Source organism: Lynx canadensis, chromosome A2, assembly GCF_007474595.2.
Source record: "Lynx canadensis isolate LIC74 chromosome A2, mLynCan4.pri.v2, whole genome shotgun sequence".
In the NCBI taxonomy this organism is placed as follows: domain Eukaryota; kingdom Metazoa; phylum Chordata; class Mammalia; order Carnivora; family Felidae; genus Lynx; species Lynx canadensis.
Genome location: NC_044304.2, coordinates 10,161,723 through 10,305,901, shown reverse-complemented (window position 1 = coordinate 10,305,901; position 144,179 = coordinate 10,161,723). Strand labels below are relative to the sequence as shown.

Here is a 144,179-nt window from a genome sequence, read left to right as displayed (position 1 = left end):
AGAGACTCATTTTAGGCCTGAGGACACCTTCAGATTGAAAGTGAAGGGATGGAGAACTATCTATCATGCTACTGGAAGTCAAAAGAAAGCTGGAGTAGCCATACTTATATCAGACAAACTAGACTTTAAATTAAAGGCTGTAACAGAGATGAAGAAGGGCATTATATAATAATCACAGGGTCTATCCATCAGGAAGAGCTAACAGTTATAAATGTCTATGTGCTGAATTCAGGAGCCTCCTAATATATAAAACAATTAATCACAAACATAAACAACCTTATTGATAAGAATGTGGTGATTGCAAGGGACTTTAATACCCCACTTACAACAATGGATAGATCATCTAGACACAGGATCAATAAAGAAACAAAGGCCCTGAATGATACATTGGATCAGATGGACTTGACAGATATTTAGAAGTCTGCATCCCAAAGCAACACAATTTACTTTCTTCTCGAGTGCACATGGAACATTCTCCAAGATAGATCACATACTGGGTCACAAAACAGCCCTTCATAAGTATACAAGAATTGAGATCATACCATGCACACTTTAGGACCACAATGCTATGAAACTTGAAGGAGGTTAAAGAACACCCTACTAAAGAATGAATGGGTCACCCAGGCAATTAGAGAAGAAAATTTAAAAATATATGGAAACAAATGAAAATGAAAATACAATAATCCAGGGGCGCCTGGGTGGCTCAGTCAGTTAAGTGTCTGACTTCGGCTCAGGTCATGATCTCACAGTTCGTGAGTTCAAGCCCTGCGTCAGGCTCTGTGCTGATGGCTCAGAGCCTGGAGCCTGTTTCAGATTCTGTGTCTCCCTCTCTCTCTCTGACCCTCCCCCGTGTCATGCTCTGTCTCTCTCTGTCTCAAAAATAAATAAGCGTTAAAAAAAATTGTTTAATAAAAAAAAAAAGAAAATACAGTAATCCAAATGCTTTGGAATGCAGCAAAGGCAGTTCTGAGAGGAAAATACATTTCAATCCAGGCCTATCTCAAGACACAAGCAAAATCCCAAATACAAAATCTAACAGCACACCTAAAGGAAATAGAAGGCAGAAACAGCAAAGACACCCCAAACCAGCAGAAGAAGAGAAATAATAAAGATCAGAGGCAGAAATAAACAATATATAATAAAAAAAAAAACCATAGAGCAGATCAATGAAACCAAGAGTTGTTTTTGACAAAAAAAAAAACAAAATTGATAAACCTCTAGCCAGGCTTCTCAAAAAAAAAAGGGGGAGATGACCCAAATAGATAAAATCATGAATGAAATGGAATTATTACAACCAATTCCTCAGAAATGCAAGCAATTATCAGGAATACTATGAAAAATTATATGCCAACAAACTGGACAAACTAGAAGAAATGGATAAATTCCTAAGCACCCACACACTTCCAAAACTCAAACAGGAAGAAATAGAAAACTCGAACAGACCCATAACCAGTGAAGAATTGAATCAGTTATCAAAAATACTCGCAACAAATAAGAGTCCAGGACCAGATGGCTTCCCTGGGGAATTTCTACCGACATTTAAAAGCAGAGATAATATCTGTCCGTCTCAAAGCTGTTCCAAAAAATAGAAAGGAAGGAAAACTTCCAGACTCATTCTATGAGGCCAGCATTACTTTGATTCCCAACCAGAGAGAGGACCCAGCAAAAAAAGAGAACTACAGGCCATTATCCCTGATGCATATGGATGCAAAAATTCTCAATAAGTACTAAAAATCAAATTCAACAGCATATAAAAAGAGATGATTCCCATGATCAAGTGGGATTCATTCCTGGGATGAAGGGCTGGTTCAACATTCGCAAATCAATCAACGTGATACATCACAAAAAGAAAAGAAAATAAAAGGAACCGTATGATACTGTCAATCAATGCAGAAAAAGCATTTGACAAAATTCAGCATCCTTGCTTAATAAAAAACCCTAGAGAAATTCAGGATATGAGGAACATACTTAAACATCATAAAAGCCACTTATGAAAAATCCACAGCTAATATCATCCTCAATGGGAAAAAGCTGAGAGCTTTCCCCCTGAGATCAGGAACGAACACGACAGGGATGTCCAACTCACCGCTGTTGTTTAACATAGTGCTGGAAGTGCTAGCATCAGCAATCAGACAACAAAGGAAATCAAAGGCATCAAAATTGGCAAAGATGAAGTCAAGCTTTCACTTGTTGCAGATGATATGATATTATACATGGAAAATCCAATAGACTCCACCAAAAGTCTGCTAGAACTGATACATGAATTTGGCAAAGTCACAGGATACAAAATCAATGTATAGAAATCAGTTGCATTCTTATACACTAATATGAAGCAACAGAAAGACAAATAAAGAAACTGATACCATTCACAATTGCACCAAGAAGCATAAAATACCTAGGAATAAACCTAACCAAAGATGTAAAACATCTGTAAGCTGAAAACTATAGAAATCTTATGAAGGAAATTGAAGAAGATATAAAGAAATGGAAAAACATTCCATGCTCATGGATTGGAAGAATAAATATTGTTAAAATGTCAATACTACCCAAAGCTATCTACACATTCAATGCAATCCCAATCAAAATTGCACTAACATTCTTCTCGAAGCTAGAACAAGCAATCCTAAAATTTGTATGGAACCACAAAAGACCCCGAATAGCCAAAGTAATATTGAAGAAGAAGACCAAAGCAGGAGGCATCACACTCCTCAGACTTTAGCTCTACTACAAAGCTTTAATCATCAGACAGTATGGTATTGAACAAAAACAGACACATAGACCAATGGAGTATGATAGAGACTCCAGAATTGGACCCACAGAAGTATGGCCAACTATCTTTGATAACGCAGGAAAGAATATCCAATGGAAAAAAAGGCAGGTCTCTTTAACAAATGGTGCTGGGAGAACTGGACAGCAACATGCAGAAGAAACTAGACCACTTTGTTACACCCATTCACAAAAATAAACTCAAAATGGATGAAGGACCTGAATGTGAGACAGGAAACCATCAAAACCCTAGAGGAGAAAGCAGGAAAACACCTCTCTGACCTCAGCCACAGCAATTTATTACTGACACATCTTCCAAAGTCAAGGGAATTAAAAACAAAATTTAACTATAGTAACCTCAAGAAGATAAAAAGCTTCTGCACTGCAAAGGAAACAATCAACAAAACTAAAAGGCAACCAATGGAATGGAAAAGATATTTGCAAATGACATATCGGACAAAGGGCTAGTATCCAAATCTATAAAGAGCTCACCAAACTCCACACCCGAAAAACAAATAACCCAGTGAAGAAATGGCAGAAAACATGAATAGACACTTCTCTAAAGAAGACATCCAGATGGCCAACAGGCACATGAAAAGATGTTCAGCGTCGCTCCTTATCAGGGAAATACAAATCAAAACCACACTCAGGTATCACCTCACGCCAGTCAGAGTGGCCAAAATGAACAAATCAGGAGACTATAGATGCTGGAGAGGATGTGGAGAAACGGGAACCCTCTTGCACTGTTGGTGGGAATGCAAACTGGTGCAGCCACTCTGGAAAACAGTGTGGAGGTTCCTCAAAAAATTAAAAATAGATCTACCTTATGACCCAGCAATAGCACTGCTAGGAATTTACCCAAGGGTTACAGGAGTGCTGATGCATAGGGGCACTTGTACCCCAATGTCTATAGAAGCACTCTGAACAATAGCCAAATTGTGTAAAGAGCCTAAATGTCCATCAAATGATGAATGGATAAAGAAATTGTGGTTTATATACACAACGGAATACTACTTGGCAATGAGAAAGAATGAAATCTGGCCTTTTGTAGCAACGTGGATGGAACGGAGAGTATGATGGTAAGTGAAACAAGTCACACAGAGAAAGACAGATACCTTATGCTTTCACTCTTATGTGGATCCTGAGAAAGTTAACAGAAGACCATGGGGGAGGAGAAGAAAAAAGTTAGGGAGGGAGGCAAACCTTAAGAGACACTTAAAAACTGAGAACAAAGTGAGGGTTGATGGGGGGTTGGAGGGAGGGGAAAGTGGGTGATGGACATTGAGGAGGGTACCTGTTGGGATGAGCCCTGGGTGTTGTATGGAAACCAATTTGACAATAAATTTCATATTAAAAAAAAAAACATTAAGGGGCGCCTGAGTGGCTCAGTCAGTTGGGCGTCCAACTTCAGCTCAGGTCATGATCTCATGGTTCATGGGTTCGAGCCTCACATCAGTCTCTGTGCTAAAACTCAGAGCCTAGAGTCTGCTTTGGATTCTGTGTCTCCATCTCTCTCTACCCCTCCCCACTCATGCTCTGTCCCTCTCTCTCAAACATAAATAAATATTTTTAAAATTTTTCAATAAATAAAAATGAAAGTAAGAAAGCATTAAAAACAGGAAAAACTCTTAGAGTAATAAATTCAGAGTATAAATTAATGCAAACATTATGTGAATATAAATCAATATAATAATATAGTAAATCAATATATATTATATATAATATAATAAATGTATTACAATATTATTATATTATATATATTATATATGTAAATATAATAAAATATAATAAATCAATATAAATCTGCATAATGCAGAATTGAAATCAATGCAAACATCAAACCCAGGTGACAGATGGAATCTTACACTGGAATGTACATATGAAAAAAACAATCTAACTATATTACAACTGTAGGACACAATCTCAGTGAAACAGATGGGCAAAAAAAGTGCAGAAAAACAAGACCTGGAAAGGAGAAGAGTCTGTAAAACTGGACATGAAAGAAACTGCACAGAAGCACTACACCATTCTTGATAAATGTGTCCCAGAGCATACTGTTAACAATGCTGATACTCCTGCACGTGTGAACTGAATTGAACACATAGGAAATGAATAGTAAATGGTGGGAAAGAGGTGATCACATTGGCATGGGACTTCACATGTAAGCAAGGTGGAGTAGCTCTTATGATCCCTTGGTAATAAATTAGTTTTAGAGCCATCACTATGAACTTGCTTCAGCTTATATAAAAATACGGAGGGTTACATACAGATACATGTATGGATGTCTGCATATACACAGAGTAGTAAACACTTATATGTGTCTTTGCCAGGTCAGTTGATGGGATATAGAGAATCTGGTAGCAAAAAGCACAGCAGGTACCAAGATCTTGAATCTTATCCCATGATCCAATAAAATAAAACAGGGCTCCTTGCAGAAATGACTCATTGTAGAACTCCAGAGGAACATACAATAAGCTGAAGGTGAAGCTGAAGCATCTTCTCCTGTAAGACGGTAATGAAATGATACCTCCAAAGAGCCAAGAATGTTGGGACATGCCATAGTGACATATCAGTAACTGAAGGAGCTCTCCTTTGACAAAGCTGAAACAATGTGAGCAATAAAATAAAGTAGTATTGGGTTATAACACAGAGTATATAATGTAAATAATTGAAAAAAATATGGAAGACACAATCTCCAGTGTAGAAGAAAACTAATGATTTACAGAAATATTCTACACTTAAGGAGGTGTGAGATAACTACCACTACTTAAAGATGGGGTTGTGCATAGAAACTTCCTACAGGAGGACAGGATGGAAAGAAAGGGGAAAGACAAATCTGACAAATATCATGTCAGCCAGGACATCGATATCAACACCAATGAGAATAGTCATGTGATAATGTGTACCCTTGAGGTCAGGAAATGAACATGCCTCTTTCCCTCCTCCAGTCTCCTTGTCCAACCATCTGTGGTCCCAGTCTTCTCATTAAGAAGAAGAAGAAGAAGAAGAAGAAGACGAAGAAGACGAAGACGAGGGCGGCAGCTCAAAAGAAGATTTTTTCACAGCACTCCTTAGCACTATCAATTGCTTCAAGAACAAAGGAAGACTGAGGAAAAGTCACTGCATGTGGAAGGTCAACAGATAGGACGATTAAAGTAACATGTGTAAGAGAGAGGATATGTTCATAACAGGAGAAAATGGAAAGGAGCTTATGAGGACCGTCTGAAAAAATCACAGCAAGTTGTTTTTAAATGTACCACTGTTCAAGTACGAAAGCCGATTAAAGTTAAAATTATTACTGAATTTTAAAAATCTTGGAAACACCGTGTTCTGAGTTGTCCCAAGAGTCTGGTAGGTGCCCTGTATGACCAGTGTCGCTGCTGTCAGTACATCTTCCCATCAGTAACATTAAATAATCATACCACTACAGTTTTTGAAATGTTTCAATGAAATAATGACTATACGGTATCTGCATTGTTTCTAGTAAACATTTAAGAATGAATGAGAAAATTCATCTGAATTTCTGGATTCACGATTTCCACCCCTCCGAGACCATTCTGGTGCCTGTGCTGTTCTATCCCTCAATAACACTCTCCCACTCTGAATGCAGCAATAGTTTCTTCCTCACAATAACCTGGGTCGTTTTTTTCCATAGACAAGACCTTGTCATAGCTGTCCCCTGACATAAAAACGGCACTTACACTTCACAATTTCAGATTTCAATTTCCGACTTTCTAGCCAAAATGTAAGATTGTTTCTTAACCTGACGATTGCCTACCCAGCCAGGTTTCATTTGGGTTCATTTTGCAGACCCTGCTCCTGACTCTTGGTCAGACAGTAAGGAGATTTCTAATTTAAGCAGCACAACTCCCACTCTACTTAATCTCTAAATTTCCCCCTCTGCTGTTTCTGGACTGCTCACACCCTTCGTCTCCATGGAAGATCCCAACACCCCTCTCAAGGCTCAGCACCTAGAGGCTTCTCTGTGAAGCGTCACTGACTCCTGCAAAAGAGTCCTCTTTTTTGAAAACAATTACAAATAAACAAAGAGACAACGTTAGGGGATCTACTTCCCCAGATTTTAATGCAACCTCTCATTATCACGTTTATTCATTTTACATCTCTCACTCTGTTTACACAGTGAGGATCTTGACAGAAGAAACACTGTCTTAGTCATTTAGTTATTCACAGAAATAGTAGTGTCTACCACACATTAATTGCTGGGAGGAAAAAAGTTTGTTGAATGACTACAATTAACAAATGGTTCGATAACAGTAAATAGTCACTCCCAAAAATGGGAGAAGCAGCAATGAAAACAGAGGAAAGACTGTTGGGAGATGAAGGCCCATTGATGAAGCACTAACTCTGGAGGAGACAGATCAGGGAGAGATGGTTTAGTGCATCCAGAGTTTCCCTACACAATCAAAGCCTTATGGGCAGGGCTTGACATCACTAAACTCTCCTCAACTTATTGTCCCTGTTGAGGCCCCAAAATAACTACCGATACAAGGGGACCCTCCCACCATAACTCATTTCCCCAGCACTTCTGAAGAGGCCATGGCTCACCCAGATGTTAGCACAGAACAGCGTGAGATCAATGACCCAGTCTCTCCCATGGATGAGTGATGTGGTTGGAAATTATATCCTTAGGAAGGGAAGAGACATGGCCCCACTTGGGAAGTCTCTAGAAACAGTTATGTGCTCATATCACCTGAGATTATAGGAGTGTGACTTCCTGGGTGCAGCAAAGGCATTTTCAATTTCTGTAATTGTAGGGAATTAATCCCCATGAGTCTCATTAATGAAATATTCTTTTGTCTCTCTTCCATGTAAGAGACTTGGGTCTCTGGAGCTAGGAGACAAAAATAGAATGCAAACTTACCCAAGTGTTGGGACATAGCCTTGGCATCCCTGATTGTCTCTTATCCTTTTAAACTCTCTTATCCCAGAAGGAGGGCTCCCTGTCATTACAGCTTCTCACATGATAAGTCAGAGCACTCCATCGTAAATATCGAATTGTGGATTTGCAGGATTCTGTGTCCCTAACTCTCTTATTGCTCCCATCTGTACTCACCTGTTAGCTCACAATCATGGAACTCCCAGCCTCCACAGTGTTTCTTCTTTTCTCCTGCTTCTCCTTTCTCCTTCAATGTAGGCAATGTCTGTTTGATATCACTCAACCATTTGCTTCTTTAAGCATCTTACTAACAACTTCATTAGCAGTTGTTTAACAGTAGACACTAAACCACATCACAGGAAGGAAGAAAGGTATAAAAAATGGTCCCTTCTCAACAGAGCAAGAGAAAAAAAAAGTAAATGAATGTGCTAACCTGAAGAGGCAGTGGCACCTGATGAAGAGAATACAAACATAGACAACTTTTCCAAAAGAGATGAGTGAAGTCTACACAAACAAGCGAATACTTGTCCCAAGTCTTGATGCGGGTGAAGGGGTAAGAGCACTCCAACAGGAAGTATCTGGGCAGCCAATGTAGGAAATACTTCATACTTGCTACCAATGATTGGGAGGCAAGTATGACAACTCAAACATGACCCTGAGCAGTTAGACAGCACGCAGAGAGCAGATATGCTGATATTTTGACTATTGGCTTGACACAAATTGATGAAAATATCTGAATGTCAGTGCAGATCTCATGACAGGATGTCCAGGATCAAGCTCTCCCTGTGGAAAATTCATCCTTGGACAATGGTAGACACAGACTGTTGCTACTACAATAGTCTAAGAAAACTGTAGACGGAAAAATAGGGAATCAATGGACCCCTTTGAAGAGCAAAAAAAATAATAATAAAAGTTATGTAAGTTGGCAATTTGGAAGGACCTAGAGGGTACAGTGCTCAGGTAAATGAGTCCATCAGAGAAAGACAAACACTGATTTCACTCCCATGTGGAATTTAAGAAACAAAACAAACGAACAAATATGGGAAAAAAACAAACAAACAAAACCAGATTTTTAATGCAGAGAACAAACTGGTGGTTGCCAGAGACAAAGGTGGCTGTGGCTGGATGAGATAGATGAAGTGAATTAAGAGTACCCTTACCTCCATGAGCACTTAATAGTGCATAGAATTGTTGACGCATTACATTTTACACCTGAAATTAATACAACTCTGTCTGTAAAGTATACTTCATAAAAATAATGACTGGAGAAAGAGGAAAATACAATACTCAGAGTTACCACAATTTAATTTTTAAATGACCAGCTCTCACAACAACAATAAAAACAAAGATACAAGTCAATGCAACAGGAGGGAGCTTAGAAATTCATACCTACAAGTGAATGATTTTTGACAAGACTGCCAGGACATTTCAATGGTAAGTAGACAGTCTTTCCAAGAAATGGTGATGGAAACCTGGATATACACATGCACAAACATGAAAATGACCCTTCTGTCCACCATCAACAAACATGACTCCGAATGGATCACAGATCTAAAGGTAGGAAATAGAACTGTAAATAAACACGTGAAGAACACATAACGGTACATCTTTATGACTCTGAATTTGACAAAGATTCCTTGGATGTAACACCAAAGACACAGGCAACTAGAGAAAAAATTACATCACCAAAATCAGAAGTATTGGTGCACTGAAGGGCACTATTTCCAAATGAAAAGGCAACCCACAAAATGGAGAAGCTATTGACGAATCACACACCTGGTAACAGATTGATATTCAAACTATGTACAGAATTTCAAGAATTCTTGGAAAACAACAAACAATTCAATTTTAAAAAGGTAGTGCTGGGTCAACTTGGTGTCTCAGTCAGTTAAGTGTCTGACACTTGATTTCGGCTTGGGTCATGATCCCAGAGTTGTTGGATCGAGCCCTATGTTGGGCTCTCTACTGAGGATGGAACCTACTTGATACTCTCTCTCTCTCTCTCTCCCTCACCCCCCTCTCTCACTTGCGCTCTCTCTCTCTCTCTCTCTCTAATATTAAAGAGAAAAAGGCAAAACTTTTATTTAAATTCCAGCTAGTTAACATATAGTGTCATATCAGTTTCAGGTGTGCCATACAATGAATCCACACTTCCGTAATAAAACTTTTTAAAATATATTTTAAAAAATGTTGAGGAGGATGTGGAGAGAGGGGAACACTCTTTCATTGTTGGAAGGAATAAAAACTGGTATAGCCACTGTAGAAAACAGTATGAAAATTCCTCAAAACATTAAAAATAGAATGACTCTTGTTGCTTTGTCATTTGAAAAGATGTAGATGGAACTGGAGTGCACTATGCTAACCAAGTAAAATAAGTCAGAGAAAGACAAATATCATATGATGTCATTTATATGTGGAATTTAAGAAACAGAACAGACAAACATAGGGGAAGGGAACGAAAAATAACATCAGATAAGAACAGGGATGGAGCCAAACCATAAGAGACTCTTAACCATAGTTAACAAAGTGGGAGTTGCTGGAGGGGAGTTGAATGAGGAATGTACTGGATGGGTGATGGGCATTAAGGGAGGCACTTGTGATGAGCACTGCATATTCTATGCAGGCAACAAATCACTAAATTCTACTCCTGAAACCAATAGTACACTATATGGTAACTAACTTGAACTGAAATAAAATCTTGGAAGAAAGAAAACAGTGTTACAATCCAATAATCACACTCCTGAGTCATTACCCCCAAATACAAAAACACTCATTCAAAGGGATAAATGCAGCTTTATGGTTTTAGCACTATCACTTACAGTGGCCAAATAATGGAAACAGCCTAAGTGTCCATTGATAGATGAATGGATAAGGATCTGGTATAGACATACAATGGAATATTACTCACCCATAAAACTGAATGAAATCCTCCCATTTGAAAAGACTTGGATGGAGCTAGTGAGCATAAGGTTGAGCAAAATAAGTCAGAGAAAGACAAATACCGCATGATCTCACTCATATGTGGAATTTAAGAAACAAAACAAATGAGCACAAGAAAAAAAGAGAGAAGCTAATGGTTACCAGAGGGGAAGGAAGAAGATGGGAGAAATGGGTGATGGGGATTAAGGAGGGCACTTGTTGTGATGAGCACTGGGTGTTTTACGGAGGTGCTGAAGCACCATATTATACACCTGAAACTGACAGTACACTGTATGTGAACAATACAGGAATTAAAACTTCTAAATAAATGTAAAAAAGTAAAACTAATTGGGATCCCAGTTGCTTCAGTGGTTAAGTGTCTGGCTCTTGGTTTCAGCTCAGGCTATGATTTCACAGTTTGTGAGTTTGAGCCCCACGTCTGGCTCTGCACTGACAGCATGGAGCCTGCTTGGGATTCTCTCTCTCCCTCTCTCTCTGCCACTCCCCTCCTCATGCTCGTGATCTCTCCCTCTCTCTCTCTCTCTCTCTCTCTCTCTCTCTCTCTCAGAATCAATAAATGTAAAACAATAAAAAATAAATTCATGAAAAAATACATGAAACTGGTTTTGAAAAAAATAAAAGACAATGGACTCAAGAATATAGAGCAATGGGTATTTAGCATACGAAAGATGCACAACATGACTAATCACTACAGAAATGCAAATAAAAACCATAGCGTGATACCACTCCACACACACTAGGACGGCTATTTGAAAACTAAAACAGAAGATGAGTGTTGGCGAGGATGTGGACAAATTGGAACCCTGCGGTGCTTTGCTGATGAGAATAAAAAGGGACACAGCTGCTGAAGCAAACAGTGTGCCAGTGACTCAATAATGTAAACCCAGAATTATCGTTTGATGGAATAGTTTCACGGCTATTTATTTACCCACTTATATGCCCAAAAAGAAATTAAAGCAGTGAACAAAACACATATTTCTACACCAATTTTCATAACAGATTTATTCACACTAATGAAAGTGTAGAGACAACGTGAATGTCCGTCAATAATCTGAACAAAGTGTGGTGAACACATACAGTGGAACATCATTCAGCTTTTTCAATGGATGGAATTCTGACACAGGCTATAATTCAGATGAACCTCACGAACATTATGCTAACTGAAAGAAGCCAGCACTAAAGGACCAATATTATACAATTACACATATATGAGATAACCAGGGTTATCAGTTTGAGAGAGAGAAGGTAGGATGGTGGGAGACAGGGGTGGGGCAGAGGGAATCTTCCATATGAATTTACTATTACAAGGAAATGGAAGTTAAATTTGAGATGATGAGAAAGTTCTGGGGACAGATAGAGGTGGTGGTTGCTAAACAGTGAGAAAGTACTTAATGATGCATAAGCATATTTCAAAATGTTTAAAATAATAAATTACATATATTTTTTACCCTGAAAAATGATGAAGAAAGAGTGACATTCTCCACAAGAATTTCATCTGTCCTGGGTGGCTCAGTCAGTTAGGCATCCTACTCTAGATTTTGGCTCAGGTCATGAACTAAAAATATGTGAGTTCAAGACCCATATTGAGCTCTGGGCTGGCAGTGTGGAGCCTGCTTGGGATTTTCTCTTTATCCCTCTCATTGCTCCTCCCCAGCTTGTTCTCTTCTCTCTCAAAGGAAATAAATGAACTTTAAGGAAAAAAAGAATTTCAGTGCCATAAACAGCTTAATATGATGTAGAGGAAGGAATCCAAAGTACAAGGAGACTAGGGCCTTGTGATGGGTTTATCTTGTGTGATTCAATACATCAACCCCAAATATACCCAAACTAAAGTTTCAGACGACATAAAATTCATAAGATCATTGAGAAATAGCTTGGGGAGGGCTATAATGTTTTCCTTGACAGACTCTACAGAGCTTCTCCCCCATAGGACAGACTTACCATGGACCTGCTAAAATTGAAATGCCTTTGTCGAAAGTTCAGCCCCTCCTGAACTGCCAGAGGCCATGACAGCAGTCCCAAACCATTTGAGGCATGTTATTCATAGTGCATAAGAATTAATCATTCTCATCAACACTGGTTGATCCACATGGATTTTTGCAAATGGCAAATTCATCCTGGTGTCTCCAAGAAACAAAAATAGATGGGAAGCTTAGTAATAGCCTATCTAATTTGTGTAAATAAAAAAAATAAGCAAAACAAAACAAAAACAAAAACACAACCAACTCTAATAATCATGAAGAAAAGATAGACCTGACTCACTACAATGAAGGGTCATAATCTCTACCTATCAGTCCTGAGATTGTTCACTGCCCCAAATACTCAACTGATGTGACTATTTACACCTGACAGAAGGCTGTAAAATGGCAACAATTACTTTACATTTTCCTCCAAACCCAACCCAAAGGCTCTGAGGTGATGGCGCTGGCTAGCTTATAATGGTTCATGAGGACTGTGGTCTGAACTAAAATTGGTACCTTGATATTGGAAAAGATGAGAGTAATTATACCATGGAAACTGGCAAATGTTACAAATAAGCTCTCTTCTTTATTCTTTTGTTCTTAATTAATTCCTTTCTTCTTGCTTTCCCTGTTTCTTTTTCAGAGATAGTTCCATGAACATTTATCTGCATACTAGTGTTTGAAAGGACCTGTGGATATTTACCTGGAAAACTGTGAATAAGGGAATAGAAAATTACCATTATGGCTTACAATCCAGATGAGTGCCTCTGGGGTAGGTGAGAAAGAGACATTCATCTTATTCTGTCCCACAAGCCACAGGTCAAGTCCATACTTGCATCCTGTTCTCACTGCCTAATTTCTGGGATGCAGCATTAGAAAAGATGGAGGTGGCAATAGACAGAGTAGCCATTTTGTGTGTGAGATCTGTGAAGAGCCTATTAAGGTAGGAGGTGCTGAGGGAAATCACAGGACAGTGCTGCTGCCTACCAAATATTAAAAGAAAAGTAATAATGCATCCCTGGGAAAATCACCAAGAATGCCACTATCAAGGCCTGAAAAATCAGGAGTTGCAATTTCTACTACCTTCACACTTCATTTATGTTTTGGACTGTGTGAGGGGAAACTGGAGACTGCATAGTGAAGGTGGATTATTGTAAACTAATCACAGAAGGTTCCAGGTGCCTAGGCTCTTGCAGATGTGATCTCCTTCCAAGGTGGATTGACTTAAAACTCTCGAAACTTGTATATAACCTGTGATAGGTACAATGATTTTCCTCTAAAAGCAGATACTCTGACACCTGCTTTCAACCCAGAGAAAAAGCATTTCACATTTACTCCATTGGCTCCTCCTATCACATTATAAGTACTCAATTTGCTATATTATGTATATGTTCTTAAATATCCATGCAATGAGGACACCTGGGTAGCTGAATTTTTTGAGCATCTGACTTTGGTTCATGTCATGATCTCACAATTCATGGTTTTAAGCCCTGCATCACCCTCTGTGCTGATAGCTCAGAGTCTGGAGTCTACTTCTGATTTATTCTCTCTCTCTCTCTATCTCTTTATCAAAAAATGAATACACATTAAAATTTTCTTCTAAAAATCTGTGCAATGGAATTTAATACGATGACTAAACAGTTTTAAAGAAATTCAGTAGAGGGGTTCCTGGGTAGCTCAGCCAGATAAGAGTCCAACTCTTGATTATGGTTCAGATCAAAACTTCACAGTTTGTGATATTGAGTCCCACTTCATGTTCTGCGCTGACAGCATGGACATATCTTGGGATATTCCATGAATCTCCCTCTGGCTCTCCCTACTCATTCTTGCTATCCCACTCAAAATAAATAAATGAACTTTAAAAAGCTACAGACAAAATGTTGCTTGTGATGTATGAAAACTTACAGCTAACTAATAAGTTGAGAAAAAATGTGCATTGCCAGCCTATGAACTGATACAAATATCATGATCTAGGTCTTCTAGGGTTTTAAGCCCTGTTACTCAAGTCTTTATCCTGAAACAAAGAATCCTACATGCAGACGTCTCTCGACTAAAGAGCTTTCTCAGGGCTTGCTTGATGTCTCTGTTCCTGAGACCATAGATGAAGGGGTTCAGCATGGGCATCACCACCGTGTACATGACTGAGGCTACGGCACCTGTGCTGGAGGTTTGTGAAGCAGCAGAATTAAAATATACACCAAGGCTTATACCATAGAACAAGAACACAACTGAGAGATGAGACCCACACGTGGAAAATGCTTTATACTTGCCCTTCACTGATGAAATTCTCAAAATGGAGGCTACAATTCTAGAGTAAGAGGAGAGGATGCCAGTGAGTGGAACAACACCCAGAAGTCCACTTGACAAATACCTCGCCAGGTCATTGAGGAAGGTATCAGAGCAAGCAAGTTGGATCACCTGCTTAAGTTCACAGAAAAAGTGAAGGATTTCCAGATCTGTGCAAAAAGAGAGTCGCAAAATCAGTAAGTCATGTAACAGAGAGACAAGAACACTCAATAACAGGGATCCCAGAAGCAGGATGCCACAGAACTTGGGGTTCATGATGACCATGTAGTGCAATGGGTGACAGACGGCCACGAACCGGTCATAGGCCATCACTGTCAAGAGGAGGTTGTCGATTCCTGCAAAAAGCATGAAAAAGTACATCTGGCTGAGGCAACCTTTGTAGGAGATCCCTCTGCTCTGCATCTGGATGTTCAGCAGCATCTTTGGGATGGTGGTGGAGGTGAAACAGATGTCTGAAAAGGACAGGTTGGAGAGGAAGAAGTACATGGGCGTGTGGAGGCGGGAGTCTGTGATAATGGCCAGGATCATGAGCAGGTTCCCAGTGAAGGTGACCAAGAACAAGGACAGGAACAGCCAAAAGAGCAGTGACTGCAGCGCCCCCTGGTCTGAGAGTCCCAAGAGGATAAATTCCGTAACATGAGTTTGATTTCTTCCTTCCATGTAATTGATGAAAACAGCTGGAACAGAGACAAGAACATTGGAAAGGCAGCAGCGTGATCACAGAATTACAAGAAATGCTGTCTTTTCAAAATGCTTCATTCATTAATTCTTACACACTCCCTACCAATCTAGAATACACACCAGAAAATTTCAGGGACTCTCAAATGTCCATGTTTTCCATGAGTCTTAAATTGTTCACAATTCTTGTTCTGAGTCAAAACAATTATCCAAAGCAATGTTCTCCTCCATAAAATCTTTTTTTTTTCCACCCGAGAAAATCTAACACATTATCTTGTGACAAGTATTTTTAACAGCATTGCACAAATGCAGTAGGAATGTGTGTTTCACCTTAACAAGACAGTCTAAGATGTGTGTGTGTCAGAGGGAGGAACAGAATATTAATAAAGGAATAAATGGTGTTTCGGGTGGTGGTTACAACTAATAAGGAAAAAAGTTCGGGACACAGTAGTCCTAAGTGGAAGGAAAACCTGCCTTTGTGTCATGACTGATCAGGGGCTTCTGAGCTGGAAAACTCAAGGATGCATGAACCATGTGGATAACTTTGAGAAAACCAGTTAAGGCAGAGAAATCGCATGTGCCAAGACCTTGAGTCAAGAGCTCACCCAAAACCATCAGGCAATATAAAAGACAAAGTTGTGAGCAGAGCAGGTAACACAACGGGTGTAGGAGTGGGATGTAAATAAGAGAGAGAGGAGCTCAAAGCCTCCTGTATCAGTGGATACATTCTAAGGCAATGTTGGGGACAGGCCAAGATGGCAGAGGAACATGGAAGGTTTTTTGCCTCTCTCCTCACTGAAATGCAACTAAATCAACACCAAACCGTCTTGCATATCTAGATACCTGATCTGAGGAATAACACAACAATCTGCACAACTTGAACCACGGAATTTGGCAGGTACACAGCGTGGAGAGGTGAACTGGGGAAGAGAGAAGCTATGGAGGGCAGGGAGCTATTTTTGCTTGTGGAGAGAGGATGGAGATGGGGGAGAGTATAGGAGAAGCACTGCCCAACAAAAAAGCAGCTGGAGAGAAAGAGAAGGAATGGACTGAACAAAAACAGGGAGAAGAGAGAAAGGAGAGGGTTTCAATTTCATGAAGAGGCTATAAACAGGGGAGCATAGAGTCTGAAACTCCACAGCTCAATACCTGGGAGAGCTCTGGTGGGGAGGGCGTATCCCCAGAAACAGACAGCAAGGTCCGAGGGGTCCTCAGGCCACACGGGGAGAGGCAATTTCTCTGCTGGGAGGATATTTGGTAGAGGCCGTGCAGCCTCGCCACAGGCAAAGGTCCCAGCAGACCCTGGAGAACAGCCACATTGCTGCTGTTGGAACTAGGATGGTAAGGGTGAAGCCTGGTGCCAGATGGGTGCTGTGATTTACCATAATCCCTGAAATGCTGCTACTACACAATCACACCAACATTTTCTGGGGCACCTGGCCACAATCTCTGGGCATCTGCAGCAGCACGGTCACACAAACGTACCAGGGGTGGGCGGGCACCAAGACATTGCTTGGTGGACCCTCCCCTGAGGGTCTGAGAGGGTCAAAGCTGCTTGGCCCTCAGAAATGAGCAGTTTGTAAACATTGCCCTATCTGAGATAAAATTTGGGAGGGAGGTGTCCTCTGGCAAGCTGACAGCTTGGTCACAGACAGTGGAGAAATGGGGAGTGGACAGAAGCCAGAGACAAAGGAAGGGTGCTTGATTGCCAATCAATGAGAGGATAGACTTCTGATACTAGAGACTGGGGAACTGTAGGACTCCATTTTCACCCCTCCCGCATATGCATATAAGCACTTTCATGCACCACAGCAATCGATCAACCGCATTAAACTAAGCAGCGTCATCTAGTGCAGAACAGAGTCACTACACCAAGCACCGCCCAACCGGGCCAACCACAATCTAGAGGAACATCACCAGTCTCTCTGCCTACGTAGTTTACAGACTATAAAGTGCTTCATAGTTTGACTTTAGTGGAAACTGGATGCATTTTCAATCATATTTCATTCTGTTTGCTGGTCCATCTATTCAATATTTTTCTTTTCCTTTTCTTTTATTACTTCTGAATACAGAAAAGGAAAAAATTTGATTTTTTGCGTTTTTATAAAAAAATATTTTCTTTAAATTTTCCTATTATATTTTTTACATTTTTGTAATTTTTAAAATTCTATTTGACTTTCGTCATTTCATTTTATTCTTTTATTGTATTCATTTTTTTAATTCCAAACGTTTTTCTTTTTTTCCATTTTTTTTCTTTTCTTTTCTTTCCCTTCTATCTCTATTCTATCAAGCTTCTTACAACAACCTGACCAAAACAAACCTAGGAGTTAGCATCCTTTATTTTATTTTTTATGTTATTTTAATTTTTTTAATTTTTACTTTTATTTACTTTATTAATCCCTTTTCTTACTCCACAATGATGAAACGAAGGAATTCACCACAAAATAAACAGGAAAAAAATGACAGTGAGGGACGTAATCAGCACAGATACAACAGGAAGTCTGAACAGAATTTAGAATCATGATAATAAGAACACTAGCTGGGGTTGAAAAAGCATAGAATCTCTTTCTGTGAAGACAAAAGAAGTACAAGCTATCCAGGATGAAATAAAAAGTGCTGTACCAGAGATGGAATCTCAAATGGAAGCCATGGTGGTGAGGTTGGATGAAGCAGAGCAGCGAATCAGTTACAGAGAAGACAAATTTATGGAGAATAAGGAAGCAGAAAAAAAGAAGGAAACTGAGGCAAAAGAGTAGGATATAATATTAGAGAACTCAATGACTCATTAAAAAGGAATAACATCCAAATCATAGGGGTCTCAGAAGATAAAGAGAGAGGAAAAGGGGTATAAGGTTGATGTGAGCAAATCATAGTGGAAAATTTTCTTATCTTGGAAAAGACACAGACATCAAAATGCAGGAATCACAGAGAACTCCCATTAGATTCAACAAAAACTGGCCATCAAGATTATCATAGTCAAGTTCACAAAATTCTCAGACAAGGAAAGAATCATGAAAGCACCAAGGGGGAAGAAAGGCCTTAACCTACAAGGGAAGACAGTTTGGTTAAAAGCAGACCTATCCACAGAAACTTGGCAGCCAAGAAAAGAGCAGAAGGGTATATTCAATGTGCTGAATCCAAAAATATGCAACCAAGAATTATCCAGCAAGGCTGTCATTCAAAATAAGAGGTGAGAATAAAAAAAAAATGTTCCCCAGAGAAACAAAAGCTAAAGGAGTTAGTGACCACTAAACCAGCTCAGCAAGGAATGTTTGGGAGATTCTCTGAGGAGAGAAAAGCAAAAAAAGAAAAAAAAAGGTAACAAAGACTAGAAATGACCAGACAACACCACCAGAAACTCCAACTCTGCAGGCAACATGTTGAAACAAATTCATACCTTTCAGTACTCACTCTAAATGTCAATGGACTAAACACTCCAATCAAAGAACATAGGATAACAGAATGGATAAGAAAATAAGATCCATCTATACGCTGTTTACAAGAGACCCATTGTAGACCTAAAGAAACCTTCAGATTGAAAGTAAGTGGATGAAGAACCATCTATCATGCTAATGATCTCCAAACGAACACTAGAGTAGCCATACTTATATCAGACAACCTAGATTTTAAAAGAAAGACTGTAGCAAGAGATGAAGAAGGGCACTATATCATAATTAAGGGGTTACCCATGAAGCAGATCTAACAACTATAAACATGTATGCCTCAACCGTGGAAACACCCAAATATATAAATCAATTAATCACAAATATAAAGAAACTCATTGATAATAATACCATAATAGTAGAGGGCTTCAACCCCCCACTTACAACAGTGGACAGATCATCTAAACACAAAATCAGCAAGGAAACAGTGGCTTTGATTGACACACTGGACTGCATGGACTGAACAGATATATGCAGAACATTTCATCCTAAAGCACCAGAATACACATTCTTCTCAAGAGAACATTCTCCAGAATAGATCATATACTGGGACACAAATCAGCTCTCAACAATTACAAGATCGAGATCATAACATGCATATTTTCACATCACAACGTTATGAAACTCGAAATCAACCACAAGAAAAAATTTGGAAAGGCAACAAATACTTGGAGACTAAAGAGTAACCTACTAAAGAATGAATGGGCTAACAAAGAGGTGAAAGAGGAAATTAAAAAGGACATGGAAGCCAATGAAAATGATAACATCACAGCCCAAAACTTCTGGGACACAGGAAAGACAGTCATAAAAGGGAACTATATAGCAATCCAGGCCATCTATAGAAGGAAGAAAGGTCTCAGATACACAACCTAACCTTACACCATAAAGGGATGGAAAAAAAACAGCAAATGAGAGATGGGTAATTAATAAGATTAAAGGAGAAATCAATGCTACTGAAACAAAAACAAACAAACGAAAATAGTAGAACAGACCAAAGGAACCAGGAACTGGTTCTTTGAAAGATTAACAACATTGATAAGCCCCTAGCCAGTTTGATCAAAAACAAAAAGGAAAGGACCCAAATAAATAAAATCAAGAATGAAAGAGCACTTTGGGCAATTTAGAAGAAATGGACAAATTCCTAGAAACATATAAACTACCAAAACTGAAACCAGAAGAAATGGAAAATTTAAACAGACCCATAACCATGGAAGAAATTGAATTAGTAATCAAAATTCTCCCAAACAAGAGCCAGGGCCAGATGGCTTTCCAGGGGAATTCTAAAAAACATTTAAAGAAGAGGTAAGAGCTATTCTTTCAAAGCTGTTCCAAAAAACAGAAATGGAAGGAAAACTTCCAAACTCATTCTATGAAGCTAGCATTACTTTGATTCCAACACCAGACAAAAACCCCACTAAACAGAACTACAGACCAATTTCCCTGATGAACAGGGACACAAAAATCCTCAACAAGCATTTGACAAAATACAGCACCCTTTCTTGATAAAAACCCTCAAGAAAGTAGGGATAGAAGGATCATACCTCAAGATCAAAAGCCATATGAAAGACCCATTGCTAATATGATCAATGGGTAAAAGCTGAGAGATTTCCCCCTAATGTCAGGAACGTAACAGGGAAGTCCACGCTTGCCACTGCTATTTAACGTAGTATTGGAAGTCCTAGCCCCAGTAATCAGACAACATAAAGGAATAAAAGCATCCAAATTGGCAAGGTGGAGTTCAAAGTTTTACTCTTCACAGATGACGTGATAATCTATATGGAAAACCCAAAAGATTCCACCAAAATGCCACTAGAACTGATCCGTGAATTCAGCAAAGTCGCAGGATATAAAATCAATGCACAGAAATCGGTTATACACCAATAATGAAGCAACAAGACAGAGAAAACAATGAATCGATCCCATTTACAGTTGCACCAAAAAACATGAAATACCTAGGAATAAGCCTAACCAACGAGGTGAAAAATCTATACACTGAAACCTACAGAAAGCTTATGAATAAAATTGAAGAAGACACAAAGAAATGGAAAAATATTCCATGCTCCTGCATAGGAAGAACAAATATTGTTAAAATGTCAATACTACCCAAGGCAATCTCCATATTCACTGCAGTCCCTATAAAAATAACACCAGCATTCTTCAGACCTAGAAACAACAATCCTAAAATTTGTATGGACCCAAAAAAGACTCTGAATAGCCAAAGCAATCCTGAAAAAGAAAACCAAAGCTGTAGGCATCATAATCTCGGACTTCAAGATGTATTACAAAGCTGTAATCATCAAGACAGTATGGTACTGGCACAAAACTGACACTCATATCAATGGAACAGAATAGAGAACCTACAAATGGACCCACAAACGTATGGTCAACTAATCTTTGACAAAACAGGAAAGAATATCCAAAGGAATAAACACAGTCTCTTCAGCAAATGGTGCTAGGAAAACTGGACAGCCACAGGCAGAAAAAATGAACCTCGACCACTTTCTTACACCAGACACACAAAAAAACTCAAAATTGATGAAAGACCTAAATGTAAAACAGGAAGCCATCAAAATCCTCGAGGAGAAAGCAGGCAAAAACCTCTTTGACCTCAGGCGCAGCAACTTCTTATTCAACACGTCTCCAGAGGCAGAGCAAACAAAAGCAAACATGAACTATTGGGACCTCATCAAAATCAAAAGCTTCTGCACAGCAAAGGAAACAATCAGCAAAACTAAAAGTCAAACAATGGAATGGGAGAAAATATTTGCAAAGGACATATCAGATAAAGGTTAGTATCCAAAATCTATAAAGAACTTACCAAACTCAACACCTGAAAAACAAATCCAGTGAAGAAATGGGCAAAAGACACAAATAGACACTTCTCCAAAGAAGACGTCCAGATGGCCAACAGACACATAAAAAATGCTCCACATCACTCATCATCAGAGAAATACACATCAAAACTGCACTGAGATACCACCTCACACCCGGCAGAATGGCTACATTTACAACTCAGGCAACAACACATGGTGGTGAGAATGCAATGAAAGAAAGTTTCTTTTGCATTGCTAGTGGGAATGTGAACTGGTGCAGCCACTCTGGAAAACAATATGGGAATTCCTCAAAATATTAAAAATAGAACTACCTTAAGCCAGCAATTGCACTACTAGGTATTGATCCAAGGGATACAGCTGAGCTGTTTCAAAGGGGCACATGCACCCCAATTTTTATAGCAGCACTATCGACAATAACCAAGTATGGAAAGAGACCAAATGTCCGTCAATGGACGAATGGATAAAGAAGGTGTGGTATATATATACAATGGAGTACTACTTGACAACAGAAAAACTGAAATCTTGCCATTTGCAACTACGTGGATAGAATGAGAGGGTATTATGGTAAGTGAAATTAGCCAGTCAGAGAAAGACAAATATCATACAACTACACTCATATGAGGAATTTAAGACACAAACAAGATTAACATAAGGGAAGGGAAGCAAAAATAACATAAAAGCATGGAGGGGACAAAACATAAGAGACTCTTTTCAAAATTTTTTTTAATGTTTTTACTTATATTTGAAGGAGAGAGAGACAGAGCATGAGTAGGGGACGGGCAAGGAGAGAGGGAGACATAGAATCTGAAGCAGGCTCCAGGCTCTGAGCTGTCAGCACAGAGCCCAATGTGGGGCTTGAACTCACAAACTGTGAGATCATGACCTGAGCCGAAGTTGGACGCTTAACTGACTGAGCCACCCAGGTGCCCCATAAGAGACTCTTAAATACAAAGAATAAACTGAGAGGGGCTGGAGGGGTTGTGGGTGGGGGGATAGGCTAAATGGGTAGGGGGCATTAGGGAAGACACTTGTTGGGATGAGCACTGGGTGTTATACATAGGGGATGAATCACTAGAATCTACTAAAATCATTATAGCATTATACGCTAACTAACTTGTATGTAAATTAAAAAATAAAATAAAATAAAATAAAATAAAATTCAGCCAATGGACCCCACAGTTCAGTGTCTTTTTTACATGTATATATTATATATGGTGTCTGTCCACAACAGGATACATCTTATGTAATATATAAAAATGGAACATAAATCATTCCCACATAATTCTCTGTCTTTCTCTCTATCTTTATGTCTACAGTTGGTCTAAATGCTGCATTTTCTATTGCATAAGACAGGTTCAGCTTGCTATTTAAGGTTTATGGGTGTGTACTTCACTGATAAATTCTCTCTGTCCTGTACACGTGCACGCGCGCACACACACACACACACACACACACACGGAGACAGAGAGAGAGTTCTCCATTACTGTGGTACTGTGTACTCTTGTAGCTGAAGAAACATCTTTTAGAAAGCAGGGGACAGGCTACACCATAAGTCAAACAGAGTCTTTCTCCTAGCAGAATTGCAGTTTATGATATTAGGCTTTCCAGCGGAGTAGTCATGGCTAAGGATCACAAGAACCACACAGAATTAGAAGAATTAACATCAGTCTTTCTCAGTCTCTTCCCAAAAATTTCAAAGGGGAAACACTTCTTACTTTATTCCATCAGGCCAGCTTTGCACTGATTCCAAAACCACGAAAAGGCATTGCAAGAAAAGAAAAGTACAGAACAATATTCCCAAGGAATGTTGACGCGAAAATTTTTGACTAAGTGTTACCAATGCCAGCATTGCGGCCTTTTGATCATGGTGTAGAAAAGGGTTGTGCATCATGATCAAATGGCATTTATTCCAGGAAGGCAAGAATGGTTTAACTAATAAAACCCCCTCAGTATAATTCACCACGTTAACAGAATGAAGGATAAAAGCACATGAGTATCTCAACAGATGGCACATAAAACATGACAAAATGGAGCGTTCCCTGATAGTAACAACATCCAAAAAACTAAGAACAGAAGGAAACTTCCACAACACGAAAGAGGTCATATATGAGAACCCACCTCTAAAATCATTCTCCAGAGAGAAACACTGAGAACACCCCCTAAGATGATGCAAGACAAGCATGTCTGCTTTCATACCTCTCATGCAACATAGCTTTGCAGCTTCCAGACAGAGCAACTGGCCGAAAAAATAAAAAAGAAAAGGAAAAAAGAAGAAGGAAATAAAAGGCATTAAACTTAGAATGGAAGAAGTAATATGAGTCCTCCAGACCAGAGACCTAGCCCCTCTCACTCCCACGGTACTAGTTCTATCCCTTACTTCGCTCACACTCTGAACTCAGCAATCGTCTTTTCCTCACAATAACCTGGGTCACTTTTCCACGGGCCGGTCCTGTTCCTACCGCCCCTGACATAGAACCTGAACTTACTCTTCACTAACCACAGAAGGAAGCTTCAACCCTCAGGCCAAAGTGTCACTTTCTTTAGTAATCTGACTGTTGCCTACCCAGCCAGGCCACTGGCTTCGTTTTGCAGAACCCGCAGCCCCTGCTTCTGATGGCTGGTGAGACAGTAAGAAGTATTTCCAATCCGGCAGCACAACTTCTGCTCCACTGGATCTCTAAATTTTCCTCCTCTGCTGGCTCTTCCTGGACTGCACACCCCTTGTCCTCATGGGAAGACCCCTACACCGCCTCCATGTCTCAGCACCGAGAAGCTGCTCTGGGAAGCCTTCACTAACTCCCATCAAAGAGTCCTCTTTTCAAGAACAAATAACATAAAGGGCCAATTTTGGAGGATCTACTTTATCAGATTTCAATGCCACCTCACATTAATACGTTTATTTGTGTATTTTTACCTCTTTCATTCTCTTGATACAGTGAGTACCTTGACAGAACAAACACTGTCTTGGTCATTTATTTATTCATAAAATGCTGAAAACAATGTTTGTTGAATGACTGCAATTAACAAATGGTTCAAAAATGATAGATGGCCATTCCCAACAATAGAAGGACTGGCAAGGAAAATGGAGGAAAGGCTGTTGAGATACGAAGGCCCATTGATGAAGCACTCACCTTGGAGGAGACAGATCAGGGAGAAGTGGTTTAGTGTATCCAGAGTTTCCCTCCACAATCAAAGCCTTAAGGGCTTGACATCACTAAACTCTCCTTAACTAATTATCCCTGTTGGTGCCCCCAAAATAACTACCGACACGAGGGTTCCTTCCTACCATAATATATTTCCCCAGCACTTCTGAAGATGCCACGGCTCACCCAGATGTTAGCACAGAACAGCGTGAAATCAATAACCCAGTCCCTCCCATGGTTGACTGATGCAGCTGGAAGTTATGTCGCCAGGAAGGGAAGAGACATGACCCCACTAGGGAAGGCTCTAGAACACAGCTATGTGCTCAAATCACCTGAGGTTTCAAGAGTCGACTTCATTGGTGCAGAAAGGCATTTTAATTTCTGTAGCTGTAGGGAATGAATTCCCATGAGTCTCATTAATGAAATATTCTGTTGTCTCTCCTCCCTTTAGGAGACTTGGGTCTCTAGAGCTAGGAGAGAAAAATAGAAAGCAAACTTGTCCCGCTGTTGGTATTGGGACACAGACTTGGCATTCCCGGATTGTCTCTTATCACATTTAACTCTCTTATCCCAGAAGAAGTTGCCCTGTCTTTACAGGTTCTCACTAGTAAGTCAGAGTCTCCCATAGTAACTATTCAATTCTGGTTTTGGAGAATTCTGTGTCCCCTTAATCCCTTCTTTCTCCCATCCATACCTGTTCTTTTGGCTCACCATCATGCAGCCCCCAGCCCCCACAGTGATTCTCCTTTTTTCCTGCTTCTCATTCTCCTTTACATGGACAATATCTATTTAACATCACTCAACCATTTGCTTCTTTGGGCATCCTGTAAACCCCTCATTAGCATTTGTGATATAATAGGCACTAAGCAATGTGGTGGGAAGGAAGAAAAGTGTGAGAATGGTCCTTTATCTTGAGAGGCTCATAGTCTCAACAGGGCAAGAGACATAAAAATAAATGCAATCGTGCCATTTGCAATGACATGGATGGAGCTACAATATATCATGCTAACTGAGATTAAGTCAGTCAGAGAAGGACAAATACCATATGATTTCACTCATATTGGAAGTGAATTAACAAAACAAATGAACATATATGAAGGGTGAAAGAGGAGAGAGGGAAAGAAACCATAAGAGACTCTTAATGATAGACAGATGGAGAAAGGTGGGAGGGAGATGGGCTAGATGAGTGTTGGGTGTTAAGGAGGGCACTTGTAGGGGCGCCTGGGTGGCGCAGTCTGTTAAGCGTCCGACTTCAGCCAGGTCACGATCTCGCGGTCCGTGAGTTCGAGCCCCGCGTCGGGCTCTGGGCTGATGGCTCAGAGCCTGGAGCCTGTTTCCGATTCTGTGTCTCCCTCTCTCTCTGCCCCTCCCCCGTTCATGCTCTGTCTCTCTCTGTCCCAAAAATAAATAAAAAAAAAAAAAAACGTTGAAAGGAGGGCACTTGTGATGAGCACTTGGTATTGTATGTAAGTGATGAATTACTGAACTCTCCTCCCAAAACTAATATTTCACTGTATGCTATCTACCTAAAACACAAATTTAAAAATAAAATGAAAAATACATGAATGCACTACCCTGAAGGGGCACTGACACATCAGAAAAAGAATACAACCCTAGTCAACATTTCCAGAAGAGTTGAGTGAAGGCCACACAAAGAAGCTTCTCTTTGTCCCAACTCTTGAGGAGGGAGAAAGGGATAAGGCACTCCAAGAGGAAGTATCTGGGCAGCCAATGTGGGAAATACTTCGTACTTGCTGGCCAATAATCAGGGGGCAAGTATGACAATTCAAACATGACCCTGAGCAGTTAGACAGCCTGCAGAGAACAGAGATGCTGATATTTTAGCTACAGGTTCGACACGTACTTATGAAAACAGTGGAGTTTCAGTGTGGATTTCATGATGCGATGTCAGGATCAAGTTCTCCTTGTGGAAAACTCATCATGCAATCATGTTAGACACAGACCCTTGTTACTACAATAGTCAAAGAACACTGTAGATGAAAAAATAGAGAATAAATGGACATTTTTAAATGGCAAAAAGGTAACATTTAAATATTGTGTAAGTTTGCAACTTGGATGGACCTAGAGGGTATAGTACTGAATGAAATGAGCCAGTCAGAGAAAGACAAATACCATGTGATGACACTCACATGTGGAATTTAATAAATTTAAAAAGGAACAAACAAGGAAGAGACAGACAAAAAAATCAGACTCTTAAACACAGAGAACAAAAAGGTGGCTGCCAGAGGGAATGCGGGTGGGGATGGGTGAGATAGATAAAGGATATTAAGAGTACACTAATCTCCATGAGATCTCAACACTGTATAGAATTGTTAAACATTACATTGTACATGTCAAATTAATATAACACTAAATGTAAATTATACTTCAATAAAAACAATGGCTGGGGAAGGGTGAAAATACGATTTTCAGAATTACCTCATTCTAATTTCAAACTGATCTTTTTTCAACAACAACAAAAACAGAACTATAACTCAACGGAATAGGAGGGAGCCCAGAAATAAACGCAAATATTATGACTGAATGATTTTTGGCAAGAGTGGCAGAATGGACAGCCTTTCCAAGAAATGGTGATGGAAAACCTGGATGTCCACATGCTTAAAGACGAAGCTGGCCCTTTCATCTACATCTACCAACATGACTCCAAATGGATCACAGACTGAAGTATAAGAAATAAAACTGTAAGCACTTAGAGGAAAATACAGAGGAACGTCTATATGACAAAGATTTCCTGGATATAACACCAAAGACACAGGCAACTAGAGAAAAACTTACTTTGGCAAAATGAACAATATTTCTGCATCGAAGGGCACTATTTTCCAAGTGAAAAGCCACACGATAAAATGGGGAAAGATTGGCAAATCACATGCCTGATAATAGATTAATATCCAAAATTAATATCCAAATGGAAAAGAATTTCAAAACTTCCACAGCAAAAAAAAAAAAAAAAAAAAAAAAAAAAAAAAAAAAAAAAAAATCCCAAATAACTCAATTTAAAAACAGCTATGCTTTTATTTAAATCCCAGTTACATAACATACAATGTAATATTAGATTCAGGTGATTCAACACTTCCATAATAAAAACTTTTTTAAAAAGATATTTAAGGGCGCCTGGGTGGCTCAGTCGGTTAAGCAACCAACTTCGGCTCATGTTATGATCTCACAGTTTGTGAATCCGAGCCCCACGTCGGGCTCTGTGCTGACAGCTTAGAGCCTGGAGCCTGCTTCGGATTCTGTGTCTCCCCCTCTCTCTGCCCCTCCCCTGCTCATGCTCTGTGTCTCTCTGTCTCTCAATAATAAATAAATGTTAAAAAAAAATTTTTTAATAAAAATAATAAAAAGATGTTTAAAAAATAAAAGAAACAATTTCTGTTGGTGACGATTTGGAGAAAAAAGTAACCCTCCAATACTGTTGTTTCTTTATTTGTCTTTATGTTGCTTCATTATTAGTGCATAAGAATGCAACTGATTTCTGTACATTGATTTTGTATCCTGCAACTTTGCTGAATTCATGCATCAGTTCTAGCAGACTTTTGGTGGAGTCTATCGGATTTTCCATGTATAATATCATGTCATCTGCAAAAAGTGAAAGCTTAACTTCATCTTTGTCAATTTTGATGCCTTTGATTTCCTTTTGTTGTCTGATTGTTAATGCTAGCACTTCCAACACTATGTTAAACAACAGCGGTAAGAGTGGACATCCCTGTTGTGTTCCTGATCTCAGGGGGAAAGCTCTCAGTTTTTCCCCATTGAGGATGATATTAGCTGTGGGCTTTTCATAAATGGCTTTTATGATCTTTAAGTATGTTTCTTCTATCCTGACTTTCTCGAGGGTTTTTATTAAGAAAGATGCTGAATTTTGTCAAATGCTTTTTCTGCATCGGTTGACAGGATCATATGGTTCTTATCTTTTCTTTTATTAATGTGATGTATCATGTTGATTGATTTGCGAATGTTGAACCAGCCCTGCATCCCAGGAATGAATCCCACTTGATCATGGTGAATAATTCTTTTTATATGCTGTTGAATTCGATTTGCTAGTATCTTATTGAGAATTTTTGCATCCATATTCATCAGGGATATTGGCCTGTAGTTCTCTTTTTTTACTGGGTCTCTTTCTGGTTTAGGAATCAAAGTAATACTGGCTTCATAGAATGAGTCTGGAAGTTTTCCTTCCCTTTCTATTTTTTGGAATATCCTGAGAAGGAAAGGTATTATCTCTGCTTTAAATGTCTGGTAGAATTCCCCCAGGGAAGCCATAGGATGGCTATTCTAAATACTAACCCAGAAACCATGTGTTGGCGAGGATACGGAGAAATTCGAACCCTGTGGTGCTTTGCTGATAAATAACTAAAATGTGGCACAGCTGCTGGAGGAAACAGTGTGCCAGTTCATCAAAATATAAACGTAGAAATATTACTTGAGCCAGTAGTTTCACATCTGGTTATATATCCACTTATATGCCTCAAGAAAAAGGTAAAGCAGTGACTAGAAAAGATTTTTGTACACCGCTGTTCATACGGCTCTACTTACAGTAGCCAAAATGCAGAGACAACCTGAATGTCCATCAACAAACTCATGAATGAACAAAGCGGGGTGAGCACATAGAGTGGAACATCATTCGGCCTTTAAAATGAATGGAATTCTGACACAGGCTACAACATGGATGAACTGTGCAAACACAATGCTAAGTGAATGTAGCCAGACACAAAAGGACTAATATTATACAATTACATCTATATGAGGTACTCAAGTACTCAGCTTTAGAGAGAGAATTTAGGATGGTGGGAGACAAGGACTGGATAGAGGGACAATGGGGAGTTAATATTTCATAGGGACAAAGGTTAGGTCTGAGACCATGAGAAAGTTCTGGAGATGGATAGAGGTGGTGATTGCACAATGGTGAGAAAGTACTTAATGCCACATAAATATATTTCAAATGTTGGAAATAATAAATTTTATATGTATTTTACCATGAGAAAAAAAAATAGTGACATGCTCTAAAAGAATTTCAGTGCCATAAATAGGTTAATATGATGTCGAGGAAGGAATCCAAAGTACAGGGAGACAAGGGTGATGTGATGGGTTTATCTTGTGTGATTCAATACATCAACCACAAAGTGTACCCAAAATAAGGGTTCAGAGAACATAAAATTCGTAAGGTCATTGAGAAATACCTTGCTGAGGGCTGTAATGTCTTCCTTGACAAGCTCTACAGAGCTTCTGCCCCACATGACAGACTTACCATGGACATGCTGAATATAAAATCCCTTCTCCTGTGTTCAGTCCTTTCTGAAGTGCCAGAGGCCATGTCAGCAGTCCCAAACCATCTAAGGTATGGTATTCATAGTGCATGTAAGAGCTAATCATTCTCATCCAAATTGGTTAAGCTATGGGGATTTCTGTAAATGGCAAATTCATCATGGTGTCTTCATGAAACAAAAATGATGGGCAGCTCAATAAGAATTCACCCAATTTGAGTAGTCAAAAAAAAATTTTAATTTAAAAGCCCTCCAGTTCTCATGAAGAAAACTTGACCTGAATCACCGCAATGAAGAGTCATAATGTCTACTTGGTCCTCAGATCTGAGACACTTTACTGACTCAGATCCTCAATTGATGGAACCAGTTGCCCCAGAGTGAAGACTTTAAAACGACAACAAATGCTTTATGTTTTCCTCCAAACCCAACCCAAAAGCTTGGAAGTGATATTGCTAGCCAGCTTATGATGGTTCATGAGGACTGTGGTCTGAACTAAAATTGGTAGCTTGAAACTGGGCAAGATGAGGGTAATTATACCATGGAAATTGGCAAATGCTACAAGCAAGCTCTCTTCTTTATCCGATTTTTCTTATTTTCTTCTCTCTTCTTACTTCTCCTCTTTTGTTTTCTCTTTCTTTTGAGCGAGAGCTCCCTAAACATTTATTTGAATACTAGTGTGCAAAAGGACCTGTGAACTTTTACAAACCAAAGTGGTGGCTTCCGGGAGCAGGTGATGATGAGACATTTGTCTTACTCTGTCTCATAAAGCACAGGTTAGGTCCATACTCATATCCTGCTATTAGTACCTGATTTCTGAGATGCTTGCTACAAAAATTTGGCTGGAAATAGGCAGAATATCCATACTTCTTTTGTAATCTGTGAAAGGGCTATTACGGTAGGAGGTGCTGAGGGAAATCGCCAGACAGTGTTGCTGCTACCTGCCAAAATACTAAAAGAAAAGCCATAACGCATCCCTGGGATAACCACCAAGAGTGACACCATTGATGCCTGAAAAACCAGGAGTTGTAATTTCTATTACCTACACACTTCATGGATGTTTTGGAGTGTGCAAGGGAAAATTAGATACTGCATAGTGAATGCGGAGTATTGTGAATGTCATCACACGGGGTTCCAGGCCTCTGCTGATGTAGATGTGATCTCTTTCCAGGATAGATTGACATAAACCTCAAAAACTGGTGTATACTCTCTGATAACTTAAATGATTTTTCTCCCAAAGCAGAATACTCTAATGAATAGCTGCTTTCATCTCAGAGAGGACAGATTCCACATTTATTCCTCTGGGTCTTTCTATCACATTATAAGTATTCAATTTCCTATATTATTTATTTGCTGCTGAAAATCCATGCAATGGAATTTAATTAGAGATCTAAAATTTTATAAAGAAATGCAGAAGAAATAGTTGCTGATTATGAATGAAAAGTTAAAGAACTCAAGTACTGTGGAAAGATAAACTGCAGACTGTCAATCTATGAACTGATACAAACATCATGATCTACATATTCCAGGGTTTTGAGCCCTGTTACTCAAGTATTTATCTTAAAGCAAAGAATCCTACATGCAGAGAATGTCCCTCTGCTAAAGAGCTTTCTCAGGGCTTGTTTGATGTCTCTGTTCCTCAGACCATAGATGAAGGGGTTCAACATGGGTGTCACCACCGTGCACATGACTGAGGCTAGGGCACTTGCCCTAGAGTTTTGTGCAGCAGCCGAACTCAGATACACCCCAAGGCTTGTACCATCGAACAAAGAGACCACTGAGAGGTGAGACCCACACGTGGAAAATGCTTTCTACTTGCCACTCGCTGATGAAATTCTCAAAATGGAGGCTACAGTCTTAGAGTAAGAATACAGGATACCAGCAACTGGAACAACACCCAGAAGTCCAATTGTGAGATAGGTCATCAGGTCATTGAGGAACGTATCACAGCAAGCCAGTTGGATCACCTGATTAGGTTCACAGAAAAAATCAAGGATTTCCATCTCTGTGCAAAAGGAGAGTCGCAAAATCAGTACATCGTGTAATGGAGAGTCAAGAACACTCAACACCTAGGATCCCAGGAGTAGGATGCCACAGAACTTGGGGTTCATGATGACCATGGGTGGGTGGTCAGATGGCCACAAACCGGTCATAGGCCATCACTGTCAAGAGGAAGGTGTCTAATCCTGCAAAAACCATGAAAAAGTACATCTGGCTGAGACAGCCTTCATAGGTGATCACTTTGCTCTGTGTCTGGATGTTCAGCAGCATCTTTGGGACGGTGGTGGAGGTGAAACAGATGTCTGAAAAGGACAGGTTGGAGAGGAAGAAGTCCATGGGCGTGTGGAGGCGGGAGTCCGTGATAACGGCCAAGATCATGAGCAGGTTCCCAGTGAAGGTGACCAGGTACATGGACGGGAACAGCCGAAAGAGCAGTGACTGCAGTCCCCGCTCGTCTGACAGTCCCAGAAGGGGACTAAATTCAGAAATTCGGGTTTGGTTTTCTTGTTTCATGAAACAAAACTACAGAAATAGAAAGAAGAGCCTTTCAAATTTAGCCACAAACAGTAGTCAAGAAAGTAACAGAGAGGGAACCAAGGTGGCCTTCAGTAGGTGAATGGATAAATAAGCTGTCATGTACCCAGACAATGAATGTTATTCTGTACTTGGAAGAAACACACCATCAAGCCATGAAAAGACATAGAGGAAACTTCAGTGCATATTATTAAGTGAAAGAAGTTTATCTGAAAAAGCTTCATACTGTATGATTCCAAAAACATGAAATTGTAGAAAAGGCAAAACTACGGAAAAGGAATAACAGATATCAATGTGGCCAAAGGGTGCAGTGGGAGCGAGAGGGGTTAAGAGGCAGAGCACAAAGGGTTTTTAGGGCAGTGAAATACTCCATATGATACTATAAATATGGATACACGTTTGTTTTGTGCCAGTCTCAGCATATCATTTACCAACGTTGTGACTGGACCAGCCCTTATCATTCTTATGATGGTTGCAAGACACCCTCTGCAATAACCATCAGGAAACTCTGAAAAAAAAAATTACTGCTCATAGTTCCTGGGGCCACACAGTGAAGTCACAGAGAGACAGAGAGCGCACATGGACCTTGGGGTCCGCTTTTACTGGGGTGAGGGACTAGAGTTTCACTGGTTCACTCTTTATTTGTAAATTTAAAACTTAAGCACAGGAATTAAAGCACAAAAGAGAAAAAGGAGAGAGAAGTCCGTTTCTAAATCAACCAGATCCCTACAACAAAACAAAAAAAATATGGGGCACCTGGGTGGCTCAGTCAGTTAAGCGTCTGGCTTCAGCTCAGGTCATGATCTCACGGTTCATGAGTTTGAGCCCCACGTCGGGCTCGGGGCTGACAGCTCGGAGCCTGGAGCCTGCTTCGGATTCTGTGTCTCCCTCTCTCTCCGTCCCTCCCCTGCTTGCGCTCTGTCTCTCTGTCTCTCAAAAACGAATACACATGAAAAAATATTAAAAAATATATATCAGAATGGGGCACCCTGGTTCTTTATTTAATTACGGGGCTGGCCATGTGGGTTTTGTTTCTGAAATAGCCATGCTTGAAGTGGCTGCCTCAGCAACAGTCTGTTGCGATAACACTGCACGGTGACCGATAGGGACTACACTTACTGTGGTGAGTATTGAGCAATGTCAAACATCGTGAAATCAACATGTTGTACAACAGAAACTAACGGAACATTGTGTGTTCATTATGCTTCAATTAGAAAAAAGAAAGGAACTGAAGTCAGGCTCTGGCGTTACACAAAAGGAAAAACCAACCTTCAGGGCTCACACTACACGGTCATCGTACAGTTTCTCAAACCCACAGAATGTACAACACCAAGAGTAAACTGTAATATGAACTGTGGACCTTGGCTGGCTAAAGATGTGACGGTGTAGGTTACCGACTGTAAGAAACGCACCACTCTCGTGGGCGGTGTTGATAATGAGGGTAGCTATGCCTCGTGAAAGAAGGGAATATAGGGAAAGTGTACCTTCCCCTCAATTTTGCTGTGAACCTAAAACTGCTCTGAAAAAAAGTCTTCATTTTTCAAAGCTTAAAAATAAACAGAAATGCTATGATTTTATTTTACATACCTTTAGTTGGCTAATTTCTGTATATTAGCCACAAATCTAGTTCCTTTTTATTTGGGGATTTGGGATTTCGAGGAATCCCAAATGCTCTCTCTTCTCTTTGATGCCGAAACTTATTAGCCACTCCTGCCCTTAATCCAAACATTTTTCCCAGGCATTATTTTCCTCTGCAAATCGCCTGAGACTTTCCTTTGTCCATCGACAACTAGTTTTGACCAATTATTTTGTGCTTATTGTTGTTGAAAGCACTGGGAATCAACAGTAAAATTAATTTTTAAGAATTTTTGCCCCTTAAATTCCACGTATGAGTGAAATCATATGATATTTGTCTTTCTCTGGTTGACTTGTTTAGCTTAGCATAATACAAAAAAAATAAAATCTTTGCCCCTAACTAGTTTTATTCTAGGATATGTATGTGGCTGGAGGAAATAGAATATCAGTAAATAAGTAAATGACATTTCATGTGGAGATTATTATTAAGTAAACTAATACAGAATGATGAGATTGCAGAGTGGAGAAAAAAATCTTCTATACTCACTCCTTTCTTCTTTTTAGTTTTTATTTATTTATTTTCAGAGAGAGAGCATGTACAAGCAGGGGAGGGGCAGGGAGAGAGGGAGAAAGAGAGAGAACCCTAAGCTCTGTGCTGACAGCACAGAGCCTGATGTGGGGCTCGAACTCACTAACCATGAGATCACGACCTGAGCTGAAATCAAGAGTCACATGCTTCACCAACCGAGCCACCCAGGTGCCCCTTGTATTCTCACTTCTAATTAGAGACCTTTGAGGGGAAAAAACCTGGTCATTGGGATGAAGTGCAGGATTTATCTATGAGAAGAGCATGTAGAACAGAGAAATATTCAGGGCAAAGCCCCCAGTATAGGAGCATTCCTGTTATCACTTAGAAACAGAAAGGAGAGCGGTGTGACCAGAATGGGTACAGCAGGTGTAAGGGTAGAAGGTAAAATAAGAGAAGAGGCAGGAGGCTAGAACATTCAGATGCTAGGGAAAGCTCCTAACGTGTGAGATCTCACAGGTGTCCTTTACATGTATCCGTTGTCAAATACAATGCATTTAAGTATATATATTGTAAATCATGTATATAAATGACACGTAACTTATCACTCCATACACTACAATTTATCTCCCGCGGCGTCCACTGTCTCTAAATTCTGCATTTTTGATTGTAGAACACAAATTCAGCATGGGATAGATGTTCAGTTTGTGTCCTCTTCAGTGATAACCTCCTTTACCCCACCGACATGCATGCTCAGAGTCATGAACCGTGGCGTCATAGCCTCCTATACCGGAAGCATAGCTGAATGGGCAGCAGAGGGCACTCTATAAGATAAGCCTATTAGCTCGCTTTCTTTGGAGAATTGAGTTTTGTAGTCAAGCATCCTAATGGGGTAGCCATGTCTGTAGAGATCCCAAGAATGAGCGAGCTCTGAATCAGGGAATGTTTGTGGTGGTCTTCTGCTATGCACATGGAGAGGGAGAGAAAACTAGTCTACAGAGAGGGAGAGAAGAATGAAGTCGACAAAAGGGGGGAAGGAAAGAAAAGGCTGCATTCAATCGAGAGAGGGCATAAAGGGGGAATCGACTTCTCTAGGTACCAGTAAAATACTACGCATCCAAGTTAGAGCCCCCAGAGTGTCCAGAAAAAAATAACAATACTCTTAATACTCAACTAGATAAATATTTTTGATCTTTATGGCCCCAAAGGATTCATATCTTCACAGTATCATAATAACTTACAAATAAAGATCAATAAAAAATTGAAAATACAAATAGTAAAACTGACAGAATTCAACCAAAATATTTTCAGGGATTTTTTTCAAAGTCCAATGAGTTGGGAAAGTAAATGTTTTGGTATGTGAAACCAAACTATTTTGATTGTTTTAAAAACTATTACTGAAATGCTAGTAAATTCTAGCAAACCTTTAAGGAAGAAGTTATACCAATCCTCCATAATACTTCCAGAAAATAGAAGCAGTCAGAGTACTTCCTAACTCATTTGGTAAAGCCAGCATTAACTAACATTGGAACTAAAGACATTACAAGACAGGAACATTACAGGCCAATATCTCTCATGAAAATAGATGCAAAATCCTTAACAAAATATTAGTAAAGCAAAATCAACAGTGTAAAGAAATGATATGGGGGCACCTGGGTGGCGCAGTCGGTTAAGCGTCCGACTTCAGCCAGGTCACGATCTCGCGGTCCGTGAGTTCGAGCCCCGCGTCGGGCTCTGGGCTGATGGCTCGGAGCCTGGAGCCTGTTTCCGATTCTGTGTCTCCCTCTCTCTCTCTGCCCCTCCCCCATTCATGCTCTGTCTCTCTCTGTCCCAAAAATAAATAAACGTTGAAAAAAAAAATTAAAAAAAAAAAAGCCTATTGTCTTATAAAAAAAAAAAAAAAAAAGAAATGATATGACATGAAGACCAAATGAAATTTATTCCAGATATGCAAGATTGGTTCAATATTTGAAAGCCATCTGTGCCTAGAGTTAACAATACACTATTTTGTACTTAAAAATGTATTCAGAGCTGGGGCGCCTGGGTGGCTCAGTTGGTTAAGTGTCGACTTCGGCTCAGGTCATGATCTCACGGTGTGTGGGTTTGAGCCCCACGTCGGGCTCTGTGCAGACAGCTCGGAGCCTGCTTCAGATTCTGTGTCTCCCCTCTCTCTGCCCCTCCCATGCTCATGCTCTGTCTCTCTCTGTCTCTCAATAATAAATAAACATTAAAAAAAATTAATGTATTCATAGAATAATACTCTAGCTCCATCCATGCTGTTGCTTATGCTAAACAAAGCCAGTCAAAGAAAGACAAATACCATATGATTTCACTCATATGTGGAATTTGAGAAACTAAACAAACGAGCAAAAGTGGGGGGCGGAAGGGGAGAGGCAAACCAAGAAACATACTCTTAACTGTAGAGAACAAACTGATGGTTGCCAGAGGGAAGGTGGGTGACGAATGAGTGAACTAGCTGGTGGGGATTAAGGAGTTCACTTGTGGTGAGCCCCAGGTGTTGTATGAAAGGGCTGAATCACTAAATTCTACTCTTGAAACTAATATTACATTGTATGTTAAACTAACTGGAATTTAAATAAAAACTTGAAAATAAATAAACCTTTAAAAAATAGAAAATCAAGTAAAGGTATACAGACTGAGAAGGAAGAAATAACTGTCTTTGCTCACAGCTGACATGATCATCTATGAGGAAAATCCCTAAGAACCAACAAGAAAACCCCAGGAACTAATAAGTGACTATAGCAAGATTGCAAGAAACAGGATAAACATGTAAAAGTTAATTACCTTCCTACATACCAAAAATGAGCAACTGGGATTTGAAATTTAAAAATACACCGTTTGCAATAGCACCCTCAAAAATGAAATGCTGAGATATAAATTAAACAAGAGAGGTGTAGAACCTAAATGTGAAAAACTATTTAAAAAATGAAAGAAATCCCAGAAGATCCACATAGATGGACACATGTCCTATAATCATGGAGCAGCAACATTGTAAGATATCAATCTTCCCAACTTGACCTGTACATTCAATGCAATCACGGTCAAGATGCCAGCAAGCTATTTTGGAGATATCAACAAACCAATTCTAAAGTTTATATGGTAAAGAAAAAGACCTACAGTAGTAACACAATAATGAAGGGGAAAAGTTGGAGAACTCACATACCCTAATTTCAGTACTTACTGTAAACCTATGGTGATCCAGACAATACTGTGTTTGCAAAAGAATAAACACATGGATTAATGGAACAGCGTTAAAAATCCAGAAATAGACCCACACAAATAGAGGAGCTGATCTATGACAAAGAAGCAAAGAAAATTCAATATTCAATAGTATTTTCAACAAGTGAAGCTAGAACAATCAGACATATATGTGCAAACAACATGAACCTAGACACAAACTTACAGCTTTCACAAAACTAACTCAAATTAGTTCGAGCCCCGCGTCGGGCTCCGGGCTGATGGCTCAGAGCCTGGAGCCTGTTTCCGATTCTGTGTCTCCCTCTCTCTCTGCCCCTCCCCCGTTCATGCTCTGTCTCTCTCTGTCCCCAAAATAAATAAACGTTGAAAAAAAAAATTAAAAAAAAAAAAAACTAACTCAAATTGTATCATATACTTAAAATGCAAAACTATAAAAGTTTTAGAAGAAAATATTGGAGAAAATCTAGGGCTCTTGTGTTTGGTAATGAGTTTTTAGATACAACACCAAAAAAAAAAATAATCCACGGAAGAAAAAACTAAGTTGGACTTTATTAAAATTAAAAACTTCCACTTGCAAAAGGAACTGTCAAGAGAAGCAAAATAACCCACAGCCTGGGAGAAAATATTTGCGGAACATTTATCTGATAAAAGACTTTCATCCAAAATATACAAATATGGAGCCATACAAGCTCTCATTCATTGCTAGTGAGAGTACAAAATGGCACAGCCACTCTGGAAGACAGTCTGGCAGGTTCTTACAAAATTAAACATAATCTTACCATACAATCCAATAGTTGCACTACTAGATATAAACCCAACGAATCTGAAAACACATCCACACAATAGCCTGTGTGCAAATGTTTATAGCAGCTTTATTCATAATCTCCAAAATCTGGGGGCAACCAAGATGTCCTTCAATAAGTAAATATATAAACACACTATGGTACCTCTATACAACGGAATATTATTCAGTGATAAAAAGAAATTATTCACTGAGCCACAAAAAGGCTGGATAAATCTTAAGTGCTTGTTTCTGAATGAAAGAAGCCAGACTGAAAGCCTACATACAGTATAATTTCAGTTATATGACATTCTGGAAAAGTAAAAGCTATACAGAAAATAAAATGATCAATGGTTGCCAAGAGTTTGTAGGAGGGAAGGAAGAGTTGTATAGGTGAAACCCAGTGAATTTTTCCAAGTACCAAAACTATTCCATAGAACGTTTGTGTACAATTGTGAGCACTTGATATCATGTATTTGTTAAAACCCATTGAAACTTTACATCACTTTTACAATTAAACCTTCATGTATCCAAACAAAGACATCAGTTAGGAAAGAAAGTCAAGAGAATCCCTGGATGGAATGCAGAATGTGAAAAAAAAAAAAAACTATCTACTTATATTACACATGTATGAAACAACCTCGCTGAATGGGATGAGGGAAATGGTCATAAACTAAGTAAAACTGGAAATAAGTGGTGTCTATAAAATTAAGGGGAAAGAACAGTACATAATTACATAGTGTACTCAGGTTGATAAAGTTATCTTCCACCATTGTACGGATTAGCAATGATGGCACGTCTATATATGTATACCAGAGGAGAGCGATCAAGTAAATGGATGACAGATGGGGAAACCAGGATTCTGACTGTTGCAGTAAGGTTTACAGATAAGCAAGGGCAGGATATGGTCGTGGATTGGAGTCTGACACATATACACAGGTTATATAGACAGGTACATACACAGATTAGTAAACACACATGTTTCCTTGCTTGTCAACCGAAAGGGCCTAAAGATCCTAGTAGAAATGAGCAAACCAAGAGTTTGGATCTTGATTTCTAACACCATTCACCTGTAGAAGAAACCTGAGCTCCTTGGAAAAATAATGAATTCTAGGGCTGGACCGGACAATACACCTGATGAGCCTGGAGCATCTTGCGGTGCCAGAAAGAAGGTAATCAAAAAGCCCACCATGGTGGGGACATAGCAAAGGACATGGAAGCTACCCAAAAGAACTCCCAGTGCCCAAAGCGGGAACAATTTGAGCAACATCATGAAGTGGTATTGGGTTATAACTCAACATGTAAAATCAATAGCCATAAATCCATATTATAAGTAAATAAATTACAAACAAACAACATAAAGACAAATCTCTTATGCAAAAGAGATTCAATAAGTTATTTAAATATTCCACTCTCAAAAAGGTGGAACATAATTCCCCATTCCTGAAGTGTGAGCTGTACACGGTAACTTCCTTACAAAGAGCCCAGTTGGGGGCATGGGGGGGGGGAGGAGAGAAAATTTTAAGTAAGGAAACCTGAAAAGCAGCCAGGTAATCAATACCACAGTGAACAGCAATACCTTATGTTAGTATTATGCACTCTTGATATGTAGTCTTCCTCTCCAAAATCCATAGACGCTGTTAAATCATGAGAAAAGCATCAGACGAATCCAAATCAAGGGCATTTTACAAAATACTCGACCAGTACTCCTCAGAATTTAAGTTTATTAAAACAAGGGAAGTCTGAGAAACTGTCATAGCTAAGAGGAGCCAAGAAGGGATAACCAGGGGCACCTGGGTGGATCAGTCGGTGAAGCATTCAGCTTTGGCTCAGATCATGATCTCACGGTTTGTGTTCGAGCCCCGTGTCGGGCTCTGTGCTGACAGCTCTGAGCCTGGAGCCTGCTTCGGATTCTATGTCTCCCTCTCTCTCTGCCCCTCTCCCACTCACACTTTGTTTCTTTCTCTCAAAACACAAATAAACATTAAAAACCTTTTTTAAGCTTCTGCACTGCAAAGGAAACAATCAACAAAACTAAAAGGCAACCAACGGAATGGGAAACGATATTTGCAAATGACATATTGGACAAAGGGCTAGTATCCAAAATCTATAAAGAACTCACCAAACTCCACACCCAAAAAACAAATAAGCCAGTGAAGAAAGGGGAAGAAAACATAATAGACACTTCTCTAAAGAAGACATCCAGATGGCCAACAGGCACATGAAAAGATGCTCAACGTCGCTCCTCACCAGGGAAATACAAATCAAAACCACACTCAGATACCACCTCACGCCAGTCAGAGTGGCTAAAATGAAGAAACCAGGAGACTCTAGATGCTAGAGAGGATGTGGAGAAACGGGAACCCTCTTGCACTGTTGGTAGGAATGCAAACTGGTGCAGCCACTCTGGAAAACAGTGTGGAGGTTCCTCAAAAAATTAAAAATAGATCTACCCTATGACCCAGCAATAGCACTGCTAGGAATTTACCCAAGAGATACGGGAGTGCTGATGCATAGGGGCACTTGTACCCCAATGTTTAAAGCAGCACTTTCAACAATAGCCATACTATGGAAAGAGCCTAAATGTCCATCAACTGATGAATGGATAAAGAAGATGTGGTTTATATACACAATGGAATCCTACCTGGCAATGAGAAAGAATGAAATACGGCCTTTTGTAGCAACATGGATGAAACTGGAGAGTGTTATGCTAAGTGAAATAAGTTTTATGGAGAAAGACAAATACCGTATGTTTTCACTCTTATGTGGATCCTGAGAAACTTAACAGAAGACCAAGGGGGAGGGGAAGAAAAAAAAAAGGCTAGAGAGGGAGAGAGCCAAAACATAAGAGACTCTTAAAAACTGAGAAAAAACTGAGGGTTGATGGGGGGGTGGGAGGGGGGTGGTAGGTGATGGGCATTGAGGAGGGCACCTGTTGGGATGAGCCCTGGGTGTTGTATGGAAACCAATTTGACAATAAATTTCATATTAAAAAGAAAAAACCTTTTTTAAAAAGAGAAGGGATAACTAAATGCAATGTGTTCTCCTGGATAGGAGATATAAATAAGGAAAACTGGGTGTGGAGTTTTTGTACACTATCTTCACAATATCTCTGTGAGTTTAAAACTGTTTATAAAATAAGGTCTGTTAAAAATTAAAATTAGTGAAATGCAAACACCTTAGAGACAGCAAGATCTGAGCTTGACTCCAGTCTCCATTATATGCCTCTTGTAAGTCTCATATTCTTTCCCCATAAAATCAGAATAAGAACCTCAACTTCATAGTTATGAAAGAATTAAATAAAATAATGAATAAAAATATTCATGTATGCCTAGCATTAATCAGTGAACTTTTGGATACACTGTTTCGGTTACTCACATATTCATTCCCCACCTCCCATCTCTACTTCCATTGTGCTATTTTTATTCATTATCTCTGTATGACATTGACAATCAGCAATACTCTGTCTCTCACATTGACCTGGGTGATCTTTCCACACAATGAGCCCGATTGTGAACATAACCTACTATATGCTCTGCATTGACTCCACTGATTTCAGAATGAAGTGTTAATCCAATGAAAATGTAAGGTCTCTGTCATCCGGCTGCTATTTAGCTGGCCCACCTCATGTTTCACTCTTTGCCCTCTGCCCTCATTATTGGTCGGGTATTGGGGAGGTAGGTGGGGTATGGGCTAAATGGGCAATGGGCATTAAGGAGGGCACTTGGGATGAGCACTGGGTGTTATATGGAAGTGATGAATCACTGGGTTCTACTCCCAAAACCAATACTACACTGCATATTAATTAACTTGAATGCATTTTTTTTATTTTTATTAATGTTTATTCATTTTTGAGAGAGAGACAGAGCGTGAGTGGGGGTGGGGAAGAGAGAGAGGGAGACACAGTATCTGAAGCAGGCTCCAGGCTCTGAGCTGTCAGAGAAGAGCCTGTCTCAGGGCTCAAACCCACGAACCAGGAGGTCATGATCTGGGCCAAAATTGGGCGCTTAATCGATTGAGGCATCCAGGCGCCCCTAATTTGAATTTAAATAAATAAATTTAAAACAAAAAAACCATGAGTAACTTCCTAAGCATACTTTACAGTTGCATTAATCCCCACATTTGTTTCCCAACCACCTCGTTCCCTTTCTCCACTGGAAGAATCCCACTTCTGCCTGGTAAAAATTAAAAATACAAGCTTGTCTGTGAAGACTTCACTCACCTCCCCCAGAAAGAGTCGAGTACTTTTGGATCTACTTCAGTGCCCTATCAGGATTTTTTTTATTTGTTTCCCCTTTTTAAACTACAAGCCCCTTGAAAGAAGGAACAATGTCTAATGCTTTCCTTCAATCCTTCAATGTTAGTGCCTAACATGCACTAATTACTAAATAAATATTTACAGAACTAAAAGGGCAAATGGTGGAATAAGGTTAGACAGGCATTTCCATCAATGGAAAAGAAAGGAGAAGCAACAAAATCAGAAGAAATGCTACCGAGGAAGGAAGGTCCAATGATTAGAAGCCAACACTAGATGAAACAGATTAAGGGAAAAAATATTTTACTGTATATGGAATCTTTGTCCAGAACCAAGGATGGTAACATGGCAGAGTTTTATACTATTAAATTTTCCTTTATTTGTTATCCCTGTTGGTTCCCCCAAGGTTGCTACCAATAAAAGGAGTCCCTTGTGCTATGCCACACATCTCCCAACATCTGTAAAGATGCTGTGACTCACCTATATAGTATCGGCTCACAGTTTGAGTTCAGTGACTCAGTTTCTTCCTTAGGTAATGGATGGAGTTGGGAGCTGTGCCCCCAGCAAGGGCAGTGAGATGGAACCACTCGTGAGCTTCCAGAGGAAGACAATGTTGGGTTTTCTCATCATCTGACATTGGTAAATAGTCTTGGGGTGGGGTAGCAAAGCATTTTACAGTTTCTGTGGCTTTGGGGGATGAATTCCCATGGGGCCTCATTAATGAAGTATCCTGTTTTGTCTCTCTGTTCCTTGGATATTTAGTTCTCTGGAGGTAGAAGAGAAAAACAGAATAAAACTTACACAGGTTTGACTACTGGGAGATATCTTTGGAGCTCCATGTGTACTTTTTATCCTATTGGACTCCTTCCCTCCAACAGGTTGTCTCCTCTATGTAGGTATGATGTCTAGCATGCAGTACACTTTTTTTGTAATTTTTTAATGTTTATTTATTTTTTAAGAGAGACAGACAGTGTGAGCAGGGGAGGAGCACAGAGGGAGACACAGAATCTGAAGCAGGCTCCAGAGCTCTGAGCTGTCAGCACAGAGCCTGACACGGGGCTGGAACTCATGAACCAAGAGATCATGACCTGAGCCGAAGTCGGACACTTAACCGACTGAGCCACCCAGGTGCCCCCTAGCATGCAGTACCCTTAACGATTGCCCCATCCATCTCTACAATGCATTCCTTCTCCGAAGATCTAAAGAACACAGTTGAACATTCTGGTGTTGTGAAAATACTTCTGACCGCACACAACCTCGCACAGGCTCACCGCTGCATTTTTGTCATTGTTCTCATGTTGATCAGTTGGCAATTGGAACAAAACAAATGAAAAATTATCCCTGTCAAAAAAGCCTAGGGAGAAGGGCCTATAAAATGGTTTTACAGGCAAGGACTCTGGGAGTGTCTATACATGTTGGGGGTCACAAGAGGCAAAGACTGGTCATCATCTCTTTAGGTTTCTGTGTAGAAGGGAACAGGCTCTGGGATTAAAAGTACCCTTTTGGGGCGCCTGGGTGGCTCAGTCGGTTAGGCGGCCGACTTCAGCTCAGGTCATGATCTCGCGGTCCGTGAGTTCGAGCCCCGCGTCGGGCTCTGTGCTGACAGCTCAGAGCCTGGAGCTTGTTTCAGATTCTGTGTCTCCCTCTCTCTGACCCTCCCCTGTTCATGCTCTGTCTCTCCCTGTCTCAAAAATAAAATAAAACGTTAAAAATTAAAAAAAAAAGAGTACCCTTTTATGATGAGCGCCGAGTAATGTATAGAATTGTTGAATCACTATACTGTAACCTGAAACTAATAAAAACCAGTATATTAATTATAGTGGCATTAAAAAAAAGAACTCGAAAAATGAAAAAAAAGAAAGGAACAGGTTCTGTTATGAGATGGGCTCATATGTGATGCTCAAAGTTCATTTCATAATATTACATGTCATATAACAATATACAAGTATATTCAAGGAATTATATTTTTAGTTATAAAGATGACTTTTTCATTCAAATCAGAAAGGCCATATGCATGTTAGCTGTTCACAGCAGATTGTTCTTTGTTAGACTTCCACACTGAGAATGAGAAGAATTAAGAGTTGCGTGTGCATATGATAGAAGAATCCAATCTGTTGGGGGATATTAGGAGAGAAGAAGGAAAATGTTTGTGAGGAGAAGCCACTGAAGTCCTAACCAAAAGGATGAGGGAATGTTACCTGTATGAACAGAGTGTATATACATGTGCAAATCGGGCATAATCCTCCTTCAGAAATCCATTTCTCATCCCTCATACCAAAAATAGACAAGGTTGAAACATGCCAAATTAGGATGCCAGGTGACAGAATTCCTTGCAACACACAAGAAGAAACTCAAGGGTTTTTGTTTTTTTTTTTTGACAGGGATAGTTGGCTGTGATTGGTCTCAAGGATTCGGAACCATTCCCTAATGCTGACTACCTACATAAGGCACCTAGTCCTTTCACCTGGATGATGATGAGGGTGATGATATATTGTGAATACACTGAGACCAGAGTGAACTGATGCTCAAGAACTTTTAACAAAGGCAAAAGACTGTCACTGACAGATAAATTGGAAAATTAAGAAAATATTGAATTTGAGACACAATGTTGACATTATGCTTTCTATAGGACTTCACACTGCCAAAATATAAATGTGCACAAAATTTTTATTCCTCTATACCTAAACCGGTGTCCGGGGCATTTTGATTGTTCCTATTTGTTAAATGAAACGGTGAAAATCACTTGGTAAAGTATTCAATTGTTAAGTGATCCTGAGCAATTCTTCTTTCCATGGAGCATAGACCAAGAAGTGAAGTCCCTGTTCTTTGTTAGAGAAGGCAGATATGGTGTGAGGAAGAGGCTTCTCATAGACAGTTCTGCCTTGACTATACTTTGGCTTCAGTGAGATTTTGGGAATTTCTAGGGTGAAATTCCAGAATTCACTTTCACCCATGGCAAAGGACCATGCATGTAAGTCATAACTACCTGACCAAGCCATGGATAGAGGAACACAAGGGATGAAGCCTGCTGGGGAGTCTGAGATAAATATGGATTAAGGCTCCAATGCTCATGGATACCCTGCACCTACAAAGTCGCATGCTTTGCATCCTCTACTCCTTTAATTTAGGGGACTTTGTTCGCTTTTTTGTTTGGTTTGGGCTTTTAATACTTTAATAAATATATGGCCCTCATACATTGCACGTGGGAAGGTGACATGATATAGCCATTACGGAAAAGAGTTTGGCTGTTTTTCAAATTTTAAACATAGAATCAACATGTGATTCAGCAATTCCACTCCTAAGCACACACCCAAACAAAGTGAAATCAGGTATTCAAGCAAACACGTGTGCACAAATGTTCATAGCAGCACCATTCACAATAAGTAAATTGTGGAAATGTCCAAGTAATGAATGTCCAGCCAAACGTCCAGCCAAATATCTATCAATCAATGAATGAAGAAAGAAAATTTGGCCTAGCCATACAATGGAATATTATTCAACAACACAAAAGAAACAAGTGCTGATACATGCTCAATGTGGATAAACCTTAAACATACTATAAGTTAAAGAAGTCAGCTACCAAGTACCACATATTATGTTATTCTGTTTATGTGAAATATCCAGAATAGGCAAATCCATAAAGACAAAAAGAAGAGTAGTGGTTTTCAGGAGGTAAGAGAAGGGAAGAAAGGGAAGGTGACTACTTAATGGGTACTGAATTTCCTTTCTGGTGATGACAGTGTTCTAGAACTAGACAGAGGTCAATATACTGTCACTGAATTATTATATTTAAAATGATTAATTTTATGTTATGTGAATTTCACTTCTAAATAAGTAAATGACATTACTTTGTATATATCATTCAGCAAATTGCTTTTTTTCACTCATAATTATGATTCAAAATTCATCTATATTATTTTGTTAATGTTTTTTTTATTTATTTATTTTGAGAGAGAGAGAGGGAGAGAGAGGAAGGGAGGGAGGGACAGGGGCCGAGAGAGAGAGAGAGAGAGAGAGATGGAGAATCCCAAGCAGGCTCCATATTCTCATCCCCACATGGGGCCCCACACGGGGCTCTGTCTCACAAACTGTGCTATCATGACCTGAGCCGATATCAAGAGTTGGTTGCTTAACCAACTGAGCCACCCAGGTGCCCGAAAGTTCATCCATATTCTTACACTTAACTGTAGATCATAGGTTTGAAGACTACAGAATGTGGGCCAAATCCATCCCACTGCTTTTTTTATTTTTTGTGGGTGTTTTTGGTTTTTTTGTTTTTTTGGTTTTTTGGTTTTTGTTTTTTTGTTTTTTTGGTAGTCTTTCCTAAAGGAACATTGATAGATTGTTTGCATCAGACTTCTTAGGTGGGCTTTGGTTATTTTAAAGTTGCAAACAAAACAAAACATAGAGTTAGAAACAAAACATATAAGTAGTTTATATTTTGATGGAGAACACTACCTGTTATTTTTAGCAGAATCAGAATTATTTAGGTTTTATTTCTGTAGGTTAAAGTTGTCATTTTCTTCTTTATCTGAAGACTCTGGATACCTAGAAACAAAAGGGTGATAAGTCTTGACTGTCTTAACTTTATCTTTCAAGAGGCAAGAGAGTATGGTTGATGGGATTGAGTCTAGAAGTACAGTCCAGCCAAAGCTGGAGATAAATAATGAACCGTCTTCTCTAAACAGTCCAGATTAGGAGAGGATGTGGATAAAGTAGGAAGGATAAATATTGCCTCAGAGACAGTTGAACCATATTTTTATTCTTCCTATTGTTCTTTCTTTTTTCCCGATGTCCCCAAATTACTCCTGTTTAAATTTAAAATGTTATGAACGCTATTTGTATTTTATAAAAATAAGGCACACTGTTCTATTTCTCTATTTTTTCATGAAACATAAGAATATTAAGTTATGTGAGCTATAAAACCTTTTATTGATACAAACCCTACATACAAAATTGAAATATGGAAAACCCCAGGTAAATTTACATTTTGCTGTATTTGCATAATTCTTCAAAGTGCTATTTCTTCTAACACAAGGAAAGTCTGACGTTGAATTGCCCTAGAACTGAAAGGTAAAAACAGAACATCTAGGCTTGAAGACTTTTATTCAGAAAAGTTTTAGACACTGGATGTCTCAGTCAGTTAAGCATCCCACTCTGACTCAGGTCATGACCTCACAGTTCCTGAGTTTGAGCCCCACGTCGGGCTCTGTGCCGACAACTCCGAGCCTGGAGCCTACTTCAGATTCTATGTCTCCCTCTCTCTCTCTCTGCCCCTCCCCTGTGCTCTCTCTCTCTCTCCCTCAAAAATAAATAAACATTTTTTAAAAAAGAAAGTTTTTAACTAAATAGATATTAGGCCTTTATATATTATTATTTGTATTATCTATTTCTTCATGGGAAAGATTTGGTAATTTGTTTCTTGCAACATATCAGTTCATTTCATGCATCATGTTGAATTTATATGCATATGTTTGTCCATAATATTCTCTTATTATCTTTTTTAGTGTCTAAAGGTTGAAGATACTATACCATCTTTATTTCATGGCATTGGTAATTTGTCTTTATAAATAAAAATGCAATTTCCTTAATACTGTATATCATATGAAATACGTATTTATGATATCATGTAATAATCTCTGAGCATCAATGCAAACCAGTCCATGGTAGGTTGCATGCATTTACTGATGCTGAAAATGTGATGAGCTGTCTCTGCATTAGCAATGACCCTAAGTTGTGTAGACACTTCTAGAGACTATGTCTATGAGGTACATGAGGCCATCCTATAAACCTTTTTTCCTATTGCCTCTTACTGGATGGCTTTCCCTTTCACTGGGCCCACTGTCAATTAGTTGGAATGGAAGTCATGATGCATACATATACTAACATGCCTGTGTTGGTGGCTTTTTTGTATGTGCTTGGGAGCATTTGTGCAATATCCTGAGGCTTCAGCTAAAAGTGTTCAATTGTATTCTCTAGCTCTTTGGAGAAGGAATGCACTCAACAGATGGATAGGGCAGTCGATCAGAGATACTCTGCCCTCTAGAGATCAAAGAAAGAAAGAAAAGAAAGAAAGAAAAAGAGAAAAGAAAAGAAAAGAAAAGAAAAGAAAAGAAAAGAAAAGAAAAGGAGACAAACTCTTCTCCAGGAGAAAAAAAAGGGGGGGGGGGTCCCATGAGTTAGAAAAAATAGAGACTTGTAGCTGCTTCCCAGTGGGCAAAATTGGCAAGACTGTTTACATGGTTTTTTTGGCTTTGTTAACCTCTGCAGAACCAAATCTCTTGGGATTTATAGAGGCACTAAAACATTTTATTTAACAAGGCTCTGTGGGAGTTCAGTTCTTGAAGCTAAACACTGAAAATGCAATCTCTTTCCCTACATCTACCTGAGACTATGTAACCAAACTCAGGTCATTAAGAAATACAAATGCCTCTTCCAGAAGCCTTATGAGTGGGTCCATCTCCCTGCCCTTCCTGGGGACAGAGATTCTAACTTCATCTATCACCCAAGGAAGAAACTGGATCACTGACATAAAGACTCCTTTCTGACCATTTCCAGGTGAACCCCATCTTCACAGGTGCTGGGAGATGTGGTATGGCCTTTTAAATATTAATCATTTTAGGGTCACCAACAGGGATAACAAGTCAAGAAAAGTTTAATATACTATCCTGACAAGTTACCTTCCTTGATTCTAGAAGGAAATAATGGAATAAACTTAAATAAACTTTTTTCTTGAATCTGTCTTCTCTGGTGTTGGTTCTCAATCATGGGCCCTCCTTCCCTCAACAATATTCCATCTTGTTTCACAGCTTCTCCATTATCCCACATTGATAGAAATATCTGTCTAGCCTCATTCTGCCATTTGTCCTTTTAGCTTTTCAGCGAATATCTATTCAGTAACTACCGCACGGTAGGCATTAAACTGTGGTCTGGGGTTGAAAGAAAGCATAAGGTATTGTCTCAAGAGCTTAAAGTTTAAACAGAGTAAGGTATGTAGAAATAAATGAAACCTCCTGACAGGGCACTGTAATCCTGGGACAGTGTATCCAAAAGTCCACTACTGAAGGTAACGAAGCCTTCACAGAGTTCATAATTATACTGAGCCTTGAAGGAAGAGTAGAGTTCCTCCATGTGGAGAAGAGGGTAAATGTATAGCAGCAAAAAAAATCTTCAGAGGGGTAAATTCAAGCATTGGTTACACTGTAAGGTGTTCTTAAGAAATTACAAATAGTTGTGTATTTTTTAAAGTTTATTTATTTTGAGAGAGGCAGAGACAGCATGAGTCAGGGAGGGGCAGAGAGACAGAGGGAGAGAGAAAGAATCCCAAGCAGGCTCTGCACTGTCAGCGCAGAGCCTGATGCAGGGCTTGAACCCACGAAGCTGTAAGATCATGACCTGAGCAGAAATCAAGAGTCAGATGCTTAACCAACTGAGCCATCCAGGCGCCCCACAAATAGTAATTTTTTTAACGAAATCATAATCTATGTTTAACAAGATTCCCAGGAGATTTGTGCACCTTAAATCAAGGACTGAGAAGTGCTGTGTCCTTCGCACTCCCCTCACACATACAACAGCTACCTACACCTTCTTAATCCCTTTTAAATGCCAAGCATGGATCCCTTGTTGATGTGGGTACTACAGGGCACTGCTGACCCCAGACGGTGTGGTTAGGGTCCAATGAATCCTGCAGCAACCCCTATTGGCATTCTCCTCCTATCTGAGTAAAGAGGTCTAAGCCTCTGAATCTGGTTGCCCAGTAACAGAATGCTGCTGCTGGCCATCATGTCATTCTGCTAGCCTATGTGGCAGCTATGGTTTCCATTCTACTTCCTTTGTTCCCAGTAAATACCCACATGGCCATTTTACAGAAGTGGAAACAGGTTCAGAAAGACCAAGGGACTTGCCTGAGGTCCCACAGCCAGGGATCAAGACACCAGGCTCTCAAATACCTCCCTGGGACCCGGGACACAAAGGTCTTTGTAGTGGATCAAGTATGCCCCCAAAAGCCATACCCAGGTCCTAAGCCCTGTCCCTATGAATGTGACCTGATTTGAAATAAAGGTCTTTGCAGATGTAATTAAGGACATAGAAATGAGATCACTCTGAATTTAGAGTGGGCTCTAAATCCAGTAACTGTCTTTATGAGAGCAAGGAAGAAAGAGATTTGAGACACACAGATGAGAAAAGGGGTATTTATGTGAAGATATCAGAGTGATGGATCTACAGATCAGGGAATGCCAAGGTTGCCAATAGGTACCAAAAGCTAAGATACAGGCAAGAAACAAATCCATCCCCAGAACCTCCAGAAAGAACCAGTGTTAATGACACCTTGATTTCAGACTTCTGGCATCCATAACTGTGACAGAAGAAATTTCTGTTGCTTTAAGCTACCCGGTTTGCAGTAATTTGTTATGGCAGCCCTAGGAAGCCAATGTGTTGCTACTGAGTTCCAGAGAGAGCTGGGGAAGGCGATGTATGTCTTCATCTTCCAAGGGCAGAAGTCCTGGCAAGTACGTGGAGGGGTGACTGATTATATTGGTATCTCATTAGACATCAACAAACCAGATGAGGGGCGCCTGGGTGGCGCAGTCGGTTAAGCGTCTGACTTCAGCCAGGTCACGATCTCACGGTCCGGGAGTTCGAGCCCCGCGTCAGGCTCTGGGCTGATGGCTCAGAGCCTGGAGCCTGTTTCTGATTCTGTGTCTCCCTCTCTCTCTGCCCCTCCCCCGTTCATGCTCTGTCTCTCTCTGTCCCAAAAATAAATAAACGTTGAAAAAAAAAAAATTAAAAAAAAAAAAAAAAAACCAGAATGATTCCAAGGATGGGGCGCTCCAAAATTTTTCAGCATTTTGGGGTTTAAGGGCCCAAACATGTCTCCCTCTGGCCTCACAACGTCAGCTGAGTTGGACTGTGAAAGAGGTACATTCCGTGGGACCCAAGGGGCAGAGCTGAAACCTGTTGCGAAGCATCAAGAGACAGCCATGCCCTCAACAGAGATGAAGTAGAAAGAGGGCAGGTTTCCCAAGTGTCCCTCCTGAGGTTGGGTGCAGCCTCTGCTACTTACAAGCTGTGTGACCTTAAACAAATTGTGCCACACCTGTTTCACTGTCTTCCGATGGAGACAACCCCGTGTAGTCCAAGGCTGCTAGAGGATTTAATTAAGTGATACCTGAAAAGTGCCTGACAGCAGGTCTACAAGAGCTCAGGGACCTCACAGTTGGGTGACCTGACCAAGGGTGCACGCATTCTCTGAGATTCTTAAGACTAAACTATACACAGGTCTGAGGTTTTACACTTTTACCAACTTACTCATACTGGCTTTAGTTTAACATTCTGCCAGCAGTCTTCCTGACTTGGGAAACCCTGCTGGGTACAGACTTTGACATTCCGTGGTTTGGGAGAAAGATGTTTATGTGTTGATGCATCTCTAGTTAATTTGTATCAGTAACTTTTCCTGTGTTTGTTGGGGGGGGGGGCAGTGCTTGCATTGACACAATATTTTATTAAAGACATGATATGTAAGGTTTCAAGAAGAAATTGACCACATAGAGTACAAGGAGTTAACTTAAGCACTATCTTATTAAATATTCCATGTACTTTTAAAATTATTAAGATATCATCCATATGCCATAAAATCCACCCTTTCAAACTGTTCCATTTAGTGTAGAATTCACTTGTAAAGCCATCTGGTCCTAGGCTTTTTCCCTGTCGGGAGATTTTTTTACTATCAGATTCACTCTCCTTGCTTATTACTGGTCTGTTACAGGTTTCCTATTGACTCATCACTCACTATTGGTAAGATGTGTTTCTAGAAATTTATCCATATATTCTGAATTATCTAATTTGTTGGCATATAACTGTTCACAGTATTCTCTTATGATCCTTTGTGTGTACATGCTATCAATTGTAATGTCTCCTCTTTCAATTATACTTTTATTAATTTTGAGCCATCTCTTATTCTCTTCGCCTAGCTAAAGTGTTGTCAATTTTTATGTTCTTTTCTCTAATCTCCTTGGCTAGTATCATTTCACCTGAAAGTGTTTACCACCACTGACTTACTGATACTTTCTTTCCCACCCCCAGCAAACACCCTTACATATAACTTCTTTGAAGGCAAAAATTTGTTTTCCTGACACTTCAGGCATGGATTTTTCACTGCCATTAATAATGCTTGGTACATAATAAATACTTAAAAATATTTGTTGGCCAAAGCACAGAAGAAAATATGGGGCACATGGGGGGTCCTTTTGATAATCAGACTAAATAACAATAGACCAAGGGGTGCTTGGGTGTCTCAACTGAGTACTCAGTTGAGTAAGCTGATCAGCTCAGGTCATGATCTCACAGTTCATGGGTTCGAGCCCCACGTCAGGCTGTGCTGACAGCTCAGAGCCTGGAGCCTGCTTCAGAATCCATGTCTACCTCTCTCTCTGTTCCTCCCCTGCTCACACTCTCTCTGTCTCTCTCAACAATAAATAAAGGTTAAAAAAAACAGCAGATCCATAGATAAAATATGGGAATTAATGAATTAATCGGGTGTCATATACAAACTATGGTGTTTTAAGTTGTTAATAACTGCCTGTTTCGCTAAATAATTGTTTCCCCCTCTTCCTGGCAGTCATACCAGCTACATGGAACCAGGAAACCAAACACAAGTCTCAGAATTTATCCTCCTTGGATTTTCAGAAAAGGCAGAGCTGCAGCCTCTGCTCTTCAGACTGTTCCTATCAATGTACCTGGTCACTGTCTTTGGGAACCTGCTCATCATCTTGGCCATCACCTCAGATTCTCACCTCTACATTCCGATGTGCTTCTTCCTTGCCAACTTGCCCTCAACAGACATTTGCTTCCCCTTCACCACTGTCCCAAAGATGCTGCTCAACTTCCAGACACGGAACGATGTCATTACTTATGTAGACTGCATCATCCCAGTATATTCTTTCTTGCCTTTTGGAGAGCTGGACAACTTTTTTCTGACTGTAATGGCGTATGACCAGTTTGTGGCCATCTATCATCCTCTCTGTTACAGTCATCATGAACCCCCGGCTCTGCTGCCTCCCAGTTGCCTATATTCTGATACATCCCCATTTATATCATTGCCCCAATCTCTCTTCCCATTTATGTAGACAGAGACTTAACCTCTTCAGATAGCTGTGTTGTACATACTCAAAATCACCATTTTCATTTTTTCAAATGCTCGTTGTCTTTCCCCCATATCAATAAGGATTTTTTTAACATGTCATCATAATTTATTCTTTTATGTTTGGTTGGTTGGTTGGTTTTTTTAATATAATTTATCATTGAACTGGTTTCCATACAACACCCCATGCTCATCCCAACAAGTGCCCTCCTCCCTGCCCATCACTCACTTTCCCCACTCCCTCACCACCCCCCCATCTACCCTTAGTTTGTTCTCAGTCCTTAAGAGTCTCTTATGGTTTGCCTCCCTCCCTCTCTGTAACTCTTTGTCCCCTTCCCCTCCCCATGGTCTTCTGTTAAGTTTCTCAAGATCCACATATGAGTGAAAACATATGGTATCTGTCTTTCTCTGCCTCGCTTATTTCACTTAGCATAATACCCTCCAGTTCCATCCACGTTGCTGCAAATGGCCAGATTTAATTCTTTCTCATTGCCAAGTAGTATTCCATTGTATATATAAGCCACAAATGGGTGTGTTTAAAAGCTTTTTTTTAATGTTTATTTATTTTTTGGGGCGACTGAGTGGCTCAATCGGTTAAGCGTCTGACTTCGGCTCAGGCCAGGATCTCACAGTCTGTGAGTTCAAGCCCCACGTCAGGCTCTGTGCTGACAGCTCAGAGCCTGGAGCCTGCTTCGGATTCTGTATCTCCCTCTCTGTCTGACCCCTCCCCACTCTCAAAAAATGTTTTAAATATATATATAATAATAAATGTTTGTTTATTTTTGAAAGAGAGAGCACCAGGGAGGAAGGGAGAGAGAGAGACTGAGATTCTGGCGTGGGTTCTGTGCTGAGAGCAGAGAGCCCCATGTGGGGCTCAAACCCATGAATTGTAATATCATGACCTAAGCTGAAGTCTGACACTTAACTGACTGAGCCACCCAAGCACCCCTAAAATCATTTTATTCATTGTTTGCTTATTTACTTTGAGAGGGGGAAGGGCAGAAAGAGAGGGAAAGAGAGAAAATCCCAAGCAGGCTCAGTATCGTCAGCACAGAGCCTAATGCAGGCAGGGCTCAAAGACACTATGAGATTATGAGCTGAGCCAAAATCAAGAGTCAGAGCTTAACTGACTGAGCCACCCAGGTGCCCCACAAATGGGTGTGTTTATTTTGGATAATTTGAGGAGAATTTAATAGGGGAATTAATTATGAAATCTTGAGCATGGTGTATGTAAAGTACTAAGATCACACAGAATTTTGAGATTGGTAACAGTGGTGAGCATTATCAACCACAGGCCTAATGAGATAAGAGAAGGGAGTAGTTGTCGATGGACAGGAAGAAGGACACGTGTGATGAGGGCCTCCTTGATGAGAGCCTACCATGAGACAAAGCCAGTCCATGGAGTTCTCTGGCTCATGCCCACTCAGCCCTCAAGGCTCTGCTTAATAGACTTCAAAGGTATTTCTCCTTCCTGACATACTCTGACAGCACTCCATATTATTAGTTCACAGTAAAGAAGGTTCACAAGGCTTTCGTATTTGAATAATAGTTTTCTATAAAGTCAGTACTTCCTCTTTGCTCTGAATGTTCACCAAGTCGTTTTCTGATATGTGTTTAGTTTTTCAAGTGACTCTCTGGTAAAAGAAATTCCTGAGAGTGTCTCCCTCTCTCTTTACCACTCTCTTCTTCTCTCTCTCTCTCTCTCCCTCTCTCCCTCTCTCTTTCACACACACACACACACACACACACACACACACACTAGATATTACATAAATTGTTCATCCTATGTTTTTACAGTTTTTAAAAGGAGTTGGGTTTTTAAAAAAAAATTCATTGCAAGAGTTGATGTTTTGATGGGTGCACAATGTGTTGAATCTTTTCTGATTACTACTATAATATTGTTTTTCTTTAATATTTTTCTACTATGTTTTTTACTTTTTTGTAAATTTTTCAAATTCTATTTTACTTCCATCATTTCATTTTATTCTATTTCATCATATTCATTTTGTCAAATTTTCAAACATTTTCCTTTTTTTTCTTATATTTCCCTTTTTTCTCTAATCTATCAATCTCCTTTAAACAACCATACCAACACACAACTAGGATATAGCATCCTTTGTTTGACTTGTTTGTGTGTTGTTTTTAATTTTTTAATGTGAATTTTTTTTGCCTTATTCCTTTTCTTCCTCCAAAATGATGAAAGGAAGGAATTCACCCCAAAAGAAAGAACAAAAGCAAAAATGAACTACTGGGACCTCATCAAAATAAAAAGCTTCTACACAGTGAAGGAAACAATCAACAAAACTAAAAGGCAACTGACAGAATGGGGATAGATATTTGGGATAATGGGAGTAGATAATGGGAGAAGGGTTAGTATCCAAAATCTATAAAAAACTTATCAAACTCAACACCCAAATAACAAATAATCCAGTGAAGAAATGGACAAAAGATATGAATAGACACTTCTCCAAAGAAGACATCCAGATGGCCAACCGACACATGAAAAGATGTTCAGCATCACTCATCATCAGGGAAATACAAATCAAAACCACAATGAGATACCACCTTCCACCTGTCAGAATGGCTAATATTAACAACTCAGGCAACAACAGATGTTGGCGAGGATGTGGAGAGAGAGGATCTCTTATGCACTGCTAGTGGAAATGCAAACCGGTGCAGCCATTCTGGAAAACAGTATGGAGATTCCTCAAAAAAGTAGAACTTCCTCAAAAAGTAGAACTACCCTATGACCCAGCAATTGCACTACTAGGCATTTATCCAAGCGACACAGGTGTGCTGTTTCGAAGGGGCACATGCACCCCAATGTTTATAGCAGCATTATCAACGATAGCCAAAGCATGGAAGGAGCCCAAATGTCCATCAAGGGATGAAAGGATAAAGAAGATGTGGTATACATATACAATGGAGTATTACTCGGCAATCAAAAAGAATGAAATCTTGCCATTTGCAACTATGTGGATGGAACTAGAGGGTATTAGAGCAAAGAGCAAAATTAGTCAGAGAAAGACAAATATCATATGACTTCACTCATATGAGGACTTTAAGATACAAAACAGATGAATATAAGGAAAGGGAAGCAAAAATAATATAAAAACAGAGAGAGGGACAACACATAAGAGACTCAAGTATAGAGAAGAAACAGAGGGTTGCTGGAGGGGTTGTGGGAGGGGGATGAGCTAAATGAGTAAGAGGCATTAATGAATCTACTCATGAAATCATTGTTGCACTACATGCTAACTAACTTGGATGTAAATTTAAAAATAAATAAATTATTAATAAAATGTAAAAAAAAATGAGACATCACTACAAACCTATTGGAGTGGCAGAAATTAAAACACTGACAACATCAAGTACTGGTGAAGATGTAGAAAAATAACACCTCTGATTCATTGTTGACAGGAATGCAAAATGGTACAAAACTTAACATACTCTTACTATATGACCCAGCAATCTGCTCCTTGGTAAATACCCAAATGAATTTAAAACATGTCCACACAAAAAAAAATCTGTACATACATATTTATAACATCTTTATTGATCATTGCCAATGAAGCACTTAGAAGCAACCAAGATGCCCTTCAGTAGGTGAATGGATAAATAAACTATGGCACACCCAGGCAATGGAATATTGCTTAACATTAAAAGAAATTGAGGAGGTCAGGTTAAGATCACAAAGAAGTAGGGGGACCAGGATTTTCTTGTCCCTCAAACACAGTTGTATTGAGGGGCACCTGGGTGGCTCAGTCGGTTGAGCGTCCGACTTCGGCTCAGGTCATGATCTCGTGGTCTGTGAGTTCGAGCCCCGCGTCAGGCTCTGGGCTGACAGCTCAGAGCCTGGAGCCTGCTTCATATTCTGGGTCTCCCTCTCTCTCTCTCTGCCCTCTCCCGCTCATGCTGTCTCTCTCTGTCTCTCAAAAATAAATAAACACTAAAAAAAAATTTTTTTTTTAAAACACAGTTGTATTGAGATCAAATCACTTGGAACTCCCAGGAAATTTATCTGACGAGTGGCAGAAGGATCTCCACGGTTGGAGGGAGATAGCTCGACAGGATCAAGCCTCTGGAGCTGAAACTTGGAGGTACAAAGGTGTGCAACTCTCTCTGGAACAGAGCTGGAAGCCTTGCACACTCCTAGGGAGGAGGGAGCCAGCCCTGAACACATAGTACAGTGTGGCGATCTCAGGGGCACACTGGGAGAGAACAGCCCCCTTCTTGGAGCATTTTGGGAAGGTTTATTGCCTCCCCAAGGACAAAAGACCCTGATGCCATCCAAAGGCCTTTAATCAGCTTCAGAACAGGGTCATCACAGTGCAGGGTCCTTTAAGACATTGGGTTTTGAATCCCAGCCCGAGCACCTAGGAGGAATGGGAGACTGTGGCGCAGGGCAAGCTGACTTCCCTCGCCATTATCTGAAGACCGCCTGAACGGTGTGGTTTGAGACACCTGGTCCGGGGAGGGTGTTGTCATTTTCCACGCCCCCCCATCACCAACACAGTGGGGCTTCAGGGAGCAGCACAACAGCCTCCAGTGGAGGCAGGACTCACTTACACCAAACCCCATACCTGCATGCCTCACAACTGCTTACTTACTGGAGCAAGACTGACTGACCCAAGGCAGCCGGCCTCTCCTCCAGACCAGCACAGCCGCCAATCCCAGGCACAAATAGACAACTGTGTTTTGTTTTGTTGTTTTGTTTTATTTTATTTTATTTTATTATTTTTCTTTCTTCCCTTTTGTTTTTTTCTTTTAGAATCAGGCTCATAGTTTCTGATTTGTTTCTAGTCAATTCTCATTATATATATATATATATATATATATAGTGTGTGTGTGTGTGTGTGTGTGTGTGTGTGTGTGTGGACCAGGCATTTTTATTCTATTCATTTCCACCTTTTCTCTTTCTTCTTCTTTATTTTCCCTTCTCTTTCTCTGGATTTAGCCTTACAGTTTTTGATTCTCTGTTTGGTATTTTCTCTCTTTTTATTTTTCTCTTTTTATGGGATCAGGCTTCCCCCACCCCCCTTTCCTTTCTTTTTCAAGGGTTGCTTCAATTTTTTTTTCAACGTTTATTTATTTTTGGGACAGAGAGAGACAGAGCATGAACAGGGGAGGGGCAGAGACAGAGGGAGACACAGAATCGGAAACAGGCTCCAGGCTCCGAGCCATCAGCCCAGAGCCTGATGCGGGGCTCGAACTCACGGACCGCGAGATCGTGACCTGGCTGAAGTCAGACGCTTAACCGACTGCGCCACCCAGGCGCCCCAAGGGTTACTTCAATAAATCAATCAAAGCACACCTGGTTGAAGGTCCAAACACTCCACCACTATAAGCAAGGGGGAGCTCTGCAGGGGACTAACCAGTGAGATAGAGCAGCCAAAATGCAACAACAGAGTTCATGCAACATTCACCAAAAACACTTCCTAAAGTGCCAGGCCCTGGGCACTTTTTAATATAGGAGTACTTTCAGGTGCAGGACACATAACAAGCTTTTCAAACATGCAAAAGATGGGGCGCCTGGATGGCTCAGTCGGTTAAGCATCTGGCTTCAGCTCAGGTCATGATCTCACAGTTTGTGAGTTCAAGCCCCACGTCGGGCTCTGTGATGACAGCTCAGAGCTGGAGCCTGCTTAAGATTCTGTATCTCCCTCTCTCTGCCCCTTCCACACTCATGCTCTTTGTCTCTCTATCTTGGAAAAATAAATAAACATTAAAAATTTTTTTAAATACACAAAAGACAGAAATTTAGCCAAAATGACAAAATGGAGGAATTCTCCCCAAAAGAAAATTCAAGAAGAAATCAACCAGAGAATTGCTCAAAGCAGATACAAACAATATATTTGAACAAGAATTTAGAATACTAACAGCCATAAGACAAATAGTTGGACTTGAAAAAGCATAGAAGACACCTGAGTAACTCTTGCTACAGAGATCAAAGACCTAAGAACTACTCACAATGAATTTAGAAATGCTGTAGTTGAGATGCAAAATAAACTAGATACAGCGACAGCAAGGATGGAAGAAGCAGGAAAGAGAATAGGCGGCATAGAGGGTAAAACTATGGAAATGATTAAGCTGAAAAAAAGGGGAAAAGAAATTACTAGATCACGAGAAGAGAATTAGAGAACTAAGTGATTCCATGAAACGAAACAATGTTGGTATCATAGGCGTTCCAGAAGAAGAAGAATGAGAGAAAGGGCAGAAGGTTTGTTTGGACAAATTATAGTTGAGAACTTCCCCAATCTGGGGGAGGAAACAGGCAGGCATCCAAGTCCAAGAGACACAGAGAATTCCCTTCAAAATCAACAAAAAGGACAACACCACAGCATATCATAGTGAAACTGGCAAAATACAAAGATAAAGAGAGAATTCTGAAAGGAATTAGGGACAAATGGTCCTTAACCTACAAGAGTAGACACATAAGGGTAGTAGCAGATCTGTCCACTGAAACTTAGCAGACCAGAAGGGAGTGGCAGGAAATAGCCGATGTGCTGAATAGGAAAAACATGCAGCCAAGAATTCTTTATCTAGCAAGGTTGTCATTCAGACTAGAAGGAGAGATAAAGTCTTTCCCAGACAAACAAAAACTGAAGGAGCTCATAACCACTAAACCAGCCCTGCAAGAGATCCTAAAGGGGACTCTGTGAGTGGAAAGCAGCAAAGACTACAAAGGACCAGAGACATCACCACGAACATGAAATGTACAGATAACACAATGACTCTAAATCCATATCTTTCAATCATCACTCTGAATGTAAATGGACTAAATGCCCCAATCAAAAGATATAGGGTATCAGAATGGATTTTAAAAAATCCATCTACGGGCTCTGGGCTGATGGCTCAGAGCCTGGAGCCTGCTTCCGATTCTGTGTCTCCCTCTCTCTCTGCCCCTCCCCCGTTCATGCTCTGTCTCTCTCTGTCTTAAAAATAAATAAACGTTGGAAAAAAATTTTTTTTTAAAAATCCATCTGTATGTTGCATAAAGGAGACTCATTTTAGACATGAAGACACCTGCAGATTGAAAGTGAGAGGATGAAGAAGAATCTATCATGCCAACAGACGTCAAAGGAAAGGTGGAGTAGCCATACTTACATCAGACAAACTAGATTTTAAAATAAAGACTGTAACAAGCAATGAATAAGGGCATCATATCATAATTAAGGAGTCTGTCCCTCAAGAAGAACTAACAATTGTAAATATCTGTTCCCCCAACATGGAGGCACCCTAATATATAAATCAATTAATTACAAACATAAGCAAATGTATTGATAATAATACTGTAATTGTAGGTGACTTTAATACTCCACTTCCAACAATGGACAGATCATCTAGGCAGAAAATCAATAAGGAAACAATGCCTCTGAATGACATATGGACCAGATGGACTTAACAGATATATTTAAAACTTTTCATCCTAAAGCAGCAGAATACACTTTCTTCTTGAGTGCACGTGGAACATTCTCCAAAACAGATCACATACTGGTCACAAAACAGCCCTCAACAAAAATATTGAGATCATATCATGCATATTTTCAGATCACAACACTATAAAACTTGAAAATCAACCACAAGAAAAAATTTGGAAAGTCCCCAAATATGTGGAGGTTAAATAACACCCTCCTAAAGAATGAATGACTTAACCAGGAAATTAAAGAAGAAATTTAAAAATACATGGAAGCAAATGAGAATGAAAACATGACAGTCCAAACCATTTGTGATGCAGCAAAGGCAGTCCTAAGAGGAAAATACAATGCATTTCAGGCCGATCTCAAGAAGCAAGAAAGGTCCCAAATATACAACCAAACCTTCCACCTAAAGGAGCTATAAAGCATCAGCAAATAAATCCCAAAGCCAGCAGAAGAGGGGAAACACTAAAGATTAGAGCAGAAATAAATGATATAGAATCCAAAAAAAAGTAGAAGAGATAAATAAATCTAAGACCTGGTTTTTTGAAAGAATACACAAAATTGATAAACCCCTCACCAGAATTCTCAAAAAGAAAAGAGAAATGACCCAAAGAGATAAAATCACGAGTGAAAAAGAAGAGATCATAACCAACACCAGAGAAATACAATTTTAATAGAACGCTATGAAAAGGTATATGCCAACAAACTGGACAATCTGGAAGAAATGGGGAAATTCCTAGACATCCACACATACCAAAACTCAAATGGGAAGAAATATAAAATTTTAACAGGCCCATAACCAGCAAAGAAATTGAATTGGTTATCAAAAAGCTCCCAACAAATAAGAGTCCTGGGCCAGATGGCTTCCCTGGGGAATTCTACCAGATATTTAAAGCAGAGTTAATACCTATTCTTCTCAAGCTGTTGCAAAAAATAGAAACAGAAGGAAAGCTTCCAAACTCATTCTTTGAAGCCGACATTACTTGATTCCCAAACCAGACAGAGACCCCACTAAAAAGGAGAATTACAGACCAGCGATGAACCTGGAAGCAAAAATTCTCAACGAGATACTACAAACTGAAGCCAACAGTACATTAAGAGAATTTTTCACCATGATCAAGTAGGATTCATTCCTGGGCTGCAGGGCTGGTTAAGTATTCACAAATCAAACTGTGTGATACACCGCATTAATAGAAGAAAGGATAAGAGCCATATGATCCAGTCAATAGATGCAGAAAAAGCACTTGACAAAAGATAGCATACTTTCTTAATAAAAATCCTCAAGAAAGTAGGTTTGGAAGGAACATACCTTAAAATCATAAAAGCCATACATGAAAGGCCCACAGCTAATATCACCCTCAATGGTGAAAAACTGAGAACTTTCCTCCTGAGATCAAGAACATGACAGGGATGTCCACTCTCACCACTGTTGTTCAACATAGTGTTGGAAGTCCTAGCCTAAGCCATCAGGCAACAAAATGAAACAAAAGGCATCCAAATTGGCAAAGAAGAAGTCAAACTTTCATTCTTCGCAGATGACATAATACTCTATATGAAAAACCTGAACGACTCCACCCAAAAAAACTGCTAGAGCTGTTACAGGAATTCAGCAAAGTCTCAGGATATAAAACCAATGTACAGAAATTAGTTGCATTTCTATACACCAATAATGAAGCAACAGAAAGAAATATCAAGGAATTAATCCCATTTACAATCGCACCAAAACCCATAAATACCTAGTAATAAACCTAACAAAAGAGGTAATAAATAAACTGAATATAAATAAATAAATATAATATAATATATATAAATAATTATATAAATATAAATATAATAAATAATAAATATAAATAAATAAATAAATAAAACTGAAAACTATACAAAGTTTATGAAAGAAATTTAATAAGACACAAAGAAATGGAAAAACTCATTGGAAAAAGAAATTGGGTGAAAAAAGAAATCCCATGCTCCTGGATAGGAAGAACAAATATTGTTAAAATGCCAATACTACCCAAAGCAATCTACATATTCAATGCAATCCCTATCAAAATAACACCAGGGGCGCCTGGGTGGCGCAGTCGGTTAAGCGTCCGACTTCAGCCAGGTCATGATCTCGCGGTCCGTGAGTTCGAGCCCCGCGTCAGGCTCTGGGCTGATGGCTCAGAGCCTGGAGCCTGTTTCTGATTCTGTGTCTCCCTCTCTCTCTGCCCCTCCCCCGTTCATGCTGTGTCTCTCTCTGTCCCAAAAATAAAATAAACGTTGAAAAAAAAAAATTAAAAAAAAAAAAATAACACCAGCATTCTTCACAGAGCTAGAACACACAACCCTAAAATTTGCATGGAACCACAAAAGACCCCAAATAGTCAAAGTAATGTTGAAAAAGAAAACTAAAGCTGGAGACATCACAACCCCAGACTTTCACCTGTCTTAAAAAGCAGTAATCATCAAGACAGTATGATATTGGTACAAAAACAGACACACAGATCAATGGAATAGAAGAGAGAACCTAGAACTTGACCCACAAATATGTGGCCAATGGATCTTCAACAAAGCAAGAAGGAGTATCCAATGGAAAAAAGACAGTCTCTTTAGCAAATGGTGCTGAGAGAACTGGATGGCAACATGCAGAAGAATGAAACTGGACGACTTTCTTACACCGTACACAAAAATAAATTCAAAATTATGAAAGGCCTAAATGTGAGACCACCAAAATCCTACCAGAGAGGGGCGCCTGGGAGGCTCAGTCAGTTAAGCATCCGACTTTGGCTCAGGTCATGATCTCATGGCTCATGGGCTCGAGCCCCACATTAGGCTCTGTGCTGACAGCTCAGAGTCTGGAGCCTGCTTCGGATTCTGTGTCTCCCCCTCTCTCTGCCCCTCCCCCCATCTCTCAAAAATGAATAAACATTAAAAAAATGTTTTTAACTGCAAAGTGATATCACCTTATACATCCTTCGTGAGGATGTAGAGAAACCTTGTTTCTGGAAACATAAAAGCAGCCATACAGAAAACAGTAATTCCTGGCAATTTCTCAAAATATTAAAAATGGAATTATCATATGATCTGAAAATCCTAATTCTGGATATATATCCAAAAGAATTGAATGCAGAATTTTTGAAGAGATTTCTGCGTGCCCGTGTTCACAGTAATATGATTCACAGTAGCTTAGAGTTGGAAGCAATCCAAGTGTCCATTGATGCTTAAACAAAATGAGGTACACAAATACAACGTAATATTACTCAGCCTTAAAAAGGAAGAAAAATTCTGTGAGATGCTATAGCACGGATGAATCTTGAGGATACTATCTTAAGTGAAATAAGCCAGTTATAAAAAGACAAAGAGTGCATGATCACCCTTACGTGTGGTATCTAAAATTGTCAAAGTCATAGAAAGAGAAAGTAGAAAGGTGATTTCCAGGGGCTGGAAGAGGGAGTAACGGGGAATTGTTGTTTAATGGGTAGAGAGGTTCAATTTTGCAAGATGAAAAAGTTCTGGAGATTCATTACACAACACTGTAAATATATATAACACTAATGAACTGTACACTTCAAAAAGGTTAAGAAGGTAAGAAAAATTTATCAAATTGTACTTAAACGTGTGAAGGTTAGGGGCACTTGGGTGGCTCAGTCGGTTGAACATCCGACTCCAGCTCAGGTCATGATTTTGCAGTTTGTGGGTTTGAGCCCCACAATCAGCTCAGAGGGTGGAGCCTGCTTCCGATTCTGTGCCTCCCTCTTTCTCTACCTCTCCCCGATTCGTGCTCTGTCTCTCTCTCTCTCTCAAAAAAAAATTAATAAACATTAAAAATCTTTAATAAAAATAAATGTTGTGTACTATATGTCAACTACACCGCAATAAAGCTGCTCTAAAAAGATACAACCGCAAAAGGAAATGTTACTCAATAAGATGGAGAATTTCTTCTGTTCATCAAAAAACAGCATCGAGAGAATGAGAATGAGATAGTTCACAATACCAATCTCCTACAAAGGACTCCAGGATATACAAAGACCTCCACAAACAGAAAAGAAACACAACAAAAAGGAGAACAGGGAAAAGGCTTGAGGTTCACCAAGGAGGATATGCAAATGATCGGTACGTGCATGAAAAGCTATGCAACATCTTTAGTCATCAGAAGAGTGCAAATAAAACACACACACAAAAAAAAACAAATGCAAAGAAGTCTCCTGTATTTAATCTTGAAAGAGAAAAAGGCCACTAATGGGGAAAAAATGGTGAAATCCAGATAGAGTTGTAGTGCATTTAATAGTAACATACTTCGGGGCGCCTGGGTGGCGCAGTCGGTTAAGCGTCCGACTTCAGCCAGGTCACGATCTCGCGCTCCGTGAGTTCGAGCCCCGCGTCGGGCTCTGGGCTGATGGCTCGGAGCCTGGAGCCTGTTTCCGATTCTGTGTCTCCCTCTCTCTCTGCCCCTCCCCCGTTCATGCTCTGTCTCTCTCTGTCCCAAAAATAAATAAAAAACGTTGAAAAAAAAAATTTAATAGTAACATACTTCTTATGGTTTTAATCAATGTTAACTTTCTATTCTTGATGAATGTGTAATAGTTATGTGAGATGCTTAACACAGAAAGCGCTGAGTGAAGGGTATGTGGGAATTCCTTATACTGCCTGTGCAACTTTTCTAGAAATCTAACGCTAGTCCAAAACAATTTTTGTTTTTTAGAACTTGTAAAAATGAGAAAACACTACCCTACACACCCACTACATGCCTGCTGGAATAGCGAAAATTTAAAAGAAGAAAAATAAGGGGTGCCTGGGTGGCTCGGTCAGTTGAGCCTCAGACTCGGTTTCAGCTGAGGTCGTGATCCCAAGGTCAAGGGATTAAGCTCTGTGTCAGGCTCCATGCTGAACAAAGAGTCTGCTTAGGATTCATTCTCTCTCTCTCCCTCTCCCTCTCCCTCCCTCCCTCCGCCCCTCTCCCCTGCTTGTGCTCTCCATCAAAATAAAAAATAAATAAGGAAGGAAGGAAGGAAGGAAGGAAGGAAGGAAGGAAGGAAGGATTACAGAAAATGTGGACACTGGAACTCTCACAGTGATTATGGAAATATAAACTGGTAGGACCACTTTAGAAAAGTGCTTAGCAATGTCTAACAAAATTATTATCTACTCTGTGACCCAACATTTCACTCTTATGAACACCCCAAAATCATATTCATAAGTGCATCAAAAGTATACAAAAATGTTCATGGAAGCTTCATTTTTAATAACAAAAAAATAAAAACTGGAAATGACCCAAGTGATCATGAACAGTAAAACGAATAAATAAGTTATAGTGTTTTTATACAATGGAATACTACCCAGCAATAAAAAAGAATAACCTACAGTTACAGGCTAATACACGGCTGAATCTCACAAACATAACAGAGTGAAAGAAGAAACATGTTGCTTGCATTCAATTATAAAAGGTTTTTAAAAGGCAACATTAATCTATGCCTTTAGAAATCAAAGTAGTGGTGACTTTTGTGAAAAAAAACAATTAGAGATAATGGACAAATTTTTTGGAAACCTTAATTCAGGAGGAACCAAGATGGTGGACGAGCATGGAAGTTTCTTGTGTGTCTCGCGTCCATGAAATAAACCCAGACCAACACTAAACCATCCTGCACGCCTAGAAAACTGATTTGAGGGTTAACACCACAATCTGCACAACCTGAACCACAGAATTCAGCAGGTACACGGCGCGGAGAGGTGAACTGGGGGAGAGAGAAGCCGCAGAGGGCAGGGGGCTGTTTTTGCTTGTGCAGAGAGGACAGAGATGGAGGGGGGAGAGTATGGGAAAAGCGCCCCCCACCCAAAGCAGCTGGAGAGACAGTGGAAAAGTGGAAACAGCCACAGGGACTGAACCAAAAAGGGAGAAAGGAGAAAGGAGAGGGGTAAAATTCTATTGAGACTCTGTAAACAGGGGGAGCACAGAGTCTGAAACTCCGCAGCTCATACCTGGTGGGAAGGGCGAATCCCCAGGGCAGAGTGGAGTCGGGGGTCTTCAGGCCACATGGCAGAGGCGGTTCCCCTGCTGGGAGGACATCTGGTAGAGGTTGTGTAGCCCCCGCACAGGCAAAGTGCCAGCAGACCCCGGAGACAGCCACATTCGCTGGTGCTGGAACAAGGTCACTGGGGGTGAAGCCTGGTGCCGGATGTGTGTTGTGATTTGCCATAATCCCTGAAACGCTGCTGCTACGTGATCGCGTGAACTTTCTCTGGGACAGGCTGGCACCCGGCCGCGGTCTCTGGGCGTCGGCAGCAGCACGGTCCCGCGAATGTTCCTGGGGGCGGCCGGCACCCAGCCAGTGCTCGGTGAGCCCCTCACACAGAAAGTCTGAGCAGGTCGAAGCCGCAGTCCCTCAGAAATAAGGGATCGGGAAAAACAGCCACATCTGAGATAAAAATCAGGAGGCAGGTGCCGCCTGGCAACCTGATGGCTTATTCACAGACAGTGTAAAGGCAGGGAGTGGACGGAAGCCGGAGACAAAGGACGGGTGGGTGATTGCTGATCGGGGAGAACACAGTTCTCATACTGGAGATTGGATAGCTGGATGACGCCATTTTCACCCTTCCCGCGCATGCACATATGCACCTACATGCCTCAGAACAACCCACCCCGTAAGCTAAGCTGCGCCATCTAGTGGAGAACAGAGCCGTTACACTAAGCCCCGCCCAACTGGGCCAACCTCGCTGTTCAGGAACAACACAAATCTCTCTTCCTGCTTAGTTTACAGACTGTAAAGCGCTTCATAGTTCCACTTCCAGGAGAACGTAACGACGTAATGTAACCGGTGTAACTTCAATTGTATTTCAGTCTGTTTGCTGACCCATCTATTCAATTTTATTTTTTTTTCTTTTTCATTTCTTTTCTTTTTCTTGAATGAAGAAAGAGAAAAAAATATTTTTACTTTCAATTTTTATTAAAAACTTTTTCTTTAATTTTTTCCACTGTGTTTTTTACTTTTTTGTAAATTTTTCAAATTCAATTTTGCTTCCATCATTTCATTTTATTCTATTTCATTGTATTCATTTTTTCAAATTTTCCAACATTTTCCTTTTTTTCCCCTTTTTTCTCTAATCTATCAAGCACCTTTGAACATCCAGACCAAAAAAGACCTAGGATCTAGCATCATTTATTTGATTTGTGTGTGTGTGTGGTGTGTGTTGTTTTCAATCTTTTAATTTTAATTTTTTTAGCTCATTAATTCCTTTTCTTTCTTCAAAATGATGAAATGAAGGAATTCATCCCAAAAGAAAAAGCAGGAAGAAACGACAGCCAGGGACATAAGCAACACAGATACAAGCAAGGCGTCTTAACCAGAATTTAAAATCACAATAATAAGTATACTAGCTGGGATCAAAAATAGATATCTCCGGGGCGCCTGGGTGGCGCAGTCGGTTAGGCATCCGACTTCAGCCAGGTCACGATCTCGCGGTCCGTGAGTTCGAGCCCCGCGTCAGGCTCTGGGCTGATGGCTCGGAGCCTGGAGCCTGTTTCCGATTCTGTGTCTCCCTCTCTCTCTGCCCCTCCCCCGTTCATGCTCTGTCTCTCTCTGTCCCAAAAATAAATAAACGTTGAAAAAAAAATTAAAAAAAAAAAACAAAAATAGATATCTCCATTTATCCCTTTCTATGGAGATAAAAGAAGTAAAAGCTAATCAGGATGAAATACAAAATTCTATAACAGAGCTGCAATGTCGAATGGTGGCCGTGGTGGCAAGAATGGATGAGGCAGAGCAGGGAATCAACAACATAGAGGACAAACTTATGGAGAATAATAAAGCAAAAAAAAAAAAAAAAAAAAAGAGGGAGACTAAGGCAAAAGAGCATGATTTAAGAATTAGAGAAATCAGTGACTCATTAAAAAGGAACAACATCAGAATCATCGGGTCCCAGAGGAGGAAGAGAGAGAAATAGGAGTAGAAGGGTTATGTGAGCAAATCATAGTGGAAAACACTCCTAACCAGGGGAAACACAGACACCAAAATCCAGGAAACACAGAGGATTCCCAATAGATTCAACAAAAACCAACCATCAACAAGGCATATCATAGTCAAATTCACAAAATACTCAGGCAAGGAGAGAATCATGAAAGCAGCAAGGGAAAAAAAAGTCCCTAACCTACAAGGGAAGACAGATCAGGTTTGCAGCAGAACTATCCACAGAAACTTGGCAGGCCAGAAAGGAGTGGCAGGATACATTCAATGTGCTGAATTGGAAAAATATGCAGCCAAGAATTCTTTATCCAGGAACGCTGTTATTCAACATAGAAGGAGAGATTAAAAGTTTCCCAAACAAAACTAAAGGAGTCCTTGACCACTAAACCAAGTCTGCAAGAAATTTTCAGGGGGACTCTCTGAGGGGAGAAAATAAATACATACATACATACATACATACATACATACATACCAAAAGCAACAAAGACTAAAAAGGACCAGAGAACACCAGAAACTCCAACTCTACAAGAAACATAATGGCAATAAACTCATATCTTTCAGTACTCACTCTAAACATCAATGGACTAAATGCTCCAATCAAAATATATAGGGTAACAGAATGGATAAGAAAACAGGATCCATCTATATGCTGTTTACAAGAGACCCACTTTAGACCCAAAAAACACCTTCAGATTGAAAGTAAAGGGATGGAGAACCATCTATCATGCTAACAGTCGACAAAAGAAAGCTGGAGTAGCCATACTTATATCAGACAATTTAGACTTTAAAATAAAGACTGTAACAAGAGACAAAGAAGGGCATTATATCATAGTTAAGGGGTCTATCCACTAAGAAGACCTAACAATTGTAAACATTTATGCTCCAAATGTGATAGCACCCAAATATATAAATCAATTATACACAAACATACAGAAACTAATTGATAATAATACCATAATAGTAGGAGACTTCAACACCCCACTCACAACAATGGACAGATCATCTAATCAAAAAATCAACAAGGAAACAATGGCTTTGAATGACACACTGGACCAGATGGGCTTAACAGATATATTCAGAACATTTCACCCTAAAGCAGTGGAATATATATTCTTCTCCAATGCACATGGAACGTTCTCCAGAATAGACCATATATTGGGACACAAATCAGCCTTCAACAAGTACAAAAAGATCAAGATCATACTGTGCATATTTTCAGACCACAAGGCTATGAAACTCAAAATCAACCACAAGAAAAAATTTGGAAAGGCAACAAATACTTGGAGACTAAAGAGCATCCTACTAAAGAGTGAATGGGCTAACAAAGAAGTTAAAGAGGAAATTAAAAAGTACATGGAAGCCAATGAAAATGGTAACATCACAGCCCAAAACCTCTGGGACGCAGCAAAGGCAGTCATAAGAGGAAAGTATATAGCAATACAGACCTTCCTAAAGAAGGAAGAAAGGTCTCAGATACACAACCTAACCTTACACCTTAAAGATCTGGAAAAATAACAGCAGATAAAACCCAAAACCAGCAGAAGACAGGAAATAATAAAGATTAGAGCAGAAATCAATGCTATCGAAACCAAAAAAAAAAAAAAAAATAGAACAGATCAATGAAACCAGAAGCTGGTTCTTTGAAAGAATTAACAAAATTGATAAACCACTAGCCAGTCTGATCAAAAAGAAAAAGGAAAGGACCCAAAGAAATAAAATCAAGAATGAAAGAGGAGAGATCACAACCAACACACCAAAACTAAAAACAATAATAAGAGAATATTATAAGCAATTATATGCCAATAAAATGGGCAGTATGGAAGAAATGGACAAATTCCTAGAAACATACACTACCAAAACTGAAACAGGAAGAAATAGAAAATGTGAACAGACCCATTACCAGTAAGGAAATCGACTTAGTAATCAAAAATCTGCCAAAAAACAAGAGTCCAGGGCCAGATGGTTTTCCAGGGGAATTCTACCAAACATTTAAGGAAGAATTAACACCTATTCTCCTGAAGCTGTTCCAAACAACAGAAATGGAAGGAAAACTTCCAAACTCTATGAAGCCAGCATCACCTTGATTCCCAAACCAGACAGAGACCCCACTAAAAAGGAGAACTATAGACCAATTTCCCTGATGAACATGGATGCAAAAATCCTCAACAAGATATTAGCCAACCAGATCCAACAATACATTAAAAAAATTATACACCACAACCCAGTGGGATTTACACCTGGGATGCAGGGCTGGTTCAATATCTGCAAAACAATCAATGTGATTCATCACATCAATAAAAGAAAGGACAAGAACCACATGATCCTCTCAATAGATGCAGAGAAAGCATTTGACAAAATACAGCATCCTTTCTTAGTAAAACCCTCAAGAAAGTAGGGATAGAAGGAGCACACCTCGAGATCATAAAAGCCTTATATGAATGACACAATGTTAATATCATCCTCAATGGGGAAAAACTCAGAGCTTTCCCCCTAAGGTCAGGAACAAGACAGGGATGTCCACTCTCGCCACTGTTATTCAACATAGTATTGGAAGTCTTAGCCTTAGCCTCAGCACTCAAACAACACAAAGAAATAAAAGGCATCCAAATCAGCCAGGAGGAGGTCAAACTTTCACTCTTCGAAGGTGACATGATACTCTATATGGAAAACTCAAAAGATTCCACACACAAAAAAAAAAACTACTAGAAATGTTACAGGAATTCAGCAAAGTTGCAGGATATAAAATCAATGCACAGAAATCAGTTGCATTCTTATACACCAACAATGAAGCCACAGAAAGAAATCAGGAATCAATCCCATTTACAATTGCACCAAAACCCATAAAATACCTAGGAATAAATCTAAACAAAGAGGTGAAAAACCTATACACTGAAAAGTGCAGAAAGCTTATGAAAGAAACTGAAGAAGACACAAAAAAATGGAAAAAGATTCCATGCTCCTGGATAGAAAGAACAAATATTGTTAAAATGTCGATACTACCCAAAGCAATCTACATATTCAATGCAATCCCTATCAAAATAACACCAGCATTCTTCACAGAACTAGAACAAATATCCCTAAAATTTGTATGGATCCAGAAAAGATCCAGAATAGCCAAAGCAATCTTGAAAAAGAAAACCAAAGCAGGAGAAATCACAATCCCGGACTTCAAGCTGTATTACACAGCTGCAATCATCAAGACAGTATGGTACTGGCACAAAAACAGACACTCAGATCAATGGAATAGAACAGAGAACCCAGAAATGGACCCACAAATATGTGGCAAACTAATCTTTGACAAAGCAGGAAACAATATCCGATGGGATAAAGACAGTCTCTTCAGCGAATGTTGCTGGGAAACTGAACAGCAACATGCAGAAAAATGAACCTGGACCACTTTCCTACACTATACACAAAAATAAACTCAAAATGGATGAAAGACCTAAATGTAAGACAGGAAGCCATCAAAATCCTAGAGGAGAAAGCAGGCAAAAACCTCTTTGACCTCAGCCACAGCAACTTCTTACTCAATAGGTCTCCAGAGGCAAGGGAAACAAAAGCAAAAATGAACTACTGGGACCTCATCAAAATGAAAAGCTTCTGCACAGTGAAGGAAACAATCAGCAAAACTAAAAGGCAACCGACAGAATGGGACAAGATATTTGCAAATGACATATCAGATAAAGGGTTAGAATCCAAAATCTATAAAGAACTTATCAAATTCAACACCCAAGAAACAAATAATCCAGTGAAGAAATGGGCAAAAGACATGAATAGACACTTCTCCAAGGAAGACATCCAGATGGCCAACCGACACATGAAAAAATGCTCAACATCACTCACCATCAGGGAAATACAAATCAAAACCACAATGAGATACCACCTTACACCTGTCAGAATGGCTAACATTAACAGCTCCGACAACAACAGATGTTGGTGAGGATGCGGAGAAAGAGGATCTCTTTTGCATTGTTGGTGGCAACGCAAGCTGGTGCAGCCACTCTGGAAAACAGTAGGGAGGTTCTTCAAAAAACTAAAAATAGAACTACCCTACGACCCAGCAATCGCACTACTAGGCATTTATCCATGGGATACAGGTGTGCCGTTTCAAAGGGACACATGCATCCCCATGTTTATAGCAGCACTATCAACAATAGCCAAAGTATGGAAGGAGCCCAAATGTCCATTGATGGATGAATGGATAAAGAAGATGTGGTATATATATACAATGGAGGATCACTTGGCAGTGAAAAAGAACGAAATCTTGCCATTTGCAACAACGTGGATGGAACTGGAGGGCATTATGCTAAGTGAAATGAGTCAGAGAAAGACAAAAATCCTATGACTCCACTCCTATGAGGACTTTAAGAGACAAAACAGATGAACATAAGGGAAGGGAAACAAAAAGAAAATAAAAACAGAAAGGGGGACAAAACAGAAGAGACTCATAAATATGGAGAACAAACGGAGGGTGATGGGAGGGGTTGTGGGAGGGGGGAGGGGCTAAATGGGGAAGGGGCATTACGGAATCTACTCCTGAAATCATTGTTTCGCTATATGCTAATTTGGATGTAAATTTTAAAAAAATAAAAAATAAAATTAAAAAAATTAATAAAGATAACATCCTGTTGGTGAAATAATGGGTATAACTAATATTTGCATTATTAGCTGCCTTTCACAAAGGAGGATAGGAAGAACGTTGTTTGTTAGGTATTTCCAGTAGACCATATAATGTGTCATGTGCTTTACCTGTTTGTTCTCATTGAATCCTCCCAACACCCTGGTAAGAATAACTATTTCCATCTTACAAAAATTTTAAGGGGTGTATGTGCCTTATATAAAACTAGCAGCTATCAATTCTGCAGCCTTCCCACCTCAACACATTCTTGTTTAAACAGCATCACTGGACTGAAGACAATGGGGAAAAGCAAGAATGAAAAAAAGTAACGTATACGGCTCAAATCCCAGGATGTAGAAGGTAGTCGGTGAATGTTAGCTAGGCAGTAGTCTTATTCAACAATGCTGAACTGCATCATTGGCCGGGGACCCACAGATTTACTCTTTTGGAAAGACCCTTTAATTAGATTCACCATCACTCGCTCTTTCATCATTAGAAATGAAGAAGAATCAGCAAGGAGGCTGGCCATCCAAAGAGTACTAATGCTAGGCAAAAAATAAAAAGGAGAACAGGGAGATCTGATAAGTTTAAATTGGTGGGGGAAAGGGAAGAAAGCATTCAGGCTAGCTGTTTCTAGCTAGTCAGTTCTTCTAGGGCATACTTTTGCTTCAACAGGAAATATTATTGGCCCACAGCTCAAGATTGAATTCCCCCACTGCTCAAGCTTCATGTTTCTGTACCATGAAGGGAAGATACTTTGCATTTCATCCAGGTAGGTAGAATTGTGAGAATCTTAAGACCATTTTAGTGTTCTCTATGCCTTTGGAAAAACTTCTTTGTCTTTTGCTTGATTCATAGCTTGCTGTTGCATTATTCTCTGGGAAGATAATAACCCCAAAAAAGGACACTTTTTAATTCTATTAATCTTTCAAAGAAGGAAGTGGTTTGAATTTGCAGCTGGGGGAAAATGTGAGACTTATTTGGGTATTTCTCAATTTATGATCTACATATTTTTGTTATTATTACCTGCAAATGGTTTTGTTTTTAGAATAAATCCTGTGAAATAATATGGTGCCTGAAATTTGCCTCCAAGTTATCCAGTGGGGGCAGGGGCTGAGTAGAGGTGTGGATGAAATAAAAGTAACCATAAGTTGATGATGATTGGAGCAGGATGATTGATCCTCACGGGTTGAGTTGACTATTCTTCTACTTAGAGTTTTCTATTAAACTGAAAAAAGAACTTTTTAATCTAGATCAAGTTGCACAAAGTCACAGAGCCAAAGAGTGACAGAACTCATTCAAATTTAGTTGCAATCAACTCCAAGAACAGTGGTGCGATCTCAGGCCAGCCTGGAAGTGAAAATGGATTCAAACCACTTCAAAAGAAGAAATATCCTGACTATAAAAAACAGATATTAATATCTGAATGAAGACAGGCAGATCTGAAAATTTCCTCATAAGATGTATCTCGTAAAGTTGATGGGAATTGATGTTCTAATATGTGTGCCTGTTACTTTCCATTTGTGTAGATTTTGATACCTATACTAAAAATTTACTGCTATCAATTCCTCAGGAGTCTTCTGGAAGATAAAAGGGAAAACATGCACCCCCTAGGTCCTGTGGGAAAGTCTAGGAACCTGTCCAGAAGGAAACACTGGGATGCTTTAGAAGCCATGGGGCAATAGGGGAGAGTCACTTTAACCAGGTTGTAGCACCTATTTGTGTGGGAGGTTTGGATTTCATTCCTCAGCCATATTTACCTTCTTTCTGTGTTCTAGGGCTCTGTGTCCTGCTAATACCATTGGGAGCTATTGCCCACAAGAATGGAGGTGAGTGTGCTCAAACAGACTCTACCCATTACCTGAAGCTGAGGGAAGGGACGTTGCACTAGCAAGGGCTTTTTCTCGGGAGTTCTCTTCTTAGGCTTTGAGAAATTGACCCTGCTTCTCCCCCAGACTTCCAGTCCATTACCAAGGACAATTCCTTGTATGAAAACAAGCATTGCTTTCTTCTCCTCCCTCCATCTCCTTATGCCCCACTGGGAGTTGGCATCTTCTGAGAGCCTTCAAACCCATATGTCCATTCCCCCACAGCTCCCTGTGCTCGGTGCCCACGGAATGCCCACTGTACCAATGCCAGCTCCTGCCGCTGTGATCCTGGATTCACTTCACTCTCTGGAAAGGTCATCTTTAGCACCTCCTCGGAGGTCTGTACAGGTAAAGAGACTGAGAGATCATAGAGGGGGTCATCACAGAGGGGGTCCTTAGAGGAGTCATCACAGACTCCTCAGCCCTTGAAGCAGCACTTGATTTCATTGTCCAGGGCAGGAGAGAGAAGCCAAGAGACAGGCAATCAGGCCTCATGGTCAAGGAGTACAGTGTTAAGAGCTGAGGATTTGGAGCTGGACTATCTGAATTCCAGATTTTTTTACTGATCAGCTGTGCAAGACCAAGCAGGGCCTCAATTTCCTTCTCTGTAAATCAGGGACAATGATAATATCAACCCATTTAGTTACGTGTTTTAAATCAACATATAAATGGAATCCATAGAGACAGAAAGCAAATTGGTGGTTGTCAGGTGCTGGGGGCGGGAAGAATGGGAAGTGACCACTTAAATGGGAAAGGGAGTTCTTTACTTTTAATTTTTTTATTTTAATCCCATCATAGTTAACAGACAGTGTGATATTAGTTTCAGGTGTACAAGTTAGTGATTCAACAAGTCTATATATCATTATTCAGTGCTCATCATGAGAACTGTACTATTAATCCCCTTTACCTAAAGGGGTTTTCTTTTGGTGTCATAAAAATGTTCTGGAACTAGAGAGAGGGAGTGGTTGCACAACACTGTGAATGCAATACATGCCAGTGAATTGTTCACTTCAAAACAGTTGGTTTTGGTATGTGAATGTCACCTCAAGAAAAAAATATGTAAATGATAAATTAACACATGTCAAACACTTAGAACAGTGCATCGCACTTGAGAAGAAGCCAATACATTTGCTGTTGTGGTTGTTGTTGGCTGTTAATTGGTCAAAGACAGAGGCAGCCTGTTGAAGGGGGAGGTCAGGAAGAACCATGCAGCCAACAGAGATTCTGAATGTTCCACCAACCCTAGAGCTAACTTGCCGGGAACTCCCTATAAGCCATAATCTCAGTTCCTCCATCCAAAAATATCCACATGCAACCTCAAGCCGGATGGCCGTTTGCCATTTGTAAAGCACTATTTCCGAAATTAAAATTAATTTGAACTACATAATAACCAGATGAATGGATACTGTTATTACTTCTGATTTGTAGATAAGGAAGCTGAGACTTTGAGAGGTGCTTTGTTCACACTCACACAGATGGTCATAGAGATGGAATTCAGATAGGGTTAATGTGAATTCCACAAATCTCTCAAAGAAACGCCGTCCCTGAAGAAGTTCAAATCAGCCCCTTGAGAAAGTCAATGTTGGCACCATTTTATAAATGAGGAAACTGAGCCTTGAGAGGTGAAACCATTTGTCCAAAGGAAGAGGAAGAAGCTGGGCCCATGGTTCAAACTGTTGCATTCTGATATCTGTCCAGTTGGTCAAGAGTTGGATAAAATATGAAATATCCCTACTATAGAACATCTATAGGCATTAAAATTATTTCTTGGTTTGATGTGGAAAAGTAGGCATAAAATATTCTAAAACCCCGGAAGAATTTGTATATTCCAAAAGCTGTGTTCTGAGTCCACAGGAAATTGATGAAAATTTAATAGTGTTCTTTTCATAATCGGTAATGGTGGGTGACAAATACATGTGGATTTATTATACTATTCTCCATTTTTAAAAAACTGTTGCAGTCTCGGGGGTGGGATATTTAAATGTCATTGGAGTTTTCTGATTTCCCAGTTTTCTCCCATAAACACGTTATTTTGTTCAGAAAGAAAATGCAAGGGGTCAAATCATCTGAATCTGGTTGCTACCTATCCTACCAGAATTTTAGACGTTGTTAGAAGTTCTCACTTGTGTTCCAGATATCAACGAGTGTGGCCCACCTTTATACATGTCTTGTGGAAGCCTTGCACATTGTCACAACGTGGAGGGGAGTTACTACTGTGAGTGTGCCCCTGGGCACGAGCTCCTTTCAGGAGGCACCAAATTCCAAAGCGAGAAAGAGAACACTTGTCAAGGTAAGTGGCTTCTGTGTCACACATTTCCCCCATGCCCACGACCAATCTCATCCTGTCAATTATTCCATAGGTCTGAGAGTCCAGAAGAGAGCACTCTTGGGTCTCTCATGGGCTCCTTCCTCCCATTTCTTGTACTTGTCCAGACTTACAATGCCCTGTGAAGGTATATCTAGAAAATTCTTTATTGCAACATTGTATACAATAGTTAAGGCTTGGAAACGGATGACTTCCATTAATGGAGAAGAGTTTCACATATTACAGGATAGCCATACAATAATAAGCTTCGGAGCCCTTTTTTATCAACTTGTTTTTCTTTTTGGTGGACAGTTCTATGAATTTTAACATAAGTACAGATCTGGGTTACCACCACTACATTCAGGATCCAAAACAATTAATTACATTATTCCAAAACATTCCTTCATCCTGTTTCTTTATAGGCACTACGCCACCTGCCCTGGCAACCCCTCACATACAGATATTTTTTCCACCTGCAGCACTGTCTTTTGAAAATGTCGTATAAATTGCAGTAATACAATATGTAGCCTTGTAAGTCAGATTTCATCTACTCAGTGTAATGTTTTTGGAGGTTTATCCATATTGTTTTGTGTATCAATCGCACATTCCTTCTCCCCCCGCTTTTGATACGTCTATTTTCCAGAAAGAAAATTGGCTACAGTTATTTTGCATTTACAATGACTGTTTTCTTTTATCTGGATCTATTTATCCAGATCTTGAGTTTGGCTAATAATACAACTGCATAAAGTTACTTCTAGATTCACATGTCACAGGTTAGGCCACAGATCGTTGTTTTATTATTTTTTCATTTTTTTAACATTTATTCATTTTTGAGAGACGGAGCGCAAGTGGGGGTAGGGCAGAGAGAGAGGGAGACACAGAATCTGAAGCAGGCTCCAGACTCTGAGCTGTCAGCCCAGAGCCCGATGTGGGGCTCAAACTCATGAACTGCAAGATTATTACCTGAGCTGAAGTTGGACGCTTAACCGTCTGAGACACCCAGGCACCTCCACAGATCATTGTTTTAGAGGGATGCGTATAGTAACTTTCATTTCTGGCTTTCTGTTAGAATCACCCTGTATTTTAAAAAATAGAGATTCCAGGGTGCCTGGGTGGCTCAGTCGGTTGAGCGTCCAACTTGGGCTCAGGTCATGATATCGCAGTCTGTGAGTTCAAGTCCCGCGTTGGGCTCTGTGCTGACAGCTCAGAGCCTGGAGCCTGCTTCGGATTCTGTGTCACCCTCTCTCTCTCTTCCCCTCCCCCACTCATGCTCTGTCTCTCTCTGTGTCAAAAATAAACATTTAAAAAAAATTTTTTTTAAATAGAGATGCCTGGGATCCCTCCCTACCTGAGATGTTCTGAACCACTCCTGGCATGGAGCTCAGATATAGATATTTCTTCAGAGTTCCAATGTTAATTATGATGACTAGTTCATTCCTTTTTATTGCTAAGTAATATTCTATTGTATAGAATTGGTTTATCCATTCACCCATTTGGGTTGTTTCCAATTGGAATGATTAAAAATAGAGCTAGATGAGATATCTCTTGATAAACTAGAATTCTTCCCAAGTTGTTTTAAATAGAAAAATATGCCACGGGATGGTACTTATAGTATGCCAATGGCTTTGTTTGTCCCCCATCTTCCTTTTTCTTAATTTCAAGCATGTTTCCATACATATATTTTCATCTTAAAACTTTTCAAGCAGTAGTCCAAAAAGTAAATACTACTTTGTGGTAGTATTTAGACAATAATTTCATCATCGGTGTGATTTGATTGCCTACCATTGCTCTGAGCTCTATGCCAGGCACTGTGACTCCAACACTAAATAAAGCACAGGCTGTGTCTCCTGGAGTTTTTACTCCAGTAAGCAGACAGATCAAAATACAAATACAATATAAGTCAATAGTCACTCTTGGCAAACCATCCATGTCTTGGGAAAACAATGTGTTTCTCACCACTGTACCCCAGTGCCTAGCACATAGAAGGCGTTCTGGAAATAACATGTAAGTGAAAAACTGGAAAGAGTTCATCATCACACAAGGTGTGAGCTGTGGTCACACCTTGGTCTTATCACTTGGCCTTGATTTTGGCTAAGTTTTTACAATCTCTGGTCTTGGTTTCCTTATCTACCCTTGAAGAGATGAAGTTTTTTTTTTAACTTTTTTTTTAAACCTGAATATTAAGTTGTTTATCTTATAAAACTGTAAGAAAAGTTTCATAGACTTATATTAACTGAGGACTTTTCAATCCATTATTAATTTTCACACTAGCCATTTTGTATTTACACAGTTGTTTGACCCATGTTTGAAAGTATCAGAAATGACTAAGAGACAAGGGATGTTTAGTATCCACAAAGAGAAAAGTAAACTAAATTCAACGTTGAATTTAATATTCAATGATTCAAATCATTTCATATTAAAATGTGACAGCAATGTATTTGCTCTGAAATGGTTCAACTTTCAGGGCGCCTGGGTAAAGTTAAGTGTCCAACTCTTGATTTAGGCTCAGGTCACAATCTCACAATAGTGAGATCAAGCCCCACATCAGGCTCTGTGCTGGGCATGGAACCTGCTTAAAATTCTGTCTTTCTCTGCTCCTCCCCCACTCACTCATTCTCATAGGTGATCTCTCTCTGTTTCTCATTCTTTCTCCAAAAAAATATGTAATTAAAAAATTTTTACATGAAATGGGATCACTTTTAAACGTCAGCCTTACTGGGAGCATGATGCTGTTTGTAAACTACTCACCATCCCTAAAGTAGAAAAATCTCTGACCTTAAATTGAGAGAAGCATCTCCTACCCCACTGTCTAGGTTACAAACAGAAAAAGCTGTATCAAGTACTGTCCTAGCTCCACTCTCCTGGTTTCTAAGTTAACAAAAGAGGATCAAATTTCTCTCCTAATTAGAAAAGACAGAAAGATAAGTTTACAGCCAAGTGGATTTGAGGACAGTCACATTTACTCAATGCTGTGACCACAATCACATGCCTTCCTCATTTTTCAACCACAAACTGCTCTGAGAAGGAACTTCCCTTGGGTGGGGAGATAGCAGGGATGCCTGAGATATTCTGGGGCCAAAGCAAGTTCCTTCTGGGTGTGGCATTTAGAATAGGTCTACCACCCACCCAACAGGCTATAGGCAATGCTGAGGTGTGTGTACGCCCAGAGCCCTGAAGGGTAGAGCTGGCACCACAGAAAAGTGAGGGGTGGCATTAGCCAGTGGGGTTAGAGGCTTTTTGAGCGGACTATGCATACCTCCCGATTACCCATCAGACTCCTGCAGCAACGCGAATGGCAGATACCAACATCACTTGGCTGGAAGCGATTCCCAGGCTCCTGGGTGAATCGCTGTATTAATTTCTTATTACTAATATAACAAACTTAGTAGTTTAAAACAGTATAATATATTCTCTTACTGTGTTGAAGGTTAGAAGTTTTAAGTGGTTCCTTCTAGAAGCTCTAGGGGAGAATCTGTTTCCTTGCCTTTTCTGGCTTCTGGAAAATGCCTTCATTCCTTGGTTCAAGGCTCCTTTTTCTCTCTTCAAAGTCAACATCATATGCATCATCTCCTCTCCTCTCTGACCTTCTCCCTCCCTTTTATAAGAACCTTTGTGATTATGTTAAGTACACCCATATCATCAGGATAATTCCCCAACAAGAGACTTAATCACCAAGTTCAAAATTTTCTTTTGGATGAAAGATAACATGATCATAGGCTCCAGGAATAAGGACTTGGATGTCTTTGAAGGGGCCATTATTCTCTCTACCACACTCACCATCCACAAGCAGCTCTGATCTGAATATCACACATACACACACAAAGTTCTCATCTTGGCAACCTTGCTTGAATGTAGAGGCCAGCCAACTCCTTATGCGAAGGGCCACATCATAAATATCTTGAGTTTTTTGGGCCACAAGGTCCCTATCACAACTACTCAACTCTGCCATTATAGTGTGAAAACAGACAGACAACACATAAATGAATAAGAGTGGCTACATTCCAATAAAATTTTATGTATGGATACTAAAATTTTAATTTCATATAATTTTCATGGGTCAAAAAAGACAGCTCTTCCTTTGATTTTTTTTTCCTAGCCACTTAAAAAAATCCTTTACAGAAATAGGCAACAGCTGGATTTGTCTGTGGGCCATGGTTTGCCAACCCCTGCTCTGTCTGAGATGGTGGTTGAGTAGAGAGTGCTATCACCAGATGGTATCCGTCCACTGAAGTTATGATGGAATCTTCGATGCCTGACCTTGAAGAAGATGATGGAAGGTAGTAAGGCTGGACTTATTGAGTATAGGAGAGGCCTTATCAAGGCCTTGACAGGGGACTGATCCTTCTCTTTTGTGTCTCTAGATGTGGACGAATGCAGCTCCGGAAAACACCAATGCCACAACACCACCCACTGCATCAATGTGAAGGGCAGCTACAAATGCTACTGTCACCATGACTGGGTGGCCAGATCCAGGCCTCTACATGGTCTGAACTTCACTATCTGTGAAGGTATATAGTCCAACATACACACATGCATACACACAGATGCACACAGATGCATGTGCATGTGTGTGCACACACACTCTTGCACATGAACATCCGTGTGAACACATGCCTTCACAAAACAGAAACCATGCACATACATGCATTCCACATGTATATGCAGGCACACACACACACACATTAGTGGTGCTTCTGCCTCTTTTCCCTTCAGAAGTCCCCTTCCCCTCATGGACATCACCTTCTGGAGTCAACAGCCAGGTGAGTGGAGCCTCAGCAGAAGACTAGAAGCAGAAAGATCTTCAGCAACCATCTTGTGTCCACCCTCTCCCCAAACTCCCACTTCAGGCTCTCTGACCTGCCCCCATGTCCCCTTTCCCCAGAGTCTCTCCCGCTTCTTTGACAAGGTCCAGCAGTTATCCCAAGACTTCAAGCCAGCTTTGGCCAAGAACACCATCCAGGTAAAGTCAGAACCAGGAAAGAGGCCAGGTGTGGGAATCCCATAGAGACCTGGGTCACTTTGGTAGGGATGTAGACAAGCTCCTATGTAGTTGGCACTGCAACTGGTCCCTCACCCATGGTGGAGAGAAGGCTATCTAGAAGCACTTTTAAAGACACCCAGGTGCACTAATTTATTTCCCTATTGGCTGGTTCTGGGCTTTGGGCTTATGTCATCCTTGGCCTTTCTGACCCAGGTTGACCTCTAAGTGGCTGAGATCTAAGCAACAAGGACCATCCAAGGAATCTAATTCAGTGCCATTGTTACCCTCCAAATACCCAATGTCTAGGGTCTGTTCTCTTGGGCTGAATGGCCAGGTCTTCATGCAACCCATTTGATCCATTGCCCACTGGCTCTTTGTCTCATCCCCCAGGACCTCATGCAGGAAGTAGATGAGCTGCTGGAGACCCCAGGGGACCTGGAGACCTTGGCCCCCTCAGAGCAGCACTGTGTGGCCACTCACCTGCTCATTGGCCTGGAGGATGTCCTGAGAGTGTTGAGCAAGTTGCTGCCCAATGGGCCACTGACCGCGCATGCTCCTGCAGGCACAGGTAAGTATCTGAGTATGCTTCGGGCTCCTGCTCCTTCTGTTCACCTTCTCACTCTCCCCTCTTGCTAGAGACCGTCCTACTGGAGCCAAGTGGCCACACTCACATCTCAGGATTTTATTTAAAATAATTCAGAAAATATTCTCCTATCATAAAATAAGCTCCTGTGGAACTCAGTCTTTTATTTGTTTTAAGCACAAAAGTTTCAGATTTTTTTAAGGATAAGTAAAAAGAAGCATATACAAATATCAGTAAGTCTATCATTACATCGTTTATATAATTACAACAGAAAATTGCAACAATGAGGTTCATAAAAATAAGGTATCCAAAAATAAACTCAACACTACCTGGAAATGAAAAAAATGCAATTAATCTTGAAAAGTTGAAAATTACATAATATTATCTGATCTAATTTTAAGTATAACCTTAAATAACATTGTACCAATGGTTTCATTGTTGAAACGCATGCTTATTTCTATGCAGTTTTTCCCAGATTTTTCAGCATCCATACTACCTAGGAGATGGCAAAGAGAATTAAAAGCTGGCCACAAATATTTGATTCTGATTCCTGCATCCTCAAATAGCCTGGTCATTGTTTAATATCTTTTCATCTTTGTGGACTCCTTTTGCATGCATTTGGAAAGAACTGCAATCATTTTATTCATGGTTTTATCTGGGGCTCAAAGAAAGCATTTCCAGACTAATTTCACCATATGTAGATGGCAATTACCAGGAAGACTTACCTCAATCAGGTGTTTTTCAACAGTGTTACTGAGATGTAATTTACCCAACATAAATTCACCCATTTGAAGTGTATAATTCAATGTTTTGGGCATATTCACAAAGGTGTGCAACCATTACCATGAAATAATCTTAGACATTTTCATCACACCAAAAAGAAACCCCATATGCATGAGCGGTCACTCCACATTCCCCGCAACCCCCAGCCCCTGGCAGCCACCAACCTGCTTTCTGTGTCTATGGATCGCCTATTCTGGACATTTCATATAAATGGAATCATACAATCTATGACCTTACGTTATTGGATTCTTTCACTCAGCATACATCTTGAAGTTCAGCCATGTTGTAGCTTATATCAGTATTTCATTCCATTTGATTGACAAATGGCATGCCTTCATAAGGTTATGTACATTTTATTTATCTTTCTATCAGTTGATGGACATTTAGGTTTTCTGCTTTGAGGCTATTATGAATTAACACTCACAGACAAATCGTGCGAACGTATGTTTTCCTTTCTTTGGGGTAGATATCTGACGGTGGCATTGCTGGGTCATCTAGTAACTCTACATTTAATATTTTGAGAAATTTCCAGGCTGCTTTCCAAAGTGGCTGGACCATTTACATTCCCTCCAGCAATGGATAAGCATTCTAATTTCTCCACATCGTTGCAAACACTTGCTATTTGGGAGGGCAGGTGATATTATAGCCATCCTAGCAGGTGCGAAATGGTATTTCATTCTGGTTTTCATTTTCACTTACCTAATAACTAATGATGTTAAGGATATTTTCATGTACTTACTGGCATTTTATATATCTTCTCTAGAGAAATGCCTATTCAAGTCTTTTGCCCATTTTTTAAAGCTTTTATTTAAATTCCAGTTATTTAACCTACATTGTAATATTAGTTTCAGGTGTACCATTTAGTTATTCAACACTTCCATACAATGTCTGGTGCTCATCACAAGTGCCTTCCTGAACCCTCATCACCTATTTCACCCATCCCCTCCTCCACCTCCCCTCTGGTAACCACCAGTTTGTTCTTTATAGTTAAGGGTCTGTTTCTTGGTTTGCCTCTCTCTTTTTTTCCCCTATGAACATCTGTTTTGTTTCTTAAGTTCCACCTATGAGTGAAACCATATGGTATTTGTCTTTCTCTGACTGACTTATTTTGCTTAGCATAGTACACTCTAGCTCCATCTACCTCGTTGCAAATGGCAAGATTTCATTCTTTTTTTTTGCTGACTAATGTTCGTGTGTGTGTGTGACACCTATTCTTTATCCATTCATCAGTTGGTAGATGTTTGGACTCTTTCCGTACTTTGGCTACTGTAGACAATGCTGCTATAAACGTTAGGGTGCATGTATCCCTTTGAATTAGTATTTTTGCATTCTTTGGGTTTTTTATTTTATTTATTTTTTAAAACCTTTTTTTTAGAGAGAGAGGGTGTGAGTGAGCAAGGGGCAGAAAGAGAGGGAGAGAGAGAGAATCCCACCCAGGCTCTGCACTGTCAGCTTAGAGCTCCAAGTGGGGCTCGAGCTCATCTTTGGGTTTTTTAATTGGGTTATTTGTCTTATTATTGAGTTGTAAGAACTCTTTATATAGTCTGGACACCAGACCTTGTCAGACTTCGAGTGGCAAATACCTACATCAGATTTAACAGCAGTGTTGTTTATATTCAAATTTGGAGCATCTGTGATTTAGAGTTATGTCGTAGACTCCGGGTCTGGAGTTCTCTCTTGTCCAGCAAGAAAGCGGATGCAGGATTAAAATGTGAGAGAGACTAGTGTCCGGGGAGGAGACAAGAGCACCGAGTAAGGGTCCTTGCTCCATTTTTATTAGGATCAGAAGGCTTACAAGCGTGATGGACGTGCAGGAAGAGACAATGAAACCGTGAACATTAACTCATGGGAGTGAGGGAAAGGGGGTTTTGAAGATATGTGGTGTTAGGGGTTTGGGTCAATAAAAAACAAAGTCCTGGTGCCAGTTGTTTACAGCAGGCATGAGGCGCCAGTCTGTTTATCTTAACTTGCCTAGGGGACAAGACAGACAAAGCATGCTACCTCAGGGTCAACAAGGCACCTTTCTTTTGCTAATTAGCTCCGCACTGGGCAACTTCACCCTGCCTTGTTAACCCATGGGTGCGAGTTCAGGGAATTCCTTACTACTACAGAGCTTACTACCCACAGAGTTAGAATTGCCATCGCAACAAAAGCCTTGTCTTGTCTGTTAGCAGTTTCTTCCTTTCCTTGAGATTATGCAAATTCAGTAGAAAATTTTCTAAAAAAGTGCAATCTTTGGAAACATTTTGGTTTTCAGCTTTTAAAAATAGTCAAAGGATGCCTGGGTGGCTTGTTAAGAGTCTGACTCTGATTTCAGCTCAGGTCGTGATCTTTCGGCTTGTGAGATCAAGCCCCATGTTGCTCTCTGTGCTAACAGCATGGAGCCTATTTGGGATTCTCTGCCCTCCTCCTCTGCCCCTCCCCTGCTCGCTCTCTCTCTCTCTCTCTCGCTCTCTCTCTCAAATAACAGTATTAAAGCAGCCACATCACTCTTATTTCATACTTAAAATTCATGCGGTTTATCAGCATACCAAAAAGATCTAATTCCAACACTGCAAGCTGTAGCCTGACTTCTCCCATCCCTCGTGCCATTGCCACCACTACAGGACTGTCTCTGACGGTGCAGGACCAAGGAATCCAGGATGTCACCTTGGGCCAGAGCCAGGCAAAGATGCAGCTGAAGTGGGATGTGGCACAGGAATCCAATGACTTGGGTAATGACTGCAGTGGGGAAGGGAAGGCCCCTGAGACCTTGCGATGGGACCAGACAGCCAGGATGTGACACAGAATTAAAGATTAAAGGAAAGTGTAGGGTGGGCGGGGCTACAGGGGAGAGTCCATTTGAGGAGAAAGGGGCCCTGGCAGCGACCCTGACATGTCAATCTTGGCCTTGTCCTGCAGGTCCTTCTGTGGTGGGCCTCGTCTCCACTCCAGGGATGAGCAAGTTACTGGCTGAGGCGCCCCTGGTCCTGGACTCTAAGCAGCAGACAGTTCTGCGTGAACACAGGGACTTCCTGGCAGGAGGCCCCCCTGTCCTGCTCTCAGATGTCGTCTCTGCCTTTGTGAGCAACAAGGACACCCAGAACCTCAGCTCCCCTGTCACCTTCATCTTCTCCCACCACGTGAGTCCTGGTGGAATGGGGCTGTGGCTGGGCAAGGAACTGGTCTGGGCCCGGGGCTCAGCCTCACTGTCGAGAACACCCTTTGTGTCCTGGGGGCCTCCTCCGTGGGCGCCTCCTTCCCCCAGGAAAGCCCTTTGCAAACCAGCTTTGGATAAGAGTCTCCAGCTCCCACCGACGCTCTCTTCCTACAGTCAGTGACGCCCAGGCCAACACAGAAGGTGTTCTGTGTCTTCTGGGAGCACAGTCAGGATGGATGTGGTCATTGGTCCACCACGGGCTGCAGGATGGCGGCCACCGGAGACGCCAGCACCACCTGCCAGTGCTCCCACCTCAGCAGCTTTGCTGTCCTCATGGCCCACGGCCACATTCAGGTGAGATCCCTGAGAGAGGCCACGGAGACAAGGATGCTAGAGACTACAGGCAACCAGAAAGGAAAGGATGTGATGGGAGAGGTCAGAAGGGACCCAGGGAGATCAGCCTCGAGGACCAAACCATCGTCCTTTCCTGGCCGGGTGACAGGGTTACTCCTTCTGGGATGGGGGAGGCGGGGTAGGTGGTGGCACCAGGAATTGAGATCCTCCCAGGTGACAGCAGGCAGATCAAAATGAGAACTCTTTTAACTAAATGGCCAGGCCTCATGGGAATCCAGACCAATTCAAACAGCACCCCCAAAACAGCGTGTTTCGTCCCGCCATTTCAGCAAGGAATAAAGTGTGGTGTACAAGTTTTCCCGGTTACATTTCTGAAGAGATGAAAAATATTCACATGGTTGAAGGAGTAACATTGAAAAGTCTCTTTCCCGCCCATGGCCCCCAGTGATCAGGGTTCTTCTTAGAAGAAATCTCAGTTTCTTCTGAGCACTTTTAGAGATATTTTATGTATAAACAAGCAAATACATATAATGTGTAATTTTATTTTCACTCCAGGCATTGCCTACATATTCATTCTTAGGCATTTTTTCCATTTCAAATACTTAGGAGATTCTGTATCAGTACACAAAGAACTTGACCATTCATCTTTAAATTACACAGCTTTCCATTCTGTGGATGTTCCATACTTTAGCAAATCTCCAACGACAAACATTTTTTGCAGGCTTCAGTTTCTGCAAAGTTGCAATAGCATTGCTATGTCAGAGGAATAGTTCTAACTTTGAGATACATACATTTAATACACACATATAATATTGCCATATATCAGTAGCCACCCAATGGATTCCTTTACATTTTAAAGTTGGGTAACGATACAGTCATTCTTGGCTAATCCCCCCACCCAACCATTCAAAGTGTTTCTTTTAAGTGTTTAGATTTGACTCTTCTTTCATTTTTGAAAATACGCCTTGAAATATACGTTCCAACATTTGTTCTCTTCATTGATTTGGTTTTCTTCATTGAAGACCAACTCTGCATGTTGTGGCTCTCATTTACCTCGCTCTCGTATTCCTTGTTCTTCTGATTTCCTTTTGCCTCTTTCTTTATATTAATTTAATTTTGCCATTTTTTTCATTCCTGTTCTATCTCTTAAACTGCACTTCAGTAGGGTCCATTCTTAATATGAGCTTTTCAAATTTTGTCTTCATTACTGCAGGGGTTTTTTTTCTTCCACTTCTTTACTGTGTTTTTCTAATGCACAACTTCACAAGATCTCTCTTCTCTGAGGCCTTGTATCTCTGCTTTCATTTCTTGCTTATAAAGGCAAGAGCTTCCTTACATGCTTTGATTCAGAGTAAATAATGTCACAACTTTTATCTGCCCATGTTAACAATTATTTGGTGAGTATTCCTTACTTAAATTTTTTACTCTCTTTCTCCTTTTTTGTGATATTCTGTATAGATTTTGTGTTTGTTCCATTTAATTTTTTTGTGATATTTTGTATAGATCTTGTGTTTGTTCCTTTTTATTTTTTTGTGATATGTTGTATAGATCCTTTTGATCACTTATGATTAAGGCAGATGGTGTTTCCTGGGGGAGTTATTTCCAAGATATTTATGTAAAAACATGTTCAGGGTTTTGTGATTTTTATGTAACTTTTAAAAATTTATCTAGGGGTGCCTGGGTGGCTCAGTTGGTTGAGCGTCCGACTTCAGCTCAGGTCATGATCTCGTGGTCCGTGAGTTCAAGCCCCGTGTTGGACTCTGTGCTGACAGCTCAGAGCCTGGAGTCTGTTTCGGATTCTGTGTCTCCCTCTCACGCTCTGCCTCTCTCTGTCTCAGAAATAAACATTAAAAAAAAAATAAAAATTTATCTAAGCAAAATTAAATGTCAGCAGTAGGGTTTTCATGTACAAAACCTGTTTTCCTCCACAACCAGAGCCAAACTTCTTTAAACCAACTGGTGGATGGAAACTCCTGCCTACATCATTCCCACTATTGTAATCATGACACAGATTATTCTGGTTTCCTCCAATGTATACTTCTAGTCAATCTTCTCGGATTTTAGCTTCTCTTCCAATTATTCCCTAGTTTTAGAGAAAGTGGAAATGGCAGTTTTGGTTTTATTACATTTGTGGCATTTGAATTATTTCCAAGAACAGGTGTGTGTGTGTGTGTGTGTGTGTGTGTGTGTGCATGCATGTACATGTGAGCACATGTGCACATGCACCCTTTGGGCCACCATTTTCAATACCAGAACAATTGACTTTTTCTTTCAAACAAGGATTTCCTTTAAAACGTGATAAGTACTACAATTTGTAATGAATCCTTAGCAATGGGGAGAGATGGGAGGGGAGTGGGGGAAACAGATAATTGTCTGTGTTTTTGTGGTCTGTGTTATTTTTCCCAGCCCAAGAATATGATTTTTTTCTAGCTGACCTGGTACAAATACTCATGAAGGTGCTCTCGGGTCACTGGGATGGGTAGGACTGAAGCATCATTTCCAGGAGAGCAACCTGTAAAGCTAATAAACATAGTGATACACAAATTTCAGCATCGAAATACAACCCTAGTAGGTTCAAAGGCTTGATGTCTTGAAGGAGGATTATCCTATCACATAGGTACAGCTGCGTTTATACAAGCTTTACTTCTAGCATCACACACTCAAGTGACTCATTTTTTTAACTGATGTTATTGGCATACGATATATTTGCAATAGAAATCCGATTATAAGCATACACTTTGTAAGTTTTAACAGTTGTAAAAAAAAAAAACCATGCTCTAAAGGTCACTGAGCTGGTAGAACTTTTCCGTAACCTCAGAAAGCCCCTCAGGAGTCTCTCAGTGCTCCCATCCCAAACCCCAGGAAACCACAGATCTCATTTTGTTGCTATAGTTTATTTTGACTGTCCTAGAGTCATTCAGTAGAATGGAATTGTTCTCTTTTGTTCCTGGCTCTTTGGCTCAACATTCTATGAGATTCTCTCATATTACTGAGTGTAAACATAATTCATTCCTTTTTATTGCTATATAGCATCCCAACATATTACTATACCACAGATTGTTTTATACCAAAAACTGTTCTCCAATTAATGGGCATTTGCATTTCTTCCAGTTTGGGCTATTATGAATAGAGCTGTTATGAAAATGCGTAAACATTGGTCTTATGGACATTCGTTTTCATTTCTCTTGGTAAATACCCAGAAATGGAGTTGCTGAGTCCTATGGTAAGTGTGTGTTTAACATTAATGTATGTTCAACCTTATAAAAAAATCTCCCAAACTCCATTCCAAAGTAGTTGTTACCTTTTACATTCTCACACAGGAGTGTATGAGAGTTCCAAAAGTTCCATTTTGCAACATTACTATCAGTGTGTTTAAGTTTTACCATTCTAGCCTATGCTTTTAAAGAGGTGACTGTGATCTCATTCACGGGTCTGAGCAGGAGGATCCCGTGCTGGCTGTCATCACCTACGTGGGGCTGGGCCTCTCCCTGCTGTGCCTCCTCCTGGCAGCCCTCACCTTCCTCCTGTGCAAAGCCATCCAGAACACCAGCACCTCGCTCCACCTGCAGCTCTCGGTCTGCCTCTTCCTGGCCCACCTGCTCTTCCTCACGGCCATCGACCAGACCAAGATCAAGGTACTGACACTGTCCCAGAGGACCCCCTGCCCTGAGCCACGGGATGCTCAGTTCGTGGAGCCCTGCTGCACTGATACCTTAACACAATATCGTTGGGCGACAGGGAGGCTGGAGGGGTAAATAGCCTATTTCACGTTGACTGATGAAGCAGAAGACAATCCTCTCTCAAAAACTCGACTACATATATATATATATATATATATATATATATATATACGAGTATATATATATACGAGTATATATATATACGAGTATATATATATATATATACTCGTATATATATATACTCGTATATATATATACTCGTATATATATATACTCGTATATATATATACTCGTATATATATATACTCGTATATATATATACGAGTATATATATATACGAGTTCTCCCCGCTGGCAAGCTATGGGAGGGGTCCTGGGGCCACCCTCCTCCCTGACAGTCCCTCCTGGTGACTCCTTCCTCCTCCCCCAGCTGCTGTGCGCCATCATCGCGGGGGCCTTACACTATCTCTACCTGGCCTCCTTCACCTGGATGCTGTTGGACGGTCTACACCTCTTCCTCACGGCACGCAACCTGACGATGGTCAACTACTCCAGTGTGAGCAGGTTCATGAACAGACTCATGTTCCCTGTGGGCTATGGAGTCCCGGCTCTAATCGTGGCCATTTCTGCTGCTTCCAGACCTTCCCTTTATGGAACACCCACCAGGTAAGTGCCAATTCCCACTGCCCCTATCTTCTCCAGCACAACTGTGGCCATCATAGAACCAATAGCGATTTAATTTCCCCCGAACATGATACGCAGAGGAAAGGTCAGTGCCCACTCCAAAGACATCTCTCTGGTGGAATTTTGTGTTCCTTGAACTGTTTTTAAGTCCTTAGGATTTAATTATTTTAAATGTTCATTATGAAGTATTCAATCATTATATATTATACATTCTAGTGATTCTTTATCCACAAAGGCCAATGTTCTCTTGACTCACTTCTCATCTCTCTCTTAGATGCTGGCTCCACACAGACAAAGGATTTGTATGGACCTTCCTGGGCCCCGTCTGCACCATCTTCTCCGTGAGTAACACACGACATCAGAGCCTCCTGCCTGCCCAAGTGACGGTCATTCAAAGACCAGGTGTACCAGGAGGGTTACAGGCAGCGGGAGCAATCATTCCAGTTGGCCCAGGACTGATGAGAGACCCCCCCCCCCCCAGGATGCAGGAATTTCCATTGTAACAACAGGACTAACATGTTTCCTGAGACCTGGGACTTTCAGTGCTAAAATTTGGAGTTTCCACGTGAACTGCATCGAAGTGCTCACCAGAGTCACAGGGCAAACACATGCCTGAGTTACAGGGTGGTTGGTCTAGTCTTCTAGGACTCCTACAAAAGACAAAGCTTCTTACCTGCCGAGTTAGGTGTTGGATGAGCTAGGAGGATGCTTACCAGACGTGGAGTGAATTTAACAGGCCTGTGGGCTTTCTGCAGATTAATCTGGCCTTCTTTCTGATGACCTTCTGGATTGTGAAAAACAAGCTCTCCTCCCTCAACAGAGATGTGTCCACCCTCCAGAACACCAGGTGAGGATGAGTCAGAGGAATATCCCCCATCCAGAGCATTATCCTCAGAGCTCCAAGGATCTGATGTCCAGAGAGAATGGACTTTGCCCTGATACACAGGGATTGCTTCCATGCCTTACATAGTAGGTCCTGAGAACATTTCTATCCTTACAACACACTCAAAACATCACATAACAGTTCCCAGAACCCAGCGCACCCTTTCATGGTCATGCCTTCATGCGTTTTATGCCCCCTGCCTTCCCCTTCTCTTGCCCCACCTGAACGCAGGTTCATCAACCACATGTCACTTCGTCTAAGAGTTTGGGAATGTCCTTTCCTTTCCTCAACTTTGCACAGATCAGTGGCCTCTATTCTGGGCAAAGCACATTCTGGGTCAGGTCATGGAGAAGGTGGGGACAGGAACAGCCCTGGATGGGATCTGGGCAGAAGTACCTCACTTTGCAAATGTTATAAGTGATCATTTGTTTTTGTCTTGCCACCAGACTCTAAGGGCTGTGGAAACAGAAGTCTTGTCTTGGTTGTTCTGAATGCCCAAGCCCCAGCCTAGGGCCAGGGGCACAGAATGTTCTCGACAATGTCAGCTGAGCAAAATTAGGGGTCTTCCTGAAACATCGTGACCTTTTTGAAACTCACATTCTGGAGTGTCACTACCATCCCTAGTCCTAGTCAAACTGTCATCCCTGACCCAAACACCATTTCTTTTTATGGAATCATTGACGATAAAGATCCAAGTTGATCGCTACTCAGTAGGAAGCATCCGTGGAGTGGACTTGAAAACAGGTGGGGTGGGGAGGGGGCTGTTGCTCCCGGTGCATCACGAGCCTCCTCTTGCCTCCTACCCAGGATGCTGACATTGAAAGCGACGGCTCAGCTCCTCATCCTGGGCTGCACGTGGTGTCTGGGCCTCCTGCAGGTGGGGCCAGCTGCCCGAGTCATGGCTTACCTCTTCACCATCATCAACAGCCTGCAGGGAGCGTTCATCTTCCTGGTGTACTGCCTCCTCAGCCAGCAGGTACCACGGTCCGGCCCCCATCCAGGACTCTTCCTGTCCCCACCCCACCCAGTGAGCTGACCCAGAGCGTGCTTCGCCCCTGCAGGTCCGGGAGCAGTACCGGAAATGGTTCAGAGGGGTCAGGAAAGCCAAAGCCGAGCCTGAGAATTACACGCTCTCAAGCGGGACCGTGTCTGATGCCTCCAAGCACAGTGCGGTAAGATTATGCAGTGTTCCCAGAGCACTTCCCTAGCCGATCCGCTTGGGCGTCTCATGCCTGCCTCACTGGACAACCTGGGCAGAGAGGAGACGATGCCCTAGGAAGGCTCGTGCCTGGACTCACTTGAAGGCACTTCCCTGTCTTGAAACGAGCTCTTCCTATACTTTCACTCGCTGAGCTTCTATGTTCACAGTGACCCTTGCACATGACTGTCCTCTTTCCCCACGTTTGTGGAGCACCGACTTTGTGCAAAATGTTGCATAGGGTTTCTAATTGTGCTTGGTGAGAAGATACAAATGTAGATACTTATAAGCAGAGAAGGAAGCTTGGTCAGCTAACTAATCAGAAATGAATGGTGTGGAGCAGATCGTTAATGCTCAAAGTGCACAGAGCCACGCACATCTTTTCTCCCAGGTCATTGCAGAGACTCACGGGCTTTATATAAATTATGCAAGGTCTTCAGCCTATTCTACTTTCTCCCAACTTCATTCCCCACCCCCCATCCTCACCCTGCCTGGCAAGTCGTCTACACATCTCTCCCCAACTTGCCTGTCCTCCCTCTAAAACTGTTCCTTCCCAAATGGTCTACTCATCAAAATCTCATCCTTCAAACTCTTTCCTCCTCCCAGCAGATGTGCGTACTGACTTCTTCATAGAGAAAACACAAGTCAGCAGGAAGAAACAAGGTTACTTTTGCACTCTCAAAAACAGCAGCCATTTGGCATCTAGTTCACTGTGTCCTCATTCCCTCTTGTGACCGCACATAGACAAAATATGTCTCCTAGTTTTTAAGGCCAATCCCTCTACCTGTACTTTGGTTCCTGACCCTCTTGACTTCCCAGTGGCTTAACATTATGGTTCACACATTTTATCTCTGGTATATTGGTTCTCATGTTCTCAACAGCTGCATTGTAACACATTACATGTCTCACTTACTCTGATCTATTTTAATTTTTTTTTTATTTTATAGAGAGAGAGAGAGAGTGTGTGTGTGTGTGTGTGTGTGACTGGGGGAGAGGGGCAGAGGGAGAGAATCTTAAGCAGACTCCACGCTCAGTGTGGAGCCCGACTCAGGGCTCAATCCCACGACCATGGGATCATGACCTGATTCAGAAATCAAGAGTCGGATGCTCAACCAGCTGAGCCACCAAGCCGCCCCAAGAAGTAGTAATGTTTTATTTATGCTTCCTTCTTCTTCTTCCTCTCGATGTTCAAACCTGGATTTTGCCTCCATCATTCCACCAAAAGACCTCTGTCTTAGGCCACCAATGGTCTCTACTTATGAATATCTTTTGGTCCTCTTAGCGGTCTTAGCAGCATTTGGAACTCTTGGTGTACTGGATGCTGTGTTGGCTTCCTCCGTGTCACAATACTCCTCTTGGTCTCTGGCTTCCATGTGTCCACACTCCCTGGAATATCGCTATCTTTCTACGTGAGCTTGCTCCATCTCCTTTGTATTTCAACCACTCTACCGGGCTGGGTCCTAAGAACACTTCTGTTCTCATAGTTTGGTACAAGATTTTAAGATATTTATACATAAATGTATATATGTTAGCATTTAGCAAAGTTATTGGGTACATTTCAAAGTGTAGATCATGAGTGGCTTTGTAAAGGAGGGGAAATGCACATCCACATGTGCCTAGGTATTGGAGGAGGCAGCCATGGGAGGTAGGGGAGGTTTTCCCTACGTTGCTGTATATATACGTTGATAACATTATTTTAAAAAAGACGATATCCACATACTTGCGATTTGAAAAAGAAAAAGAAAATTCAAAGTTGCCATAAAGCACAAAGAAAGACATTCACATGATGTGTATAACTATCTCATTCTCACTTTAAAGTGCTCACATCTAGGGGTTCCTGGGTGGCTCAGTTTGTTGAGCATCCAACTCTTGATTTCAGCTCAGGTTATGATCTCACAGTCGCGGGATCAAACCCCACCGAAGGCTCCACACTGAAAGTGATGTCTGCTTGGGATTCTCTCTCTCCCTCCGGGTGGTCAGTTGAGTGTTTGACTCTTGATTTCAGCTCAGGACATGAACCCAGGGTCGTGGGATCGAACCCTGAGATGGGCTCTTTCTTCGCTGGAGCCTGCTTGGGATTCTCTCTTTGCCCCTCCCCCACTCGTGCTGTCATGCTCTCTCTCTCTCAAAACAAAAACAAAAACAAAACACCCTACAAAACAAAGTCCCAAGCAGAAATCCCAGATTGACCTTCTCCCACACTCTTAGGGTGTTTACAGCTGGGAAATTCAGTTTGTACCGACCTGAGTTTAAATGCTGGCTCAGCTATTTGCCGGTGTTTTCACTTTAGACAACTGTTTTATAGCATACGTCTTAGCTTCCTCATTTCAAAACCCTCTCACTATCCTCCCTGACTCTTTCTGGCACTGCTCCAGATTTTCCCCATCCGGCTCCTCCGGAAGCCCACCCCTCCCACTCCACCCCGACTCCTACCCCCGTCCCCTCCATCAGGTTCGCATTCCCCCATCAGGACCCCTGCACCAGAGACTGCCGCTATGGGCGATCCCTTTGGCCCACCACAGTCTCTCCCATTGTCTGACTGTCCCCAATTCCTTTTCAGGCTCTCCATTCTTCCAACTCCTCACATCCCCCACATTCGGAACGCCTACTTCCCGGCTTCACAGAATCCCCAGTGCCCAAGCCTTGAGTTCCTGATCATGTTCCTGGATTGCTGGCCCCCCAACACTGACACTTCAAGTCTACTTACTGCAGATTCACAGTCTCAGATTCAGGAGACAAGAGTTTCTGGTTTCTAGGCTCCTCTAGGCACAAACTTCCCGTTTCCAGATTCTGCGGATTCCAACTTCCAGGAATCGGCCACAAAGAGCTCAGTCCAGCTAAGGTCCTCTTCAGCCAGTGGAGCACAGTCTTCTCTGTTCTTAAAAGTCTCTGAAGTAGGGACCTCAAGGGAAAAGATGGCCTCAGCGTGTTCACTGTGGCATTGGAAGATGGGAAAACACAAACCACTCAAATAAACCGTCAATAAGAAGGGGCAAGATGCTGGGGCACTGGGTGGCTCAGTTGGGTGAGCCTCCACCTCTTGATTTGGGCTCAGGTCATGATCCCAGCGTCAGTGCAGAGCCTACTAAAGATATTCTCTCTCCCTCTGCCCCTCTCCCCTGCTCTCTCTCTCTCTCTCTCTCTCTCCCTCTCTGAAAATAAAATAAAATAAAACAAAATAAAATACATGGCAAGATGAGAAATTATTTCAGTTTTAAGGAATGCCAGTCCACAGACACAAAGACCCAATCACTGGTACCTATGTTGACACAGAAAAATCTCCACATACTATAAAAAGTGAGGTCAAGTTGTTGGGTGTCTGTAGTACCATGCTATATAACTTTAAAAGCTTAAGTGTAGTAACATTTGAATGTTTACATGGATAGAGTCTTGTTTAACTCTCATAATTAAGTCATAGATCCTATGTTTGGCAGAACAAATTATAATTCAGTAATAGTAGAGAAAACCTATTTAAGGGAGGTTAGGTCAGGTGAGGATCAGTCAGATCTCTCTTGTGCTTTGTGGTGTCGTATTTTTACAACAAAACTGTATGCATGTTCTTACTTATTATCAAAAGTAAATGTTTTAATGTTTTAAATGAGGTGCCCACTCCAGGTAAAGGCAAGAATACAGTTGCTGAAAAGCAAAGCATAAGGCATGACATATCCCAACCCTAATTCTTAACTAGTGTTTTGCCCACAATGCTTGAAATTCCTTTTGTCTACAGAATGTCTGGTATCTTTTGTTAAACTGCAGATTCTGATTGAGGAATCGTTGGACTTTCTCCTTTGCTTAGGAAGCAGGACTTATGGACCAATCACACGGTCCCCATGTTAACTACTGATTCCAAAATGATTTGTTTTACCTTTTTTTTTTTTAAGGAGGCTTCATACCCAATGTGGGGCTTGAACTCACGACCCTGAGATCAAGAGTTGCATGTTCTACCGAGCCAGCCAGGTGCCCCCGTTTCAAACTACTTTGAAACTCAATAGTTGAACCAGCTCACAATTCTTTATGCTATCTCCAAGTTCAACCCAACGGAGCGGAAAGAAAGAGTGTGTAATTGTCTGCCAAGAAAGCTTCAGAGAATTCACTGGAAAATACTGAGTTCACTAACATGCTGAAAGCAAGGGCAACATTCAAAATGCAATGGTTTTTCTACCAAAGGAAAAATAAATTTTAAAATACAAAGAGCTGAGGGACGCTTGGCGGCTCAGTCAGTTAAGGGTCCGACTTGGGCTCAGCTCATGATCTCGCAGTTGGTGAATTTGAGCCCCGCGCAGGGTGGAGAGCTCGGCGCCTGGAGCCTGCTTCAGATTCTGTCTCCCTCTCTCTCTGCCCCTCCCCTGCTCATGCTCTGTCCCTCTCTCTCTCTCTCTCTCTGTCTCAAAAATAAACATTAAGAAAAAATTTTAATAAAAAAATAAAATAAAAATACAAAGAGCTGTTTAAATTTAAAAATAATGGGAGCCTGGGTGGCTCAGTCAGTTGAGCGTCCAACTTCAGCTCAGGTCATGATCTCATAGTTCATGGGTTCAAGCCCCGTGATAGGCTCTGTGCTGACAGCTCAGAGCCTGGAACCTGTTTCAGATTCTGTGTCTCCCTCTCTCTGCCCCTCCCCCTGCTCACACTCTCTCTGTCTCTCTGTCTGTCTCTCTCTCAAAATAAACAAACATCTAAATAAATAAATAAATAAATAAATAAATAAATAAATAAATAAAATTTAAAAATAAAACCTCAACAGGAGCTCCCGGGTGGCTTAGTTGGTTAAGCATCTGACTCTTGATTTCGGCTCAGGTCATGGTCTCGCATTTCATGAGTTCAAGCCCCACATCGGGCTCTGTGCTGACAGTGCAGAGCCTGCTTGGGATATTCTCTCTCTCTCTCTCTCTCTCTCTCTCTCTCTTCTTCTGTCTCTGCCCCTCCCCGCCTTGCTCTCTCTGTCTGTCTCAAAATGAATAAATAAACTTAAAATTAAAAAAATAAAATAAAACCTCAACAGCACCTAAGAACAGTCCCATGAGAAACGCATGAAGTTCTCAAGGAGAAAACTGTAAGGTGTAACTGGAAGAAATCATAACCTACACAAGGAGAGAGAGTTGTGTTAGTAGTGATGGAAAAGTCTTAATACTGTAAAAAAGTTACTACCTCCAAGTTCATCTACACAGTCAATGCAACAGCAGTCAAAGTCCCAAGACATTTTCACGGACTTTAGTAAACTGGCTATAAAGTGTATTTAGAAGAAAAAATGTGACAGAAGAGATAGGCCACTTACAAAGAAGAATAAGCAATCAGGTGCTCACAATGGGCCATTTCTTGCTCTTTGTTTTTTCTTGACTGAACTTTAATCAGGCTTCTCTCTTTCCTACAGGCCCCTGACTTCTGCTTACCCTCAAGCCTGAGCAAGTACCCAAAAAGTGGAACATACCCTTGCCATCAGCCTCTCCTGGGAATTGGCTGACCACAGCAGGACCCTCTTTTTGCCAAAACACACTGATAATTTCCTCTTATTTGTCCAGCTTCCCCTCCAAAGACGCTGCTTATCTCCGCCTGCTTCTTCCTTTACCCTATAAAATAAAAATATTTTTCCATATGATTTTGAGATAGTCCTGGATTTCTGAGAATCTTCTCCCTACAACAATAGTCCTTCTAAGTAAAGTCTCTCCTTATTCAAGCCCAGATTTAAAGTTATTTGAAAGAAAACACAGGGATTTGTGTCATAACATCTATAAAAACAAAACCATGGCAGTTTTTAACATGTGGTGTTGTTCCAGGAATAGAAAATGAGTCAATGAAAAAAAACGTAAAGAATACATCATCTACAGCAATGTGACGTTCCATAGAAATAGCATTTCAATTCAACGTTTGAAACACTGAATGTGAAGTCAGGGAAGTCACAAATTCTCTCAATAAATGGTGTCAGGACAACAGGCTATCCACTTAGGAATGAACAAATTCCAGGCACGTCAAAATCTACCAAGATTATTAAAATATTAGAAAATGAAGGACAACATCCCAGGCAAGATTAAAGCAAAACTCATACAGTAAATAATTGAAAACCTGGACCAAAACGAAATTATAAGTTTATGGTGACACCACTCTCAATTTCTTCTTTATTGCAATTGTAATAGGATTGGCATTTACACTGTTCGTTATCAGTGTGAATGTGGACACACAGAATCATCAAGTGACGCTGGTGTCCCAGGGTAGCCCTGTCCATGGTGGCCCAAAACCATACGGCAAACAGAGTTCACATCTTCCTGGACCCATTACACAGTGGTCAACTGTTTGCCTGGTGGCACCCTCAGTATCTGTCCCACCTGCCAACTTAGCTACAGATTCCCGTTTCTGGGAGCAGTCCTGAGCTATGCCAGTCTATTAGTAGACAGATTCCAGTTCGGAAGGAGCTGCCAGATTGTATCTGGTTAATAACACACATGCTCTTCAGGTTCCTGGGGTTCCTGTTAAGGATGAGAGAAGAGTTGAATTAACAGAGACTACTTCCAGGGACACCTGACTAGCTCAGTCCGTGAAGTACATGACTCTTGATCTTGGGGTGGTGAGGCCAAGCCCCACGTTGGATGTAGAGATCACTTAAAAAAATAATTTTTAAAAAAAGAAGGAATACAACTGTGATTGATAAGCATATGTTAATTAAAATCTGCATTTGACAGGCACGTGGGCAGCTCAGTCACTTAAGTGTCCAGCTCTTGATTTCAGTTCAGGTCTTGATCTCATGACTGTGGGCATATCAAACCCTGCACTGGGCTCTGTGCTGGACTTAAAGCCTACTTAAAAGAAAAAAAAAAAAAAGCCTTTGCTTTTTTTTTCTTTTTTAAATTTATTTAAATTTTAGTGAATGTTAGTGCAATATTGTTCAGGAGTAGAATTCAGTGATTCATCACTTACAACACCCAGGGCTCATCACAAGTGACCTCCTTAATACCCATCACCCATCTAGCTCATCTCCCACACACCTTGTTCCATCAACCCTCAGTTTGTTCTAAACAATCTGCATTTGAAAGGAGAAACTTGGCCTTATTTTCTGTGTTAAAACCCCATCCGGTGCTATTGGGTTTGTTGTTCTTTATTCTTGTATCCCTGTGAAAATGGATGATCTTGCTTTGAGAAAATATTTATATCTTGAGTTTTCAAACTAGGAAGTTTCAGTATTCCCTTTATTGACAAGAATAACCTTAAAAGTCTAAAATTGTTGGTAGTTTTGCTTCCAATTTAACTGCCCCTCAAATTCAAGTGAATATTTTCTTCCTTTACCCTTCTCCAGAAATAAAGCAGGTGACAAGGTTTTCAGGGGGGGGAAAGGTTATGTTGATAAGTCACCATATTCAGAGTCTGAACTCATTTTATATAATAAAAACATTTGCATTATTTTACAAAAGATATCTAGATGGAGTACATACAAACATACACACAATATATTCTTAACGCCTTAAAGTCAATAAGAAAAATACAATAACTAAAATAGAGTGTGCAAAAGATAGGAGTATATAATTCACAGAAAGCACCATGAAAATACAAAGATGTGAAAATTGTAAAAACACTGTTAATGAAGATACAAATTCATATGGCATTAAGATAAATTGTTTACCCAACAAAGCAGGGGGATGAAAACATTTGATAATGTATAATTTCAGGATTCCTACCAATGAACAAATAAAGATGTGGCACACACACACACACACACACATACACACACACACACAACGGAATATTACTCGGCCATCAGAAAAAATGAAATCTTGTCATTTGCAATGACATGGATGGAACTAGAATGTATTATGCTAAGCAAGATAAGTCAAATAGAGAAAGACAAACACCATATGATTTCATTTATATGTGGAATTTAAGAAATAAAACAGGGGCACCTGTGTGGCTCAGTGGGTTGGGCAGCTGACTTTGACTCAAGTCATGATCTCACAGCTTGTGAGTTCGAGCCCCGCATCGGGCTCTGTGCTGACAGCCCAGAGCCCGCATCCTGCTTCAGATTCTGTGCCTCCCTGTCTCTCTGTCCCTCCCCTGCTCACGCTCTGTCTGTCTCTCAAAAATAAACATTTTTTAAAAATTTTTTAAAAGAAACAAAATAGATGAATATACAGAGGGGGAGAAGAGAGGGAAACAAACCACAAAAGATTCTTAACGATAAAGCACAAACTGAGGGTTGATGGATGGGGGTGAGTGAGGAATGAGCTAAATGGCTGACAGGTACCAAGGAGGGCACTTGTTGTGATGAGCACTGAGTGTTATATGTAAAGTGATGAATCACTGAATTCTACTCCCGAAACCACTGCACTGTATTTTGGCCAATTAAAATTTAAATAAAAATTTTTTTAAAGATTTCAAGACGTCTGTAAACCCTAAGCCTCCTAATGGTTACGAAGAAACAGAATTGTAAAATTGAAGTGTCCTTTACAGATCGCCCAGACTGGCCATGTCCTTCTATCAATGAAAGAAACTGTGTATCCTTCAGAGAGACTGGCTTATATTCTGGATGTCTTTGACTTTTCCCCTATCCACAAGTGTATAATGGACATGACAATTCTAAGTTCCTGTGACTTTCTTCTGTTAATTTCCTTGTAAATGAGCAGAGAGGTCACGTAAGCCACCAATCAGCAAATTTTTCATGTTAAAAATGAGAAAAAAAAAAAGATATGACAAGGGTAGGTTTGATTGCATGTGGAAAGTTGATCCTCTCCTATAGCACCTGGGTTAATTTGATACAGTCTCATTGAATAGAAGAGTTGCAAAATTTATTACAATGTAAAATACATATGCTCTGGCAACCCAGTGTGTAAACCACCCCATAGGTCTGCTAAAGAAATTTACAAAAGTTCTCCTTCAGATATTTTTGAGACACTCACGGCAGCATTATTGTAGCAATGGGAAAGGAGAGGCCATCTACATGTGCATTAAAAAAGGAGAAAGGCAAAATATAATGTATTTTGTAATCTCTATATTTGGAACAGTGGCCAAAAAGAAAGGCGTGGATCTTTATTCAGTGACATCCAAAAACTCTCCCAAAACATCACTGACTGAAGAATAAGTTGAGAGCAAAGTACATGGTAGGAAAAGCTTTATGTTAAAACAAAACACAGCTGGGGTGGCCGGGTGGCTCAGGTGGTTAAGCGTCCAACTTCAGCTCGGATCACGATCTCATGCTCTTGGGTTCGAGCCCCACGTCAGGCTCTGCACTGGCACCTTGGATTTCCACCCTCACTTGCCAGCAAATCTTCCCTTGACTCCTCGCATGATATCAGAGAAGTCTGCCTAAACAGAAGACTTTAATAAAATCCAGTTTCAAAACATACCACAAATATCAAGGACACCGTTTTAAAAATCACTGTCCTCCCAAGAACCAGGAACACCTCAACTCGAGATGACACAGAGGTTAGAATTATCTGACAAATATTTTAAAGCAACCATCATTAAAAAAATGCTCTAATGAGCAATGATAAACTTTTCTGAAGCAAATGAAAAACTGGAAAGTCTTAGCAAAGAAACAGAGAACTTTGATGAAGAAACAGATGATATATACCCCACATCTATCCGAATGCTAAAATTAACATCTCAGGAAACAAGAGATGTTGGCGAGGATGCGGAGAAAGAGGATCTCTTTTGCATTGTTGGCGGGAATGCAAACTGGTGCAGCCACTCTGGAAAACAGTGCGGAGATTCCTCAAAAAACTACAAATAGAACTACCCCATGACCCAGCAATTGCACTACTAGGCATTTACCCAAGGGATACAGGTGTGCTATTTCGAAGGGGCACATGCACCCCTATGTTTATAGCAGCACTAGCGGGGCGCCTGGGTGGCGCAGTCGGTTAAGCGTCCGACTTCAGCCAGGTCACGATCTCGCGGTCCGTGAGTTCGAGCCCCGCGTCAGGCTCTGGGCTGATGGCTCAGAGCCTGGAACCTGTTTCCCATTCTGTGTCTCCCTCTCTCTCTGCCCCTCCCCCCGTTCATGCTCTGTCTCTCTCTGTCTCAAAAATAAATAAACGTTAAAAAAAAAAAATTTATAGCAGCACTAGCAACAATAGCCAAAGTATGGAAGGAGCCCAAATGGCCATCGATGTGGACATATATGTGTGTGTGTGTGTGTGTGTGTGTGTGTGTGTGTGTGTACAATGGAATACTACAGAGCACAAACTAAGGGTTTCTGGAGAGGTGTTGGGTGGGAGGCGATGGGAATTAAGGAAGGCACTTGTTGGGATGAGCACTGGATGTCCATACATAAGAGATGAATCCCTGGGTTCTACTCCTGAAGCCAAGAGTACACTGCATGTTCACTAACTTGAATTTAAATTTTTAAAAAATGAAATGACAGCACTATCCATCAAACGGGGGAAAAAAAGAAACATGATATAAAGATAACAGAAACTTGAGGCCTGAAAAATACAAAACCTGAAATAAAAACTCTACTGGATGGGCTTACTAGCAGGATAGAGAAAGAAGAAAGGGGGGAAAAAATCAGTGAACCGAAGACAAAACAATATGATTTACCCAATCTGAACAAAACAGACAAAATAAACTACAAAACAATTAGCAGAGTCTCAGGGACCTATGGGAGCACAAAAAAAAAAAAAAAGTTTAAGATATCTGTCACTAAATTCCAGAGGGAGATAGAGAATACGGAACTGAAAAATTATTCAGAGGGGAAAAAATGGCTAAAATTTCTCAAATTTCAAAAAGACAAGAACATATGAGTTCAAGAAGCTGAGGAAACTCCATGGCGTTTCTGGTGGCTCAATCAGTTAGGCGTCCGACTCTCAATCTCTGCTCAGGTCATGATCTCACAGTTTGTGAGTTCGAGCCCCGCATCGGGCCTCTGTGCTGAGGTGCGGAGCCTGCTTGCGATTCTGTCTCTCCCTCTCTCTGCCCCTCCCCTGTTTTTGCTCTGTCTCTCAAAATAAAGAAATAAACTTAAAAAAAGAAGCAGCTGAGGAAACTCCAAACAGTATCAACTCAAACAAATTAGGGCCAAGATACATCACGATCAAATTTTTGATAACTAAAGGCAAAGAAAAAATCCTTGAAAGCAATGAGAGATAATGATACCTCATCCCTAAGGGAACAAACATTTCAGATATCTGCTCATTTCTTATCAGAAATCATGGGTGCCAATGGAACGTAGTACATCTTTCAGGTATCGAGAGAAAAGATTAGAGTCAGTCCAGAATCTTATAGCCATAAAAAAAAAAAAAAAATCCTTCAGAAGTTAGGGAGAAACCAGGATATCTTTTCTTCATTAAAATTTATTTTTTCCTAGATATTAAATAACACACAGTTTTGTGGATTGAATCATATCCCCCCAAAATTCATAGGTTGAAGCCCTAACCACCACCACCACCCCACACACACACATACATACACACACACGTGAGACTGTATTTACAGACAGGACTTTTTAGGAGTAATTAAGGTTAAATGTGGTTATAAGGGTGGGGCTCTAAAAGTGTCCTTGTAAGAAAAGGAAGAAACACCAGTGATCTCTCTCTCCCTCTCCTTCTCCCTCTCCCTCTCTCTTTTTCTCTGTCTGTCTCTGTCTCTGTCTCTGTCTCCCTCTCTCTCACCCTCTCCCTCTCCCTCTCCCTCTCCACACACAAGGCAAGGTCACATGCAGACACAAGGAGTAGGTGGCCATCCACAAGCCAAGAGAGAGCTCTCACCAGGAGCCAACCCTCCCGGCACCTTCATCTTGGAATCTAGCCTCCAGAACTGAGAAGATAAATTTCTGTGGTTTGAGCCTCCCAGTTGATACTCTGTTATTACTGCAGGGCAAGCAGACTAATCACACACGTGGCCAGGTAGAAAACAAAGGAGATTTAAACAATGCAAACAAAGAATCTCACTATAGTTCCACCACACAGACGAGTGGAACATTTGGGGACGTTTTTCTCATCTTTTGAAACCTATCAGGAGCATTTTCCTTCACCAATACATATGAGTCTAAGGCTGCGTTGAGTATTGCTGAAGAATAAAAACACCTTAGTTCTAGACCAGACATGGATTACACAGGATCACATCTTCCTGTATCACAAACATTTAAAAACCACTTTCATGGAAGCTTTCAGTACAAATACCAGTAATGCTATGCAAATATTTAAAAAATAGAAGTGGAGTTTCTGGGAAGTTAATCACAGGACAGATTAGGGGGAAAGAAAGGATCCAGACAAGCAGTTTCCTAAGTCAGCTCCTCTAGGGCCCAAGTCAGACTTAAAACAGGAAGTCTTTGTAACACGCACAGACCAAGAGCAGAGGTCCGCACCATGAGGAACAGATATCGACTGCTGCCAGGTAGGTAGAATTATAACAATAGTGACAGATAACTAAAGCTATCTGGGAACTCTCTAACCAGTTAGAGAATATTCTGTGTTCCTGAGACTCTGGTTTTTTTCCCACTTTCTCTACCAAAGACGAAGGGGAGATGTTGAGAAGGATATTAGCTCACTTGTATTAAGTCTCAAAGGAGATAATCAGTGAAACTTATTCCCAGGGCCAATCCAACAAAGATTTCTCCTTTTGCTACCTATATCAGTCCAGTTTCTCCAGAAAAACAGAGCCAATACAATGTGTGTGTGTGTGTGTGTGTGTGTGTGTGTGTGTCTGTGTGTATGTGAAAGAGAGAGACAGAGTGAGAAAGAGAGAGAGAGAGAAAGAGGGAGAGATTCATTCATTTTAAGGAGTTGGTTCATGAGATTGTGCAGGTTGGGAAGCTGAAATACTGCAGGGCAGGCCAGCAGGCTGGAAACCCAGGGGAGATTTGATGTTCTATCTCAAGTCCAAAGTCAGTCTGGAGGCAGAATTCCCTCTTCCTCGAAAGAGGTCAGACTTCTTTTGTTTTTCCTAAGGACTTCAACTGATTGGATGAGGCCCACCCAGATTATGGAAAATAATCTGCTTTACTCAGAGTCTACTGATTTAACTGTTTCTCTCATCTGAAAAAAAAAACACCTGCCCAGAGATATCTAGACTAATGTTTGACCATATATCTGAGTGCTGTGGCCCAGCCAAATCTGTTACATGAAATTAACCATCATGTTACCTATACTATTTTTTTTCACAAGACTATATAGCAAATTCTCTAAAAACTCTATGAGCTAAGAAAAATATCATCCTTTATCCCATAGGCTTTGTGTGGGTCACAGCATGGTTTAAAGGACAGTAACAGTGCATAACAGCAAAGTCAACTTAATTCTGATTAGTCTTTCTTTCCCTCAATGCTTAGTATGATACCTGTTACACAGTAAGTTAAGCGTTCCTTACATATTGTCTTTATTGCTTGTAATTTTGTTTCCTGGTTGTCATGAAAATAGCCACATCTCGAGGTGTCTGAGTGGCTCAGTTGAGCGTCCGACTTCGGCTCAGGACATGATCTTGTGGTTCGTGGGTACGAGCTCCGTGTCAGGCTCTGTGCTGACAGCTCGGAGCCTGGAGCCTGCTTCGGATTCTGTGTCTCCCTCTCTCTCTCTCTACCCCTCCCCTGCTCACACTCTGTCTCTCTCTATCTCTCTCTCTCTCAAAAATGAATAAACTTTAAAAAATTTGAAAATAGCCACATTTCTTATCATCTGATTTGTGGAACAGGATTTTAATGCTGGGCATATTCTAGGAAAATCCTATAAAGGCACACAGATATGAAAAGATTTTCATAGGGTTCATTGCCTCCCACAAATGGAAGGAGAGACTCTAACAGGTGGCCCAGTGATTGCCTGTAGAGTAGATTCCTTCGCGTCTGCAATGGTGTGTATACCACAGAGCCTGTCCAGTGACCCATCGCTCAGGACGAGACTGGGGGATAAAGGGAAAGGCTGTGCCCTCAGTGCACCACGGGAGGACCAGGAGCTCACTTGCAAGGAACCACAGAAGTCATGGGCGCTGCACCTGGATAGGCCTCTTAACCAGGAGACGGTGGCTCTACCTGATGGTGCCCTTAGTTGTCATCAGCTCCCCCCACTCTCTTGACTCCAGGGCTCCCTGCCCTGCTGATACTGCTGTGAGCTAGGGCTCAGACTTGGGGCTGTCTGACGCCCAAACCCACGTTCTTCTCGTGTGCCCCAAAACATGTATGTCAAAGAGGGGACAGTGACCCTGGGAGAGAAATCCTCAGGGTAGATTTCTGCCATTGCCAGAGAACTAAGAACCTGGCCAATCTGAGGACTTTGTGCTTCAAGATTCACTCCCTCCACCGGGAAAGGTTGGAATTTCTACCTTGTGTCCCTGATGTCACCTGTGTATATTCTGTCCCCTTACCTATGGCACTGAGGCTCCGTGAGGATGTGTCTGTTAGTGACGGACTCCTCTGGGAGTCAAGGGATGTGAAGGGCAAAAACTGAGCCCTCAGTTCCACGAAAGGTCTGAGAGCCCTGTGGCTGCTGCTGGAAAGCTGTGGGCCGCAGGACCAGACCCACCTCCCCAGGAGGCAATGACCATTAACACCAGAGCTCCACACTCCTCTTTTTGTCTTCTCACTGGTTTTTTTCTGCTTCAGGACTCTTGCTGCTGCTGCTGCTGCTGCTGCTGCTGCTGTTAATATTCAGAGCTGCTTCCCAGAACACTAGAGGTGAGTCCGTCCAGATTTAGTGACATAAGCTAAGTATGCACATGCTGGGGTCTGGATCCTGTCACCGACAAAGAGGAAAGGAGGTTTATTCTCCAAGCGAGGCTCCAAGATGGCCTTCTGGGGATAAGAGAAGCTGTTTCTTCCTCCCTTAATGTCCAGCCGTCTGTCTTTTCCTCTTCCAAAGGCAGCCATCCCTCCACAACCCTCCCCTGCTCGACTCAGGGACTCTTAGCTGGCAGTGGCTGGCTTCAACCATTCCTTGAGGCTTCCGACTGTGGTCCTCATTGCTAGGGCCCCCACACCTGTGCTCACTGGTGCCCTCTGAACTCTCCACGGGTCGATGCCTCCATGATTTGGGTACTCGTCTGGGGAGAGCTTCACCAGCCCCTTGCAGAGTTGTGATGGTACAGGGACTTGGGTGGCAGAGGGGTATGGAGATATGGGGGGAGGTGGTGAGATGTCCCGAGCCCTCGGCCCTAAGAATAGCACCCAGCCCTTCATCCAGGAAAAGAGAGAGGTGACAGGGCAGGGGGAGTATGAGGGAAGTGGACCATCAGGTTTCCGTGATCAATGGGTAGAGTGTTGAGAGCTCACACAGCGGAGCTGGGCTACCCGGCTTCAAAGTCTAATTCACCCTGACTACACCTGACACGCAAGAAATTATTTCCCCTCTCTATGCCTCAGGGTGCTTGTCTGTAAATTGGGGATCATCGTTGTACCTACCCCACATGGTTAGAGTGAGATTTAAAATTCACCTGCGTAAAGAACAGCTAAAGACGAGTATGGAGCAAATTGTCAACAAATGTCAGTTGTTATCATTGTTGCTGTTGCCATTATTATTTTCAAAGAAGAAAGAAAGGGGAGAAATAGTGGAAGCTCAGGCTATCTTTCTGGAGTGAGCTCACCGGGAACTCTCGGCCCCTCACGGTCATGGTCTCCTGCCTCAGTGTTCACAGCCGACCTATGAGGCAAGCAGAGTTGAAGGTGGGGGTTTTTTTCACACCTTCACCCATTTTGCCCACCCCATCCCCCCCACCTTGGCAGTCACTGATCTGTTCTCTGTATCTCTGAGTTCAGTTGTTTTTTTTAAATTCCACCAAAAAGTGAGATCATACAATATTTTTCTCTTTCTATTTCACTTAGCATGATGCCCTTAAGGCCCATCCATGCCGTCACAGATGACAGGATCTCTTCTCTCTTATGGCCAAGTAATATTCCGCTGTATCCGCATACCATTTTGTCATTATCCATTCATCCATCGGGGGACGTTTAGGTTGTTTCCATGTCCTGACTGTTGTAAATAACGTGGGACGGAACATGGGGGTGCAGATATCTCTTTCAGAAAGTGATTTCATTTTCTTCAGGTCAGTACCCGGAAGTGGGATTACTGGATCATACAGTTCTATTTTTCTTTTTGTGAGAAATCTCCATACTCTTTCCCATAGTGGCCGCACCAATTTACATTCCCTCCCACAGTGTGCAAGGTTCTCTTTTCCCACATCCTCACCAACACTTGTTATTTCTTTTTTTATAGTGGCCACGCTGACAGGTGTGAGGTGATATCTCAGTGTGGTTTTGATTTGTGTTTCCCCGATGATTAGTGGTGTTGAGTACGTTTTCATGCACCTCTTGGCCATCTGGATGTCTTCTTTGGAAAAATGTATATTCAGAGGCTCTACCCATCTTTAAATTGACTAATAATGCTCTTTGGGGTTTTTGTTGTTTGCTTGTTTGTCTTTGCTATTGAAGGTGTATGAATTCTTTATATATTTTGGATGCTAATCCTTATCAGATACTGTATATGATTTGCATTTACTTTCTCCCAAATTGCAGATTGTCTTTTTCATTTGGTTGACGGTTTCCCTTGCTGTACAGTTTGATGTGGTCCCGCTTGTCTGTTTTTGCTTTTGTTGCCTTTGCGTTTGATGTCAAGTCCAAATAATTGTTGCCCACACCAATGTCAAAAAGCTTACCCCCTATGTTTTCTTCTACGAATTTTATGATTTCAGGATAACATCATTTTTCAAATTGTCAAATTTGGGCTCAAACAGATCAAGTGACTTATTCGAAGTCATACAACTAATAAACTGGTAAAAAGCACACCCAGGTCTAAAACTAAGGAGTTTTTAAGTGTTAATGAGGATGTGGAGAAAAAGGAACCCTTGGGCATTGTTGGTGGGAATGCAAACTGGTGCAGTCACTGTGGAAGACAGTATAGAGGTTCCTCAAAAAAAAATTAAAAATAGAAATGCCACATGACCCAGCAATTCCACTACTGAGCATTTACCCAAAGAAAATCAAAACACTCATCAAAAAGAGATATGCCTCTCCTACATTTACTACAACATTATTTACAATAGCCAAGATAAGGAAGCAACCCAAGGGTCCATCCATAGATGAATGGGTAAAGAAGATGTGTATCTGTCAGCAATGATATTACCCACCCATAAAAAAGAATGAGATCTTGCCATCTGCAACACAGATGGCCCTAGAAGGCATGATGCCAAGTGAAATGCATCAGACTGAGAAAGACAAATCCCAAAAGATTTCATATATATGTGGAATCTAAAATATAAAGCAAACAAAACCAGACTCTTTTTTTTAGTGTTTATTTATTTTTGACAGAGAGAGAAGGGGAGAGAGAGAGAGAGAGAGAGAGAATGTGTGTGAGAGGGGGAGGGGCATAGAGAGGGAGAGGAAGAGAATCCCAAGCAGCCTCCATGCTTGTGAGCACAGAGTCCAACACGGGGTTTGAACTCATGAACCATGAGATCATGACCCGAGCTGAAGTCGGACGCTTAACCAACGGAGTCACCCAGGCGCCCCCAACACCGGACTCCTCAATACAGAGAGCAAACTGGTGGTTGCCAGAAGGGTGGTAACAGGGGGATGGGCAAAATAGATTAAGGGGATTAGAAGGTACCAAGCTCCAGCTATCAAATAAACAAGTCACAGAGATGAAAAGTACAGCATAGGGAATATAGACAATAATATGTAATAATCGTGTATGGTGACAGACAGTAGCTACACTTATCATGGTGAGCCCTGAGTAATGTTTAGAATTGCTAGATCATTATGTTGTGCACCTGAAATTAATGTAACACTGTATGTTAATTATACTTCAATGAAAATATATTTTAAAAAAGAAAGAATAGAGAGGAGTCTGTAAGTAGGCCCGAAAAAGGACCAAAGGTGACCAGTCATCCCAGGAAAAAACTTAGCTGTATCCAACAATTCAGATATGGCGGAAGTGAAGTCAATGTTCTGGGAAGTTCTTCCAAAACAAGGGCAGCTGTCTGTGGAAGATATAACCACAGTGGTGCTGTGTAAACCCAAACTTTTACCCTTAAAATCTCTGACTCTGGAAAAATTGGAGAAAATGCAGCAAGCAGCCCAGGATACGATTCGCCAACAAGAAATGGCAGAAAAGGAGCAACGGCAAATGACTCACTGAATGATAACTTAGCACTTCTGCAGAATACCCTACCTTAGTATTAACAATAGCTAGAAAATAATTTGCACCTGTATGCTGAGAACAGTGTGTGTTAATAAAACTGATAGTGCTTATAAATAATATAAAAATACCCAAGACTAATGAAACTTGTATTGTGAATTTAGACACTGTGGTTTGTATTGAACATAAGCAATTAAAAAAACTTTGAACCCAAAAAAATAAAAGAAAAGAAAAGAAAAAGAAAAAGAAAAAATAAAGAATACAGGAGTGCCGGAGTGGCTCAGTCAGTTAAGCATCCAATTCTTTTTTTTTTATTTTTTTTAATGTTTATTTTTGAGACAGAGAGAGACAGAGCATGAATGGGGGAGGGTCAGAGAGAGAGAGGGAGACACAGAATCCGAAGCAGGCTCCCGGCTCTGAGCTGTCAGCGCAGAGCCCGACGTGGGGCTCGAACTCATGGACCACGAGATCATGACCTGAGCTGAAGTCGGAGGCTTAACCGACTGAACCACCCAGGCGCCCCTAAGCATCCAATTCTTTTTTTTTTTTTTTTGAAATTTATTGTCAAATTGGTTGCCATACAACACCCAGTGCTCATCCCAACAGGTGCCCTCCTCAATGCCTATCACCCCCCCTCCCCGCCCTCCCATCCTCCCTCAACCCTCAGTTTGTTCTCAGTTTTTAAGAGTCTCTTATGCTTTGGCTCTCTTCCACTCTAACTTCTTTTTTTTTTTCTTCCCCTCCCCCATGGGTTTCTGTTAAGTTTCTCAGGATCCACATAAGAGTGAAACCATATGGTATCTGTCTTTCTCTGTATGGCTTATTTCACTTAGCATCACACTCTCCAGTTCCATCCACGTTGCTACAAAAGGCCAGATTTCATTCTTTCTCATTGCCAAGTAGTATTCCATTGTGTATATAAACCACAATTTCTTTATCCATTCATCAGTCGATGGACATTTAGGCTCTTTCCATAATTTGGCTATTGTTGAGAGTGCTGCTGTAAACATTGGGGTACAAGTGCCCCTATGCATCAGCACTCCCGTATCTCTTGGGTAAATTCCTAGCAGTGCTACTGCTGGGTCATAGGGTAGGTCTATTTTTAATTTTTTGAGGAACCTCCACACTGTTTTCCAGAGCGGCTACACCAATTTGCATTCTCACCAACAGTGCAAGAGGGTTCCCGTTTCTCCACATCCTCTCCAGCATCTATAGTCTCCTGATTTGTTCATTTTGGCCACTCTGACTGGCATGAGGTGATATCTGAGTGTGGTTTTGATTTGTATTTCCCTGATGAGGAGCAACGTTGAGCATCTTTTCATGTGCCTGTTGGCCATCCAGATGTCTTCTTTAGAGAAGTGTCTATTCATGTTTTCTGCCCATTTCTTCACTGGATTATTTGTCTTTCGGGTGTGGAGTTTGGTGAGCTCTTTATAGATTTTGGATACTAGCCCTTTGTCTGATATGTCATTCTTAAGCATCCAATTCTTGATTGCAGCTCAGGTCATGGTCTCACAGTCGTGGGATGGAGCCCCTCATCAGCCACGTTGGGCCTGAAGCCTCTTTAAGATTCTCTCTCTGTCTTCCACTGCCCCTCTCCCCCATTCACATACTCTCATTCTCACTCTCTCTCAAAAAGGAAGGAAGGAAGGAAGGAAGGAAGGAAGGAAGGAAGGAAGGAAGGAAGGAAGGAAGGAAGGGAGGAGGGAGGAAACATTTCTATAGTCTTTTCTTATTTTGAGTATAGTTGATACATAATGTTAGTTTCAGATGTACAACATAATGATTTGACAAATTTATACATTGTGCTATGTTTACCGTAAGTGTAGCTGCTATCTGTCCCCACGAAGCAATACGCTGCTATTACAATAGCATTGACTGTGTTCCTTACGCTATGCCTTTTATTCCCCTGACTTACTCACTCAATACTTCAGCGTCTAGATCTCTCTCTCCCCCTTCACCCAACTCCCAGCCCCACTTGTCTCTGGCAACCATCTTTTGTTCTCTGTATTTGTAGATCTGATTCTGCTTTTTGTTTGTTTCATTCATTTGGGTTTGTTTTTTTTTTTTTTTTTAGATTCTACTTCTGAGTGGTATCACATGGTATTTATCTTTCTCAGTCTTGTTTCACTTAGCATAATACCCTATAGGTCCATCCATATTGTTGAAAATGGCACAAAGTCATCCTTTTTATGGCTGCATAATATCCTATTGTGTATATACCACATCTCCCTTATCCATTCATCTGCTGAGGGACACCCAGGTTGCTTCCATATCTGGGCTATTGTCAATAATGCTGCGATAAACCAAAACAAAGTGTTTTATAAGCTAAGGAGTACTATGCACAAATAAGATAGGATTGTTTAGTACCATTTAAATCAGTTCTTTCCCCACGAAACAATTTTTTCAGTATGCAAAAACAAGCTTTCAAAATCCAAGAATTAAATTACACTACATATCTGTTTAAGAAATGATACAAAATTAGAAGTGTATCCTTTTAAAAAATCCTGTTGTAGGGGATCCTGAGTGCCTCCATCAGTTAAGCATCCAACTCTTGGTTTTGGCTCAGGTCTTGATCCTGCCCTTAGTGGGTTGGAGCCCTGCACTGGGTTCCGAGCTGACAGTGCAGAGCTTGCTTGGGATTCTCTCTCCCTCTCTCTCTGCCCCTCCCCTGCTCTCTCTCTCTCTCTTAAATAACTTAATTTTTTTTAATAAATAAATAAAATCCTGTTGTATATGAATATATTTTTAAAAAATTTAAACAAATACAACATAATTTTAATCTAGAAAGAGAGAGAGAGAAAAGAAAAGAAAAGAAAAGAAAAGAAAAGAAAAAGAAATTTCAAACTCATAAAAAAATCAACTATTTTTATTAAATCAGAAACACAAAAGTTGAGGGACATCTGGGTGGCTCAGTCAGTTAAGCGTCCAGTTTCGACTCAGGTCACAATCTGGCAATATGTGGGTTCAAGCCCCATGTTGGGCGCTGTGCTGACAGCTCGAAGCCTGGAGGCTGCTTCAGATTCTGTGTCTCCCTCTCCTCTCTCTGCCCCTCCCTCTCTCTCTCTCTATCAAAAATAAGTAAACATTTTTAAAAACCTTTTTTAAAGAAAAGAAACATGCAAACTGATTTTACCTTAAGGTGAAAATAAATAAAGGAAGTTAGAACTAACGTTTGCTTTAAAAATGTTTAATGACACTAAGAGGTTTTTATTCAACAAAATAAGATCATGAAAGGAAATTATAATATTTAAAAATGGTTAAGACGGGGAAAAAAAAAAAACTTTTGTGTGCATTTTACCACAATAAGAAAATAGGGGAAAGAGGGAAATTATACAGTTTTTACTCCAAGAAATACTTTTCATGTACTCAAAAGTCTTAGATGCATATATATTGATAATAAAAGAAAATATTCCCAACATGCGTAGTGAACTTATGGGCGATTCTCTTGGTTTTTGTTGTTTTACATTTGCTTTGTCTTCCAAACGTCCGTGTGTCATTTAATATTTGGGGGAAAGTGAATTTCATCACGGAAAAAAAAGGTGGTAGGACTCCTGCCCAGCCGCCCTCTCCCGATGCCCTGAGAGGCGCCCCTCGCGGACCCCCTGTACGTCTGTGCGTGCGTCTCACGGAGACTCCGGCCCGGGAGAGCGCCACCAGGGGGCCTGCGGCTGGTGTGGCTGGACCCCCGCTCCCTTCTGGGAGCACGTTTGCCGGTTGAGAGTTTCTCCTCGTCGTGTCTTCCCCTCCCGCGCGCCTCATTACCACCCATGCCCCGCTGGACCCCACCCCATCCCACGACCCCGGAGACGGGTGTCCAGCCATCGCCCCCATCTGAGAAGACAGGAGGGCGGTCCCATGGCCCAGACGGGGCCGTGCCTCTTCCCGCCTGCTGTCCCGTCCTGGGGCTGACGCCCACAGCCTGGGCCCGGGGCCCTAGGAGGAAGTCCTCGAGTTCGGGTAGGAGACTCTGCTCTGGGGGAGACCAGCTGCCTGCCAGACCCCCACTCAGCACGAGGTCGTGAGCCCTTGCAGGCTCTGAAAGTCTCTGGTCCCCCGATGGGAGTGTCCGGGACCCAACGTTCTGTCCCTGCCCTTTGATTCACCTGATCAAGTTGTTGAGGTCGTCGATAGCTGACGGTGTCCAGCCTTGCTCTGTGGGTCCCCGAGCTGCTCCGAGGGGCCAGGGTCGTGGCCATCTTTCCCCTCACGTTTAGAGAACAGGAAGAGCTAGGAGGCCAGGAACCCACCTTGCAATAACTCAGCTGTGAGCAACTTCTTGGTGCTTCCTCATTTCACATCTATGATGGACTCTGATTAAAGAGAATTCCCCCAGAGACATCCTGGGGCATCTAGAAAAGGCCTGACATTGGGATTTGGGGGAGGGCCTGATGAGAATTATGAGGTGTACTTAGGCCACTGTGAGTAAAGCGGGTAGAAACCATCAACGCTCAGGGACCTGGCCATCGGTTTCTATCCTCAGGTGTGAATGCTGAGTGTCATGTGTCACCCTAGGCAGCCCCCAGGCCGTGACTGGCTCCACCTCTCAGCATCGAGGGTGGCCTTCCATGCTACTGGCACCCTGAGAGCCCACCCCAGGTCTCCAGCGGCACAAATAACACCACAGGGAAGGGTCTGGACCCTGACTCAGTGCCTCTGTTTATCCCACAAGGTCTACAGACGGGGATGCAGGCCTCCTTCCAGCCCCCATCCTGGAACAGTAGCATCTGAATCTAGGTGGCCCTCAGGCCCAGCCAGAGAGCAGAGATGGCCGTCAGCAGGCTTTCTGGAGCAGCTGGCCCTGCTCAGTCCGGCCTGGGGAGTGCTACCCGGGAGCTGCGTCTGTCCAGCCTTCATTGTCGGGTCAGGCTGGTGACCGGGCTCTCTGCCTGTGGGAACTTACTCCTTTGAAAGTGGAAGGAATAAGCTTACGTTGTTGTATTCCAGACATCAACATGTGTGAGCGACCCTGGAGGACGCCCTGTGTACCCTACGTTGACTGCCAGGGCGTGGATGGGAGATACTGCATGTGCGGCCCAGGGCAGGAGCTGATTCCCGAGATGACGTTCAGGAATGAGAGTGAAAACATGTGTCAAGGTAAGAAGGGCTTTGCGCCTCCTGTCTCCTCATCCTCGAGGTTTGAGGTCACGGACCCCACTCTGTCCAGGCCTCAGACAGCCGTTCTGGGCACCTATACCTGTGTCCCAGCCCTCCCCAAAGCCCCAGACTCAGATCCCTCTGCAGACTGGCACTGAACTCGATTTTGGAGCATCTCCCTTGCCACCCGGCATTTTACGTTCAGAAAACCGGAGGGATGGCATCCGACGTACTTCACAAGCTCACGGCGTGTCATGTTCCGGAGCAATATCCACCCTCTTCTTCTTCATCAGTGGCAGCCAAGATGAGACTTTCCCCCTGCTCCCCCGAGATCCACACGGGCTCAGCCACACCAGGACCCCTGGCGGCCCCCCGGCATCACGATGGACCCAGGAGCCCTGCCCATAAATGTGGGAGGGGGGCGATCCCAGGGTGGGCCTACCTTCCCTGACCCACAACCTGGCCTGGAAAAGATGCCTCCTGGCACTCTAACCGGCTTCTTGGCCTCCAGGCTCTAATTGCCCATGCCGGGCTCTGCCCTGAACCTCGCCTGTAATTTTAGTTCACAGGCCAGTGGGCAACTCAGGTGACTGGGATGTGGAGGATGCTGGGAGAAGGTGGGAAGAGCGAAATGGGCCACTCCACACACGCTCTAAGATGCAGGCGAATGAAAGAGGCTGCCATCTGGGCTGGATGAAAACAGAGGGGATCATTGCCAGAGGTGTGACCTTCTTCCAAAGAGGTCAACCCGAGGCCCCACGTTGACCCAGACACTCAGACAGAAGGTGGAGGCTGAGTCCCACTTGGTAGGGCACACAGGTCTGCCCCCCTGGTGGGAGGCCAAGGGCAGAGAAGACAGAATCATCTGCCATCCCTCACCCATGGGCGCCTGCCCCCCCCTCTCCAGCCACCCAGCCATCACCCACCACTGGCCCTGCTCAGATATCTCACCACTTTCTTTTAGCCTGGAGAATTCCTTCATGGGGATCAGAAAAGGCAACTTCACAGCCCCAAAGCTGCCTGGCCGGATGTCAGCCCCATCGTCCACCTCAGCCTGGTCCTCACCGTCCTCGTGACCCTGCCTATCCAGCAGGACCTTCATTCTCCTGACCCTTTCCCTCAAGCCTGGCTGGAAAGTCCTGGCTCAAGTGTGGGACTTGTCCATGTCCATAGAGCTGGAGTCTCAGAGTGAGCGTGGACGGGAGCGTGATGTCCTGCGAGGGTCACCAGGATTCTAAAGGTTATGCAGGCAGTGAGATCCACCCTGGGGAAGACAGGACAAAGGCCATCGCCGGATGCCATGACAGGTCCTGGTCAGGAACGCAGCATTTCCCCTGCACTCGGCTCCCAGGAAAGCCCACCCTGGACTTGTCCAAGTCCTCAGGCTGGGACTCAGGTGGCCGTGATGTCCCTGCTCCATCTGGGAGCCACCCAGGAAAGCTGAGGGCACCAGAGCTGACAGACAGAGAGGGTTTGGGCCACTGCCATCCACACGTGGGGAACAGAGCATCTGGCCACACCATCCTCCCATAGGGTGCCCCATGTGAAATAGAAAAGGCACCCGCTCACCAGAGAGGAGAGAGCAGGGCCTTCTCTAAGCAGATTTCTGCCGTCGCCAGAGAACAAAGAACCTGCCTATGGGGAAGGCACTGGATTTGAAGATTTTCTACTTCAAGGTTTACTCCCCTCCGCTGGGAGAGGTTGGGGTTTCTATGTTGTATCCCTGACGTCAGCTGCCTGTGTGTACTCTGTCCCCTCACCTAGAGCACCCGAGGCTCCGCGAAGGCTGTGGTTGTCCTTGACTGACTCCTGGGGGAGTCCAGGGAGAGGGACAGACAGGCCGTCTCTTGGTTCTGTGTAAGGTACAAGAGCCTCCCTCTGGGGGGCAATGACCAGGCAGACAGGGGTTGAAACTGGACCTTGACTCTCCTCTGTCATCTCTCTGTTTTTCTGCCCCAGGGCTCTTGGTGCTGCTGCTGTTGACACTGGGGCCTGTACAGAAACTGAGTGGTAAGTCTGCCCAGCCAGCCCCACTGGTGACATAAGCTGGGGAGTGCATGCTGGGGTCTGGGTTCTCTCACCGATACGGGGGTACAGGAAGGGAGCTTATTGCACAAATGAGGCTCACAGATGGTCTTCTGGGTATAAAGAAGCTGTTTCTTCCTCCCTACATGTGCAGAGTTTTCTGAGCTCTTCCAATGGCAGCCATCCTTCTCTTTCCTCCCCCGCTCTACTCCTGGACCTCCAGCGGGCAGCTGGCTCCCTCCATTTCTTGAGCCTTCTGACTGTGGTCTTGGTCCCCACAGCTTCTGCCCCCACAGACTGTGCTCAGTGGTGCCCTCCAAAGTCCTCATGTGTCAACGCCACGGCCTGTCGCTGCTCTCCAGGGTTCACTTCTTTATCCGGGGACATCTTCACCAACCGCTTGGAGAATTGTGATGGTACAGGGGCCTGGGGGGTTGCTGGGGGCGCATGGAGATGTTGGGGGAGGTGGTAGGGGGAAGATGTTCTCCTCTCTATGCCTCAGTTTGCTTGTCTGTAAATTGGGGATCATTGTTGTACCTACCCCACACGGATGGAGATTTAAAATCTGCCCGTGTGGAGAACCGATAAAGACGAGTATGGAGTGGACGGTCCAACACAAGTTCTTATCATGGCTACTGCTGTTATTACTATGATCGTGCTCATTGCACAAGGAAAGGGGAGAAAGAATGGAAGCAACGGGAGGAAAGAAACACAGGACTTGAAAGCCCAGGCTCTCCTCCTGCCGTGAGCTCACCGGGAACTCCCGAGCCCTCAAGGTCATGGTTTCCCGCCTCACTGCTCACAGCAGACCCATGAGGAAGCAAATCTAGCACCAGTTTTCCTCCCTGCCTGCCTGCACCCCTGCCAATCCCTCCCCACCTCTGGCACCCACACATCTGTTCTCTGTATGACTTCTGTCTTGTTTGTGGGTTTGTTTTTAGATTCCACATCTATTGAAATCGAACGGTATTTGTCTTTCTCTGTGCAACTTAACTCGCTTAGCGTAATGCCCTCAAGGTCCATCCATGGTGTTGCAAATGGCAGGACTGTCTTCCCTTGTATGGTTAAGTGATACTCCCCCATACACATACGACACTTTTTCATTATCCACTCAGGCACCAATAAAAACTAAGGTTGTTTTTACAAATAAAGCGGCAACGAACACGAGGATGCCGACTTTCAAGTTAGTGTTTTTGTTTCCTTCAAATAAATACCCAGAAGTAGAACTCCTGGATCACGTGGTATTCCATTTTTAATTTTTTGAATAAGTTTTCCCACAGTGGCTGCACCAGTTTGCATTCCCACCCACGGTGCGCAAGGTTCCCTTTTTCCCACGTCCTCACCAACACTTGTTATTTCTTATCTTTTTTATAATAGCCATTCCAACAGGTGCGAGATGATATCTCATTACAGTTTGGCTTTGCACTTCTCTGACGATGAGTGATGTTGGGTACCTTTTCATGTACCTGTTGGCCATTTGGATGTCTTCTTTGGAAAATGTCTTTTCAGATCTGCAGCCCATTTTTTAAGTTGGATTGTATAGTTTTCTTTTTTCTGTTGTGTTGAATGAGTTCTGTATTTTGGATGTTAGCCACTTCTCAGCTTCATGATTTGCAAATACGTTCTACTAAACTATAGGTTGTTTTTTCATTTTTTGATGGTTTCTTTTGCTGTGCAGAAGTTTTTTAGTTTGATATGTTCCCACTAACTTATCTTTGTTTTTTGGGGTCAAATCCAAAAAAATCTGTGCCAAGACCAATTTCAAAGAGCTTATTCCCTATGTTTTTTCTATAAATTTTATGGCTTCATTTTTTTAAATGATAATAAATGGGCTCAAAGAGATTGAATTAGCCAAAGTCACAATTAATAAGGATGTAGAGCCTAGATGAAGATCTAAAACTAAAGTGTTTTAAAAAAATAAAAAATAACAAAACTGAAGAGTTTTTATTCTTCAACAATGCAAAATCATAAAAGAAAATTATATTGCTTAAATATGGTTAACATGGTAAATTTTATGTTAAGGGCATTCTACCACAATAAAAAAATAATGGGGAAAGGAGGACATGAGCAGCTCTCACACCAAGAAATATTCTTCATCTACTCAAAATCATCTTAGATGCAAATTTATTGATAATAAAGGAAAGTGTTCCTAATATGTTTGAAAAGCTGAGGGGAAAACTATCTTAAATCTTCCAGTAGCTCATATAGTGGACTTACAGTTGATTTTCTTTGTTCTCATTTTTCACATTTTCTTTGTTTTCTAAGTACCCATGTGTCATTTAGTGCTTGAGGAAAATATTTTATCAGAGAAAAAAAAGGTGTTGTTGTGACCATTGCCCGGCCTTTGTGCATTTGCACACGGGTCTCATGAAGATTCATGGCTGCGTGACCATGACGAGGAGATCCTACCGCTAATGTAACTGGACCCCAGCTCCTTTCTGGAAGCACATCTGTCTGGTTGAGGAGGCCTCATGCTTTCCACACCTTGGACCTCATTCTCAACCATCCCCCACTTGACTCCACCCCATCCCACAACCCTGGAGACAGGTGTCCAGCCATCGCCCCCATCTGAGAAGACAGGAGGGCGGTCCCATGGCCCAGACAGAGCCGTGCCTCTTCCTGCCTGCTGGCCCCTTCCGGGGCTGACGCCCACAGCCTGGGCCTGGGGCCTTAGAAGGAAGTCCTCGAGTTCGGGTAGGAGACTCTGCTCTGGGGGAGACCAGCTGCCTGCCAGACCCCCACTCAGCACGAGGTCATGAGCCCTTGCAGGTTCTAAAAGTCTCGGATCCCCTGATGGGAGTGTCTGGGACCAAACGTTCTGCCCCTGCCCTTTGATTCACCTGATCAAGTTGTTGAGGTTGTCGATAGCTGATGGTGTCCAGCCTTGCTCTGTGGGTCCCCGAGCTGCTCAGAGAGAACCTGGCTGGTGGACAGCTTTCCTGTCATGTTTAAAGAACAGGGAGATGTAGGATGCCCGAAAACATCCCCAGTGACTCAGCTGTGAGACACTTTATGCAGCTTCTCCATGTCACATCCTCAGTGTCTCTGACAAGAGGGGACTTCCCTCAGGAGTGGAGATATTAAGACTCCCACTGAGGCATCTTGGGGCATCTTTAAAATGTCTGACTGGGGCACCTGGGTGGCTCAGTCAGTTGAGCATCCAACTCCGGCTCAGGTCATGATCTCATGGTTCATGAGTTTGAGCCCTAACTCAGGCTCTCTGCTGTCAGTGCAGGGCCCACTTCGGATCCTCTGTCCCCTTCTCTCTCTGCATCTCTCTCTCTCTCTCTCTCTCTCTCTCTCTCTCTCTCTCAAATAAGATAAACATTAAAAAGAAATGCCTGACCTTAGGAGCTTGGGGGAGTGGATGATGAGGACTGTGGATGTCCTTGGGCCACTGTGAATAATGGAAGTGAAAGCTATCAATGGGCAGAGGCCTGACCACCTGGCTTTATCTTCATGTGCGAATAAGAGTGACCCTGAACAGAATCCAGCCATGACTCCTTTCACTGACTCATTATGGAGAGTGGCCTTCAATACCACTGTCGCCCCGACTGGAGCCCACCCCCAGGTTCCCAATCACACAGACAGACTCAGTGCCTCTGCCCACCCCACAAGGTCTGCAGAAGGGGAGGCGGACCTCCTTCCGGCCCCCATCATGGAACAGTAGCATCTGAACCTAGGTGCCCCTCAGGCCCAGCCAGAGAGCAGAGATGAGCAGAGCCGTCAGCAGCTTTCTGGAGCAACCTGACTCCCACTCAGACCAGCCCCTGGAATGCCATCTGCAAGCTGAGTTCTCTCCCGTTCCGTTGGTAGAGTCTGGCTGGAGGCCAACCCACACCTTTGGGAGGTAACCTTTTGTCCTGTTGGCTTTCAGACATCAACGAGTGTGGACCACCCCCCAGAGTGTCCTGTGGAAAATTCGCACACTGCCTTAACACAGAGGGGAGCTACCACTGCACGTGCAGCCCAGGATACGAGCTTGCTTCTGGGGCAAAAACATTCAGGAGTGAAAGTGAGAACACGTGTCAAGGTAAGAACCACCCCACGCCTTCCATCTCCCCATCCATGCGGTGGGAAGGCATTTGCTCCACTTTCTCTAGGCATCAGAGAGCTGTCCTCGGCACCTACCCGGTCACGCACGCCTCTTTGAACCCCAAGGCTCAGAACCTTCTGCAGAGGGTCACTTCTGAAAGTTCAGAGTATCCCTTGCCCACCCGCCCCCACCCCCACCCTGGCATCTTGTTTTTGTAAAACAAGAGAGAAGGATGGCACTCAAGATATTTAAGGAGCTCACAGCATATTGTTTCCAGCACAGGATCCCTCCTCTTTACCATCATCAGTGACTGCCAGGATGAGACCTTTCCCCACCAAAGCCCACTTGGGCTCTGCCATACCAGGAAAACTGTCAGACCTCTTGGGCCACACTGGACTCAGGGACCCCACCCCGAAACACTGGAGTGGGAAGATTTGAGAGCTGAGCTTTTCTGAGCCAGTGGTCTCCCTGGCCAACACCCCCCCCCCTTCTCAGGTGCTCAGTCCCTGTCTCCTTCCCTGCACAAGGCTTACCCTGACTCTCCCCAGTAATTTCAGTTCACATTCCTGAGAGTGAACCAGATGACCAGAAGCCAGAAGAATGCTGTGTGGAGTCTAAGCAGAATTACACGGATCCACCCCCATACACACATAGAAAATTACATGATCAGAAGGGGCCCCCGTCGAGACAAGATAGCAACAGACAGCATCATTGGGGACCAGCAGGTGAGCGGCTGCCCTGAGGGAATTAAAACAAAGGCTGTCAGTGGGAGCCAGATCCAACAGGATCCTTGTTGGGTAATGCACCATTTTCCCTGCACTTGGTTCCCTAGAAGACCCACACTGGCCTTTGTCCAAATGCTCAGGCTGGGACACAGATGCCCATGATGCCCCACCCTGGCTGAAAGCTGCCCGGGGAAGCCGAGGGCACCCAGCCAGGGCTGGGAGACAGGGAGGACCCAGGCCGATTCCATCCATATCTGGGCAGCAGAGCATGTAGGCCACCACATTCACCCATAGCACACCTCTGTGTGAATAAGAAAAGGCACTCACTCACCAGGGAGGAGACAGTGGGGCCTTCCCGATGCTTCTATGCCCAAACGAGGCTCCCTGAATAACCAAATGACCGCCTGGGAAAGTACCTGGCCTGACCTGACCCCAGACCCCTACCCCCGAACACGTACAAAGATAGATGCTGTCACACCTCATGAAGCACTCTTGTCTCTTGCAGGCAACTTTTTCCCCAGCTGGACCCCACCCCATGGAATCAAGAGCCGGGTGAGTTGGCCCCAGCAGGGACCAGGAGACAGGAAATCCTTCCTTGAAGCACGGGCTGCCCGCCCTCCCTGGCCACCATTTTCCCCGAGCTTCCCCACTCGCACGTGAGGCTCTCTGACCTCCTCATTTGCCCTCTTCCCAGAGACTCTCCCGCTTCTTTGAAAAAGTCGAAGATCTGGCCAGAAAGTTCATACCAGCCTTTGCCCAGGACAGCATCCAGGTAAATAGACTTTATTCTCCAGGATCTTTATTCTGAGGCTCAACGGACAGCCCCTTCATGCAGTCTGGCCCACGGCTCACGACTTCTGGGTCTGCTTTCCCCCAGGGCCTCATAGAGGGGGTGGATGAGTTGTTGCAGACCCCACAAGACCTGGAGGCGCTGCCCCGCTCAGAGCAGCGCCGTGTGGCCACGAACCTGCTCGCTGGCCTGGAGGACGTCCTGAGAAACATAAGCCAGGCCCTGCCCAATGGGACATTGACCTTCAATGCATCTGCAGGCACAGGCAAGTACTGGGGTCTGCCCCGGGCTCCTGCCCTGCCCTTCCCCACCTCGTTTATAACCCAGCCTCACTGGAGCCAGTGACCACGCTTGTATCTCAGTGTTACACTCCCTAAACCAATTAAAAGTGGTTAAAAAGAAATGAATATATTATGCTAAGTCACAGAAGGCCAGATACCATCTGGTCTCACTTATATGTGGAATTCTAAAAAAAAAAAAAAAAGAAAAAAAAAAGGGCACAAGCTTATAGACACAAATTAGTGAGTGTCAGAGGTAGGGGTGAGGTGTGTGGGGGTGGGGCAGTGGGCTAAATGGGTGAAGGGGGTCAAAAGATATAAAATAACTAAGTCATGGGATGTAATGTACAGCACGAGGATAATAACACTATATTACATGTTTCCAAGTTGCTACAAGAGTAAATCTTGAAAGTTCTTATCACAGGAAAAAAAATGTAACTCTATGTGGGGACAGGTGTTTACCACACTCACTGTGGTGATCATTTTGCAACACAGACAAATAACAAATCATCACCATGTACACCTGAAACTAATATAATGTTCTATGTTCGCCATACCTCAATTAAAAGAAGAAATGAATAAAGCTATAAATAATATACATCTTAATAGAAACTAAATTATGAGCAGTTGAGTTAATGGTAATGAAGAACGTAAAATACAATAGAAATGGCTTCCCAAGAAAACAATTTACTTAATTTGGAATCATATTCAGTTAATGTTCTCTCACGGTTAAGTATTTTATTTGTTTCATTTGAGGTAGAATTCACGTAACATAAAATCCACCATTTTAAACAAAGTATACAATTCAGTGGCATTTAGTACATTCACGGAGTTGTGATCATTGCCTCTATTTCTAAACTATTTTCATCACCCTCGAAGTAAATACTGTACTCCACCCCACCCCCAGAAGTCACTCCCTATTCCTCCGCTCCCCCAGCCCCTGGCCACCACTGGTCTGTTTTCTGTCTCTATGGATGCGCCTATTCTGGACTTCTCATACCTCAAGAATCATACACTATGTGGTTTCTTTCACCTAGCAGGATGTTTTCAAGGTTCATCCACGTTGTAGCATCTATCAGTGTTTCATTCCCTTTTGCGGCTGAGTAACATTTAATTGTAGATGGATACAGCACTTCTTGTGTCCCCGTTCATCCACTGATGGACATTTCGGGTGTTGCCACCCTTTGACTGTTGCACATGGTGCTACTGTGAATATTGGTTCACACGCTTTTGTTTGAATAACTGTTCTCAGTTCTTTGGGGTACTTACTTAGGACTGGAATTGCTGAGTTATACAGCGATTCTATGTTCGACTTTTTGAGAACCACCAATCTATTTTCCAAAGAGGCTATTTTTCCATCTCGTATCCTCACCGGCAATGGACCCCAATTTCTACCCCCTCAGCAACACTTGGCACTTTCACTTTTTTGTTGTTGTTGTTGTTGTTTTTAAGTGTATTTATTTATTTTGAAAGAGAGAGCACAAGCCAGCAAGGGGCAGAAAGGGGTAGAGAGAGAGGATCCCAAGTAGGCTCTAAGCTGTCGGCACGGAACCTGATGTGGGGCTCGAACCCACGAACCATGAGATCATGACTTGAGTTGAAGTTGGACACTCAACCAACTAAGCCACCCTGGTGCCCCTGTTTTATTTTTATTAGAGTCTTTTCATATGTGTCTGGTGATATCTCATTGTGGTTTTGATTTACGTTTCCCTGATGACTAGTGATGGCTCACATCTTTTTGTGTAATTATTGAACATGTGTGTATCTTTTTTGGAGAGATGTCTATGCAAGTCCCTTTGCCTGTTGTTTTAATTCATTGTTTGGCTTTTGGTTGTTGAGCTGGAAGAATTCTTTATATGTTCTAATAGTACACTCTGTGAGACATGTGACTTGCTAATTTTTTTCTCCCATTCCATAGATTATTTTTTTTACTTTTTATTTTTTTTTATTTTTTATTTTTTTTATTTTTTTCAATATATGAAGTTTATTGTCAAATTGGTTTCCATACAACACCCAGTGTTCATCCCAAAAGGTGCCCTCCTCAATACCCATCACCCACTCTCCCCTCCCTCCCACCCCCCATCAACCCTCAGTTTGTTCTCAGTTTTTAAGAGTCTCTTATGCTTTGGCTCTCTCCCACTCTAACCTCCTTTTTTTTTTTCCTTCCCCTCCCCCATGGGTTTCTGTTAAGTTTCTCAGGATCCACATAAGAGTGAATTTTTTTTTTTTTTTGCTTTAATGAACAGGTGCTTCTGTTTTGAAATTCATTTTCTCTTTTTTTCTTTAGTTGCATGTGCATTTGGTGCTGTATCTAAGAATCCGTTGTCAAATCCAAGGCTGGGAAGATTTACATCTGTGTTTTCTTCCAACTGTTGTACTTTTAGCCCTTAAGTTTAGGATTGTTTGTTTGTTTCTTTGTCTGTTTTAGAGAGAGAAAGAGAGAGATGGGGAGGGGCAGACTGAGAGAGAGAGAGAGAGAGAGAGAGAGAGAGAGAGAATGAATCCAAACGGGCTCCAAGCTTAGCACAGAGCCCAACACAGGCTTTGATCCCACAACCTTGGGGTCATTACCTGAGCTGAAATCAAAAGTCAGATGCTCAACCAACTGAGCCACCAAGGCATGCCTTATATTTGGCATGCCACTTTGAGTTAATTTTTGTGTGTTGTACGAGGTAGAGTTCCTGTTCTTCTTTCGTGTGTGGATAGCCAGATGTATGTAAACACACATATAAATGATAGTATTATTGTAACCACTACAGCCACAAATACTATCCTAACTCCCTTAATAACTCTGACATCTCATAGACCTGTCCCTGAAGGTGCAAGAACAAGGAGACAGAAATGTCACCTTGAGTCTGAACCAGGCAAAGATGCTGCTGAGCTTGGATGAGGTGCATGAATCTAGTGACTCAGGTAACGGCCGGGATGGGAGGTCACAAGACGCCCAAGGATGTGACACACGGGGACCTGAAGCTTACGGGGAGGTAGGGGGCAGAGTGGGGCCACAAAGGGTCCATCTGAGGAAGAAGGGGCCCTGGTGGGCACCCAGAGGTATCCACATTGGCCTGGTCCTGCAGGTCCTGCTGTGGTGGGCCTCGTCTCCACTCCAGGGATGGCCAAGTTACTGGCCGAGGCGCCCCTGGTCCTGGACCCTAAGCAGCAGACAGTTCTGCGTGAACACAGGGACTTCCTGGCAGGAGGCTCCCCTGTCCTGCTCTCGGATGTTGTCTCTGCCTTTGTGAGCAACAAGGACACCCAGAACCTCAGCTCCCCTGTCACCTTCATCTTCTCCCACCACGTGAGTCCTGGTGGAATGGGGCTGTGGCTGGGCAAGGAACTGGTCTGGGTCCGGGGCTCAGCCTCACTGTCGAGATCACCCTTTGTGTCCTGGGGGCCTCCTCCGTGGGCGCCTCCTTCCCTCAGGAAAGCCCTTTGCAAACCAGCTTTGGATAAGAGTCTCCAGCTGCCACCGACACTTTCTTCCTACAGTCGGTGACGCCCAGGCCAACGCAGAAGGTGTTCTGTGTCTTCTGGGAGCACAGTCAGGATGGAGGCGGTCATTGGTCCACCACGGGCTGCAGGATGGTGGCCACCGGAGATGCCAACACCACCTGCCAGTGCTCCCACCTCAGCAGCTTTGCCGTCCTCATGGCCCACGGCCACCTGCAGGTGAGATCCCTGAGAGAGGCTGCTTTCCACGTCTATCGCTCTCGAACATGTTTCCCCACATGTAGGAGCTTAAAGAAACATAAATTTATGTCTCGTGGTTTCTGTGGGACAAGAATCAGGCATAGCGTAGCTCAGTTGCCTGCTCTGGGTCTTACAAGGTTGAGACCATTGAGTCAGCCAAAGCTGCATTCTTGTTGGAGGCCTGGGGTCCTCCTGTGAGCTCCCTGGTTGCTGGCAAAATTCCGTTCCTTGCAGTTGTAGGACTGGGGTTCCACTTTCTTTCCGGCTGCGAGCAGGGGACCCTGCTCAGCAACTAGGGGCTACCTGCATTCCTTCTCTCTAAGCCCTCACACAGTGTATCAGCATTTCTGTCCAGAGGCCAGCAGGAGAAGCTCCCTCACCTCAAACGCCCTCAAACTTTGAATCCTTTTCTCTAGGAAGAGCCTAGAGCTTTGAGAGCTCACTGATTAGGCCAGGCCCACCCAGGGTGATGAAATTCCTCTTAAAGTCAACTGATATAGGACCGGTGACTGTGATGTCCTTTTTGCTGGGTCCCAGGAGGAGGATCCCGTGCTGGCTGTCATCACCTACGTGGGGCTGGGCCTCTCCCTGCTGTGCCTCCTCCTGGCAGCCCTCACCTTCCTCCTGTGCAAAGCCATCCAGAACACCAGCACCTCGCTCCACCTGCAGCTCTCGGTCTGCCTCTTCCTGGCCCACCTGCTCTTCCTCACGGCCATCGACCAGACCAAGATCAAGGTACTGACACTGTCCCAGAGGACCCCCTGCCCTGAGCCACGGGATGCTCAGTTCGTGGAGCCCTGCTGCACTGATACCTTAACACAATATCGTTGGGCGACAGGGAGGCTGGAGGGGTAAATAGCCTATTTCACGTTGACTGATGAAGCAGAAGACAATCCTCTCTCAACAACTCGACCATATATATATATATATATATATATATATATATATATATATATACGAGTTCTCCCCGCTGGCAAGCTATGGGAGGGGTCCTGGGGCCACCCTCCTCCCTGACAGTCCCTCCTGGTGACTCCTTCCTCCTCCCCCAGCTGCTGTGCGCCATCATCGCGGGGGCCTTACACTATCTCTACCTGGCCTCCTTCACCTGGATGCTGTTGGACGGTCTACACCTCTTCCTCACGGCACGCAACCTGACGATGGTCAACTACTCCAGTGTGAGCAGGTTCATGAAGAGACTCATGTTCCCTGTGGGCTATGGAGTCCCGGCTCTAATCGTGGCCATTTCTGCTGCTTCCAGACCTTCCCTTTATGGAACACCCACCAGGTAAGTGCCAATTCCCACTGCCCCTATCTTCTCCAGCACAACTGTGGCCATCATAGAACCAATAGCGATTTAATTTCCCCCGAACATGATAGGCAGAGGAAAGGTCAGTGCCCACTCCAAAGACATCTCTCTGGTGGAATTTTGTGTTCCTTGAACTGTTTTTAAGTCCTTAGGATTTAATTATTTTAAATGTTCATTATGAAGTATTTAATCATTATATGTTATACATTCTAGTGATTCTTTATCCACAAAGGCCAATGTTCTCTTGACTCACTTCTCATCTCTCTCTTAGATGCTGGCTCCACACAGACAAAGGATTTGTATGGACCATCCTGGGCCCCGTCTGCACCATCTTCTCCGTGAGTAACACACGACATCAGAGCCTCCTGCCTGCCCAAGTGACGGTCATTCAAAGACCAGGTGTACCAGGAGGGTTACAGGCAGCGGGAGCAATCATTCCAGTTGGCCCAGGACTGATGAGAGACCCCCCCCCCCAGGATGCAGGAATTTCCATTGTAACAACAGGACTAACATGTTTCCTGAGACCTGGGACTTTCAGTGCTAAAACTTGGAGTTTCCACGTGAACTGCATCAAAGTGCTCGCCAGAGTCACAGGGCAAACACATGCCTGAGTTACAGGGTGGTTGGTCTAGTCTTCTAGGACTCCTACAAAAGACAAAGCTTCTTACCTGCCGAGTTAGGTGTTGGATGAGCTAGGAGGATGCTTACCAGATGTGGAGTGAATTTAACAGGCCTGTGGGCTTTCTGCAGATTAATCTGGCCTTCTTTCTGATGACCTTCTGGATTGTGAAAAACAAGCTCTCCTCCCTCAACAGAGATGTGTCCACCCTCCAGAACACCAGGTGAGGATGAGTCAGAGGAATATCCCCCATCCAGAGCATTATCCTCAGAGCTCCAAGGATCTGATGTCCAGAGAGAATGGACTTTGCCCTGATACACAGGGATTGCTTCCATGCCTTACATAGTAGGTCCTGAGAACATTTCTATCCTTACAACACACTCAAAACATCACATAACAGTTCCCAGAACCCAGCGCACCCTTTCATGGTCATGCCTTCATGCGTTTTATGCCCCCTGCCTTCCCCTTCTCTTGCCCCATGTGAACGCAGGTTCATCAACCACATGTCACTTCGTCTAAGAGTTTGGGAATGTCCTTTCCTTTCCTCAACTTTGCACAGATCAGTGGCCTCTATTCTGGGCAAAGCACATTCTGGGTCAGGTCATGGAGAAGGTGGGGACAGGAACAGCCCTGGATGGGATCTGGGCAGAAGTACCTCACTTTGCAAATGTTATAAGTGATCATTTGTTTTTGTCTTGCCACCAGACTCTAAGGGCTGTGGAAACAGAAGTCTTGTCTTGGTTGTTCTGAATGCCCAAGCCCCAGCCTAGGGCCAGGGGCACAGAATGTTCTCGACAATGTCAGCTGAGCAAAATTAGGGGTCTTCCTGAAGCATCGTGACCTTTTTGAAACTCACATTCTGGAGTGTCACTACCATCCCTAGTCCTAGTCAAACTGTCATCCCTGACCCAAACACCATTTCTTTTTATGGAATCATTGACGATAAAGATCCAAGTTGATCGCTACTCAGTAGGAAGCATCCGTGGAGTGGACTTGAAAACAGGTGGGGTGGGGAGGGGGCTGTTGCTCCCGGTGCATCACAAGCCTCCTCTTGCCTCCTACCCAGGATGCTGACATTGAAAGCGACGGCTCAGCTCCTCATCCTGGGCTGCACGTGGTGTCTGGGCCTCCTGCAGGTGGGGCCAGCTGCCCGAGTCATGGCTTACCTCTTCACCATCATCAACAGCCTGCAGGGAGCGTTCATCTTCCTGGTGTACTGCCTCCTCAGCCAGCAGGTACCACGGTCCGGCCCCCATCCAGGACTCTTCCTGTCCCCACCCCACCCAGTGAGCTGACCCAGAGCGTGCTTCGCCCCTGCAGGTCCGGGAGCAGTACCGGAAATGGTTCAGAGGGGTCAGGAAAGCCAAAGCCGAGCCTGAGAATTACACGCTCTCAAGCAGGACCGTGTCTGATGCCTCCAAGCACAGTGCGGTAAGATTATGCAGTGTTCCCAGAGCACTTCCCTAGCCAATCCGCTTGGGCGTCTCATGCCTGCCTCACTGAGCAGAGAGGAGACGATGCCCTAGGAAGGCTCATGCCTGGACTCACTTGAAGGCACTTCCCTGTCTTGAAACGAGCTCTTCCTATACTTTCACTCACTGAGCTTCTGTGCCCTCTTGCACATGACTGTCCTCTTTTCATGATATGGTGCAACCACTTTTTAACTATACTTAAAATCGACAAGATAGAAAACACTCAGAAACAGAGAAAGATGCTGTGGTCAGCTAAGTAATTGGGAAGTAATAATCTGGAGCAGAGATGCCCCAGCTGTACAGGGTCACTGCATATCCTGTATCCCAAATCATTCCATGCTGTCCCTGTATATAATGAACAATAAACACCTGGTGTGTATATAGTCATAAAAGTGAAATAAGGATTAAGTTGCATTGAAACCTCCCATAAAAGTCTGCAATCATTCCTAGTATTTCCAAAGATACAGACACTGTAAAACCTCATTAGAGAATCACAGAGGGCAAGGGGAGAGATTCTGGCAATGTGAATTGTCCCAAGCATTTGTACGTTCGGGTCCACAAAACTTTTTCTCTTCTTAGACTTCTTTTGACAATATTTTATAGTTTTCTGTACACAAACATTGCACTTTCTAACACAGAATCGTTTTTACACCTTCTTTTTTTAGGAGAATTATAATGAACTGGCGAACTTGTCTCTTAGAAAGTGAAGAAAACACTGAACCGTCCTCTTTGGGGCAAAGAGTATTAAAAATAACTCTCCTTGGCACCACTGTGGGAGAAAAGTATGCGGGAAACGTTTGTCATTCAGCTGCTGGCAAATTTGGGTTTTCTGGTACATACAAGCATTCTCATCATCTCCTTCCCAGTATAATCAGGAGCTCTAACCCAATACCCCAGTAGAAACCTCTTTTTCCAAAAAGATTCTTCCTCAGGTTGATGATACATAACAAGGAAAACCAGCCTCAAAGGACTTCCCTAAAATAACACAGGAGAGGAAAGTAATATTCAAATACCTGCCTGTAGAGTAAACAACTAATGCCAGTTGCCCAAGACTTGCCTGATTTTAGAGCTCACAGTATTTCTCCCCAGGAAACATTTTGGTTACGGGCAAAGTAGACCAGTTGGTCTCCATTCATACATACATGCCTCAACTTACTCACTCTCCATTCCTGAAGCCCTACTGATTAATTCCTTCCAAAAATGTGCACTGGATCAAGGAGATCCAGTTCCCAAGTTCACAGAGTTTAAATGTGGGGGAAAAAAAGTTTCATCTGATGGAGTAAAATCAGAACTATGAGACTCGAGTCTCTGCATCTTTACATTTTATAAGTTGAGCTGTGGGGAAAGGTGTATATTGCTACAGCACATTTATACGTAACATAATATTTCATCCTTACCATGCATCTAGGCAAGATCTAAACCCAGAGTGGTTCCCCCTCCAAGACATTCCCTGGAGGCTCCCACTGACCAATTTTGTAACAATTTGAACATCAAATGACTGTACATGAGTATAATATTTTAGATAAACATATTCATGAGTCCATAGCGATACTTAGAAGCTCAGTTAATACATGCAGAAAATACGATAGAATTAGAAGAGCATGATTCTTTCAATATCCCATAAATAGTCACTAAAAGCATTGAGTGAAAGGGTGTTGGAGAACAGGCTGGGACCAGAGCACCAAAGAATCACCTCTTGGATCACCGATTAATTACAAGGGCCAAAGTGCACATTTGCAACGTGGAGATCTGACAGCCACCATCTGAATTAATGCCCATACTTAATATCATCGATGGTGGGCAAACTGACATTAGGAATATCAGGAGATACATACATCCCATTGTTGAAGTTACAACATCCCATTTTTAGTACATAAAAAATTGAAATCTAACCCAGCCTTTAGAGAGAGGGTAACCAAACTATAGCATGCAGGCCAAATCCAGGGAACTGCCTGTTTTTGTTAATAAAGTTTTATTGGAACATTGACGTATTGTCTATGGCTGCTTTCAGGCTACAACGTCAGAGTTGAGAAATCAGTATCATTTTTAAAAGTGGCTAGAGGCTGCTGTAAATTAAAAGAGACAAAAGTGACATCACAAATTCGGCATCAATCTTAGGGAGCCTCTGGCTCAGATATACAGCTCTAGATGACATTTTGGAGACAATGAGGATAATTTGAATATGTACCAGACATTAAAAGTTATTATGATATTGTTCATTTTCTTGGGCATAATAATAGTATTGTGGTTATGCAGAGAATATTCCTTGAGTTCCGAAATATTTGCTGAAGAAGTATTGAGGAATGAAGTGTCATAATGTCTGCCACTGACTATCAGGTGCTTTAGCAAGAAAATGTATCCATGATCCATGTGTGGAAATGAATTGAGAAAGATCTTTCAATGTGGCACTATGTTAACAATTGTTGACTCTAGATGAAGAGTATGTGAGTGTTCATTCATTGTATCATTCTTCCAAATTCTAAATTTAAAAATGGTCAATCAAAGCTGTCAGAAAAAATAATAAAAAGGTGTCAGAAAAGTAAATACATATACTAGTTATTAATTCATTAAAAGTTATATACCATCATAGATTTCTAGACGTCCAATAAAAATATCTTTTCCTCCACACAAAACTAATTCTGTGAATGGATCTTTTCTAAAACTATGAATTTGCACAGCTAATGGTGATGGATTTGAAATCAAAATTTTTAAAAAAAACAAAATCATTAAAATATTACGAGAAAATAGGGGGGATCTCCACTTCTGCCTACAAAATAAAAAACGGAAACGAGTATTGCTTTCAACATAACAATAGGAAAAATCCACATAAACTACAAAATCATTCGGTTTCTCAAACTCTCTTACCTATAACAGAAGGTAGGTAAGGACAACAAAGTGGCCTAAAGTCTAAGGAAAGACAGGATTATCCACACATAGGCAGACCTATGGGAAGCACAAAAGGAAGAGATCCGGGTGCCATAGAAATGCTTAAAAGAGAACCTACATTTCTGAATGAATTGCTCAGGGCCAAGTATGGGCAGTCATGAGAGTGTAGAAACTCTGAAGGAGTGGCAAAAACATGTGCAAAGAACTTGTAAAATTCAGTAATAAAAAGGTTAATGAAATATTAGAAAAAGAAATTGATAGGTAATTAACAGAAAAAGAAAAGCAAATTGCTAACAAACGCATAGTTAATTGGGGAGGAGCCAAGATGGTGGAACAGCCTGGAAGCTTTTTGTGTCTCTCGCATCCATGAAGTACAGCCAGACCCACACTAAACCATCCTACACACCTAGAAAACCGATTGGAAGATTAACACAACAATCTGCGCAACCTGAACCACAGAATTCAGCAGGTACACCGCATGGAGAGCTGAACTTGGGGAGCAAGAAGCCCCGAAGGTAGGGAACCCCTTTTGCAGGTGGAGAGAGGATGGAGACTGGGGAGGGAGGGAGCATATGGGAAAAGCACCGCTCCCCAAAAGCAGCTGGAGAGAAAGTGGAAAATTGGAAACAGCCGCAGGGACTAAACTAAAAGGGGAGAAAGGAGAAAGGAGAGGGTTTAAATTCCATTCAGACTGTAAACAAGGGGAACGCAAAGGCTGCAACTCCGCAGCTCCCTACCTGGCGGTGCGCTGGTGGGAAGGTGAATCCCCAGGAACAGAGTGGGGTCCAGGAGGTTCTCGGGCCACACAGGGAAAAGCGGTTCTACTGCCAGAAGGACATTCAGTAGAGACTGTTGAGGCCACCTGGTCCCAGCAGACCCCGGAAGGCGGCCACATTCGCTGGTGCTGGGACGAGGTCATTGATGGTGAAGCCTGGTGCCAGATGTGTGTTGTGATTTTTCACAGTCCCTAAAACGCTGAGGCTACACCGTCTCGCAATCTTTTTGGGAGGCGGGCTGACGCCTGGCCGCAGTCCCGGGCACCGGCACCAGCAGAGTCCAGCGGGCGTTCCTGGGTGCAGCCGACATTCAGCCATTGCTCATTCGGCTACTGCTCGGTGAGACCCTCCCCCAGAGGGACGGAGCGGGTCAAAGCCACAGTCCTTCGGAAGTAAGGGGCCGGGGAAAACAGCCGCATCTGAGACAAAACTTGGGAGAGAGGTACCGCCTGGGGCCTGGTCATGGAGAGTGGAAAAGCAGGGAGTGGAAGAGAGCTGAAAACGGAGGACCGGTGTGCAATTGCTGATCCGGGAGAACAGACTGGGTGGCTGGGTGGCGCCATTTTTCACCGCTCCTGCGCATGCGCCTGTGCACCGACAAGCCCTGCAACAATCCACCCCAGTAGGCTAGCAGCGCCATCTAGTGGACAGCGGACTTTTTACACCGAGCCCTGCCCGACTGGGCCAACTTGGCTCTTCAAGAACACAAACCTCACCGCCAGCTTCATTTACGGATTATAAAGAGCTACATGGACTGACCTCTAGGGGAAACAGAAGCAATTTCAGTCCTACTCCAATCTGTTAGCAGGTTCATCTAGTCAATTTTTTTTCCCTTTTTTTTCTCTTTCTTTTTCTCTTTTACAATTCTTTTCTTTTTCTTGAACACAGAGAGAGAAAAAACTCATTTTTATTTTCAATTTTTCTTAAAAATATCTGTCTTTAATTTTTATTACTATATTTTTTACTTTGGTGTAAATTTTTTCAACTTCTACTTTACTTCCATCATTTTATTTTAGTCTACTTCAGTGTACCCACCTTTTCAAATTTTCAAACAATTGCCTTTTTTTCTTTCTTCTTTTTTTCTTTTTCATTTCTATTCTTTTTCTTGAATGCAGAAAGATAAAAACTTCATTTTTATTTTCAGTCTCTTTTAAAAATATTTTCATTTCATTTTTATAACTATATTTTTTGCTTTTGTGTAAATCTTTTCAAATTCTATCTCACTCCCATCATTTTATTTCAGTCTACTACAGTGTATTCACTTTTTCAAATTTTCAAACGATTTCTTTTTTTTCTTCTTTTTTTTCTTTTCTTATCTTTTTTCTATTTTGTTTCTTTTCTTTTTTCTTAAATACAGAAAATGAAAAAATTCATATTTCTTTTTAATTTTTATTAAAAATATTTTTCTATAATTTTTTCCTACTATATTCTCTACATTTGTGTATTTTATCTAGTGTATTCATTTTTTCAAATTCTCAAATGATTTCCTTTTTTTTCTCTCCCCCCTTTTTTTTGTTTGTTTCTCTAATCTGTCAAACCACTTTCTACACCCAGACCAAAACACACCTAGGATCTAGCATCATCTATTCAATTTTTGTGTGGGTGTTTTTAATTTTTAATTTTAATATTTTTTTAATTTTAATTTTTTTAATTTCAATTTTTCTACCTCATTAATTCCTTTTCTGCCTTCAAAATGACAAAATGAAGGAATTCACCCCAAAAGAAAGAGCACGAAGAAACGACAGCCAGGGATTTAACCAACACAGGATTTAACCAAGCAAGATGTCTGAACCAGAATTTAGAATCACGATAATAAGAATACTAGCTGGAGTCGAAAATAGATTAGAATCCCTTTCTGCAGAGATAAAGGAAGTAAAAAATAGCCAGAATGAAATTAAAAATGCTATAACTGAGCTGCAATCATGGATGGATGCAGTGGTGGCAAGGATGGATGAGGCAGAACAGAGAATCAGAGATATACAGGACAAACTTATAGAGAGTAATGAAGCAGAAAAAAAGAGGGGGATTAAGGCAAAAGAGCACGATTTAAGACTTAGAGAAATCAGTGACTCATTCAAAAGGAACAACATCAAAATCATAGGGTCCCAGAGGAGGAAGAGAGAGAAATAGGGGTAGAAGGGTTATGTGAGCAAATCTTAGCGGAAAACTTTCCTAACCTGGAAAGACACAGACATCAAAATCCAGGAAGCACAGAGGACTCCCATTAGATTCAACAAAAACTGACCATCAGCAAGGCATATCATAGTCAAATTCACAAAATACTCAGGCAAGGAGAGAATCATGAAAGCAGCAAGGGAAAATAAGTCCCTAACCTACAAGAAAAGACAGATCAGGTTTGCAGCAAAACTATCCACAGAACCTTGGCAGGCCAGAAAGGAGTGGCGGGATATATTCAGTGTGCTGAATCAGAAAAATATGCAGCCAAGAATTCTTTATCCAGCAAGGTCATTCAAAATAGAAGGAGAAGTTTCCCAGACAAACAAAAGTTAAACGAGTTTGTGACCACTAAACCAGCCCTGCAAGAAATTTTAAGGGGGACTCTCTGAGGGGAGAAAAGATGGAAAAAAAAAAAAAAAAATATATATATATATATATATACACACACACACACACACATGTGTATATGTATACATATGTATATATATATATATACACATACATACATATGTGTATATATATATACATATACATATATATGTGTGTATATATGTATATATATATATATATATATATATATATATATATATACATACCAAAAGCAACAAAAGATTAGAAAGGACCAGAGAACACCACCAGAAACTCCAACTCTACAAGCATCATAATGGTAATAAATTCATACCTTTCAGTACTCACTCTAAACATCAGTGGACTCAATGCTCCAATCAAAAGACATAGGGTAACAGAATGGATAAGAAAACAAGATCTATCTATATGCTGTTTACAAGAGACCCACTTTAGACCTAAAGACACCTTCAGATTGAAAATAAGGGGATGGAGAACCATCTATCATGTTAATGGTCAACAAAAGAAAGCCGGAGTAGCCATACTTATATCAGACAATCTAGACTTTAAAATAAAGACTGTATCAAGAGATGCAGAAGGGCATTATATCATAATCAAGGGGTCTATCCACCAAGAAGACCTAACAATTGTAAACATTTATGCAACAAATGTGAAAGCACCCAAATATATAAATCAGTTAATCACAAACATAAAGAAACTCATCGATAGTAATACCATAATAGTAGGAGACTTCAACACCCCACTCACAATAATGGACAGATCATCTAACCAAAATATCAACAAGGAAACAATGGCTTTGAATGACACGTTGGACCAGATGGACTTCACAGATATATTCAGAACATTTCATCCTAAAGTAGCAGAATATGCATTCTTCTCCAATGCACATGGAACGTTCTCCAGAATAGACCATATACTGAGATACAAATCAGCCCTAAGTAAATACAAAAAGATCAAGATCATACCGTGCATATTCTCAGACCACAATGCTATGAAACTTGAAATCAACCACAAGAAAAAATTTGGAGAGTAAACAAATACTTGGAGACTGAAGAACATCCTACTAAAGAATGAATGGGCTAACCAAACAGTTAAAGAAGAAATTAAAAAGTATATGGAAGTCAACGAAAATGATAGAACCACAACCCAAAACCTCTGGGACAGCAAAGGCGGTCATAAGAGGAAAGTATATAGCAATCCAGGCCTTCCTAAAGAAGGAAGAAAGATCTCAGATACACAACCTAACCTTACACCTTAAGGAGCTGGAAAAAAAACAGCAAATAAAACCCAAAACCAGCAGAAGACAGGAAATAATAAAGATTACAACAGAAATTAATGCTATCAAAACCAAAAAAACAGTAGAACAGATCAATGAAACCGGAAGCTGGTTCTGTGAAATAATTAACAAAACTGATAAACCCCTAGCCAGTTTGATCAAGAAGAAAAAGGAAAGGACCCAAAAAAGTAAAATCAAGAATGAAAGAGGAAAGATCACAACCAACACACCAAAAATAAAAACAATAATAAGAGAATATTATGAGCAATGCCAATAAAATGGGCAATCTGGGAGAAATGGACAAATTCCTAGAAACATATACACTACCAAAAATGAAACAGGAAGAAATAGAAAATTTAAACAGACCCATAACCAGTAGGGAAATAGACTTAGTAATCAAAAATCTGCCAAAAAACAAGAGTCAGGGCCAGATGGCTTTCCAGGGGAATTCTACCAAACATTTAAGGAAGAGTTAATACCTATTTTCTTGAAACTGCTCCAAAAAATAGAAATGGAAGGAAAACTTCCAAACTCTTTCTATGAAGCCAGCATCACCTTGATTCCAAAACCAGAGACCCCACTAAAAAGGAGAAATATACACCAATTTCCCTGATGAACATGGATGCAAAATCCTCAACAAGATATTAGCCAGCTGGATCCAACAATACATTTAAAAAAATTATTCACCACGACCAAGTGGGGTTTGTACCTGGGATGCAGGGCTGGTTCAATATCTACAAAACAATTAACATGATTCATCACATCAATAAAAGAAAGGACAAGAACCATATGATCCTCTCAATAGATGCAGAGAAAGCATTTGACAAAGTACAGCATCCTTTCTTGAAAGTAGGGATAGAAGGAGCATACCTGTAGATCATAAAAGCCACATATGAACAACCCAACACTAATATCCTCAATGGGGAAAAACTGAGAGCTTTCCCCCTAAGGTCAGGAACAAGACAGGGATGTCCACTCTCGCCACTGTTATTCAACATAGTATTGGAAGTCTTAGCCTCTGCAATCAGACAACACAAATAAATAAAAGTCATCCAAATCGGCCAGGAGGAGGTCAAACTTTCACTCTTCGAAGATGACATGATACTCTATATGGAAAACCCGAAAGATTCCACCAAAAAACTGCAACAACTGATTCATGAATTCAGCAAAGTTGCAGGATATAAAATCAATGCACAGAAATCGGTTGCATTCCTATACACCAACAATGAAGCAACAGAAAGAGAAATCAAGGAATTGATCCATTTACAGTTGCACAAAAAACCGTAAAATACCTAGGAATAAATCTAACCAAAGAGGTGAAAAATCTACACGCTGAAATGTATAGAAAGCTTATGAAAGAAATTGAAGAAGACACCAAAAAAAATGGAAAAAGATTCTATGCTCCTGGATAGGAAGAACAAATATTGTTAAAATGTTGATACTACCCAAAGCAATGTACATATTCAATGCAATCCCTATCAAAGTAACACCAGCATTCTTCACAGAGCTAGAACAAATAATCCTAAAATTTGTATGGAACCAGAAAAGACCCTGAATAGCCAAAGCAGTCTTGAAAAAGAAAATCAAAGCAGGAGGCATCACAATTCAGACTTCAAGCTATACTACAAAGCTATAATCATCAAGACAGTATGGTACTGGCACAAGAACAGACACTCAGATCAATGGAACAGAATAGAGAACCCAGAAATGGATCCACAAACGTGGGGCCGACTCATCTTTGACAAAGCAGGAAAGACTATCCAATGGAATAAAGACAGCCTCTTCAGCAAGTGGTGCTGGGAAAACTGGGCAGCGACCTGCAGAAGAATGAACCTGGACTACTTTCTTACACCATACACAAAAATAAATTCAAAGTGGATGAAAGACCTCAATGTAAGACAGGAAGCCATCAAAATCCTCGAGGAGAAAGCAGGCAAAAATGTCTTTGATCTTGCCCTCAGCAACTTCTTACTCAACATGTCTCCAGAGGCAAGGGAAACAAAAGCAAAAATGAGCTACTGGGACCTCATCAAAATGAAAAGTTTCTGCACAGCACAGGAAACAATCAGCAAAACTAAAAGGCAACCGACAGAATGGGACAAGATATTTGCAAATGACATATCAGATAAAGGGTTAGTATCCAAAATCTACAAAGAACTTATTAAACTCAACACCCAAAAAACAAATAATCCAGTGAAGAAATGGGCAAAAGACATGAACAGACGCTTTTCCAAAGAAGACATCCAGATGGCCAACCGACACATGAAAAAATGCTCCACATCACTCATCATCAGGGAAATACAAATCAAAACCACAATGAGATACCACCTGACACCTGTCAGAATGGCTAACATTAACAACTCAGGCAACAACAGATGTTGGCGAGGATGCAGAGAAAGAGAATCTCTTTTGCACTGTTGGTGGGAATGCAAACTGGTGCAGCCACTCTGGAAAACGGTATGGAGGTTTCTCAAAAAAACTAAAAATAGAACTACCCTATGACCCAGAAATTGCCCTACTAGGCATTTATCTTCTAGGGATACAGGTGTGCTCTTTTGAAGGGACACATGCACCCCCATGTTTATAGCAGCACTATCAACAATAGCCAAAGTATGGAAAGAGCCCAAATGTCCATCGATGGATGAATGGATAAAGAAAATGTGGTATATATATACAGTGGAGTCTTACTCGGCAATCAAAAAGAACGAAATCTTGCCGTTTGCAACTACGGGGATGGAACTGGAGGGTATTATGCTGAGTGAAATTAGTCAGTCAGAAAAAGACAAAAATCATATGACTTCACTCCTATGAAGACTTTAAGGGACAAAACAGATGAACATAAGGGAAGGGAAACAAAAGTAATATAAAAACAGGGAAGGGGACAAAACAGAAGAGACTCATAAATATGGACAACAAACTGAGGGTTGCTGGAGGGGTTGTGGGAGGAGGATGGGCTAAATGGGGAAGGGGCACTAAGGAATCTACTCCTGAAATCATTGCTTCACTATATACTAACTAATTTGGATGTAAATTTTAAAAAAATAAAAAATAAAGTTAAATTACTTTTACCCAAAAAAAAAAAAGAAAAAAAAAAACAAAAAAAAAAATCTAACCTCTGTGTGCACTATCTGAACGAATAGCAAAGTAAATAAAATACTTAAAGAGGAAAAAAAAACGCATAGTAATCAAGGATATTGAAGTTACTACAACAAGGAGCTAATACTGTCAAGCATTAGATTGAAAAAAAATCCTCAAAGTTGGACAGCATTCAATATCGGTTAGACCAGGGTGAAAGAGATATTCCCATATGGCATTAGCATAAACTGATATAAACACTTCATTCAGCAATTTGTTAATAGCTATGAAAATTGAACATACCCCTAGGCCCCAGCAATCCCACTTCTTTCCAGTGTTTCTCAGAAAAACACTACCATATTCATAGGACGATATTTACAAGAAGGTTGTTTGGATTACATTTGCAAGAATGAAATATTGAAAAATGTGCCAGCAACAGAATGCACAACACCAAGAGTGAACCCTAACTTGAACTATGGACTTTGCACGATGATGATGTGTCAGTCTAGATACATCAATTGTAACAAATGTACCTTCTGGTGAGTGATGTTGATGTCCCTGCTGGGGTACACGTGGGGTATGCATGTTTGGACAAGGGCTATATGGGGAAATCACCGCTCTTTCCTGTTAATGTTGCCTTGTACCTATAATTGCTCTTTTAAAAATTAGTCTCTTTTACAAACTGAGGGTTGATGGGGGGTGGGAGGGAGGGGAGGGTGGGTGATGGGTATTGAGGAGGGCACCTTTTGGGATGAGCACTGGGTGTTGTATGGAAACCAATTTGTCAATAAATTTCATAAAAAAAAAAAATAAAAAAAAATAAAAATTAGTCTCTTT

The 144,179-nt window shown here is 41.8% G+C and overlaps 4 protein-coding genes and 1 pseudogene across 7 annotated transcripts; 3 read left to right on the top strand and 2 right to left on the bottom strand.

The window, feature by feature from the left end:
• Nucleotides 1-14,573: 14,573 nt before the first annotated feature.
• Nucleotides 14,574-15,531, bottom strand: LOC115527706 (olfactory receptor 7C1-like). Its single transcript, XM_030335493.1, is given in 2 exon segments — nt 14,574-14,604; nt 14,606-15,531. Coding segments are annotated over 2 exon segments (957 nt in total).
• A 16,272-nt stretch (nt 15,532-31,803) lies between these two features.
• On the bottom strand, nt 31,804-32,762 carry LOC115505185 (annotated as a pseudogene).
• A 42,098-nt stretch (nt 32,763-74,860) lies between these two features.
• LOC115505045 (adhesion G protein-coupled receptor E2-like) lies at nt 74,861-100,294 on the top strand. Of its 4 annotated transcripts, none has more exons than XM_030302402.1 (18): nt 74,861-75,027; nt 76,034-76,084; nt 76,349-76,471; nt 78,258-78,413; nt 82,790-82,936; nt 83,142-83,188; nt 83,311-83,388; nt 83,800-83,977; nt 87,382-87,489; nt 87,677-87,897; nt 88,089-88,268; nt 91,709-91,903; nt 92,378-92,613; nt 92,906-92,972; nt 93,387-93,478; nt 94,322-94,490; nt 94,576-94,686; nt 100,084-100,294. In XM_030302402.1, the coding sequence occupies exons 1-18, from the start codon at nt 74,997-74,999 to the stop codon at nt 100,171-100,173; spliced, it is 2,280 nt and encodes a 759-aa protein (XP_030158262.1). In that variant the 5' UTR covers nt 74,861-74,996; the 3' UTR covers nt 100,174-100,294. The 4 variants fall into 4 exon arrangements, with proteins under 4 accessions (XP_030158262.1, XP_030158271.1, XP_030158278.1 ...); XM_030302411.1 differs by lacking the exon at nt 100,084-100,294 and adding an exon at nt 97,273-97,790; XM_030302418.1 differs by lacking the exon at nt 83,311-83,388.
• A 6,628-nt stretch (nt 100,295-106,922) lies between these two features.
• LOC115505324 (adhesion G protein-coupled receptor E2-like) lies at nt 106,923-135,329 on the top strand. The gene is made up of 20 exons (XM_030302868.1): nt 106,923-107,027; nt 109,222-109,293; nt 117,695-117,844; nt 119,804-119,854; nt 120,151-120,285; nt 123,747-123,902; nt 124,454-124,630; nt 125,136-125,182; nt 125,325-125,402; nt 125,508-125,685; nt 128,504-128,611; nt 128,776-128,996; nt 129,188-129,367; nt 129,926-130,123; nt 130,438-130,673; nt 130,966-131,032; nt 131,445-131,536; nt 132,380-132,548; nt 132,634-132,744; nt 133,451-135,329. Exons 1-20 carry the CDS (start codon nt 107,000-107,002, stop codon nt 133,490-133,492), a joined length of 2,496 nt encoding a protein of 831 aa, XP_030158728.1. The 5' UTR covers nt 106,923-106,999; the 3' UTR covers nt 133,493-135,329.
• Nucleotides 112,402-112,933, top strand: LOC115505317 (BBSome-interacting protein 1-like). Its single transcript, XM_030302856.1, has one exon. The coding sequence runs from the start codon at nt 112,535-112,537 to the stop codon at nt 112,745-112,747; it is 213 nt and encodes a 70-aa protein (XP_030158716.1). The 5' UTR covers nt 112,402-112,534; the 3' UTR covers nt 112,748-112,933.
• Nucleotides 135,330-144,179: the final 8,850 nt, after the last annotated feature.

What these genes read in the sequence shown, in the direction of transcription:
- LOC115505324 (XM_030302868.1), top strand. Translation starts at nt 107,000, where the DNA reads ATGAGGAACAGATATCGACTGCTGCCAG. An exon ending in GAGTGAAAACATGTGTCAAG is followed by an intron (nt 117,845 to 119,803) that starts GTAAGAAGGGCT and finishes TTTCTGCCCCAG; the next exon opens with GGCTCTTGGTGCTGCTGCTG. An exon ending in CCTTCATCTTCTCCCACCAC is followed by an intron (nt 128,997 to 129,187) that starts GTGAGTCCTGGT and finishes TTCTTCCTACAG; the next exon opens with TCGGTGACGCCCAGGCCAAC.
- LOC115505045 (XM_030302402.1), top strand. Translation starts at nt 74,997, where the DNA reads ATGAAGGGAAGATACTTTGCATTTCATCCAG. An exon ending in CCGTCTGCACCATCTTCTCC is followed by an intron (nt 92,973 to 93,386) that starts GTGAGTAACACA and finishes GGCTTTCTGCAG; the next exon opens with ATTAATCTGGCCTTCTTTCT. An exon ending in TCCACCCTCCAGAACACCAG is followed by an intron (nt 93,479 to 94,321) that starts GTGAGGATGAGT and finishes CCTCCTACCCAG; the next exon opens with GATGCTGACATTGAAAGCGA.
- LOC115505317 (XM_030302856.1), top strand. Translation starts at nt 112,535, where the DNA reads ATGGCGGAAGTGAAGTCAATGTTCTGGGAAGTTCTTCCAAAACAAGGG.